The sequence below is a fragment of the Castor canadensis genome, chromosome 7 (assembly GCF_047511655.1).
Source record: "Castor canadensis chromosome 7, mCasCan1.hap1v2, whole genome shotgun sequence".
Taxonomy (NCBI): Eukaryota; Metazoa; Chordata; class Mammalia; order Rodentia; family Castoridae; genus Castor; species Castor canadensis.
The window spans coordinates 97,472,962-97,610,627 of NC_133392.1; the positions used below are offsets into that span (position 1 = coordinate 97,472,962).

The 137,666-nt window shown below is 38.3% G+C and overlaps 1 protein-coding gene, 1 non-coding gene and 1 pseudogene across 4 annotated transcripts; 1 reads left to right on the plus strand and 2 right to left on the minus strand.

Moving 5' to 3' along the window:
* Nucleotides 1-18,377: 18,377 nt before the first annotated feature.
* On the minus strand, nucleotides 18,378-109,750 carry Gipc2 (GIPC PDZ domain containing family member 2). Of its 3 annotated transcripts, XM_074079687.1 has the most exons (7): nucleotides 109,503-109,750; nucleotides 108,369-109,111; nucleotides 76,578-76,763; nucleotides 67,610-67,790; nucleotides 42,642-42,748; nucleotides 37,382-37,463; nucleotides 18,378-19,022 (listed from the first exon to the last, which is right to left on the minus strand). In XM_074079687.1, exons 2-7 carry the CDS (start codon nucleotides 108,603-108,605, stop codon nucleotides 18,868-18,870), a joined length of 948 nt encoding a protein of 315 aa, XP_073935788.1. In that variant the 5' UTR covers nucleotides 108,606-109,111; nucleotides 109,503-109,750; the 3' UTR covers nucleotides 18,378-18,867. The 3 variants fall into 3 exon arrangements, with proteins under 3 accessions (XP_073935788.1, XP_073935787.1, XP_073935789.1); XM_074079686.1 differs by having other exon boundaries at nucleotides 108,369-109,750; XM_074079688.1 differs by lacking the exons at nucleotides 108,369-109,111; nucleotides 109,503-109,750 and adding an exon at nucleotides 108,045-108,335.
* LOC109702441 (hypoxanthine-guanine phosphoribosyltransferase pseudogene) lies at nucleotides 68,938-70,889 on the plus strand (annotated as a pseudogene).
* A 5,916-nt stretch (nucleotides 109,751-115,666) lies between the features above and the next one.
* Nucleotides 115,667-115,769, minus strand: LOC141425185 (U6 spliceosomal RNA). The gene has a single exon (XR_012450275.1). It is a non-coding gene; the product is annotated as a U6 spliceosomal RNA (small nuclear RNA).
* Nucleotides 115,770-137,666: the final 21,897 nt, after the last annotated feature.

Consider the following 137,666-nt stretch of genomic DNA (forward strand, 5'->3'; position numbering starts at 1 on the left):
GTAAAAATGGCTATACTACCAAAAGTAATCTACATGTTTAATGCAATTCCCATCAAAATTCCAATGACTTTCATCACAGAGATTGAAGAATCTACCCTAAAGTTCATTTGGAAACACAAGAGACCACAGATAGCCAAGGCAATACTCAGCTGGAGGTATCACAATACCTGACTTCAAACTATATTACAAAGCAATAGCAATAAAAACAGCATGGTACTGGCACAAAAACAGATATGAAGACCAGTGGAACAGAATAGAGGACCCAGATATGAATCCACACAGTTATGCCCACCTTATTTTTGACAAAGGAGCCAAAAACATACAATGGAAAATAGTCTCTTCAACAAATGTTTCTGGGAAAACTGGTTATCTGCCTGCAAAATACTGAAACTAGATCCATGTTTATCACCCTGTCCTAGTATCAACTCAAAATGAATCAAGGACCTAAATATCAGACCTGAAACTCTGAAGCTAGTACAGAAAAGAGCAGGGAATACTCTGGAAGCAATAGGTATAGGCAAGGACTTCCTTAATAGAACCCCAGCAACTCAGCAACTAAGAGAAAGGATGGACAAATGGGACTACATGAAATTAAAAAGCTTCTGCACAACAAAAGAAATTGTCTCTAAATTGAAGAGACCACCCACAGAGTGGGAGAAAATATTTGCTAGCTATACATTAGACAAAGGACTGATAACCAGAATATACAGCAAGCTCAAAAAACTAAACTCCCCCAAAAGCAATGAACCAATAAAGAAATGGGAAACTGAACTAAGCAGAACTTTCTCAAAAGAAGATATTCAAATGGCCAAAAAACACATAAAAAAATGCTCACTATCTCTGGCCATAAAGGAAATGCAAATCAAAACCACACTAAGATTCCACCTCACCCCTGTCAGAATAGCCATCATCAAAAACACCACCAACATCAAATGTTGGCAAGGATGTGGGAAAAAAGGAACGCTTGTACACTGCTGCTGGGAATGTAAACTAGTACAACCACTCTGGAAAACAATATGGAGGGGTCTTAAAAAACTAAACATAGATCTGCCATATGATCCAGCAATCCCATTCCTAAGGATATACCCAAAGGAAAGTGACTCAGGTTATTCCAGAGGCACCTGCACACCCATGTTTATTGCAGCACTATTCACAGTAGCCAACTTATGGAAACAGCCAAGATGCCCCACTACTGACAAATGGATTAAGAAAATGTGGTATTTATACACAATGAAATTTTACTCAGCCATGAAGAATGAAATCTTGTCATTAGCAAGTAAATGTATGGAACTGGAGAATATCATCGTAAGCGAAGTTAACCAGGCTCAGAAGGCCAAAAATTGTATGTTTTCCCCCATATGCGGACTTTAGACCTAAAACAAATGCAGTAATATTATTGGACATGGGTCACACACTAAGGGGAGAACACATACAGGAGGAATAGGGAAAAGTAGGCAACCCAAAACTTGAAAGTGTTTGATGTGCCCACTGTAGAGGAGTGAACAAAGTAATCTTAAACTGGCAGCAGCCACTATGGGAAAGTGACTGGAAGTAGTGAAGAGGTCAGATAGAGATGAATCAATTCGGGTTGTAGTACACATATGCATGGAAGCAATGCTAGGAATCTCTCTGCATAGCTATCCTTATCTCAACTCACAAAAACGCTATGTCTTTCTTTCTATTGCTTATGACTTCTCTTCAACAAAATTGGAGGAAAGGGCATAACAGGTTCTGCCTGGAAGTGAGGGTGGTGAGGGGGAGTGGGGGATGCTGGGAGCGCAGGTGGAGAAATTGCCCAAACAATATATGCACATATGAATAAATGAATATATTTGAAAAAGAAGGAATGTACTTCAATGTAATAAAGGCTATATATGACAAACCTGTAACCAACATTGTACTAAATGGGGAAAAACTGAAACCATTTCCTCTAAAATCAGAAACGAGACAAGAATGTCCACTCTCTCCACTCATATTCAGTCCAGTGCTAGAATTCCTAGCCAGAGCAATAAAACAAGAAAAAGAAATACAAACAGGAAAAGAAGAGGTCAAATCATCCCTATTTGCAAATGCTATGATCATAAATTTGAAAGATCCTAAAGACTCCACCAGAAAAACTCTTAGATATGGCAAAGTAGCAGAATATGAAATCAACATAAAAAAATTAACATCTTTTCTATATACCAACAACAAACAGGCAGGAAAATATATCAGGAAATCTATCCCATTTACAATAGCCTCAAAAAATACTTAGGTTTAACACATGTACAGGAAATCAATGCATGTCAAATCCCTGTATAGCTATTCTTATCTCAACAAGCAAAAACCCTTGGTCCTTCCTATTATTGCTTATACTCTCTCTTCAACAAAATTAGAAATAAGGACAGAATAGTTTCTGCCTCATAGCGAAGGGTAAGGGGGGGTAAGGGAGGGAGCGGGGAGGGGGGCAAGGGACGGGGCAGGGGGGAAGGGGGAAGAAATGACTCAAACAATGTGTGCACATATGAATAAAATAAAAAAATTTTTTAATAAAATAAAAATAAAAAATTGCTGGAAAAAGGAAAAAAAATACTTAGGTTTAAACTTAACCAAGGGTAGCAACAACCTCTACAATGAAAACTATAAAACATTGAAGAAGGAAATTGAAAAAGACATTAGAAGATGAAAACCCATGTTCATAAATTAGCAGAATTAATATTGTAAAAATTGCTATACTACCAAAAGCAATCTACAGATTCAATGCAATTCCCATTAAAATACCAATGTTATTCTTACAGAAATAGAAAACTCAATCAAAAAAATCATATGGAAGCATAAAAAACCCTGAATAGCCAAAGCAAACCTGAGCAAAAAGAGCAATGCTAAAGGTATCACAATACCTGACTTCAAATTATACTACAGAGCCATAGTAAGAAAAATAGCATGGTACTGGCACAAAAACAGACATGAAGACCAAGGGAACAGAATAGAAGACTCAGACACAAACAGATGGCAACTATAGCCCTCTGGGTTTTTTACAAAAGAGCTAAAAACACAAGTTGGAGAAAAGACAGCCACCTCAACAAATGGTGTTGTAGAAAACTGGATATTCTCATGTAGAAGACTTAAAATAGACCCTATCTCTCACCATGTAGAAAAATCAATTCATAATGGATCAAAGACCTAAATGTAAGGCCTAAATTTTGAAACTACTGCAGGAAAATACAGGGGATACACTTGATGTTATAGGCATAGGCAGTTATTCTCTAATTAGAACTTCAGTTGCTCAGAATATACAAACAAGAACTGACAACTGGTATCACACCAAATTAAAAACCTTCTGCACATCAAAGAAAACAATTTTCAGAATCAAGAGATAACCCACAGAATGGGAGAAAAATCTTTGCAAGTTATTAATCAATCAGGCAAAGGATTAATATCCAGCATACATAAATAATTCAAAATATTAAATACCAAAAGAACAAATAATCCAATTAATAAATTTAGTGGGCAAATGAATTAAATAGACAGTTCTCAAAAGAAGTCCAAATGACTAATACATGAAAAAATGTTTAATATCCTTAGCCAGTCAGAATGGCCATCAAGAAAACAAACAACAAATGCAGGCAATGATGCTGGGAATGTAAACTAGTGCAGCCACTGTGAAAATCAGAATAGAAGCTCCTCAAGAAACTAAACATGGGCCAGAGGAGTGGCTTAAGTGGTAGAGTGCCTGCCTAGGAAGTCTAACAAGCATGAAGGACTGAGTTCAATGCCCCCCCCACAAAAAAGAAATTAGAAATAGAACTACCATATGATCCTGCTATACTACTCTTGGGCATATATTCAAGGGAATGTAAATCAACATACAAGAGAGATATTTGCACACTCATGTTTGTAGCAGCACTATTTACAATAGCCAAGATATGGAATAAGCCTAGGTGCCAAACAACAAATAATTGCATAAAGAAAAATGTGGTGTCTATATGCAATGGAGCATTGTTCGGCCATAAAGAATGAAATTATTCATTTGTAGGAAAATGGATGAAACTGGAGATCATCATATTAAGCAAGATAAGCCAAGCTCAGAAAGACAAATATTGTGATTCCACTCATATGTGGAATCTAGACCTAAAAAACAATAATATGACATGATTATAAAAAGGGTACAGTTTAGGGGGGACCAGTGGGTGGGAGGAAGGGAAAGGAAAGTATGACGAGGGGTGAATATTGTAGAAGTACATTATATATACATGTATGAAAACAGCACAGTAAAACCCCCAAAAAACTTTTCAAAAGGAGGAGGGAGGGTTGTTAAGAAAGAATAACATAGATGGGATGAATTTGATCAAAGTATATTACATGCAAGTTGTTAAAATTACAATGAAACCCCTTTGTACAATTAATTCATGCTAAGAAAAACATTTTAAATCTCAAAGAATTCTCTCCTTCACAATAGCTTCAGAATTTGAATATTTAATGCTTCTTTTTCTCTTCTCTCAATAAAGCAATTTCTAAATTTTATGTATTTATTATTAGTAATTAATATATGTGACTGACATTGTAAATTTCTAGTAGAATTTTGAATAATCTGTAGAGTAGTACTTAATGGTATTAAGTACTTAATAGTATTGAAATTCAAGTCATATACATGGATTTTAAAAGATGCAGAACTATGCAGAATGTTACAATGATCTCATACAGTAAGAAAGCATTCTCTGTTAGGATGAAAACAAAAGGGAGAATGAACACAATCCTTGTCAAAATCTTTTGGGGGGGCCATGAGAAGAATGAAGTAAAATAATAAAGTTTCTAACTTTTTTTTTCATGTACTCTTTAAGTGTATATTATACACAGGAGATAACTTTATAGCTCTGAATCCGACTTGTTCATTTGGAAACATAAAATCCAAGTTAGCATATAAAGTCTTCCTGTTTGCGACATTAGATTAGTTTTTAATTCTCCAACAGTATTTTGTAATTAATTTATTGAATTTATTTTTATGTACATTAAACTTTTGACATAGGTTAAGTTGCTTAAAATTGAATTTTCAGTAAGCCAGTCTTCTTCCGTTTTTGTTACATTATGAGAAATAGACAAAAAAATTAAAACAGAAAGCCATCAACATTAAAACATCTCCTAAAAATCACTGCTATATGCAAAAAATTGTGTCTCCTCCACAGCTTCCAGTGGGTAAAACTCATTTGTTGAAAAAATTTTTAATTTTAAGGCACTAAATGGAAAATGAAGATAAGAATTAAAGGAGAAATGTCTCAAAGTTTACTGAGGAAAAGGTTAGACAAGTGATATTGTCTAATCATTTTTTCACAGGCAATATCAAACTTAGGATATCCTTTATGCTTCCATTTTGACACAGTCACTGTCTTTTTTAAAATAATATTCCTTTCTGATCATAGAATAATATGTAATCACTTTATAGAATTTGGAAAATAGACAAAGCCACAAGGGAAAACAAAAAAGTCACCCACAATTGTACTTCCTCATTTACTGTTAATATTATATTAGTACCTTCCTTTTATGTTTTTACTCAAAAAAGGGATCCTATTTAATATAAAGTTGTATGCCCTCTGTTTTCACTAAACATTAGACATTTTCACAAAACATTAAGTGTCTTTGAATTCAGTATTTTAATGATATTCCATCCTGGTGATAATCTTTGATCTAAATCTTTGTTCAAGTACTGAAAAATTTTTATCAAATTTTGTATCGCTGTTTCATTTGTAAATTAATTAATAAAATTTTAGCATGATATCTCTGTGCTCTGCAACTGTTCCTATAAAACAGGAATTATCACTGGGTACAGTGGTTCACACCTATAATCCCACCTACTAGGGAGACAGAGATTGGGATGATCACAGTTTGAGGTCAGCCTGGGCAAGAAAAAAATATTCCCCAGATCTCATCCCATCCAATAAGCTGGGTGTGGTGGCATGTGCCAGTGGTTCCAGCTACATGAGAGGGTTTAGGTCATAGTATCAAGGTCTAAGGTCAGCCCCAAGAAAAAATGCAAGAACCTACCTAAAAAATAACTGTATAGCTATCTTTATCTCAACCAGCAAAACCCCTTGTTCCTTCCTATTATTGCTTATACTCTCTCTACAACAAAATTAGAGATAAGGGCAAAATAGTTTCTGCTGGGTATTGAGGGGGGGAGCGGGAGGGGGTGGAGTGGGTGGTAAGGGAGGGGGTGGGGGCAGGGGGGAGAAATAAACCAAGCCTTGTATGCACATATGAATAATAAAAGAAAAATGAAAAAAAAAAAAAAAGAAAAAATGCAAGAACCTACCTAAAAAATAACTAAAAGCAAAAATATTAAATTTTAAAAGGCCTGGGGGCATGGCTTAAGTGGTAGAGTACCTGCCTGGAGAGAAAGAAGCAACCAAAAAAAAAACCAGGAATTGACTTTTTCCCAAAAAATAAATTCACCTTTTCTAATTATCTGCACATAACATCATTTGGGAAATAGGGGGAATCCCTTCATGAATATTGAATATTCAGGTTCTCCAGTCATGTTGAATCAATTTGGGTACTCTTTTTCTAGAAAATTTAATATTTTACCTATACTTACCAGTAAAAAAAAATTCTTCTCAAGTAAGGCATATTGTTACTAAGTATTGTAGCTATACGTATACTCCAAGATTATTTCAATGGGAAGTAAGAAAAGGCAAATAAGGCCACCATATTCAGAAACATGTCCACCAGCTTTTGAAAAATGTCTGTCTGCAGATACAATGACAACAATAACAAAAAAATTTACTGAATATTTTCAATGCTCTGCATACTAAGTGCTTTAGACATATGACCTCATATAATCCTTTAACAAGAAAAGATGAAGGATGGTGGAGTTAATTCAACATCCATGTCTGTGTGACTGAAACCATTTCCTTAACTGTGTTGCAATATAATGAGTCATTTCTCTCCACCATTCTTCAACTTTCTTTAATATGTTTACATACACTATTTCTCTCACCTGATACAAATTGTGATAGAATCTAAACTGCAAAAGGAACCAGCTATAAGAAACTTTCGTTTTCATTACCAATACATTGTAAGAGGAAGGCTTAGAAAATCCCAGTTTTCAAAACACTGAAAATATTATAACATTTTCTTGCCAAAGTGAAATTCTACCTGCAGTGTTGTCCTGCAGTATGTTAAATGACACAGAAATGATCATTTTACTTATGGTGCTACTATTATATCTTAATATTTAGAGCAGTATAAATTTCTCAGTGTATGGGACACTTAAAACATCACGTAATCTACAATTCTTAAAACAAAAGTGAAAATATCTCTTGTGAGAATGGCTGAACTGAGTGCCTTAGCAACCAAATCCTCAGGAATGGAATTATACTAATGAAGAATCAGTGACTAAAATGAAGAAGAATAAGCACTTAGCTCTTGGAGTAAATAAAGGAAAATATTACTATCACTTAGCAGCACTTGTAGAATCCAATTTGGAAAGTAAATACATAATTTGTTCGGTAGATACATTAGCATGGGCAAAAGGGAGGCAAAAAAGTCATTTGCTCATCTTGATCAGTTAACAGCCTATTAGTTCCTTAATATGATTTGCCTATATCCTTTGTGCTGAGATTCTCTGTATTATTGAAGTTAGCCTAATCCAGTTCTTTCGAGTGAACCACCATTTGTATTTGAACAAAGATTTTCTTGAAGGAAAAAAAAAGAAAAGGACATTGGAATAGTTCAATCACCCAAGAAGACAAGTAAAATATAACAGAAACAAAAACACAATGGGTGGTTGCCCACAAAGACTCCAACTAAAAGCAGCCATGATAGGTGCTATACCACCAGAGACAGAAATGAAATGCAGAGAAAGGAGTGTACCAACAAGTTCCTCATGCCACACAACTCAACAATTATCTCTGAAGTTCACTTTTATTTCATGTTTTCAAAAACATCCTCTAAGTCTGGGGGAGTGGTTCACGTGGTAGTGTGCTTGCCTCACAAGTGCAATGCCCTGAGTCCAACTCCAGTATGGGAAGGAGGAAGGCGGTTGTTAAGGGGATATAATAGAGGTGGTGAACTTGTTCAAGGTACACTGTACGCATGTATGAAATTATCACAATGAAATCCCTTTGTGTTATTAATGTATGATAAACAAAAAATAATAAATAAAATTCTTCAACGTAGGCATTAACTTTCTCTTAAGGCAATAATGTCTGCTTGGCTGGTATTGTTTTATCCTGTATCCAATGGTTATTGTCTCAAACTTGCATATAGCAGACAAACAACGTTAGCTATATCTTATTTATTAAAGTATGGATTTTATTAAAAAGTAGAAGTTGGGCAGCATGGATAAGGGAAAAATAATTTATCTACATAAATATTTCTGGCAGTTTACTAAGCATCATGCAAAAAAAAAAAGTTGAATGAGATGGATTTTTGTCAATTTGGAAAGTGTTTTGAGTTGGTGTGTCAGTCAGCTTTCCATCCCTGTGACAAAATGTCTGAGTTTTACCATTTAAAAGGAGGACAACTTTTTGTTGGTTTTTTTGTTGTTGTTGTTGTTGTTGGTTTTTGGTTTTTTTTTTTGGGGGGGTGGGTTTTGGCTCAGTTTCAAAGATTTTAGCCCATGGTTGGCTGGCTCCAGTGTTTTGGGCAGGATATCATGACTGGGAGCATGAAGTAAAGCTGCTTGCCTCATGACAGCTTGGAAGCAGAGAGAGAACAAGAGAGAAAGCAAGAAGAAGAATTTGGGGACAGAATATTTCCTACAAAGGCATGCCCCCAGAGACTTACTTCTACCATCTAGGCCCCTTCTCCTAACAGCCCATTCGGCTATGAACAATAGGTCAATCTATTGATAAGGTTAGTGGCCCTCATGATCCATTCACCTCTCAATGTGCCACCAGCTGGGCCATCAACACATGAGCTTTTGTGGGGACACTGCATATCCAAACCACAACAGTTGGTCTAACTTACATACAGACTAGTGGTAACGGTAAAAATGTGGACTGGCATGATCATCCTCTATCCCAATCTCCTTACATTGACCTTCTTATATTGTCATGGCCAAAAAGCTACAAGTTACTTTCCCAGGTTACCTTGCAGCTACGGGTTCTGGATATGACTTAAGTTCTGTTAACCACATGCACTTAAGACTTGAATTCAGAACAGAGTTCATCTTGGGGGAGATAGGATATGAGACTCTGCTTGCACTGCACTAGTGCAGGCAGAGCAGAAGTGCCATGGCTGTGGGTTTGGTACCAAGTTAGCAGAAGCAGCATTCTGGCTGTGGTGGCAGCTCCTTCAACAGTGTAGCAAGACTGTGGGAATTCATCCTAGTGGCTGCCTCCTCAGCTTAGTCTTCTTTTGAGTCCTAACAATTCTGGGGCCTAATAAATAATCAATAACCTGTATTAAATACCTTTCTGCTTAACACAGAACACATTCTGTTCTCTATAACTGAATCATAGTAGGATTATTTATACAGACTCAGTTTAGAGGGGCCTAGGAACAATAAGAAGTCCAAGATCATCTGGAGAGGTACCCTCTCTCAAAAGCAATAAAACCAATGCTCTAAGTGGAGAATATATTCTTAAAGAGAGATAATAATGACGCACATAGGCAAGTCCCTGTGACTGTCAATCAGGGAAAGTCTCTCACAGCCTACAAGAATCCAAGTCCAACATTTGATTGGGATATTTGGTTTCAATTATGAGGAACATGGCATACCTAATAAAACACTGTGGACAAAGAAAACAAGCAGTGCTGTAAAAATGAGCCACAAACCAATGATGTTAATGGATCTAATAATAACTTGATGCCTGACATCCACCATCCAATTGTCCGTGCTACTCCTAGAGCCAAAACTCTGGAAATTATGAAATCCTTATTATCAAAGCAACATGAAGAGTTCAGACATTTAAAGTAAGATCAATGGCCATGATAGGGCTTTTCCATAGGAACAGTGGAGGGAAAGTATCTAGAAGTTACTTGATCATCCTTTCAACTTCCCCTTTGCTTTCACACCTCATTATTCCCTGCAAGCCCCTATTATACTGTGACCAGTTACAAAGCCCAGAAAAAAGTCTTTTAATTGAAGATGTTGATCTGTGATTCAGCTGCTTCTCTCAAGGTCAACTCTACCTCATACAGCAGCAAGAAATCATTCATAAAGGCCCTGGACCACAAATTGGCAAGTCTATAAGGAAACAATTCTATATTGTTATAATTATAGGTAATTTATTACATTACAAACACGTGTATCTAACAAATGTCATTTAACTTTAGCTAGTGGTTCTCCCAAGTGACATCAGATGGTGATAGAACTAATATGCAATTAGTAAAAGGAAAATATCCTATGATAAATACATGGCATTGTAGCACAGAAGTACTGGTAAATTACCTAAATGTGAAAAAAACATCAGAGGGAAAAAGCTATATTAACTGACAGCTGTAAAAACAGTAATAATAGGAGTTAATGTCTGGTCAGAATTCTATCTTGACAAAGATAAAAGGCTTTTCAAGGTGTGTATTATCTGCATAATATTTATTATTAAATGCAAAGAACCTCACAATTATGCTTGCTTGAATCTCATTTAAATCTTAGTCATAGCTGGTACCAGTGGCTCATGCCTGTAACCCTAACTACTTGAAGGCAGAGATCTGGAGAAAGGAGGTTCAAAGCCAATCCAGGCAAAAAGTTCGTAAGACCTCATGTCAGTGGGGCATAGGTGCATGCCTGTCATCCCAGTGACAGCAGGAAGCCTATTTTGGAGGATCGTGGTCCAGAGCAACCTGGACAGAAAGCAAGCCGTATCTCCAAAGTCATCAAAGCAGAAAGGGCTGCAGGCATGGCTTACGGGTGGCATGTCTGCCTTGTGAGTGTGAAGTCCTGAGTTCCAACTTCAGTATCCCCCTCCCTAAAAAAGGTTTGAAGTCATGAATGAAGTTTTAAATTTTTTAATGTATGTAGTTACTTTTGTGCTTGGTGTGAAGTCATCTATAACTTTCACAGACTATTTCCCAGAACCACCTCAAGCACTTCAGTGCTCAGTCATTTGCATTTTTGAGGTGTTGAGGAACCTTGGTTGGTTTGGTAGAGTTAGTCAATAGCCCCAAACACCCTGAGACCACAGATTCTAGTCCAGAAAAGAAGCTGAATTGTTAGATGTTAAGGAAATCCCCTTAGGGGGATCACAGATAAGCTCAAAATTCAGAATGGACAAATCAGAACAAATATAAGAATAACTTGCTATTCAGCTTCACAAAAAGAGAGACTTGAGATACCAGTCAGGACAGGTAGTGCCACCTAGTGGTCAGCCAAAGTAGAAAAAAGAAATAGCCTCGTAGATTAACTTGTGCCACCTTGGCCTATTCCGGATTTGGAGCAGATAGAGATTCTCTTTTATCCATGAAATAAGCATTAGATCACCTGGAAGAATCTTTCTGTAATTTGGTCATTTCATTTTAAAGGATTACTCCCAAGTTATTAGTGTTTATCAAGAAAGATGAAAAGGAAGGAAACACATACTTCATAGAAATTTAGAATGATCACTCTTAAAAATACTGCTGTCTTGCTGCCAGGCATGGTGGCTCACACCTGTAATCCCAACTATTTGTGGGTGGAGGAAAGCCTGGGCAAAAACTTATTGAGGCCCCATCTCAATCAATAAGCTAGACATGGTGGTGTGTGCCTGTAATCCCAGCTAAATGAGAGGCCATAGGTAGGAGAATCATGATCTGAGGCTGGTCCCAGATACCCCCCCCAAAAAAAATCTCGAGACCCTACCTGAAAAATGACTCAAGCTAAAAGGGACTGGGGGTGTGGCTCAAGCTGTAGAGCAACTGCTAGCAAGGGCGAGACCCTAAGGTAAAAGCCCATTACCTTCCTCCCCTCACCCCAAAAAAAAAAAAACCTATCTTCCTACTTCAGAATTTCCCTGGGCCTCATTTAAATTGGAATTCAATAAGCATATCCTAATAAATGAACATCTGATCCTCTGGAAAGGAACATGATTGATTTTTTTTAAGTGAACACAAGTTAGTGTGTAGAAATTGACCAATTTCATGTATAGGAAAAATGAATAAGGAGTATATTAAAGGAATTTGTAGTCATCTCTATATACTCACCCCTTTGACATAAGCAATGTGTCTTCCCAATTCATTCTTCAGAACTTAATTAAATATCTCAGAGATTTTAAAGCGGTTGATGAAATGTCACAATGTACCCCCCAATACAGCAATATGGTAACATAAAAAGGAGAAAAAGTGGATGATAACATTCCATGGTCTATGAAAACTCAAATGCTAATGCCATTTTCAAATAGTAGATGACACAAGGGACATTTGATAATAAGCTGTTACTTTTTAAGTTTTCCTATCTCATACTATCAGAAAAAAAGCCTCACGGAAACAACTGTCCTTAATAGCCTTTTGAAATACAAACTAAGCAATAATGAGACCAGAAAGCAAACTACCCACAACCCAAGTTAAATCAATTAAACCATGAAATCACTAACCAGAGGATCTGTGAAAGATTTCAAAGGCCAGTGTCATTTGCAAGAAATGATCAAGACCTCTCTTTTCTTAATGTCTTTTATAGTCATCCTAGCAAGAATTTATTACACCAGTGACTACATTGTTAAATAAAAATTCCAGACTTAATTATTACTGATTTTACTTTTCAAACCAAAAAAAAAACCCTTCAGCATATGGTTTCTATCCTAAAAGTGATGACTGAACCATTTAAATCCACTTCTTGACCTGACCCCTGGCGAGCTGTTCCTCAGGCAGGCTGAGGAGACAGTTAACTGAATCTATAACCTGCTCTCAGGGCTTTCATTCCCCACACAAATTGCTCAGTTGAGTGACTAGCACATTTTACATTTTTCTGGTAAAATATTAACAGAACTAGCTTTCAGAGAGTTCAAGATTTAAACTCAAAACTGAGTTTAAATCCTGTCTTTGCCACTAACCAAACATGAGTTTTAAAGCAAGTTATTTAACCTCCCGACCTACTATTTATCTTTAAAGTCAGGGTAATAGTTACTGATCTCAAGGAATGACCAGGACTAGGTGAGGTGATCCAAGTCCTGCAAACTAGGCCCATAGTAAGCATGCAGAAATTTATTGATGTTCCTTATCAGTAATTTTTTTAGTGTTTAATATATGCCAGGCTCCATGCTGAGTGCTTGATGTGAGGATGAGAAAGACAGAAACACAGAACCTAAGAGAACACTAACAAAATAATTACAAATATCCATATATTATTATGTAAACAATGTCTGAGATGGTGATTACAGAGAATGAGAGAGAGGAGGACAAGAAAGTCTTCTCCAAAGGAAAAGCATTTAAACTGATAACTGAAGGATGACAAAGATCTGGTAGTGCAAAAAGGAGGAATGATGTTTGATGCAGAGAAAACAGGAAGTAAAAAAATCTCTTAAGAGTGTTGATCACAGTGGCTCAAGCGTGTAACCCCTGTTACTTGGGAAGTGGAGATAGTTTCCCTACTTATACTGTTTGGAAACTACTGCTATGCAATTTGTTGAATAAAGGCATAAAGGAGAAGGTGTCACCCAGGCTAAGTATCCATCTTATCACTGAAGTGGCTTGAGTATTTTACCTTATGGTATTATGGCTGTGCCTATATATGTATTTTCACTAAGTCCAATCAAATAATTTGGGGATTTTAAAGCGAGAGACCTTATAGGTTATACTTTGCACAAAATAAGAAAAGCCATGCACTGGTGGCTCACACCTATAATCCTAGCTACTTGAGAGACTGAGATCAGGAAGATGGCAGTTGGAGGCCAGCCTGGGCAAATAGTTCACAAGACCCCCATCTCCAAACTAACCAGAGCAAAATGGACTGAATGTGTGACTCAAGCAGTAGACTGTCTGCTTTGCAAATGTGAACCTCTGAGTTCAAACCCCAGTCCCACCAAAAAAAAAAAAGTTAAGGAAAAATATGGACTGGAAGTGTGGCTCAAGCAATAGAGCACCTACTTTGAAAGCACAAAGCTTAAGCCTCAGTTCCACCAAAAAGTAATAATTTTATATATTTATATATATAATTTTATATATTTATATATATAATTTTATATATTATATATTATATATCAAAGATATATAAAAAGCATAAAACATAAACGCCTGAGCTGGGCATGGTAGCACTCACCTATAATCCTAGCTACTCAGGAGGCAGAGGCAAGAGAATAACAAGACCTTATCTTAAAAACAAAATATCAAATAAAAGTGCTAAGGACATGGTTCAAGTGGTAGAATACACAAGCAGGAAGCCCTGGGTTTAATCCACAGTACTGAAAAAAACATTTAAAAAAAGACCATAAAGGCTATTCAGTGTTATTCCTGTTATTTATTCAAATGATATTAAAAAGTCTAAAATTATTAAAATTCCAATCCTTTTTGATGACCAAAATTTTCTTTTTTCATGAAAATGCTTTCATTTTATGGAGGCATATTTTAAATATAAATATAAAATTATAGTTTAACAAATAATTTACTTTTTGATCAACACAACTAAATTTGTACATCTAAAGATAGAAGTATAGTAAATAAATATATTCTAGAGCAGTATCAAAATATAATTTACAATTTCACATACTAATAGAGCCCCAAAATTTAATCTCAAAAAAATTTTTAAAGTATGTTATGAACTTTATTAAAAAAAATCTTTTTTCCCAGAAAGGTAGAATATTTTATCTGCATATACTTGATACTATTCTATGACACAAATGATTCAAAATGTTTAGCAAAATTCTCCTTAGACTTTTTTTTTAAGTTTCTCCTTTTTGTTACTGCTTTAAAAACATCTATGATTGAACCTAAGTCATTGCTGTCTCCAATTGAAATAAGGGTATCTTATTCACCTTTCAACCCTCCAAGCAGATAATAACCAGGAGTTATTTCTTAGAAGGAATTTTTCAGGTAACGGTACAGGGATGGGCTGTGCCGTTTTGTAAACTTTCACAAATTTATAACCATGATGTGTGTATGGACTGGTAATTACACTGGTATATCCTTCAATCTGTGTCGAGAACTTAAATGTATATTTTACCCAGGGCAGTAGTACTGGAACTGTGAATGAATAGCACAGCACCCTTTACCTCCTTATTCACTAACAGCTTGAGTGAAACTGTTAACTGGCCTTCTAACCCAGTACGATTTATATAAAGATCTACATGTATTTAGGTGTACCAGAAAACAGAAGGGCCATTATATGATCAGTCTTTTACATCTTTGGTGACTAACTGTGCTCCATTTGGAAGAACCATTTTTCTGAAAACTCATGTTGCTACCATACAATAGGCAATGACAATCACAGGCAGTAACAAGTATAGGAGAATAGGGAGGGTGTACACATGAAAACTGACCAGCAATAACAGGGGGCTCAATGAAGTGTGTTTTACCTGGAAAACGTCCACTTGCTAAAGTTAAAGGGGAAAATGTTGCAAATCCCACATCTTCAGGGAAAATACACTTATCTCTTTTTAGTTAATTATCAGTCACATTATAATATTGAATACAACAGTCCCAAGCAGGGGTAATTATTGCTTTTATAATTGAATTTATAAAGAGTTGCACATGATAAAATTACATAATTATTTTTAAAACATCACAGAAGCCTGAGATATACCTATTTCTAATCATTAGAACATGGACAACTGATCAGGACCCAGCTATGTTCTAGGCCCCGTGGAGCCCAAAGGTCAATCATCAGCTGTATTTTCTGCCACAATCAAAGAAAACACATTATATGTTCTTAGATGTCACTGAATGTAGGTGCTGTTTTGCATGGAAGGATACCAAAAGCAAATGAAATAACTATCCTGCACTGGGGAAAAACTACAAGAGAACATGACAGAGTGAAACAGGATGCTTAAAAAATGATTTGTCTCATCATAGTAGCATAAGAGCATCCCAAACTTACATGACTACACTAAAAATAAACCCTGCTCCTTTCCCTGCACTGAGCTGCAAAAACCACAAAGTTCACAAAAAAAAAATGTATTTTCAGGTATGAGAACAAATGACACAAAAAACTGACCATGTTATCATTTTAGCAATAAAGGTGAGAGATAAGAACATTTCAAGGAAAAACCTATTAGTATATAAAGCACCTGGCCTACTTAAAGGCTTCGGCAGTGACAGTGGCCTTTTGAATGCTAACAGACAAGAATAGTTACAGCTGTACATTAATATTTACCTTACATATCAGAGTTCTAGAAAAAATATTGGGATGGTGATATCACAAATGTCACAGGGAAATAGCACCCAGTTTCAGTGTTCCTGCATGCCCAAAAAAGGAGGAGAAAGTGGTCTGGCTGCTGTAATCCTAGCTACTTGGGAGGCAGAGATCAGGAGAATCATGGTTCAAAGCCAACCCAGGCAAATAGTTCACAAGACCCTATTTTGAAAATTCCTTAACCTAGAAGGTAACACACACGCACAGGAAATCAATGTGAGTCTATGCCCTGTATAGCTATCCTTATCTCAATCAGCAAAAACCCTTGTTCCTTCCTATTATTGCTTATACTCTCTCTACAACAAAATTAGAAATAAGGGCAAAATAGTTTCTGCTGGGTATTGAGTAGGTGGGGGGGAGCGGGAGGGGGCATAGTGGGTTGTAAGGGAGGGGGTGGGAGCAGGGGGGAGAAATGACCCAAGCCTTGTATGCACATATGAATAATAAAATTAAAAAAAAAAAAGAAAATACCTAAAAAAAAGGGCTGGCGGAGAGGCTCAAGTGATAGGGCACCTTGCCTAGCAGGCATGAGGCCCTGAGTTCAAACCCCACATATGAATAATAAAATTAAAAAAAAAAAGAAAATACCTAAAAAAAAGGGCTGGCGGAGGGGCTCAAGTGATAGGGCACCTTGCCTAGCAGGCATGAGGCCCTGAGTTCAAACCCCAGTACCACAAAAACAAAGAAAAAAGAGAAAGTGGCATCCATCAATAGGAAACAATGAATCATCCAGACACAGTGTTGTGTACCTGGAGGCTGAGGCAGAAGGATCACCTGAACAATCACCAAACTGGACAACATAGCGAGACCTCATCTCAATAAATTAAAAACTAACAATGAATCACTTCAAATCTAACATCTAGTGCCAAAAAAACCTACATTTTCTTGTTGTTGTTTACACTAAAATATTTCTATGGGACTCCTAAATCTTCTAATAACTTTCCTATTCCCAAAATCAGCTCTTTTTCTTTTTAATCTTTCTAAGAGAGGTGGTGTTAAGACTTAACAGGTATTTTGGGAACCTCCATAAGAAACCCACTAAACAAGTACCAACAAATTACAGCCTGAACTGGATCCTGTTTTTCAAATGATGAGCAAGATCAATAAAATAACCCATATTGTGTATGCTACTTTTGTTATACATTAATTACTGATACAGCTTCTGTGCACATTTCAGATTAACCAGACAAAGGATATCAGCTTCATAGCATTTAACTTATGTGACAAGAGAGTGGGTGACAGTAAAAGTTAAGTTTTGCCAGAAAACAACAGATTTATCTGCAATAACACAGCATGGAAAGGACACTACTTCTGATTTCCTAGAATACATCCCTCTGGGTTATTACTTCTGATTACTGTGGCAGCACACAGTATTCTTCATCTAACACTTTAGAAGAATGCCTGGTCACACCATGTTCCCACTCTATTAAATGATCTATGTTGAAACCATTCATTTTCATTTCTCTTACATAAGGAAAATGTCACCTAAGAGTGATAAGACTGTCATTTCTCCTCAATTTTCTCAATAATGTAAGGGTTTAAAGGGCACGTCAGAACTTTAAAATAACACACTAATGCATTTTTTTCAATTCTTCCTTCCTCTTTTATTTCCAATTTCTGATAGAATCTTCTCTAAGGTTTAGGAGTCTAAAGAGGATTGCTGCTTAATCCCTGCTCTCCCCCCTCAAAAAAATGTTCTCAAACATAGTTATTTTCTGAGTAAATATCTTCCAAAAGAAAAATGCTACAATGAATATAAAATCCCTAGAGGGCTTATAAAGGGTAACATAAAAGTAGCCATGGATGAAAAAAACAATAATGTTCTTAAGAACTGAAAAAAAAATCAAATACAAATATTTCTACCCTACCTGCCTTTTTCACTCTTCTTCCACACATGCAAATCACACACACACACACATGCCCCATGCACAGCAGATTTCAATGAGTTTTAAGAGCGATTATAAGAAATCAAAAAGAAAGCCAAGCTAATAATGTACAATGTAAGTCTAATCGGAATTGTCAATACAAATCTCCCCGTATAATGAATATACCCTAATAAAAAATTTATAATAAAAAAGAAAATCAGTCATTCTTTTACAAAGAGAGGAAGTACGTCACAGAAAACAGCAGGCCAAAAAGAATCTTCTGTCGCTTGCTCAATGAATTTATAAACAAAACAAAACAACAAGTGCTTCTAGGAATAATTCACATTTCATTTTCTGAAAATATCCTATTAAAGCTAGTATAACAAAATGAAAATGTTATGAGGTAAATCATACTCTAATTCTAATTTTCATTACATTAAGATTTCACAAACAAACAAAAACTACAAAGCTATTGCCATCAATTAATGAGGAAAACAAAGCATGAGTGTTAATGGGGAACAAACCCATCTGTGTGGAAATACTCCTTAAAATCTGCTTTAAAAACGTTTTGAATGAATATCAAAGACGATCATATTTTAGGTAATTCATCTGAAGCATACTACATCAACAACTACATTAAAAAGTGCCCAGAAATCATAGAATGTATGCCATACACACAAAACCAAAGCAGTGTTCACAAAGGTGTCTAAAGGAGTTCTTGTGGAGGGTTCTTTGTAAAGAACGATGGTTTGTGGCTTCAGCAATGGATCATCCACACCCGGTCATTCTTGCATCACCAATGGCTCCCCAGACATCAAAGACAAATTCATCTGGGAATGCGAAGTCTCCCAGAGTCTCATCAAGAGCCACAGCAAATTCATCAGGATTCTTTTTGTCCTTTCCAGCTTCAAACATTGTGGTAGCTGTCAAAGATAATTTTGAAAATGAATAATAGCTGAGATATCATCAGAAGACTAAGGAGATGGCACCAGGAAAATTATTTTCTAAAAGCAAAATCCATATATATCATATATTTCTAGTATTAATTAGAACAATAAGATAAGCACTTTCACTTATCAAGGTAGCAAAGATATGTTTCAACCACCTGTCCACTGCATCAGATTGGTAGCTATCACCACTGTCCTCTCCCCAACCTTGGAGCCCATCAGTTGGGAACCTCCAGCATTCATGTAGGTGGAACATGATTCCCTGAAAGAAAATTCTGCAGATAACCTCCCCAGGAAATACAGTACACTTCCTGCATTCACCCATAATCACTAGCTCTCCCCACTCCCAACTATGATGGAGTCCAGTCCTCCCTCCCCAATGAGAAAGGATTACAGCTTGCAGTGCAGTGACTTGAGCTCCACAGATTTAGAGAAAGACATCTGTCCACCTAAGAAAACAAGGCACATTTTCTGAGCCTCTCACCTGTTTGGGGTAGAAAGTAAAGATGGTGCTCTTGGTCTGTCTTTCTAGTAAGTTTTCTGAGCCCAGTATTCTACAACTGGGAATTAGCATCTTCAGGTATACCCATTCTCTTTGGACTTACCCCAGGAGCTAGATGCCCCTGCAGCCCTCCTATGTTTCTCCACATTTCCCTATAAGCACTAGCAATCAGAAAGAGTGTGGTTTGGGACTTGGGTGAAGACCTTTTAGGCAAAAGGGAAACACCAAAGCCCAAGACCAATGCTCCAGCCTCTCCTTTCCCCCAAGGTCAAGACTGAACTAATCAAAGGAGCCACAAGGTCTACTCATAAAGCTAAATTCACAGGGGGTCTTATGAGAAGAGCCATTTTTCTTCCAAACAGTTCAATACCAACACAGAGGAGTCTGGGACAAAAGGGAGAGATGTGGCCCACAGAAGGGCACCCAGTTAGAGCAGAAGTGGGTGATCTGGCATCAAAGTTCTAACAAGGTGAAAAGGTACCCTGGTGTGGTATAGGAAAACACAGGTGTGGAAAGAAAGGCATGGGGGCAGAGAGGGAGGAGAGCAGCCTCAGGGATGAGAGACTGGTTATATGCAGGAGCAGGGGTCACAACAATATATACAAGAATAATGGTCTGTCACTATCAGAGAAAACAAGAACAAACCTGAGGAATTAGAATTATAGATACCAATGGAAATACACACATCAAGTATCCTTTACTCAAAGTGTTTGGGACTAAAAGTTTCAGATTTCAGATTTTTCCTTCAGATTTTGGAATATATATATAGAGAGAGAGAGAAATATAGATAGGTATATACAGAATATACATAGAATATCTGTATATTCATAATTTAAAAATTGGGGGGATGGACCCAAATATAAACACTAAATTTATTAGTATTTCATACAACCTGAAGACAATTGTCTGTAACATTTTAGTGTGACTACATTTTGATTACGACCTATCACATGAAGTAAGATGTGGCATTTTCCATTTGTGGGGTCATCTTGACACTAGAAAACTTTCAGATTTTGGAGCATTTCAGACTTTGGATTTTCAGATGAGGGAGACTCAACGTGTATATCTATTTCAACTAAGCTATTCTAAAAATATATAGATACATGTATATAAATGCACACAATACATGTTCCTCAGTCCTGGAACAATGACACTCCAATAGGAATAAGCAGACAAAGCACCCAGATTTTGATTCTTAAATATCATTCTCCACTAAAACGAATCAGTGTTCCATGAGAAATGCCTCATTCCAGGGCTGGAGCAGGCAAAGTGCAACAGGAACCAAAAGCATCTTGTTCCACAAAGTAACAAAAGTGCCAGAAACATGATGGGAACATGTGACAATGATACAGAGGTCAAAGAGTCAGACTGTAAGAGTTGCCACTAACTAAATTGGGGACAAAGTGAGCAGTAAAATAAGTAATAAGGGAAATAGATTATAATTCCACTGACTAACACAGGAAACCATGAATCCATAATAAAATTGATTGGTTAAAGGGGAAGGAAGGGAAGAAGGGGGGAAGGGAAGAAGGGAGAGAGGAAGGCTGATTCATGAACTGATTGATTCATGAGCAGTATATTTGCCAAGTTTCAAAATATCTCCCCCATTAAATACTTAAGGAGAATAACTTTATAATGCAGAAGCCTAGCAAACCCCACCTTAAGACCTCAAAGAGAACAAGTCAGAAACCCAAGCACCCTGATAAGATACCAATGGGAAAAACACAGCCATTACATCTGTGCTAATCCTACCAAAGAGGTGTAATTTGAATGTAATTATGAAAAATAAAAAAAGTATTGAACAAACCAAAACTGAGGAACATTCTACAAACACCTGGCTTTCACCTTCCAGATGTATCAAGATCATGAAGATTAAGTAAATAAGGCAGAACTATTTTAATTTGATACAACATGATATGTAAATGCAACATACAACTTTTGAACACATTCTTTTGCTGTAATGACTATTAAAGGATTTGGTGAAACATGAATCGATATGAATGTTAGATGGCAACATGTATCACCATTATATAATATATATATATATATATATATATATATATATATATATATTAATGTATCATCATTATTTAGATGTTGTATCATGGGTCAATCACAGAATACCTTTGTTATAGGAAATTCACACTAAAGTATGTGGGAACGATGAGACCACCTTAAGCTAACTTACCTCTCAAATGGTTCAAGAGAAAAATTCTTGGACTATACTTGTAACTTTTCTGTAAGTTTTAAGTAGTTTCAATTTTTTTTAATAGCAACCAGGAGACAGGAAGAATTGAATGTCTTTTCTTAATTATCATCACCCCCCTCCCATCTCAGCCATGACCCAAAGCTTTCTTTGCTAACCACCAACTAAAAACCCTTCAAAAAGGAGGTAGGTCCTCAGCTACAACTTGGCTTCTGCTTCAGCCCAGGGACCCTGCCGAGTTCTCAGACTCTTCCAAAGCTCCCATGTTTCTTAAATTTTTGCATATTTTCAAATCTATAGGAATGCTAGCCAGGATATACTGAAGTAAATACTCCAATGTATTCATTTGATTTTATAAATTTGCCTTTCGAAATGAGTATTGAAATCCTCAAAAATGTCCGTATCCTTTGATCTGCTTAACATTTACACTTCTCATAATCTATACTTTAAAAATAAAATCTTGGGCTGGAAGTGCAGCTCAGTGGTAACAAAAGCTCTGGCTTCAATCTCCAGCAACAAAACAATAAAATACATTAAAATCTTAATAGCAGAAAAAAATTTTAGTATAAAGACATATCTAAATATAAAACAAGGCTGGGCACCAGCAGCTTACAACTGTAATCCTAGCTACTCAGGAGGTAGAGATCAGGGCGATCGGGTTCAAAGCCAGCCCACACAAATAATTCATAAGACCCGATCTCAAAAAAACCCTTCACAGAAAAAAAAAAAAGGGCTGGTGGAGTGGCTCAAGATGTAGGCCCTGAGTTCAAGCCCCAGTACTACAAATAAATAGATAACAAATAATGTCAGACCATTAATTTACCTCTAGTGCAAGAAAATAGGTGAAATATTTGATGAAATATTAAATATTAAGTAATCTTAAATAATGTTTATGAACAATTTGTACTTAGATTTTTTTGTTAATATTTACTAAAAAAGCAATAAACTTTATATTATAATCACAAATATGTTTTTACAAAACATCCCAAAACTAAAAAGCTTCTGTTCATCAAAAGAAATGGTCTCTAAACTGAAGAGTGGGAGAAAATATTTACCAGCTACACATCAGACAAAGGACTGATAACCAGAATATATAGGGAACTTAAAAAACTAAATTCTCCCAAAACTAATGAACCAATAAAGAAATGGGCAAGTGAACTAAACAGAACGTTCTCAAAAGAAGAAATTCTAATGGCCAAAAAATACATGAAAAAATGCTCACCATCTCTAGCAATAAAGGAAATGCAAATTAAAACCACATTAAGATTCCACCTCACCCCTGTTAGAATAGCCATCATTAGCAACACCACCAACAGGTGTTGGCGAGGATGCGGAGAAAAAGGAACGTTCTTACACTGTTGGTGGGAATGTAAACTAGTACAACCACTCTGGAAAAAAATTTGGAGGCTACTTAAAAAGTTAAACATTGATCTACCATTTGATCCAGCAATACCACTCTTGGGGATGTACCCAAAAGACTGTGACACAGGTTACTCCAGAGGCACCTGCACACCCATGTATATTGCAGCACTATTCACAATAGCCAAGTTATGGAAACAGCCAAGATGCCCCACCACTGACGAATGGATTAAGAAAACGTGGTATCTATACACAATGGAATTTTATGCAGCCATGAAGAAGAATGAAATGTTATCATTCGCTGGTAAATGGATGGAATTGGAGAACATCATTCTGAGTGAGGTTAGCCTGGCCCAAAAGACCAAAAATCGTATGTTCTCCCTCATATGCAGACATTAGGTCAAGGGCAAACACAACAATGGGATTGGACTTTGAGCACATGATAAAAGCGAGAGCACACAAGGGAGGGGTGAGGATAGGTAAGACACCTAAAAAATTAGCTAGCATTTGTTACCCTCAAAGCACAGAAACTAAAGCAGATACCTTAAAAGCAACTGAGGCCAATAGGAAAAGGGGACCAGGAACTAGAGAAAAGGTTAGATCAAAAAGAATTAACCTAGAAGGTAACATACATGCACAGGAAATTAATGTGAGTCAACTCCCTGTATAACTATCCTTATCTCAACTAGCAAAAACCCTTGTTCCTTCCTATTATTGCTTATACTCTCTCTACAACAAAATTAGAAATAAGGGCAAAATAGTTTCTGCCGGGTACTGAGGGAGTGGGGGGGAGAGGGAGGGGGCGGAGAGGGTGGTAAGGGAGGGGGTGGGGGCAGGGGGGGAGAAATGACCCAAGCATTGAATGCACATATGAATAATAAAGCAATAAAAATTTTTTTAAATGGAAAAATGGAGAAATACATCTATTACAGTGTTTTTTTAAAAAACAGAAACAAAAAATCCTGTGTGGTGCTGGGGACAGAACCTGAGCCTCGTGCATGCTAGGCAAACATTCTACCACTGAGCTACCTCTCCAGTCCTATAGTAAAATAATAATGGTAAAATCTAAATGAAAAATGAAGAAATATTCACTAAAATGTCTTGCAACTGTGCCATATGTTTAAAAACTACTATAATGCGTGGAAGGAAAGGGATAAGGGAGAATAATGGAGGGGATTGAACTGACCAAAATAGAGTATACTCACAGTGGAGATACATTGAGAAACCACTTTGAATATTCACTTTGGAATTAATAATGAAAGTCAGGACTGTAACAATAGATACAATATGGGGAGGAGGTGCTTGTAAGGGAGGAGGACAAACACAGGAGATAAAGGTGAGGGAATATTGTTGATGGGCTTCATATACATGTATGAAGTAGAATGATGAAACTTCTTGCAATTGCTTTAAGTGGGGAAGGAAAGGGTCACAGCGGAGGAGATGGTGGGGGTGATCTAACCAATGTACAATGTAAGACTATTTGGAATTGTCACAATGAATCCCCCCGTACAATGAATATATTGTAAGAACTTCTATAAATGCCAAAATGTACCACTCCTAGCACAACAATAAAAAATTAAGTTTTTAAAAATTTAAAAATTTTTTAAATTTAAAAATGGGGGAATTTAAAAAAAAAGGCATACTTACAAATAAATAAAAAGTTATTTCAGAAATTTAAAAAAATACCTCCCATAATGAAATACTGGGAGGAATCTTCACTCAGACAATGTAAGAAAACTTTTTAAAATAATTGTAGACAAATTTAAATTGGAGAGAAACAAGTGGTAAAGCACTTGCCTACCAAGTATAAGACCCTGAGTTCAAACCCCAGCACCACCAAAATAAATAAAGAAATAAAAATAATCAGTTGGAGAGAAAAAAGTCCTTTTAAGTGTTTGACAAAGAAAAATTACATCTGATTTATAATATTTGCTGTATATGCTCATGGGCACTTGCTGCCTTTGGGAAGTTTTTTCTTAAAGCCATTAAGGAATCCATTAATGTCTATGAGGAGTGCTACAGCTCTTTCAACAGGCAGTTGTATCATTACACCCAAGAAAAGAGGAACACTACCCTCAGAGTACATTTTCCCACATCAGAAAAGAAACCAAGTGCTTGGGAACCTGCACCCCACTTATATTCCCCACACTCCTGGACATTCTCCTTTTCTTCTCCCAGTCCTTGGCCTGTATACCAAGTACTGCCTCCCTTTGTTCAACCTTTGTAATTGCTCTAATCTTTTCCTTCCCATTTCATTCCCACTGCCACCATGCTATTTCCTTCTTCCCCAAATCTTGTCTGCAATCCATTCCACATGGGCACATTCAATGCCTCTTCCTAACGCTCAACCCTACTAAGAAATAGGGGAAAAGGATTATGGAGCTCTTGTCCATTTCTGAGATGATCTTCCTCATTCCCACACAGGAAAGTATTCCTGGGGCTTGGATGTAGCTGAGTGGTCAAATTCTTGCTTAGCATCACTCTCCAGCACCACTGATAAAATAACAATTATTATTATTGCTGATATCATCATCATCATTCTACCCTACATTTTCTTCCACTGCAACTACTGTTTTTACTAGTAATAATTATCACTGGTAAGAATGATAATAGCTACACCCACTGTTTATCTGACAAGAACTTTATACATTGTTACTTAATTTGTTACTGTGGCAGCCTCATAAGGTTGTTTTATTAAGCCTCTTTTACAGAAGCGGAAATTAAGGCAAAAGCCTCAAAGTAATGAAATCAGAACTCTGTAAATTTACTACTTCTGTGCCTCTGAACAGATATCTTCTAGTTTTTACTTTGGAAGATATACTATGGCAAAATCTGGTTTTAAAACCTTGGTAAAATATGGTATCTGGATCCAGGCCCAGTGGTGGTGTAATCCTGGCACTCAGGATGCTGAGACCAAAGGATCATAAGTTTAAGGCCAGCCTGGGCTACACAGCAAATTTAAGGCCAGTCAGACCAACACAGGGTTGCACATGGTAACTTCCACAAGTCAGATGAGAAGAAAAACTCATTTCAACTTCCAAAGAAACTTTTTATACTCACTAATTCTTAATTTTTCTATAAAGGAAACTGAAGTTGACACATTTGCTCAGCATATTTTAAATTCACATTACCACTGAATTCAGACTGAGGTGGAATCAGAGGTCCTTCTAAGCATGATTTAAACCAGTAATGATTCTATTTTTGCTGGCTGAGCCAATGCCAAAGAATCAAATGGCATATACAGCAATTTCATTATGCCAAGTATAAAAACTAATGCTCCCTTTTTCCTAACAGTATCCATATAAATAATTGCCTTTTTATATATTACTTCTATTTTGTAAATAAATATTGAATCTTTAACAATGTAGGGAGGATCCAAGATGGAGACTAGAGTACAGAAGCAGACAATGTAAGCTCTGTAAATCAAACATCTTGCTGAGATGCTGCAGCCACACTTGGCAGAAATAAAGCACCAAGAGGAATCAAAACTTCAACACCCTGAACTCCTAGCCCTTACAAAGCTTCTCCACACCATGTTACACTGAGAAAACAGGAGAGCTGCAGCTGCCGCCAACTGCAGACTCCAAACCTGCTTGGGAGATGATGACCAACAGGTAAGCAAACAAGTGACATGGGGTACTCCCATAGCCATACCTGGGATAAACCACCATAGCACCCTGGACAGAATGACTCCCCCGCCCCACAAAAAAAAAAAATGAACAATAAACAAGGAACTGAAAACTAACACCCAGCAGAGGGGGTGGGGTGCTGTAAGCACACCTGAGAAGGGGGGAGGGGCAGGAAGCTGATCTCCACATGAATTTTAAATAAACAAAGACTGGAAAGGCAGAAGAGCTAACAGCAGGAGGGTGATAAACCGCTCCTGAAATAGGGCAGGTAGCAGTCCACAAAGCTCACCTCCTGAGCTAGTGAGCAACATCCAAAGTCAAACGACATTGCAAAATTGAAAAAAAATCAGCAAACCATCCCAACATGCTGACAGCAGGGAGCCAGCTGATGGATCACTGACATTGCCCCAGAGAAAGGGGTGAGGCAAAGAAACAAGCCCCCAGTAACCAAGCACAGTGAAAACTCAAATCCAAAGCAGGACAGCTGGCAGGCTACAGAGCTGATTCTGGAATCTGAGGACAACAAACAAACTTAAACTGCCACACCCCAGTGAGGGAGGAACTGCCTCTGAAAGACAGGAAAAAAAAAAGAAAAAAAAAAAACCTACCCAACAACCTGGTGAGACTACAACAGAGCTTCTGCTTAAATATCAACACCAGGACTGGATGCTGAAGGAGTAACACCAGAACTACTAAGATTGAAATTCTATTGTTCCTGAACCTGGAATTTTTTTGTGTGTTTGTTTGTTTTGTTTCTTGTTTGTTTGTTTGTGTGTTTGTTCATCTCTCCTTGTTGATTTCTTTGGGGTTTTTTTGTTTCTTTGTTTTTGCTTTTGTTTTATTTCATTTTGTTAGTTTTACTATTGTGAGTTAGCTAATACTAAATTACACACAGACCAGGGACAGAAATAGCATACATGCACTAATCTAAAATTCAACACACCCATAAAACAAAATTAAACCAAGGGAAAGAAAACAGGTAACTGAAACCACCAATAGTCTATCACGAACATAGTTACACAGTACCAACTGGAGCAATGTGAAGATGAAAAAGGGATAGAAACCATTCTCCCAAAAAAAATAATTTAATACAGGATTCAGAGGGAAATGAAGACAGATATCCAGTTCCAGACTCCAAAAAAACAAAGATAAACTATGCCAAGGAATCCAATGAAGCCCACAAGAACACACTGAAAGAAGAAATCCTGCAAGTAATCACTGAGAATTTCATGGACATGTTACTAGACATGGTCAACCAAAACATACAGGAGACTCTCAAGAAATTCCAAGACACCAAAAATAACGAACAGGAGAAGACACAGAAACCAATAAATGAACTCATAGAAGCCCTAAACAAACACCAAAGTGAAACAGAGAACACTATAAAAAGAGAGATAAATGAATTAAAGGTGAAAACTGACAATATTAAAGAGGAAGTGACCCATGATATGGAAAACCTCAGAAAAAATGAAATGGAAATATAAAACACAATGGAAGGCCACTCTACAAGACTAAAACAAGTGGAAGACAGAATCTCAGAACTTGAAGATGAAATGGAAATTAAAGGAAAAAACTGAAGAGCTATTAGTCAAACAACTCAAGACCTGCAAAAGGAATATGAAAGAACTCACCAAATCCATCAAAACACCAAACCTGAGCATCATAGGCATTGAAGAAGAAGAGGTGCAAGCAAAAGGAATTCATAATATATTCAACAAAATAATACCAGAAAATTTCCTAAATCTAGAGAAAGCTATGCCCATCCCAAGTACAGGAAGCCTCCAGGACACCAAACAGACTTTACCAAAACAGAACTATCCCCACAACATATTATCATTAAAACAACAAGCACAGAGAATATAGAAAGAATATTGAAGGCTGTAAGAGAGAAAAAACAAATAACATACAAAGGTAAACCCATCAAAATTACAGCAGATTTCTCAACAGAAACCTTAAAAGCAAGAAGAGCATGGAGTGAGGTCTTCCAGGCACTGAATGAAAATAACTTCAATGCTAGGATACTCTACCCAGCAAAACTATCATTCAAAACAGATGGAACAATAAAAGCAGATACTAAAACAATGTATGACCACCAAGCCACCACTACAAAAGATTCTTTAAGGAATTCTGCACACAGAAAATGAAAGCAAACAAAACCATGAAAGGACAGACAATACCAAACCACAGGAGAAGAAAAGACAAGTAAACAGAGAGTAACACTGATTCAGCTGCACACAATCAAACCCTTAAACAATAAAAACAACTAAATGACAGGAATCACCACATACCTATCAATACTAACACTGAATGTGAACGGACTTCACTCCGCAAACAAAAGAGACCATTTGGCAAACTAGATGAGAAAGGAAGATCCAACACAATCTGTTGTTTACAGGAGACCCACCTTATCAACAGAAACAAGCACTGACTTAGGGTGAAAGCTTGGAAGATTTACCAAGACAATGGCCTCCAAAAACAGGCAGGAGTAGCAATACTTATCTTGGACAAAGTAGACTTCAAACTTACACTGATGAAATGACATAAAAAAGGACACTCCATACTAATAAGGGGAAATACACCAAAAGGAAATAACAATTATCAACCTATATGCACCCAACATCAATGCACCCAATTTCATCAACCATACACTGAACGACCTAAAAGCATATATAGACTCTAATACATTCATTGTGAGAGACTTTAATACCCTCCTATCAACAATAGATAGGTCATCAAAACAAAAAAATCAATAAAGTAATTCTAGAATTAAATCACACTACAGAGCAAATGGACCTAGCTGATGTCTACAGAATATTTCATCCAACTTCTGCACAATATACTTTCCTCTCAGCAGCCCATGGAACCTTCTCCAAAATTTATCATATCTTAGGGCACAAAGCAAGCCTTGGCAAATATAAGAAAATAGATATAATCCCATGCATTCTGTCTGATCACAATGCATTAAAACTAGAACTCAACAACAAAAACAATAGTAAAAAACATGCAAACAGTTGGAAGCTAAACAACACATTGTTCAATGATCAATGAGTCATTGATGAAATAAAAAAGAAAATTAAAAGGTTCCTGGAAGTTAGTGAAAATGAAAACACAATCTACCAGAACCTATGGGACACAGCAAAGGCAGCCCTAAGAGGAAAGTTTATAGCCATGAGTGCATATATTAAAAGGCCAGAAAGATCTCAAATCCATGACCTAATGCTACGTCTCAAACTCCTAGAAAAACAAGAACAAGCAAATCCCAAAACAAGCAGAGGAGAGAAATAACAAAAATAAGGGTTGAAATTAATGAAACAGAAACAAAAAAACACAAAGAATCAATGAAACAAAAAGCTGGTTCTTTTAAAAAATAAACAAGATTGACAGACCCCTGGCAAACCTGACTAAAATGAGAAGAGAACAAACCCAAATCAGTAAAATCAGAAATGCAAAAGGGGAAATAACAAACACCATGGAAATCCAGGAAATCATCAGAGACTACTTTGAGAACCTATATTCTAATAAATTTGACAATCTTTAGAAATGAACAAATTTATAGATACTTATGACCATCCAAAATTGAACCAAGAGGATGTTAATCACCTGAATAGATCTATAAAACAAAATTAAATTGAAGCAGCAATCAAGAGTCTCCCAAAAAAGAAAAGTCCAGGACCTGATGGATTCTCTGCTGAATTCTATCAGACATTTAAAGAACTAATACCAACTGTCCTTAAACTTGTCCACAAAATAGAAAGGGTAGGAACACTGCCTAACTCATTTTATGAAGCCAGAATAACACTCATCCCAAAACCAAAGACACCTCCAAAAAGGAGAACTACAAGTCAATCTCCTTAATGAACATCAATGCAAAAATCCTCATTAAAATAATGACAAACCAAAAATCCAACAACACATCAGAAAGATCATTCACCACAACCAAGCTGGCTTCACCCCAGGGATGCAGGGGAAGTTCAACATATGCAAATCAATAACTGTAATACAGCACATCAACAGAAGCAAAGACAAAAACCACTTGATCATCTCAATAGATGCAGAAAAAAGCCTTTCATAAGATCCAACATCATTTCATGATAAAAGCTCTAAGAAAACTAGGAATAGAAGGAAAGTACCGCAACACTGTAAATGCTATATATGTCAAACCTATAGCCAACATCAGACTTAATGGAGAAAAACTGAAACCATTTCCCCTAAAATCAGAAACAAGACAAGGATGCCCACTATCTCCACTCCTATTCAACATAGTACTGGAATTCCTAGCCAGAGCAATTAGGCAAGAAGAAGAAATAAAAGGAATACAAATAGGTAAGGAAAATGTCAAAATTTCCCTATTTGCAGACAACATGATCCTATATTTTAAAGACCCAAAAACTTCTAGACACCATAAACAGCTACAGCAAGGGGGCAGGATTCAAAATCAACTTAAAAAATCATTAGCTTTTCTATACACCAGCAATGATAAATTAAGAAAGAATATATGAAAACAATTCCATTTACAATAGCCTCAAAAAAAAAAATCAAATACCTAAGAGTAAACTTAACAAAGGATGTGAACAACCTCTACAAGGAGAACTACAAACTTCTGAAGAAAGAGATTGAGGAAGACTACAGAAGGTGGAGAGATCTCCCATGCTCATGGATTGGAAGAATCAACATAGTAAAAATGGCTATACTACCAAAAGCAATCTACATGTTAATCCAATTCCCATCAAAATTCCAATGACATTCATCACAGAGATTGAAAAATCTACCCTAAAGTTCAGTTGGAAACACAAGAGACTGCAAATAGCCAGTCAACAAAAAGAGCAATGCTGGAGGTATCACAATACCCAATTTCAAACTATATTACAAAGCAATAGCAATAAAAACAGCATGGTACTGGTACAAAAACAGACATGAAGACCAGTGGAACAGAATAGAATACCCGGATATGAATCCACACAGCTATGCCCATCTGATTTTTGACAAAGGCACCAAAAACATACGATGGAGAAAAGATAACCTCTTCAACAAATGTTGCTGGGAAAAGTGGTTATCCATCTGCAAAAAACTGAAACTAGATCCATGTTTATCATCCTGTACTAGTATCAACTCAAAATGGATCAAGGGCCTTAATATCAGACTAGAAACTCTGAAGCTAGTACAGAAAAGAGCAGGGAATACTCTGGAAGCAATAGGTATAGGCAAGGACTGCCTCAATAGACCCCAGCAGCTCAGCAACTAAGAGAAAGGATGAACAAATGGGACTACATGAAATTAAAAAGCTTCTGCACAACAAAAGAAATGGTCTCTAAACTGAAGACACCACCCACAGAGTGGGAGAAAATATTTGCCAGCTACACATCAGACAAAGGACTGATAACCAGAATATATAGCAAGCTCAAAAAATTAAACTCCCCCAAAATCAATGAACCAATAAAGAAATGGGCAATTGAACTAAACAGAACTTTTTCAAAAGAAGAAATTCAGATGGCTAAAAAACACATGAAAAAATGCTCACCATCTCTGGCCATAAAGGAAATGCAAATCAAAACCACACTAAGATTCCACCTCCTCACTCCTGTCAGAACAGCTATCATCAAAAATACTACCAACAATAGGTGTTGGCGAGGATGTGGGGAAAAAAGAACCCTCGTACACTGCTGGTGGGAATGCAAGCTAGTGCAATCACTCTGGAAAACAATATGGAGGCTTCTTAAAATCTAAACATAGATCTGCCATATGATCCAGCAATCCCACTCCTAGGGATATACCCAAAGGAAAGTGACTCAGGTTATTCCAGAGGCACCTGCACACCCATGTTTATTGCAGCACTATTCACAATAGCCAAGTTATGGAAACAGCCAAGATGCCCCACTACTGATGAATGGATCAAGAAAATGTGGTATTTATTTACAATGGAGTTTTACTCAGCCATGAAGAAGAATGAAATCTTATCATTCGCAAATAAATGGATGGAACAGGAGAACATCGTTCTGAGCGAGGTTAGCCAGGCTCAGAAGACCAAAAATCCTATGTTCTCCCTCATATGTGGACTTTAGATCTAGGGCAAATGCAGCAATGTTGTTGGATTTGGGTCACACTCTAAAGGGAGCGCACATACGGGAGCTATGGGGATAGGTAGGAAACCCAAAACTTGAAAGTGTTTGATGTCCCCACTGCAGAGGAGTTAATACAGTAACCTTAAAGTGACAGAGGTCAATATGCGAGGAGATGGGGAACTAGTGAAAAGGTCAGGTAGAGATGAATCAATTCGGTTTTTAATACACTTGTGCATGGAAGCAATGCTAGGAATCTCTCTGTATAGCTGTCCTTATCTCAACTAGCAAAAACACTTTGTCTTTCTTCTTATTGCTTATGTCTTCTCTTCAATAAAACTGGAGAGAAGGGCAGAACAGTTTCTGCCTGGAAGTAAGGGTGGTGTGGAGGGAAGAGGGTGGGGGAGAAATGACCCAAACAATGTATGCACATATGAATAAATAAAAAAAAAAAGATGGCATCTGACTTCAAGAACTCTATGTCTTATAAAATTCTCCATAAAAATAGCAATTACGCAGCTTCATAATTGTGTTGGAAAAGCTGCATGTAAAACAGGTCCCCATAAGTCTTTTTAAAAAGAGCAATTTGCTACATAAACTTAAAAAGAAATTAAGACTGGAACATTCACTTGAACATGTCATGAATTTTTGCTAATTCATCAAAAATAAACATGTTTTAAACATCCTCACAGGAGAAATAAGTAGAAAAAATTATCCTTTCTGATAATTTGTATCTCCGATTTAAGATAAAAGGCAAAGAACTTAGCAAAATAAGAACTTTTAAGAAAGCTGTATCACATTAACATAAGACAGCTCCTAAAATTATTTTATCTGTTGACTATAACAAAGCTACAAAATACTGTAATAATATTTAATACATGAATACAATCTTGCAAAAAAAAATTCCACAAAAAGTAGAATTTTTAGCCAGATATATCAGCTACCTGCTGACCTCTGGTGGCTATTCTGACAATATCTTTACATCATTCTCTCCACTGAACTATTCTTACATTATAATTAATGACAAATCTATTTTAGTAACATAGTACAACATATAGTTTCCATTTCTGCTTAAATATTTAAACAGAACTTTGAGGTATAAAAAAATTACCCAGTGGCTTAAAATCTTGGTATCAAAGTCCAGAATTAATTAATTTCTGACTTTGGGCAAGTTACCTAACTCTGAATCTCAGTTTTCAAATCTATAAAATGGCAAATAGCAGGATTTCGATAAAGATTTGTCATTGCTATTGCTAACCATGAAGTCCATAACTACATCTCATTCTATGAAAGACCCTCTATGAAAGACATTCCCTAAGTCTTTTTATAATCATCAAACCATTTCAAACAACTCACACATTAACTGAATATCGAAAACACAGCCAATGCAGGATATGTTTTTGTGTGGCGCTGGGGATTGAACCCAGGGCCTTACCTATGCTAGTCAGGTACTGTATAACTGAGCTACACCCCCAGCCATAGAATATGTTTCTGAATGAAAAACTATTCCAAACTTTATTGGCTTTATCTTAGAAGGATTAGTGTTCATTGTTTTGCATTCCCTGAATAAAGAAAGTGACCCTAGGAAAAAATGTAATCATTACTATTAAAATATCATTATCATATACTTTTTAAAGAGTGATAAAAGATTTTCAGGAAAACTGATATAGAAGCTACCATTCAAATTTCCTTTCTAGACATTTCTAGATTTGTTAATAAATTAGGAATTCAAAAATTCTGAAATTGTCAGGATGATTCCAAACTCCTAAATTAATACCATCAGAAAATACTATAGTTACATAGTTGTCTTAAACATTCTAGAAGAAACTTATATGAAACAGACACAATTTCCCTTTAAGTTAAGTCAATCCATACAAGCCTTACGGAACTCAACTCAACATCTTCCAGAACCTTTTTTTTTTTGTTAAGTGATACTGGGATTTGAACTCAGGGTGTCCTGCTTGCTAGACACTCTACCAGTTGAGACATGCCTCTAACTCTTTTTGCATTGTTGTTTTTAAGACAGGACTTGCTGTATGCCCAAGCTAGGCTGCACTGTGATCCCTCTGTCTGTGTTGCCCACATAGCTGGGATAACAGGTGTGTGCCATCACACACAGACATGAGGGCTTGTGAACTTTTTGCCTAGCGTGTCCTTGAACCATGATTATCTTAAGCTCTCCCTCCAAGCAGCTAGGATTACAGGTATGCACCACCATGCAAACATCTTAAGGCAATCCATGTTGACCCTGGTTGGTTGAAAAAATCACAGTTCATAACTCAACTTCACAAATAAATGAAGTACTTTCATCTTCAGAGTTACTTCCTACAAAAGTTCATTTGAATTATATTCTATTTTCAAATAATAAATACATCCTAATCCCTTCTGAGAACAGTGTTTTAAGTCATTTCATTGCCATGCTATTTTTAAATCTTTTAACTATAAGCTTACATTAATGGAATAATGTCATATCAATGTAATTTGCATTAAAAAGTAACATTTCTGAAAGCCAAGTAATACTGGGAATAAATACAAGCAAATATATTCATTTGTTGGTTAAATTAGCCTCACATTTATGATTTATATTTCATGCTAATCATATCTGAATAATAGAAATTCATAGTTTAATAGCCACCAACATTCCTCAAGTAATTACTTTCCTCACACTTTGCCTCCCAAAGTGACTGATCTTGTTGCTAATCATGTGTAATGATAATGACTTCATGTCAATTGGAAGAATTTGCTACAGATGATTAATTAACCTTACCAAAGGGATTTCTGGCTAATTTACAAGGAATTTGTGAGGATGTTTAGTGCCCTAAATTTCTGAGAGTAAAAGAAAAGCATTCTTCAAGAATTGGTTCTTAAATTCATTTATAATTACTTGCACTATTGTCCAACACTCTATCAAACATATGTATATTCGTTAATAATAAAAAGAGCAAAACTGATTTATTTAACTATTTCTAATTTATAGTTGCATAACTATCAATAAGGCCTGTACCCAAAACTAAACTCTAACATTGAAGACTATTCTAAGTTCCCACTTTGAAAACTGTGGTTCTCAGGTTGGGTGTGGTGGTGCACACCTGTAATACCAGCACTCAAGAGACTGAGGCAGGAGGATCATGAGTTTGAGGCCAGCCTTGACTATACAGAAGACCCTGCCTCAAAAAGGGGGTAAGGGGAGAAAAAAGAAAGAAAGGTATGGTTCTTCTTAATTTGAGCTCAAGATTCAGCAATTGATGCTTTAATTCATAAATCAAGACCTTGACATTCTAATGATAACCTAAAAAATATGTGGAAATTTTGCCAGATGTAGTGGTTCACAGCTCTAATTCCAGCTACTTAGGAGGCAGAGATTAGCAGGATTGTGGCTCAAGTATAGCCCTGGCAAAACCTCATCTCAACAAAACAAAGTAACACATGTCTATGGCCCCAGCTATAAGGGAAGAAAGAGTACTGTCCAAGGGCAGACCAGGCAAAAATGTGAGTCCCTATCTGAAAAACCATTAAAGCCAAAAGGGCTGGGGCATGATTCAAGTGATAGAATGTTATAAGCACAATGCCCTGAGTTCAAAGCCTACTACTACTGTGAGGGAAAAAAGAAAGAAAAGAAAAGAAAACACAGAAATTCAGTTGCTCAACTGCCCTTGTTAGCCATGTGGTCAGGTGTGTCCTTTTCCTTCATATTTCTGATTCATTATTCAAAGGGCTTCAGTGACCCTATTAAATGGTGCACAACTTTAATATAAATATACAATTCAGAGTAAATATGGTATATCAGATAACAAAACCTTTCATATGCATAATTTATAAAACTACTTTCACATATTTTAAAAGCACAAAATAAGATCAAGGAAATACTACTCACAGTGTATAAATTAAGAACTAACTACAATTTTATTTTTTTTCTTAGTATTACTCTTTTTTATTATTGCTGTACTGGGGGCACATTGTGACATTTACAAAAGTTCTTACAAAATATCATAGTTAAATTTATCTCTTCTATCATTTTCCCTTATCCCTGTTTCCCCATTACTGGAATAGTTTCAACAAATCTCATTTTTCCATTTTCATACATGAGTACTTAATACTTCCACTACATTCACCCTTCTCCATCCTTTCCTTATATCCTCCCCCCTCCCTCTGGTGCCAACCCTTAGACAGGACCTACTTTACCTTCCTGTTCTGTTTTTGAAAAAAGACATTTTTGTTTGTTTAAGGCAGCTGAACAGGGAGTTTCCTTGTGACATTTCCATGTATGTATGTATTATAATGGGAATTGGTTCATCCCTTCTCTTTTTCTCCTTTCTTACCTTTGTCCTCTTCTTATGGTGATTTCAACAGTTTTTAAAATTCTGTATTTATTCTTGTATAGAAAGTACATCAACATATTCACCTTCTTAATTTCCTTCTTTTATCCTCCCTCTCCCAACTACAACAATATTAAAGGCCAGGTCATCCCATTAACCTTCACTGTCTTTGTGTTCATTATTCTCTCCATCACTCCAAAACACCTTTTATCTTGAAAAGTATAATTGACTATAAATGTAAGCAAGAAATAAATAGAGTAGTCTTACCTAAATCGATATCTCGAATTCCCATGTACAATTCAAGAAGATCATCAACCTTTTCGATTGCCTTCGCTTTGGTTTCAGAGGGCTTTAACAAAGAAATAAGATATTTTTATAATGAAATCTCTTAGTTGTCAGCACATACAAAAGGGAAAATTTGTTGTGGAGCCCGTTCGTATACTTTAGCTAATTTTAGTGGAAAATCTAGCTAGGATTTAATTTGTAACTAAATACAAATCAAGACAGTAAATATTTATTTTTAGTGTCAGCATTAAATATTAGGGATTCAAAAGAAGAAAAGCCAGGAACATAGTTTCCAAGTAGCTAACTGTCCAGATGGGAAGACAGATGTAAAAATACCTGACTATGTAACAGTTTTTAAAGTACAGAGGCACAAAATTTATCTAAGAGTTATTTGAAGTCTTCAGAAAGAAGGTGACTTAAAAGCTGTGTTTTCCTGGTCACACTAAGGAGAGGTCACATACAAGAGGTGTAGGAAGGAAACTAAGAACTTGAATATGGTTGATATACTCTGTACAAGAATGAATATAGAAATCTTAAGCTGGCTGAAACTACCATAAGAAAGGGACTAAGGTAGAATGACAAAAAATAGAGATGATGAACCAATTGGGGTTATAATACATATAATACATGGAAGTGTCACAAGGAAACTCAAACAAGCTTTTTTTTTTTCCTTTGTTTCTTCTACAAAATCAGAGAACAGGAGGGTGAAACAGATCCTGCGGGGAGGGGGGATGGCACCAGTGGAAGGAGGGAGGTGGCAGAGAAAGGGGGTAGGAGGATGAATATGGTACAAAAAATGTGTACACATGTATGTAAGTGCAAAAATGGTACCTGTTGAAACTATTCCAGGAATCGGGGAAGGGAGAATATAGGAGAAGGGTAGAGGGGGTGAATTTAAATATGATATATTTGATACACTGTAAGAACCTTTGTAAATGCCCCAATATATCCCCACCCAGCACAATAAAGTAAATAAAGCAAAAAAATGACAATGTCAAAAAAAAAAAAAAAGAACTGTTTTCAAAGATGAACAGTGGTCAGATAACAGAAGAGGGTCACTTCAAGTAGAAGTCAACAAACTGGCAAAGGCTATGTGAGGCCCAAGTCTGACACAAGAAGTGACTGCAGAACACAGTGATAAACATGACTGGACTCTAAGGGGTCCTCTGTGCTACTAAATGGATTTTGAACTTTCCTGTGCAGGCCAGGATCTCCAAAGTCCTGGTGGCTCACCTCAACTGTAAGATACTGTCCAACATTCACCCTTCTTACTTTTCATTTAATTTAATTCTGTTGTGTGTATTTTCAGAAATTGCACACATGCATATTCCCATGTTAATATATTGAATACATCATAAAAACACCCAGAAAGGAACCGTTATAAGGATGAGACAATGATCAATATTTTTAAATACCTTTTGTTTTATGTATTTATAACAAAACATTTTCTTCTTACTAAAACTATTATTAAAGATTTCAGTGAAAAACATGATTGAATATTATGTTTTAGTATTCTTGGTTTAATATTTGATAAGTTTATTGCTCTACATCCAGTTTATTTTAATTCTTGAGTTTTTGTTTTCTTTTGGGAATTTTTGTTGTTGTTCTTATTTTTCTTGTGACAGTCTTACTATGTAGCCCATATTGGCCTTGAATTCATGATTATTTTGCCTCAGCCTCCCAGGTGCTGGGATTACACCCAAATGATACTTGGTTTTAAATGGCTTCAAAGCTGAAAAAGAATTGCCAAAAAATGTTTATTCCTCAACTCTAAGTCCAAAAATAGAACTCATGACTCGTGAGATTGTAAGAATTTCACATTATTTATAACACCATTATAAGTGTATGTTGCTTTGTATCCTCAAAACTTATTAAAGTCATGTATTTTATTAAAAATAAAATCTTGAGTGTAACAGTACTCAAAGTTTCTTAGTCTGTATGTGGGGGTGGGTTACGTTTGGATTATCAAGCCCAGAATCGGATATGGTAGACAAGTGCTCCACCACTGAACTACACCCTCAGCCTTCACATTTGTATCTACAGAGCAAAGCCTTAAAACAGTAATAGCTACAACGTATTGCACTTGCCTTTGTTGCAGTGCATTTTGAATTGTCTGTGTAAAGCAACAGGCTATTCTAAATAATTTAGGATTAGACCTTTGCATCTATCCAGCCATATTGTAAATACACAATCCAATATTTTACTATTCTGCTTCCTGCAAAGCTCTTTGCCTGTCATCTCTTCTCCATCCATCCTGCTTTCCTGGATCTAGTCCTCATCCTTTTTTATCGGCAAAGGTTTCCTTATTTGCCTCCCTGCCATCACCCTCTCAAATCCACACTGCTCAACAATCTAGCCCCTCAAACCAGAGTATTTTTCCAAAACACAAAATGATTGTGTTTCTTCCCTCACAATTTGTAAATGACTCCCCAACTATCCACAAGGCCATTTACATCCTGACGCAGCCTCTTCCCCGAGTCTCAGCACTCCACACTCCAGTCTCCTGGATGGCTCACAAACTCCCCAGGCCCATCACTGCCTCTTGTCTAAAACATTCTTCTCCCTTTTCTACCAACTCAATCATTTGTCCTACAGGGAAACTCGTGCTAACTTTTCTTTTCCTGACCCCTGACAACAGCTGAGGACTCCTTCTTCATGACCATACTTACTTCTATGAACCTCCTTATCCCACTGATTCCTATCATGTCTCTGTCCCTCTACAGGAAGACCAAGGTCTTTATTCATTTTTGTAGCACCAGGACCTGAGCTACGCCTGGCTCAACCAACATACTGAATCAAATATGAGGTGTGCAAGCCACGTTCCCGAATTTGTACCAAGTGATTTGTTTCAAATCCTATAAATCCTTTACATTCTTCAATGTTTAAAACTAGATTGTAAGTCATTTGTATCAAATTTAACATTAGCACCAAACTAGCTTTTTTTTTCCTTTCAATTATGAGCTAATTTTAATTGACCTATTAAAACCTAACAGGCTATGCAACTAGGGATGGAGCTTTTATCTTATGGTAATTCATTCCTCCCTCCCCAGATAGATCTTAAGCTTCTGTTTTTCAGTCTAGCACCTTATACATGGCAGATGCCTCACAAACACTAATGATGTTACCTATTAGAGAACAATGCTCTTCCTTCAGGGACATGGGGCTGTCCTGCCAATCCCGCTTCCTTCACAAGCTGATTTAAGTCTGATCATTTTCTCCATAGCCTCCAGCAGAAAGCAGGGCTGGCATTCTCCCAGTTCCCCTCTGCCAGACTGTGCCCACTGTTCTTACATCGTTTTATGAATCCCTTTCTTCCACTGAGGCTTGTTCAAGAAACAGTAATGGCTTTCATCAATATGCTAGGCAGTGTGATGAGTGATGGGAGAGTCAAGGTTCTCAATGATCAGATGTCACTGCACCCACCCCCCACCCCCAACCCCATCCCCATGCACTTTCACATACCTCATTGTCAAAATGCTATTGCTCTACCAGGTCTCTTAGTTGCCCTTTGCCTCCAGGCTCATTCCTTTCTTTCCTGCAGGTCCAAGATACCTGACTCAGAATCTTCCTCTGGATTCCTCAAAACACACCACATCCTGGTGACCCAAATATTCCCAAGGACAATCTTGGCCCAAACAGGCCTGTGATGGAATTTGGACACTGTCACCCAACAAGCTCTAGGATCTCACTCTGTCAGGAGCCTCCTAGCTGGTCAGCTCACTCACACTTTGTCCTTCAAGCACAGGGGCATCCTGGGACATTATTTGCACAGAGACTACAAGGGCCTGGTGCCCTGCCCACAGGAGCTTCCTCAGATGCCTGCCCGACCTTCCCTCAGCCTACAGAATGACTTCATCGCTACTGCCTTTGCTGTAGTGGGCCCAGACCTGCTGCCTGCCACTGCCAGTCCTCACCATTGCCACCTGAACCCCTGATGTTCTCTTCTTCCCTTTCTGCCTCCATTTGTCTCTTGCCTGTCTGGGGTTGTCCACTCAAATACTGACCTTTCCACAGACACAGTCGGTCAATTAGTGAAACCCTTTGTTTTCTCAAGCTAAAATAAATCCATTATTAATTCATTAACTCAGCAAAAATTTGAGTTCCTTTGACACATCAGGTACTATTCTACTGCTGGACATACAGCAGTGAACAAGACTTGCAAGTCAAGGAGCCAGACAATAGGTGAAATTAGGCAAAGATATAATTTGTCCTACAATGTTGAGTGCCTTAATGAAAACTAAAATTGGGAAATGGACAGGAAAGATCTACACAGGATACTCAGAAAAGGCCTTTTAGGTAAGGTAATTCAGAGGCAGAAGCCTAAAGAAGGCAAGGCAATTAGCTCTGCAAGTAGTAGTAACAGCAGTACCAAGACTCTGAGGTGAGAAAACACCTGGAGCATTCAGGGACAGTGAGGAGACCCATGTTCTATAGCAGAGGGAACCAGAGGAGGGGGGTTGAAAATGAGATCAGAGGAGAGATGTGGAGTCAGGTCATGATGGTCACTTAGGACCTTAGCTTTTGCACTAAGTGACATGGGAAGGCCCTGGAGAGTTGTGAACAGAAAGGTAACATCCTCTCACTTGCTTCTAAAGGATCATCCTGGCCGCTGTGCTGAGCACAGATGAAAAGGGAACAATGGGGAACAGAGACTGAATAAGTGACTGTGACATCCAGGATAAGATGACAATGGTCCATGAACCAGAGTCAGGGATGGGGTGGTAAGAAGTTGTTGGACTCTGGTAAAGAGTAGAGGTGGATCCACCAGGATTCACTGATAGAAGGATGGAAGGCATGAAAAAGTAGAGTCAACAATAACTCTGAAATAATTTATATGAGGAGATTGGGCTTCATGGATATAATCTATCAGAATCTCCTATGTCTACTCCTAGTGCCAGTCTGTTTCTTGGCTTTCAGAGAGTTTTGATTGTTTCATTTTAAAATTCTTTAGATAGTCTAGATGTCTATAGAAAAAGTCATTTGCAGGTAGCTGAGAATTCCTGGACCTCACAATCTCTTCTCATGTACTTGATCTCTGTATTTCCTTCTTAAATGCCCTCAGTGAATCTCATAATAAGTAGGCAATGAATTAAAAGTGTATGATTTGATCAGAATGAATGACATTAACTTTATGATTTTACCTTTACATCCAGCTCTAACATGAATATCTATACACATGCAAGCAGAATAGGAATTGATGAATTCTTGCTTGTGTTTCTAAATGACAATCCTGATAACATACCATCTTTTCCACAGTGGCCAGACCTCCTGATCTCAGGCGAAGTGTGCCTCTTGCAGTACCAATTTTTTCTGCTGATGACTTTCCAGCTTTTGACCTTGGTCCTATTTCTACAAACATACAACAAATGGAAAAATAGATATATATTCAATAAAAAGTCCAACAGACTAGTATGAAAGCTAATGTAGATTTCATCACAAAACTATGTAATTATTATAAAAATCTGATAAAAGTATGCCTTCAAACAGAATTACCTATAACAAAATAAATACACCTGCCATCCATTATTCTTATATGGCAATCTCCATGAAAGAGTTATATCTACAAAAAGAAGGGAAATGTACAAATAGGAGAAGCTGAAAGTTACAGGAAATAAAAAATAAAACAGTTGACTTTTTATTGTAAGAATAAAGAGGTGTGAGTGGCCAGAATGCATCAAGGAAAGCTCAGCTGGACTTTATCCAGGTCAAAAAGAAGAAAAAGAATCATGTCTGACAGAAGAGTATCAACCCTCTGCTTGATGCCTTATGAACAAAATTTCATTTCATTCTCATACCAGCCTATGAGGCTTATGATCAGCCTCATCTTACAGGTAAGGAAACTTAACTCAGTAAGGATTGGTGCTGGGATTCAAAACGAGGTATATAGTCCCACACCTCTTGGAAGCATAAGAGATAAATTCAAAGGTAATCTAACTGAGAGAAAGAAAAAAGGTTGGGAGCGGTTCCAAAGGAATTCCTCATAGTCAGCAGGGACAAGTCTATAAGAAGCCATTCCTTGTGCTTGTTGTATATTTTGTTTTTGTTTTTGCAATGCATCATTCCCATGCAGTGACATAAATGAATGAAAGGGAAGGGTGGGACTGAAGATAGCTGGAAGGTTGTGCTCTATCTAAATCACTCCAGTAACTTACTGCACTGTAGAAATGGAGGCCCTGCTTAGCCAGATTTACTGTTTTGTAAAGAAACCAAATACTCAGAGCTTTGTATGAATCTTCCTGATTTTTCAGTTTAAGTCAAACTTTAAAAAAGAAGATACTGGCAAAAATAAAATACATTGGATTCCAAATGTGGGCTACCAATTTTCAACAAATATCCCCCAAGTCCCCTTGGCTGAAGACTCCATGGCAGCAATTTGGGTCAAGGTACTGGGACAAGATATGCTGCACCAAAGAACTGGAGACAACTGAGCTTGCAGGACAATGAGGACTCATGGGACAGGCTGGTATACACCTGTGCAAAGCTCTCAAGACCTAGACACCAATTCTACAAGAACACATCCTCACTAGGAACCTAAAATAATTCCCATCTTCAGCCAGGTACTGTTTCGCTAGTGGGAATCTTGTGCCAAAGTGATTAAAAATTGTACAGAATTAATTTTAACCTGCATTTGGGGACAGAATCACCAAACTATGAAACATAAGTTTTCCTCTGAGAATGAAGAGAAGTATAAAAATTTATCATACAATGAGTAAAACATCTCCCCCTAAGAAAAAAAAAATCTATAAACGGTGGCTGATGAGTTTAGGGAACAACCAAATGCTAGCATGGTGATCAAACAGGTTCTCCAAAGACTAAAGCTATGTCAGCAACCACACAGTTCTGGACTTACCAGTGACTCTGTATCCTGAGGGAAGAAAAGATTCTCAGATATACCGCAGACTTTCAGAAAGAGAAAGACTAGGTCTACCTGACATCAGCACTACCTGACATTGCTTCTGCCCAGCAATGGAAATGTCCCCAGCCCAGAGTCCCTAAAGTGGTGAAAACAGACTCAGCTTAATGGTATTAACCATTAAACAACACATGTGAACACACACACACACACCCCACTGTGATTTCAACAAGCAACCTACAGCAGGGTAAAAAGTAAACTGCTCAGCAAGTAGTGATTTGGTCTACCGCTACATGTTTCTAGTTGTAAATTAGGCACTGGCATTCTGACTGATGGACAAGTGTTTCTTTTTTCTTTTGGTTTTGGTTGTTTGGGGGTTTTTGGTTTTTTTGTTGTTTGGTTGGACTGGGGCTTGAATTAAGGGCTTCGTGCTTGCAAAGCAAGCACCCTACCACTTGAGCCATGCCTCCAGTCCACAAGTGTTTCTTAGGAGTTTCTGGAGTATGATATATCCTTGGAAGATTGAACAACTAGGTTTCTGATATTTACAATCTTAGGGGTCCAAGCCAGGTGTGGTGGTTCATACCTATAATCCCAACTACTGGGGAGGCTGAGACAAGAAGATTAAAAGTGAGACACTGCATCAAAATTAAAAGTAAAAGTGGCTAGGGATGTAGCTCTGTGGTAGAGCACTTGCCTAGCATATGCCAGGCTCTGGGTTCAATGCCTAGTATGGGTGGGGGTGGGGGGCTAAGGGCCCAGATGCTGAGCCTGGATGCAGTCATCCCTGCTTTGAGAAGTCAGCTGGCCTCCCCAGCTCATGTCTCTCTTCCCTCACTTTTACATGCAACACCGGTACCTAGAAGAGAAAACTATGTAAAGTAGAAGATGCTCTTTTATTAACAAACTATTTTAGAGCAGCCTTAGGTTCTCAGAAAAAATAAGCAGAAAGTGCAGATATTCTCCTTATACTCCCCTTCCCCACACATGCAACACCCCCCATAACTGTACATTTTTTCACATCTGATGAACCTACAATGACATACATTATGGCCCACCCTATCACTCTCAGTATTGTGCATTCTGTGGGTTTGATTAAACATACCATGACATACATCCACCACTGGAGTACTGTGCAGAAAAAGTCACTACGCTAAAAATCCTGTGTTCTGCCAATTCATCCCATTTTTTTAATCATTTATTTGACAAGTCATCTTCTTCTTGAAAAGTGGCATGTCCAAACCAACCACTTGGTGGCACCAAAGCAGAAGTTACATGCTAAGCTCTGGCTTGGACCAACCTCCAGAAAAGAGAAACCTCTTTTCTAAAGAATGTCTAAAGAAGCAGAAGCCAAGTTTTTCCGGGACTTTATGGTACAGGTACATAATTCAACCTGTTTCTACATGAAAACAGGCAGGATGATCCTGTTCACCCACAGGAGGGAGAAAAAAACAGGTCTTGTGTTTTGGGAATGTTTTGAAGATCTTGAATGTTAATAGTCTGGCCTAATTTAGGGGTATGGCCTGCCGAAGCATGTCTGACCAACAAGGCCAAGCCCTAACTCCATTACTTCATGTGAAGGGATCTGCATGAGGCCTCCTCTGGGGTTGAGTTACGTGAGGACGTGGTTCATACCATAGACACTGGTAACCAGGCTTCAGCCTGCTGGGTTAGCCCAACCGTCCGTTCTACCTATGAAGGGAATGACCACCTGCCTGCTGTAGGTTCTCTGAGGACACAGGAACACTCAGCTGTGGGTGTCCAGTGGCTACTGTGGCTGAATTGCAGTCATATTTGTCCCCAAACCTTTTTGTGGCAGTTGTATCTTTTATTCTAATTACATAATTTAATTTAAAAGTACATGAGCTGATAAAATGAGTGTGAAATGAGCAGTTATTGCTACAAAAACTAGGTTGACTGCTTTGGAATGACTCCATAGTCATTCAAAAAAAAAAAAAAATAGGTGTGAGTGAGCTGACGCTAAAAGATTGAGAAAAAATATCTTTAAACACCTATCACTTCACATATCTTCTTTTAAGAAAAATTAAATAGAACAAATATTCATTAATGTTGATTATGTAAGAAAATTTTATAGAATGCTAATTTGTATTCTTTATTCAAAGAAAAGGTCTTTTACACCAAGAGCAAGAAAATAATGTACATTTGTGTGTCTTAAAGCAAAACATGTGAGACCCTATTTTAACATTTTCAATAAATAAATAGTCCTTGTGCTATGTGGGAAAGCTCAGATATGGAGATAGGGATGTGGAGATGATAGAAAGGCTTCTGTCTCCAGTCCCACCCCACAACCTACGGCCCAGGGAAAGAGTGGACAGAAGTCAAAAGAACTGCTTTCAGGAGAAGCACATGCAACATGGCTTGGATCCTCAGTGACTGGGGTTACACATGGGCGAGGCTGAGCATCTTCTACATTGCATGAGGGCCTAGTTGGCCTGGAGGATAAAGCATCACTGTCAACACAGAGACAGAGAACATGGTTTCAACAGGAGGTAGACACAGCTGTATCCAACAGCTAATTGGTGAATAAGAGATGGCCCAGGAGGTGGGTGTGTAGATCAAAGCTAGAGCACCTGCCTATCATGTGTGATGCTCTGTGTTTAATCCTGAGTACCATGGGAGAGGAAGAGAAAAAATGAAAGGGAGAGAGAAAAGGGCAGAGAGAGGGGGGAAGAGAGAGAGAACCCAAAGACACTCAAAGAAAAGAATGAAACGCTTAAGATGCAGAGGTCAAAGATATCTAACAGGATCAGACTTCTCAGCACATGTGCAACCCTAGGAAAGAAAGTAGATGGTAAGGTATATATTGCAGCAGACTAGAGGTTGTATATAAAAAAGAAGTAGGAGAGGAAAAATGTAAGTGGCATCTTGGTGACAAAAAGCGAACAATCTGAGCTGAAGGCATGACTTGAGGTGTAGAGCGCATGCCTTGCAAGCAGAAAGCCCTGAGTTTAAACCCCAGTATGAGGGAAGGAGGGAAAGAGAAGAGAAGAGAAAAATGAAAACAAACTAATCACTTTCAGTCCGAAACTGTGAAGTTAAACTTGGTCTAATACTTTTCATTAGATTTCAACTGAAAGTATAGACCCCTTTATTTTCCTGACTTCTCAAAAAACATACCATCTGGCCCTTTGAAAACATCCTGCAAGGACTCTATTACTGAGGTGTGATCATCTCTACTTTCATACCGTTTTCAAATGTGCATTACTCACAATGCCTGTGAGTAAAGTCTTCAATTGCATTCTGACAGTTAACATCTAATAGCTTACCCTGTGAGAAAAAAGAGTATTTTGTACTATTAATTCTGTACTGTTATCCACAGGGTTGTGGTTAAGAGTGTGGACTTTACAATCAGAGCGCCTGAGTGCCTGAGTTAACCCCTAAGTTCCTCTACTATAACTTGAGGAGTTAAGTCTTCATCTGTAAAGTGAGAACACCACCTACGTACAGCATTGTTTAAGCACTCCGAGGACTAACACGAGAGGTGTCAGCCCAGCAGCCTGTTCATATTAACAGAGCATGGCTGCTGCTGATGCTGATGCTTTTCAACCTGGGGAGACAGAAACATGCTCTTCCACTTCCTCCTAACAAACCATTCATATCTGTTTTTCTCTGAAAATGCAATGGTCTCTCTTTCAGCATTTAAAAGTTGTCACATAATACCAAAGGCAAATGTCTCTCTTCTATTTTATTCCTCCACTGTATGAAATATGATTTTTCCCCTTCAATTTAGAGCAAGATAGAAAAAAATAGGTGACCCTCCCAGCGCTCCACTCAGATTTCCCAAAATGGACAAGTTTAAGAAGAGCACAAAGAGCACCTCATGGTACAGGCCCTCCAGCGTCCATCCTGTTGCTGGGATGGTTTAAAAGAGAAAGAAGCCAGAGAATGAACAAAATCCCAGGATTCTGTAGTCTCTCTGTCACCTTATTACAGTTTTATGACACCATGTGGGCAAGTGACCAGCTAGGTCAACTCCATTCCAGAAAAGGAAACAGACAGCCCCTCTCTAACCACCCACACAGGGTGAACTCAGCTGCGTCACCAAAATCAGCAGTCAGTTTCTGTAGTTTCCATCTCAAGTTACACAGCCTGATGGCCAACTGGCAACCCAGGCAGACTCCACAGCATGTGTATGCCAAGAATCCTCTCATCACCAGTCCAAAAATGCTTGTTTTCTCAGGGTTCCCAGAGCAGATCTGAATCTCAGGATTGATAAAACACTAACCAAATTCACAAGGAACAGACATTATCACATCAGTTTATTAATCTGATGGGAGAGGCTAATGGTTTTATAGTGTTAAACCACTCTTCCATACACTAGCCCTTTGAGAGCTTGAACAAGTCATATTTATTATTATTATAGGTATTATTTTACACATAAGGACATACCTCTCAAGATCACACAATTTGTCAACAGAGGATCTGGAATGTTAACTCAGGATCTCTGATTCTGAAGTCTGTTTGTAACCATTGGCAACCCACAAGTAACAGAGATCCAAGTGGGCTCCCATGCTTCATCCTCAGGAGTCTGAGACTTCCTGGAAAAAGTGATGTTCAAGCAGAGACCCAATCACCAAGTGTAAAGTCATCAAGACTAAATGGGAAAGAGAGGACAGGGAAGGGAAGAAGAAATGTCCTAGACATGAGTTTGGCCAGGTCAAAGATTCCAAAAGCAAGGAGTAGAGAATTTCAGAGTCCCTCCCAAATGATGATGCCCAGTTCACTGGTTCTCTGTCCTTCCCAGGAATGAATCACTTGAAATTTCCTTCCAACTGGATACCTAAGAGGTTTGATGTACATGGCACCAGATCAAAGGACGTGGGCATGAAGAACAATTCTCTCAGGCGAAGGCTATAAACGAAGTTCACAGTTGCATGTGATCAACATATATATTTGTTAGACGTGCAGCATTCTCAGAATTTTTTAATTACTTACCAACTTTTTAAAAATTAGATGATTTCTTATAAAAATCTGACTTTTAGGTTTCTCTTAAGACACATTTCTAAAAAGCACCAATAGTTAGGATCATCAATTTTACCTAGGTTCTGTAGCTCTCAGCTCTCATTTTCATATAAATTCTCAAATGGCTATTGTTGAGCATTTTATGCTTCTCATTCTAGTGTTATTCATAGAGCATGATTTTATTTCAAAGGGATAAATATACAAATACTATAATTCATCTAGGGATAGTAATGTGAATCATCCAAGGAAAGACCATTTAAAGGTGATTCTGTTAACTAAGCATTTAATACAGGCTTATATTTAACAGATAAATTCTTTGTATGTGCTCTTAGTTAACCATCACAGTACTAACAGTAGAACAATATTGTTATTCTCATTTTATGATTTAAGGAACTGGAGGCGTAGAGAAGTCAGATGATTTCACCAGGGTCACAGACAACTGGTTAAGTGAGCAGAGCTGGAATACAAAACCAGGCAGGTCTACCCCAGAGCCCCTGCTTGAGTTTGCATTCTATTAAAAATTATGGTGACTATCTCATTGAGCACATGAGTAGGCCAAGCCAACTAATCCCTGTCATCACAGCGACTGTTCCAGAGAGAAGCGTGTGACAATGTCATTTAGGTCAGAATGAATTGCAGACTTTTGCTGGAAATTCTGAGACAGAGACACACTCCTCTTTTGTTCTACTTGATTAAATAAGCAGAATGTCCTGGCAGTGGCTGCCTACCATCTTGGGACACAGTGTGGACTAAACTTAGGATGACACCTGAACAACACGCTGATATATCAGGCAGCTGGGCAGTGAGAAAGGGCCAGAAACTGGGTCCTGATCACATTGAAGAGACTCTGCAGAGAGTCTCTTCATGAATGCCAGTGCTATCCATGGCCTGATGATTGATAAGCTTCCCTTTTTCTGCTTAGGCCAGTTTGGAAGGGTTTTCTGCTGTCCACAAGATGCCTTGTGGGTACAGAATTCTGTCCAAGCAGTGAAGCAACCCATCTACAAACACCGATGGATGTTTGGGCATACACAAATGGCACTGTCCATAACAAGTTCACATGCACCTTCCCTACATCTAACACACACACACACACACTTATATGCTTCTCAGAATCGCTGGCAAAATCCAGCTTGGGTCCCAGAATTTTAAAGTGTTAGTTATGCATTCTCTCTTTCCATGTGTCCTTCTTCTCGCTGACATTTCTCAGATTTTTTTAGAATGGACTTTTTAAAAATACAGGTAGCAAAGTAAAGGAAGAAAACACCGATGTCACCTGCTTGAAGATGTTAGTTGTTGTCTGCTGGATCAAACAGGCAGTCAAAACATGAATGAGCCTCATAAGAACACAAGGCTGGCTCAGAACCACTCCTTTGATGAGACAGAGGACTGCATGGTGAGCCTCAGAAGTGAAATAACTGTGCCTGAAATCCTCCTGCTCTTTAGTTAAGGTGTTACATGAGAAAACCCCAACCCTGTTATTATAACTCCCTGAAATTATAGTCAAAAGTTAATGTGCATCTCTCAGGAGAAGTTTCATATCTTTAATCCAGAATGTGTTACAAAAAAAAAATTGCAAACCTCTAAACTCCAATTTGAAGAGGAAAGTGAAGGATTGCTCTTTTTGAAAAGAATGATAATAAAATATTTCAGTTTTACTCTTTTTCTTATTTTACTCTAAATATAATTCTACCATGGGAATTTGAGAAATAAAAATTATTGTTCACTTTTATGCTGGTTTATTACATATAAATTTTCCCCTAGACTTTAAAAATAGATCCTACCAACATAAAGAGATAGTAGAATGCGCCTGGCACTGGTGGCTCCTGCCTGTAATTCTAGCCACTTGGGAGGCTGAGATCAGGAGGGTCACAGTTCCAAGCCAACCCAAGCAAATAGTTCAAAAGACACCATCTCCAAAGTAATGACAGCAAAATACACTGGAGGTATATAAACAGTAGAGTGCCCACTTTGCAAGCATGAAGCCCTGAGTTCAAACGCCAGTACAACCAAAAAAAAAAAAGTTGATGGAATGTAATATTTTACCATTTCTAAAATCGAACCCTTTACACTAATAGTAATGAAAATTGTTCAATGAGGAAAAACAGATTTGAAAACCAGAAAGCTACTATATGTAGAATTATTGTTTCTCCAATTTCCTAGAATTCTAATCTTCTAACATAATTATTTTCTAGTTATGAAAATTAATGTTCATTTTATATTTGAAATTTGAAAAACACAAAAATCTGCAAGAAAAGTCTTCCATGGACTTACCACCCAAAGATAACCACTTAACATTTTGATAAACACACAATGTGAATCCTTTTTCTTCTACATTCAAAGATGGCTTTTACAAAAATGGGATGTTACTGTTTTATAATCTGTCTTTTCACTTAATCTATCACAAACATTTTTCAATATATGAGTGGAATTGCTTATCTTATGCTTAACTTATTCTGAAAACAAATCCTGACCACAATTTTGAGCATAGTTTGTTAGATACAGTTGCCTGTAATTATATGAAAATTTCCATTGAAAAAGTAGTCTGGCGGAATACTTACTAACTTCTGATTCTCTAATAGGTTACAGTATACTAATCAGTCATATTAAAGAAGCCATTTGTGTTTAGTATCATTTTTGACACCTTCATCACACTGTTAATTACTAAACTTAAGAACAGTTGAAAAGTAGAAACTACTTTGAACTCATGGCTGTTAATTCAAAATACTTCTTAAAATACATTATAGTTCTAAAAAATAAATCACTATTCACTGTAAACATCTTGGAAAATACAGTTTACAAAGTTCTTAGTATTACAGATCAAATAACTTCACTTTTCCCAGATTAAAAATGGACACATTAATAAAAATTTTTAATGTGTTTATATTAGAAAGAGTAATATTTAGATATCCAGCCAGATCTTAAATTGAAAATGCATTTGTTTCACTTTTTATTTCTCTAATACATCTAACCACTCCCCAAAAAAGGGAACCTTGCTGGTAAGAGCACCTGCCTAGCAAGAATAAGGCCCGAGTTCAAACCCCAATGCTGCCAAAAAAAAACAGAGAGAGACAGACAGAATCTGCTCTTAGTCATCTTCTGCCACAGTATCTTTGTGACAAGTGCCAAACCAATGTCAAGCTAGATAAAAGAAAGCCAAAACAAACACTACTATATATATATATATATATATATATATATATATATATATATATGTATATATATATATATATATATATAAAAGTCCTAGCACCCCCAAATTTGTCACTGCAAGCACTTTAAACTTGACCAAAAAAATATACGCGAGTGCCACTGGCAGATAAAATGCAACACATCTAAACCTGAACCTCTCTTCCTGACTTTCCCCAAAGCCATTTCCACATCCCAACTACCTCATTTCTAATTATAGCATCATTGTTTTCCTGGTCTCCAAGGACAGAAATCCTGGGAGTATCATTTGCTTCTGAAGCTTCTCTCCTCTCCCCTTTACCCGAGAGTCATTAGTCCACCTCCTACACCCCTGTTTCTACTCTTGCAATATTACTCAGGTTTTTTTCTCTCCTTGAAATTCTCACGTCTGCCCTTATCATTTCCTCTTAAATTGTTACAATAATATCTTACATGATCTATTCTTAGTTAAAGATAGCCATATTGGTCTTCCAGGCATAATTCCCAAAAACATGCCTCATCATTTCATTCTTCAGTTCCAATATCCAATAATCCCCTTTCACTCTCTAAAACAAGCTTGGGCACCCCACTTAGTTTTCAGAGCTCTTATTAATATGGCCCTAAACTGCTTTTGTAGCCTGATTAGCTACAGTTCCTGCAGAGCTTGACTCATGGCTTCCCTAAACTCTTCCCCCAGGAAACCCCCCTTCCTTGTATGTAACTTCCATCCCATCCTCCAAGGCCAAGTTCAAGTGCAATTTTCTTCAGGAGTCGTTCTCACCTATTCCAGCCTACTCATGTTTTTCCTCTCTGAATTTACATAGGCATGTAAATTTCCATAGTGGGTTTTTAATTTGACTCCACAATTCTAAATGTAAGAAATATCAAATTAAATCAGTTCTTGAGCAGAAATTCAAGAACTGAATTTCACAGTGAGAAATTTCATCTTGGTTTTGTTTTGGCAATCTTTCTCTCCCTCCCAAGGTCCAGAGGGCTAAAGCTACACTTAACCCATCATGGACCCTACTCTACCCTAAAGCTCTATGTTTAAGTCAGGGTGTCCACTTGCAGGCCATACCCAGGATGAGTGAGGGCTTTCACCTCAGACAGGAAGTCCACACACCATAAGGCTCTACTATCCCTACTTCATCTAGCAGACATCCCATTACCTCTCATGGGAAAGCCGGAGCTGCCATAAGCCATCTGTTTGGGAAAATTCCTTTCCAATCTTACTTCTCCCAGCCCATCACTCTCTAAACCCTAGTAGACCTCCCAATAATGAATAAGTCAGCTCTCCAAAGAATTGCACTTTGTTTAAATTTGCATTGCAGTAACATATGATGTTGAGTTTTATGTCTTGGAGCAAACAGGAAAGTAGTCCTATCTCTGCACTTCCAGTCTACCTCAGTGACCTCACTGAGTTATTTAACTGCCCAGGGCCTCAATTTACTTACCCGGAAAAAAAAAAAAAACCCTCATTTGAATGGCACAAGGATTAAATCAGGCCACAATAATACTAGTCCTAGTGACAATGGCTTACGTGTATGTGGCCAGCAATATTCTAAGCACTCTACAAATATTAACTCATTTAATCCTCATAATACTTTATGGGTTAATAAACTGGCATTGACCAGTTAAGTAACACCCAATATCACAGAGCTGATAAGCAGTAAAGAATCAAACCCAAGGAGTCTGGCTCAGAATCTATGCTCTTTTATCACTACACTAAATTACTTCTAATCAGTGTTCAAAAATTGTAGCTAGTTTTGTTAATAGGATTACTTGACTTTTAGCATGTTTACCTCTTGATACAAATGTGAGCTCCTTGAGGACAACAAACATACTGACTCACCAAAACAGTGAGAAACAGCTGGCTTGGAGGCTGACAGCATAGATGAAAGCAGACTTACTTCCTCACTAGCTATGACCTTGGGCAAGTTACTTCAAGTTTAGGATAGTTGTGAGGACTAAACGACTTCTTGTTTAAAACACACTTAGAAAAGTGAATGGCCGCTACCATTGTGCTATGTTGATTTATCACATGATTTGATATGAGATGTGACATTAGCATCTGTCTTTGCAGAATCTGAAACATCACCAGAGTTCTGAACAAACATTTGCTAATTGTGAACTCGTTACATTGCTCTTCCAATTTCATGTGGGTTTCTCTCCTTTCTAAAACTACTCCTTAAAGAAAAGGGTATACCTTCATACCCATAGTACAGCTTGAATATTCCTTATCTGAAATGCTTGGGACCAGAAATGTTTCAGATTTGGGGACATTTGTAGATATACGTAATAAGATATGTTGGGGGCGGGGCCTAAGTTTACACACAAAACACACTTTTATAAAATATTTTTGACTACAGGCCATCACATGAGGTTAGGTGTGGAATTTTCCTCTCATGGCCTCGGGCCCAGTGCTCAAAAAGTTTCCGACCTGAGAACATTTCAGAGCTTGGATTATTTTATTAGGAGGCCAAACCTGTGATAATAACAGTTAACTTTTATTGAAGGATTACTATGTACCAGGGACTGTTCTATGGGTTTTTGCTTGTGTGTTTGTTTCATGTTCTGAATCATTTAATCCTTCAACAACTTGATGTGGTAAAAGCTATTATCATTTTTACTTTTTGTATGAGCAAACCAAGGCACAGAAAGGCTAAGTAACTTACACACTATCACACAGCCAGCACCTGGCAGAGCCTGCATACTTCACCACTACATTTCATCTCTTTGTAACTCCTTTTATATTCTCCAGCATATTTTGTAGAATTTAGACAATATGAAAAGGTATCAGATATATTTGTTAATGGAAACCTTTTTACTAGAAATAGCATGAACACAAAAGTATTTTTAAATGTTTGAAAAATCTGTCTAAAAAGTCATATAAAAATTAAAAGCCAAATTTTATCTTCTAATGTCAAATAGACTTTAGCCTTTGAAATGAGTACATCAGTTAAGCTGAGTCAGGAAGACAAGGTCCGAGATTTCCAGCTGTGAATGACTCAAAGGACTAAAACGCACTTTACATACTTAACATCCTATTCTGATGGATACACAGCACAGCAATGAAGCCTCTAAAAGGAGACGAAACAAATCTGTTACAAAATCTAACCCCCCAAACAAATCTCTGAGGAAGTAAGCTTTTTCTTTCAACTCCCTTTCTGATTATGAAAACAGAACTATTTCAAATCTCCTTCCACAAATCTCCTTTCATAAAGGACGAAGTCATAAATTCTCCAGGCTAAATGAAGTCAAGATTCATTTAAACAAAACAGAATCAAATCTTCATAGTTTCAATAGTTATTTTTCTACAGTTAAAAGGTCTCCTAGGAAACTGAACAAGTTGAACTGGTCCAGTCTTAATTTTTTAAATGGAAGAGTAGATTTTCATAGCCTTGGGAAAATCTAGGTTTACAGGGCAAACTGAAGGGTTGAGCTCATTGTAGAAAAATGTTCCCTTTCACTGTCAAAAGGGGAAAGGAAGTGAGCCATGCCCTAAAAAAATACCTCTAGAGACATTCCAGCTGATACTTGATAAGGCCTGGGAAAACTGCCCTCAACTCCCAGCTGGAAGAGGACTGGATCAGACAGCAGCTGACCAGGGGAAACCATAGTAGGTATGGGAAAGATTTCCCAGGGAACTACAAACTTTCAATAGGGAAGTCATCTAAACTAGTGACTTTCAAATATTTTTCTGCTGAGATTCACAGTAAGAAATAAAAATGTGATTTTGTAAGACATAAATGTATACCAACATACCTACAGAAGTGAAACATACAATCATTCATAACAATACTGACAATATATAAAGCACTATGATATTTTCAGCTTTATTCTACTTACTGTTCTAAACATACTGGGTGAGACCCACTGATTGGAAAACAATCATTTAAATTCTGGCCATCACAAGAGATCCAGGGCCTTTATTCCTCCCTTAGAGCCCCAAAGCCAACTTGGGAATGCTGCAAAGAAGCACCTGTTCTTGGAACAAATGACTTGTTCTTGTGTGCTTCGATAAAGGTCACCCACCAGGTCATCTCCTCCATGTCTGGCTAGTCCTCAGTATGCTGGCTCCTCCACTTTCTACTTCTTAATGCTGATATTCCTTGCAGCTCTGTTTTTAGTCCTTTTATCATTCAGAGTGATGTGATCTGTTTCCATGGCTTCCACTACCAATGAAGGACAATTACTCATAAATCTTATCCTCTAGTCTCTAATTCTCAACACCCATTCACCTCACACATTCCAACTGAATTGTCCCGCAGATTTCAAACTCATTAGATCCAAAACCATACTTATCATGGCTCTTCCCTGTACCCTTACCCAAATCTTTTCCAGCCTTCTTCATCTCAAGGAATGGCACTGCACTCCATTTCTCACCCAAGCCACAAATCTGTGGGTCATTATCTGCCATCTCTCGTTCCATAACCTCTATATCCAATGGGTTTACTTAGTCAATCTTCTTAATATTCAGCAGTACGCAGTTAAATGCTTATCAGGTCTCCGATATTAAAAAAAAAAAATTCTGACTTGGACTAGGAATGTAGCTCAGTGGTTGAGCATTTGCCAAGCATGCAAAAGGCCCCTGGATTGATCCCTAGCACTAGCGGGAAAGTACTGACTTCTAGTGCTTATCTATTTCTATCATGTATATACTCTACTGTAATCAATCAAGCAACCAACCTGATGTCCCAAGATGGGGTTGGGAAGAGATGTGTACAAATGGTTCTAGCACACCACTATCTATTCCCCAAACCACTTCTTTCCATGCCCCACTGGCATACCTTAATTCAGGATTCCATCTTTTCTCTCCTAGCTAATACAATATAATCTTTAGGATCTCCTGACCTCTATCTCATATCCCTCTCCTTTATCTAACATAGTCTCCAAAATATCCTTCCAAAACCAAGGCTTATCATGTTACTCCCTGCCTAAACACTTCATTGCTTCTCTGCTGCCTTTCTCTTTGTCTTCATAGTCAAGGTCCTTGATAATTTGATCTCTACTGACCCTTGAGCTTTATCTCTTGTATCACCTCCATCTATAACTTCTATACCAAAAACACTAGCATTCAGGGCCTCCCCAAATATATGCTATCCCATACCGTACTTATTCCATTTCCATATCCTAGAACAATGTTCCCCAATTTGTCCCCTGAGCAAGTACCTCTTCATCTTTTCAGATTCAGCTCAAATCTCTTTTCCTGAACTCCTTATGTTAACTTGATACCTCCCACTTTTACACTTGCAGTACATTTTAGCATTCTCACACCCTTTATAGAATTAACTGCTCTTTTTTTTTTTTTCACTTAAGCAAAAGCTAGATTTTATGAAGGTAGAATTAATCATAAAGCAATAGTACAACCCCAGGGGAAACAGGGCCAGCAGCTTCACCAAGCAGTCAAGTGTATGGAACCTGAGCCTCAGTCATTTTTATGGATAAGGATTTCATGATTCTGCTAAGGATGTGTACATAATTGTAGAGTTTTACAAGAAATGGGAGGATATTTCAAGAACCAACTAATGGGTTAATTTCTTTTCATATCCATCTCTTCTCACTAGACATGAGCTTCTAAATCAAGATTTTATGCAGCATGTACCAAGCATGGTGATGGTATACAGGGTCCACCCTAATGACCTCATTTTAACTTAATTACCTATCTCCAAATACAGTCTCATCTTGAGGTATGAATTTTGAAGAACATAATTTAGTAGGAGACAATGGTCCCAATACATGGATAGAGTAAAATTAAAAGTCAAGAGAAAATCAACACTGCTCTGCCTAAAGAACAAGCTGCAATGGCTTAGGAGAAATGGTAAAATGAATATCTGCTACTTTTTTTCCTACTCAAGAAAAAAACGAAGAAACTCCCTCTCACAGTTCTAGTTGATTTTTTTTTTTTTTTTTTTTTGGGTGGGACTGGGGTTTGAACTCAGGGTTTTACACTTACAAACCAGATACTCTACCACTTAAGCCACACCTCCAGCCCATTTTTTGCTCTGGTTATTTTGGAGATGGGGTCTCTCAACTACTTGCTTCAGTTGGCCTCCAACTGCAATCCTCCAGATCTTAGTCTCCCAAGTAGCTAGAATTACAGGTGTGAGTCACCAGTGCCCATTGTTCTGTGTGATCTTGGTGGGCCTATCAGTCATGTAGCCTGCCTTCCCCACTGTCAACATGGACATATAATCTAATCAACTCTCTCCTCCCTCTTAGGAATTTGAATCCCAGGTAGAGTGACACGAAAACAGAAAATAAATGGAGGGAGAAGGATTCCAAGATGGCAGCTAGAGGGAAGAAGCAGAAAGCGAGCCTCCTATAGTAAAATCTTGGAGAGATGCCGGAGACACACTTTGCAGGCATAATCACTGAGAAAAGACATAACTTTGACCCCTCCACACCTCCAGCAGGAGCAGAGAATCTCCACTTCACGTTAAACAGAGAAACAAGGAGGGCCCCCCGGGCCGCCAGTTGCCGGCGCCCAGACGGCTTGGGAAGAGGCGGACCAGCTTACTGTCCATTAGTACACTAATGCTCCCTGTTTATACCTTTGAAACTCTCTTGTCTGAAACCTTGTTCTGATGTCTCCCTCTTGTCTGTGTATTTGTTTTCCCCTTTTCTTTAACTTCTTGCTTTCCATCTCCGCTCACCCTTCCATTCTAAATATTACCATTGCTATTATTACAAGCTAGAAAATACTTAATTGCACACAGTACAGGGACAGTAACAACACCAAAGACAATAACGGGAAGACAGAAAAAACAGGGAAACCACTTTCCCCACAGCAAAAAGTTAGTACAGGAACCAGAGGGGAATGAAGAAAACAGAAACTCAGATCTAGACTCCAACAAAATGAAGATAAACTATGCCAAAGGACCCAATGAAGCCCACAAGAATAATTTAAAAGAAGACATACTACAAGTACTCAATGAGAATTTTATAGAGATGATACTGGATAGGGTCAACCAAAATGTACAGGAGACACTCAAGAAATTCCAAGACAACAAAAATAGACAACTTGAGAAAGCAAAAGAAGAAATAAAGGAAACCATAGAAGCACTGTATAAATACCAAAGTGAAAGAGAAAAAATGATGAATAAACGGATGAATGAACTCAGGACAAAAATTGACAACATTAAAGAAGAAAACAGCCAGGATATGGAAAAGCTCAGAAAAAAGAACGAAACAGAAGTGCAAAACAAAACGGAAGGCCAATCCAGCAGAATAGAACAAACAGAAGACAGAATCTCAGAACTTGAAGATGAAATATTAATCAAAGGAAAAACTGAAGAACTATTAAACAACTCAAGACCTGTGAAAAGAAAATGCAAGAACTCACTGACTCCATCAAAAGACCAAACTTGAGAATCATGGGCATCAAAGAAGGAGAAGAGGTGCAAGCGAAGGAAATGCGTAATCTATTCAACAAAATAATAACGGAAAATTTCCCAAATCTAGAGAAAGATATTCCCATACAGATGCAAGAGGCCTCAAGGACACCAAACAGACCAGATCAAAATAGAACTACTCCACAACATATCATCATTAAAACAACAAGTTCAGAAACTAAGGAAAGAATACTGAAGGCTGTAAGAGAGAAAAAACAAGTAACATACAAAGGTAAGCCCATCAAAATCACAGCAGACTTCTCAACAGAAACATGAAAAGCAAGAAGAGCGTGGGGTGAGATCTTCTGGGCACTGAATGAAAATAACTTCAACCCCAGGATACTCTACCCAGCAAAACTATCATTCAAAATAAATGGAGCAATAAAAGTCTTCCATGATAAGCAGAAACTAAAACAATATGTGACCACAAAGCTACCACTACTAAAGATTCTGCAAGGGATTCTGCACACAGAAAGTGAAACCCAACTTAACCATGAAAAGACAGGCAGCACCAAACCACAGGAAAAGAAAAAGCAAGACAGTAGAGAGTAACCTCAACTAAGGTACACACAATCAAACCTTCAAACAACTAAGACAACTAAATGACAGGAATTACCACATACCTATCAGTACTAACGCTTAATGTTAACGGACTTAATTCACCCAGCAAAAGGCACCGCTTGACAATATGGATTAAAAAGGAAGATCCAACAATTTGTTGCTTACAGGAGACCCATCTCACTGACAGAAATAAGCATAGGCTTAGGATGAAGGCTGGAAGAAGATTTACCAAGCCAATGGCCCCCGAAAACAGGCAGGAGTAGCAATACTTATCTTTGACAAAGTAGACTTCAAACCTACATCGATCAAACAAGATAAAGAAGGACATTCCATACTAATAAAAGGGGAAATAGACCAAAAGGAAATAATAATCATCAATCTGTATGCACCCAATGTCAACGCACCCAATTTCATCAAACATACCCTGAAAGACCTAAAAGCATATATAAACGCCAACACAGTGGTTGTGGGAGACTTTAACATCCCATTATCATCAATAGATAGGTCATCCAAACAAAAAATCAATAAAGAAATCCAAGACCTAAAATATGCAATAGATCAAATGGACCTAGTTGATGCCTACAGAACATTTCATCCAACCTCTACACAATATACATTCTTCTCAGCAGCCCATGGAACCTTCTCCAAAATAGATCATATCCTAGGGCACAAAGCAAGCCTCAGCAAATATAAGAAAATAGAAATTATACCGTGCATACTATCTGATCACAATGCAGTAAAAGTAGAACTCAACAACAAAAGTAAAGACAAAAAACATGCAAACTGCTGGAAACTAAATAACTCATTACTTAATGAAGAATGGATCATCGATGAAATAAAAGAGGAAATTTAAAAGTTCCTGGAACTCAATGAAAATGAAAACACAACCTACCAGAGCCTAAGGGACACAGCTAACGCAGTCCTGAGAGGAAAGTTTATAGCCATGAGTGCATATATTAAAAAGATTGAAAGATCCCAAATCAATGACCTATACATCTCAAACTCCTAGAAAAACAAGAACAAGCAAATCCCAAAACAAATAGGAGAGAAATAATAAAAATAAGAGCTGAAATCAACAAAATAGAAACCAAAGAAAACCATACAAAGAATTAATGAAACAGAAAGTTGGTGCTTTGAAAAAATAAACAAGATCGATAGACCCCTGGCAAACCTGACTAAAATGAGGAGAGAAAAAACCCAAATTAGTAGAATCAAGAATGCAAAAGGGGAGATAACAACAAACACCATGGAAATCCAGGAAATCATCAGAGACTACTTTGAGAACCCATATTCAAATAAATTTGAAAATCTTAAAGAAACAGACAGATTTCTAGATACATATGATCATCCAAAACTGAACCAAGAGGAAATTAATCACCTGAATAGACCTACAACACAAAATGAAATTGAAGCAGCAATCAAGAGTATCCCCATGAAGAAAAGTCCAGGACCTGAAGGATTCTCTGCTGAATTCTATCAGACCTTTAAAGAAGAACTGATACCAACCCTCCTTAAACTGTTCCATGAAATAGAAAGGGAAGGAAAACTGCCAAACACATTTTATGAAGCCAGTACTACACTTATCCCAAAACCAGGCAAAGACACCTCCAAAAAAAGGAGAACTATAGGCCAATCTCCTTAATGAACATTGACGCAAAAATCCTCAACAAAATAATGGCAAACCGAATTCAACAACACATCAAAAGGATTATTCACCACAACCAAGTAGGCTCCATCCCAAGGATGCAGGGGTGGTTCAACATACGAAAATCAATAAATTGTAATAAACCACATTAACAGAAGCAAAGATAAAAACCGCTTGATCATCTCAATAGATGCAGAAAAGCCTTTGATAAGATCCAACATCATTTCATGATAAAAGCTCTAAGAAAACTAGGAATAGAAGGAAAGTTCCTCAACATTATAAAAGCTATATATGACAAACCTACAGCCAGTATTATACTTAAAGGAGAAAAACTGAAACCATTCCCTCTAAAATCAGGAACCAGACAAGGATGCCCACTACCTCCACTCCTATTCAACATAGTACTGGAATTCCTAGCCAGAGCAATTAGGCAAGAAGAAGGAATAAAAGGAATACAAATAGGTAAAGAAACTGTCAAAATATCCCTATTTGCAGACGACATGATCCTATACCTTAAAACCCAAAAAACTCTAATCAGAAGCTTCTAGAAATCATCAATAGCTATAGCAAACTGAAAAAGAATGTATGAAAACAATTCCATTTACAATAGCCTCAAAAAAAATCAAATACCTAGGTGCAAACCTAACAAAAGATGTGAAAGACCTCTACAAGGAAAGCTATACACTTCTGAAGAAAGAGATTAAGGAAGACTATAGAAAGTGGAGAGCTCTCCCATGCTCATGGATTGGTAGAATCAACATAGTAAAAATGTCGATACTCCCAAAAGTAATCTACATGTTTAATGCAATTCCCATCAAAATTTCAATGACATTCATTAAAGAGATTGAAAAAATCTACTGTGAAATTTATATGGAAACACAAGAGGCCACGAATAGCCAAGGCAATACTCAGTCAAAAGAACAATGCTGGAGGTATCACAATACCTGACTTCAAACTATATTACAAAGCAATAACAATAAAAACAGCATGGTACTGGCACAAAAACAGACATGAACACCAGTGGAACAGAACAGAGGACACAGATATGAAGCCACACAACTATAACCAACTTGTCTTTGACAAAGGAGCTAAAAATATACGATGGAGAAATAGCAGCCTCTTCAACAAAAACTGCTGGGAAAACTGGTTAGCAGTCTGCAAAAAACTGAAACTAGATCCATGTATATCACCCTATAACAAGATTAACTCAAAATGGATCAGGATCTTAATATCAGACCACAAACTCTAAAGCTGATACAGGAAAGAGTAGGAAATACTCTGGAGTTAGTAGGTATAGGTAAGAACTTTCTCAATGGAACCCCAGAAGCACAGCAACTAAGAGATAGCATAGATAAATGGGACCCCATAAAACTAAAAAGCTTCTGTTCATCAAAAGAAATGGTCTCTAAACTGAAGAGAACACCCACAGAGTGGGACAAAATATTTGCCAGCTATACATCAGACAAAGGACTGATAACCAGAATATATAGGGAACTTAAAAAACTAAATTCTCCCAAAACTAATGAACCAATAAAGAAATGGGCAAGTGAACTAAACAGAACTTTCTCAAAAGAAGAAATTCAAATGGCCAAAAAACACATGAAAAAATGCTCACCATCCCTAGCAATAAAGGAAATGCAAATTAAAACCACGCTAAGATTCCACCTCACCCCTGTTAGAATAGCCATCATAAGCAACACTACCAACAATAGGTGTTGGCGAGGATGCGGGGAAAAAGGAACCCTCTTACACTGTTGGTGGGAATGTAAACAAGTACAACCACTCTGGAAAAAAATTTGGAGGCTACTTAAAAAGCTAGACATTGATCTACCATTTGATCCAGCAATACCACTAATACCACTCTTGGGGATATACCCAAAAGACTGTGACACAGGTTACTCCAGAGGCACCTGCACACCCATGTTTATTGTGGCACTATTCACAATAGCCAAGTTATGGAAACAGCCAAGATGCCCCAGCACTGACAAATGGATTAAGAAAATGTGGTATCTATACACAATGGAATTCTATGCAGCCATGAAGAAGAACAAAATGTTATCATTCGCTGGTAAATGGATGGAATTGGAGAACATCATTCTGAGTGAGGTTAGCCTGGCCCAAAAGACCAAAAATCATATGTTCTCCCTCATATGTGGACATTAGATCAAGGGCAAACACAACTATGGGATTGGACTTTGAGCACATGATAAAAGTGAGAGCGCACATGATAAAAGCGAGAGCATACAAGGGAGGGGTGAGGATAGGTAAGACACCTAAAAAACTAGCTAGCATTTGTTGCCCTTAACGCAGAGAAACTAAAGCAGATACCTTAAAAGCAACTGAGGCCAATAGGAAAAGGGGACCAGGAACTAGAGAAAAGGTGAGATCAAAAAGAATTAACCTAGAAGGTAACACACACGCGTAGGAAATCAATGTGAGTCAATGCCCTGTATAGCTATCCTTATCTCAACCAGCAAAAACCCTTGTTCCTTCCTATTATTGCTTATACTCTCTCTACAACAAAATTAGAAATAAGGGCAAAATAGTTTCTGCTGGGTATTGAGGGGGTGGGGAGGAGAGGGAGGGGGCGGAGTGGGTGGTAAGGGAGGGGGTGGGGGCAGGGGGGAGAAATGACCCAAGCCTTGTATGCACATATGAATAATAAAGGGGGAAAAAAAAAAGAGACTTGCAAAAGTTAAAAAAAAAAAAAAAAAAAAGAAAAAGAAAAGAAATGGAGGAAGTGCATTAAAGCCAGTGCCATTATAGGTTCTGGGTACACACATCCCTGAAGGCTTCTGAACTTCCCAAGGTTGATCAATTCTGTCTTTGTTTGAGACCTAGCTGGCAGACTTTCAACAAATGCCTTGTCCTTTAATCAGACAGTGTTTATTATATAGATATCAAAGAATTTTTTATCATTTTTACATCTACTTACATGTATATACATAATTTGGGTCACATACATCCCCAGGAGCAAAGAATCTTGACACATGTTCTGGTTCCTAGAAATGGGGTGGGGAAATGATAGACCTAAAATATGGGAATGGTAACAGACTTTAAGGATTCTCCTATCTACCACAGACAGTTGTGCTCATAGTCCTTGTTACACCATTGCAAAGCAATGCACACAGGTATTTTAGGATACAGTCTATGTGCCCTTCTTGCCTAAATCTTTAGGGAAGTTAGTAGAAAAAAATGTCAAAATATGACAGTGTGTGTTCATTTCTGACAGCTTTTAGTAAGATCCTAGAAATGACTTGGCTTCAGCCAAAGTGGACTACATGAATATGGAGAAAATTCTGACTCACTTAGACTGGCCCTTTATCCTAGTAGAAATTCAAGATGACATTGAATCAGATAATCATGAGGGACCATAAAATTTGATTTCTCAGGCAAGTATGTTGCTTCACAGCTATAATCCCAGCACTTGGGAGGCTGAAGCAGGAGGATCACAAGTTCAAGGCAAGCCTGGTTACAAAACAAGTTTGAAACCACCCTGGGCTATATAATGAGACCCTGCTCAATGAAAAAAATAATAATAAAAGAATGAAATTTGAATTCTTGGCCCTGAGTCAATGATAATGTTAGCAAACACAGGAAGAAAGAAAGGAAATATAGCAAAAGATAAGATTAGAACCAAGAGAATTAGGGGAAGTCTATCAAAGTTGGTACCTCTAAGAACCTCCCAGTACAAACTGGTAAAGGGCTAAGCCCTAGGATAAAGCCAAAGAATAAGGAAAAAACTAACTTTGCCTCCATCTCAGGGAAAAAAAGAAAAAAGCAGCAAAATTAAGGGTTAGAGGGTGGGCAGAACGACAAGACATACTTCTTAGAGAGAAACCCCCAGACTAGGGTCCAAAGTAAAGGATCAACCAAGGAGTAGAGCAGCAATTTGGAAAATAAAATTCTATCACCGCTCCTATCAAATCTCCAAGTACGCTAATCCACAACCCTAAAAGAATTTGAGATGCTGAAATAATATACCACTATCAAAAATCCTACCCAGGGTGCTTTTCAAATGTGTCCATGGAATTCAAGAGGCAAAAAGAGAGCAAGTTCAAGAGAAGCTAGGCACAAAGTAAAGTATATTAACTACCACACATCTCTGATGTTGAAGGGGGAAAAAAATCTAATCACAGAACAATAATAGCTAAACACAACAACTCTGTAACACTCAAAACTATCAGCAACCTAGCACCCAATCAGCAAAAGATTTAGATGCATACACGGGGGGGGGGGGGGAGCAAACAGAAAAAGATTAACCCTGGAAAAGAGATTAAGTGTTAGAAATAAATTTAGGAAGAAACTATATTTCTTGAGTTGCACTAAGAGAACAGCTTTGATTTACAAAGAGTCTAGATCAAATAAGAATGTTTATTTTAAACCACCTACTCCCTATCAGTTTATACACCATGCTGACTGGAGAGGTAGACTACCAAACAGAGCCATTTGAAAAGGAGCTGCTGGAAAGAAGCCTGAGTGTGCTTGCCTTCCTCTGTGAGAAGTGAGGGCAGACACCATACTATGCCAAGAGACTCATGGCAGCTCCTGTGGTAAGAACTAGAGCGGCCCTGCCAGCAGCACCACTGGCATGAGCATCCTTTTCTTACATCTTCCGTGGACCTCTGTCTCTCACAAGCAACGTAACCTACACTGTGTTTCCATCCAATAGCACAGAACCACTGGAGACAGAGAAAATTTCACAGTTCTTACAGATGTGGCTAGAATCTGTCACTTACTAAGAGAGGGAAAATGTAATTCCTCAGAATTATAAACACATTCTCCCATCATTTTCATTAACTGCCTTAAGAAAATAGCATTAAAGACAAACTACAAGTATATTTGTGTGCTGTGAGAAAAGGAAAAAACATAGGGTGGGTGGGGTCATGGATGAGTAAAGCCAGGCCTGGAATGATCCTGCTAAAGATATTTTAACACTGATGAACATGAGGCCTTCATTTGGCTTATTAAAACAGTGCTGGGTAGTGAGAGAAGCTGGCACATTCTCATGGAGATGAGATGGCCCTGGAGGTTTGAACAACAGTTGGAATACAGCTGCCATGACTCAAACCAGGCAAGTACAGATGTCATACCAAAGAGGGAGTGATTTCATACCATTCCATCCTGCCAAATTCAAAACACCAGCACAGGTGAAAGAGGTCTTTGAAATAGACTAGATAACTATTTTAAACACTAGTTTTGAGTGTAACTAAAATTTTTTGGTGGTGAGATCCCTAAACAATAGTTATTATGGTTTAAAGAGCTCAATGAAAAATCTTTCCCGCTCTGCAAAACAGAAACAATCTGACATGCTGGCTCAGAAGCGTTTCAGCCACATCAAGTTCAGTCACTGCGTTAAACTTTGTAATTCCAAACGTTTGTTTAAAAAATGTCCATTGTCAAGGCAATTTTTCCCTTTTTTCCTTCTTTAATGTTTTCCTTATAAGTAAAGCTATCATTTTCAATGTTTGTAACTGAATATGTTGGATAAGATGATATACTTAAAAACACATGGTGCCACAGGCCAGAATTCCTTTCCCTTAGAAAGATAAACCAGGGGAAGGACAGTTCTCTCTCTCTAACACACACACACACACACAACTTACCAAATGCCTTCTTAGGTTCTATTAATGTCATGGTAAAGAGTTCCTCCTTTTTTAATTCTTTTAGCTTCTTAGCAACTTCAAAGTGACGTTTCCCAATGATATTTTCTCCATTTATGGACTCAATGTGATCTCCCACACAGATTGTTTTAACTGAGTCAGCAATGCTACCATCTTTAATTCTCTGAAAGAAAGAAAAATAATGGAAGTATGGAACATTACTTTTAATGCTCTTAAGATTACGTATACAAAATTGTATATATATATAATAAACATTTATAATGCAGTTTAATGCTCAGTTAAAGGTGGAAAACCAAGCAACAGAACAACCATCCTACCTCAACCATTCTTCATCTTCCTTACCATTTAGAATTCAGCTACCTCACAGCCACCATCTCTGGGAAGTTTTTCCTGACCTCTCCCAACCCATTCCCCCAAGAGTACTTTTTGCTATGTCTACTGAACTCTCAGCTAAGCAGTTCACATTTTCCATTTCACTTAATTCTAACAACTTGTATGAGACTCTCACATCACAGATGAGGAAGATGGAGCCTTGGGAAGATCAAGTGATTTGCCAGCTTCAACATACCACAGTGCAATTGTTCAGTACTTCTTGCTCTCCATTACTAAACTGTAATATCCTGGGCAGAAATAGTCTTATTCAGCCTTGCATGTCCTGTGCATAGACCAATACCTGCACAGCGATAAATGACTGTTGACTGCTACAAAAGTATAGAGATTACGCTTTTTCTACTGGCTACATTTTTAAACTTTTGTTACAAATACAAAGCTTCAAAGAATGGTATCACCATAGCCAAGAAGACCAATACCTAATCAGAGACAAGTATGGTTAACATTTTAGAAGTCAGTAAGGGACATTGGGGAGGGGAGGGAAGGAATAAACCCAGAGCCTCCTACACGATGAGAAAGGGCTCTACCACTTAAGCCACAGCACCAGTTCTTTTGGTGTTTTTGTTTTTCACTTTGGCCAAGGTGGCCTCTAACTCTTCATCATTCTGCCTCCATCTACCAAGTAGCTGGGATTATAGGCCTGCACCACCACACCAGCCAGTAAGAGTGATTTTATACTATCATTTTTCATTGATATATCTTAGATAAGGAAAATTTAGGCTCCAAGGAGAAACTTCAAGCTGTCTTTTTTTTTTTTTTTTTTTTGGTGGGGGGGAGGTGGCTAAGACAGAGTCTCACTATATAGCTCAGACTGGCCTTGAACTTGTGATCCTCCTTTCTCTTCCTCCTGAATGCTGAGATTACAGGTGTGAGACACCAAGCCAGGCTTCTACAATGCAGTTGTAATACAGAGTTTCAAAATGAAGTCTAAAATCCCTATGCTGGCACCAAGAATTTCTGAAAGTATTTTCAGGACAGGAACTCCAGAAAACTCTGCCAGGGTAACAGCCCTGCAAGGATGTACAAGTTCCTCCACAGTGGTGAGGAGTGAAGCAAAATGAATGCCACAGGGTCACAGATCCTTCCTGGGAATGAAAGGACAGGCATCTTAGGTACCACTGCTGTTCTGTCACAAAAAGCACCCTGCCAGGTGGAGGTATAACATCTTCTGAATCAGCAGAACCATTACTCATGGTGTCTAAGAGGAGAGAAACTCATCTCATGTGCCCAGTATCTCCCTAACTGTCACCAGAAAAAACTTGTAGAAGATACACCTAGGAAGGTTGGACATTTTTAAATTTTAAATTGTATCATTATATACCAAAACTCACAACAGACTTCTTTCTTACCCCAAATTTAAAGAATATTGCTATGTTCACTGTTAAGAATAACTATTAACATGCTAATAATATGCAAACGATACAATGATACCCATTTAAACAGAGCTCATTATTATTACAAATAGTTAATTCCAAAGCAAAGCCAGAGATGTCATAACTCAACAGGCATTGTTTCACTAAAAATCTTAATTAGTCTTACACAGTTAATAGAAACAATGGTAAGCACAACTTACTGCTCAATACTAGTTTCTAAACTGTCACAGAAAAATAAAATTAAACAAAAGATTAGCATCTAAAGAAAAAACTATTAAATATACTCTTACATAATCACTCCTAAAGAATTTGAAAATCTATAAGTTAGGCTTCTAGGGTTTGTTTTGGGATGTTTTTGGTGGTACTGGGGTTTGAAGCTAGGCAGGCGCTCTACCACCTGAGCCACTCCTCAACCCTCTAATTTACTTCTTGACAAACTTTGAACTCATTTTTTCTTCAATCAATTATACTATGCAAATTTCGGCGTCTCACCATGTATTTTTAGTTTTTAAGACTATTATAATTTTGTTTAAAATAAGCATTATTGGCCAAGGCAGCGAAGAGTGTCACACAAACGTCTGAGCATCCTCCACCTCTTCGCGGTACCCAACACACACCGCCGTCAGCCGGCATCCACCCCAAGCGACCGCAGCCCCAGAGTCGTGACTAGTGATGAACCAGGCTGTGACCCAGATTTATTCTGTATACCTAATCATTATGCCGAAATTTGGAAAAGGTGTTTTTTCCTCATGGACTAATTATGAACAGGACTGAAGGACTTCCTCAAAATGTGATGAGAGAAATGGGAGGCCATCACTTTGTAGCCCTCTGTGTGCTCAAGGAGGGCTATAAATTCTTTGCCAACCTGCTGGATTACATCAAAGCACTGACTAGAAATAGTGATAGATCCATTCCTATGACTGTAGAATTTATCAGACTGAAGAGCTACTGTAAGGACCAGTCAACCGGGGGCATAAAAGTAAATTGATGGAAATGATTTCTCAACTTTAACTGGAAAGAATGTCTTGATTGTTAAGATATAATTGACACTGGCAAAACAATGCAAACCTTGCTCTCCTTGGTCAAGTAGCATAACCCAAAGATGGTCAAGATTGCAAGCTTGTTGGTGAAAAGGACCTCTGGAAGTGTTGGATATAAGCCAGATTTGTTGGATTTGGAATTCCAGAAAAGTTTGTTGCTGGATATGCCCTTGACTATAATGAATACTTCAGGGATTTTAATCATGTTTGTGTCATTAGTGAAACTGGAAAAGCCAAATACAAAGCCTAAAATGAGAGTTCAAGTTGAGTCCAAAAACATGAGGCGTCCCATTGACATCACCAGTCAAATTATGAAATGTTCTAGTTCTGTGGCCATCTGCTTAGGAAAGCTTTTTGCATGAACCTTCTAAGAATTTATGTTTTATATTTTAGAAATGTCAGTTGTTTCATTCCTGAACTATTTATTTGCACTATGAGCTATAGGCAGATTATCAGTTCCCTTTGGGTGACTGTTGTTTAATTTATGAATGAAGAAAAATCTATTAAAAGTACATCATGATTAAATTATAATATTGAAATTGTGTCTGTAAAAAACATTTAAAGCAAAGATACATTAATTTTTTAATTGGTATTTTAATTTTTATATTCAGGAAAGAATAGAAGTGATTGAATATTGTTAATTATACCGCTGTGTGTTTAGAAAAGTCAGAAGCAGTCAGTTTTTACATCAGTGACAGAATCTAAGAGGTTTTGTTCAGTCTAATAAGCCTATTTCAGTAGTGTTGACTGTATTTTCCACTTACTCAGATTATCTATGAATCTTTGTCAACAGTTCCTTTTAAATGTAAACAAATAAATTCCAAAAAAATAGCTTTATTGGGTGAATTTGATCAAAGTACATTATATTGTAAACATCATAAACAAACCCTTTTATACAATTAAATTATGCTAATAAAAATTTAAAATAAAATAAACATTACATAAAATTAATTAGATAAAAGACTTAAAAGCCATGTATGACTCTTACCAGTGAATTAAAGATCACAGTAACAACAATCTTGTGTCACCCAGACCTGTGGATAGCTGTAGAGGTCACCAGAAGAGTGCCCAGACTAAAGAAGGAAATGCAGAAGTCGCAACAGGCAGCAGGGTGAGAATCCAGGCAGCCAGAGGAAAATTGAAAGCATACATAATTGTCAGAGGCAACAGATAAGGATCTGAGATGATAAGAAAAGAAAATCAACATAAGAAACAGAGAAACACATCAGAAGGCAGACCAAATACAGAGCAGAGCAAGAAAACACTGATTATTTTATGGGTTAGCTGAGCCTTGGCTTCCTAAGTGGGTAGGATGAGGTAGCAAATGGAGACAAGTTTCTGAAACCTAGTGAACTTTGACAACAATACAATAATGAGATAGAGGTTAATAAATATTGCTAAGAGCACTACTCAGGTCCAAAAGACCAAGAGGGGAAAAAGAGAGACGTTAATGAAACTATATGCTTGTATTTATTCAGTCACTTATACTATTCCCTATTTGCTTAAGAACTTTCATCTGGCTTTGAAGACTAATGCTGCAAAAGGCAAAGAAGACTTATTGAATAATTTTTGGAAGATAGGATTTACATTATCAAATGTAGAGGTTCCCATCAGCTTAGATCATTACTGAATTGTGTTTTCCACTCTATCCTCCTTCTATGTTTAGAGAACTTTGCCTTCTCATCACAGACATCAGCAGCACTGTAGGGTGACACCTGCAACCCCCAAATCATAAGCACAGGACTCAAGGCTATTTGAGCTGCATGCCCTGTCACCATGTTCAGTAGCCACTGATCCTTCCCACAGTGTCCTGAACCCTTGCTCACACTAATAAACTAATATCCACACAACACTGTAAATTGGTAAATCTCTCATTTATCCCTCACAATTAGCCTAGGAAGGGAATGTTTATTGTTCTAGTTAATGAATGAAAAAATCAAGGCACAACCTGGCCAAGATAACTCAACTAATAAACAACAGAATTCAGTCTCAGAGGTAATATAAAATTTTTACATAAAAAGTCAGATGTAGACATGAAGATCTTCTGTCCCCAAGTGCAGCTCTAGGTTAAAACTGTCTAAAATAATCTACGACTCTTGGACTCTGGTTACACCTTAGAATCCTTTCCCCTTGACTTCCTGCCACTTCAAGCCTTTGTGATTCTTAGTTTGGACAACCAAATAAGCAAAATGTTAGAACTACATAAGTGCCATATGTCTAAGGACTGTGATCACTCTGAAACGTGACTCATTTGGTTCTACTAAATTAATTGTGCCAAACTGCAAGGATTTCCATGTAGATATTCCGAAAATGATAGCTCTGTGCTTATTCACAACTATTTCCATTTAATATGAACTCAAGTGGTTAAAACCAATTCAAAGTGAGATTCTATTTTAAAAAACAAGCCTAGCATGGTGGTACACATCTGTAATCCCACCTAGTCAGGATGTAAAACCAAGAGACCCTATCAAAAACGAACTAAAGCAAAAAGGGGGAGGGGCATGACTCAAGCATGAGGCCCTGCATTCAATCCCTAGTTTTAAAAAAAATTCAACCTCATGCACATTATAAGCCTTTATTTTTATTTTGAATCTAAAAGTCTCTTTTCTTAAATTCGGGATCGGTATGGATCCCAGTTCAAATATGACCTGCCACCTGTTTTTATATGACCCATAAGAATGGTTGTTACCTTTTTGAATGGTTTTTAAGAATCAATATTCATAATATGAAAATTATATGAAGTCCAATTACGGTCCATGAGTAAAGTGTCAGTGGAAAACTCCATGCTCACTCAAGTATAACCCAAGGCTGTCATGCTGCAGTTAGTGGCTGAGCTGAGCAGTTGCCCATACAAACACACAAGGCACAATACGTAGTATCTGTTCCTTTACAGGGTATGTAAATAAACACAACTTGTACCAGAATGTGATTTTGAAGTATCAATCCCCCATTTTTAAAAAAATCAGATCTCCTTAGAGAAATGATTGATTCCAGGCATGTGGAAAAGCAAATATAAACCTAGAACTAAAAAATAAGGAACTGCTCAACAAAATGATGGAGTCAAATCAAAGTGACACAGAATCCAGCGTAAAGAGATTCATACAGGACAAATCTCAGAAAACTTGAGCATCAAAATAGATGACACTAATAGATTTTAACCCATGGAATAAAGTAAAAAATGAGGCACCCATGCTGACAATACGCAAACAAATAAATAAGAAGTTTGGGGGTTTTAGTTTTTGGTTTTGACCCTGCTAGGGACTGAACCCAGAGCCTCATGCAGGAGTGCTTTTTTTTTTTTTTTTTAACAATAGAAGGTTTCTATTGTTATAAAGAATATTAGAAAAATCATCACTTTGCCACCATTACAGGAAAAACTTACTCAGTCAAAATATGTGTAAATAGATATTAGCTCTGTGGGGTATAAGGGAACAGGATATTTTCATGAAGTCAAAGTATCTCCCCACAACTCTTTATTAAATACAAAGAGAAATACACAACCTGTCTCTCAACATGAGGAGACATTGGGGGGAAAAAAAGGGATCGTCTATAAAAGACTAAAAAGTTAATCTAGACTTCAAAGATTATAAAGGCAGGACAGTTAAATGAAAAGTATAGTCTTGGATTGGCCCTGTTGTGCAGGGAGGGGAGACACTGTTAGTACAATCAACAGAAATGCATGCAGTTTAGCTTTAAAGTACTGAAGTTAGATTTCCTGTACCACAGTTATACACAGAGGATTATACATAGTAATTACCCTCTGAAGAATTAAGGAGTAAAAAAGATGTGTGTGTGTGTCTGTGTGTGTGTGTATGTGTGTGTGTGTAAAAGTACACAAGAGGAAAATGTAGCAAAATGTAGCAAATAGTAAAACTTGGACATGTAAGTGATATTGATTATTTATTACTATTGCAATCTTTCCATATATTTGAAATTATCTCAATTTTAAAAATTTATCAACTATGTATGCTATCTCTCTTTTAAAGTGAACAGCTTGAATTACGTTCCACTTTCTCCTTTGCTACCACGCCCTCAGTCTCCACAGAGCTAGTGACCGGTGCTCAAAGGCAGGCTCATGTTAACGAGGCACTTTTTGAAAAGTAGAGACACCCACTCCAAACATCAGAGGTCAACACCTAAAAAATCCACACATGCTTGCAAGACTTCCAAAGCCTTTCCCTGCTGACATCAGAGAGGCACTGCTGATGTGTCTCATGTCCTGAGCCTCCCCTGAACCATCCCACATGACTTCCCGACTCAAAGATTTTTCCATTTGGTCACTGGCTCAACGTGCAGCACAGTCATATCTTTTGCAGGGCTAAAAATAGCAACTCTATCAAGTGGGAAGTTAAAGTACCATTTACAGTTAAGATAACCTCCCTAGGACTATTTCTCTAACAATGACAATGCATCATCAAATCAGGATTTGGACAAAATAAGGGCACACAACACACTGTGTGCACGCAGACTATCACTAAGTCTTATTCCTAACACTTAGTCTTAGCGTTAGGAATGCCAGCTCTGGAGTCAGATTTCTTGGACTCAAATCCTGAATTTGTCTAGTTGTATAACTTTGGGCAAGCTATGTAACCTTCCTGATCCTTTGTTACATCTGGAAAATGGAGCTTACTAATGTTACCTACCATGAACAAATCTCATAGACATCATGTTGAAAAGAAGCCAGAACCAACAGAGTACGTGATGTATGATTATGTAAACTTCAAGAACAAGCAAATGGTGGTAGAGATTAAAATAGTGGTCACTTTGGGGTAGGGGGTGGTAGTGGTGAGAGTACTGACTGGGAAAGGGCACATGGAAGCCTTGGGGTGGCAGAAATCCAATTTCCATTAACTGGGTGATAGTTAGAGGGGTGTTAATATGTAAAAATTCATTAAACCATACATCAAAAATTATACCACAATATAAAAGTAAGTAAAAAGACATAATACCAGCAAATTAAAATCACTGTGAGGCTCAAATGAGAAAATGCATGTAAAGTGCCTAATATATAGTAGCATTCAATATAAGTCAACTGTTACATTTTCTACAGTCAGTGCTAAGGCAGCAGAATTACTCTAGCCCAGGACTCCAGCGGCAATATAGCAAAACACCGTCTCACAAGAAAATTGAAATACTGCATCTGTACTGATCATGTACAGACTATTTTGCTTGTCACTGTTCCCCAAACAAAAATATAACAACTATCTACATATCACTTACATTGCAAGAGGTATTTTAAGTAATCTAGAGAAGATTTAAAAGTGTACAGGAGAGGTGCATAGATTCTATGCATACACTGATATTTGCACTACTGGAGTTTGAACTCAGAGCCTCACGCTTGCTAAGCAGGTGCTCTTCTCCTTGAGACACTCCACCAGCCCTGGCTGTGCTATCTGTATAAAAGACTTGAGCATGGGGGCTGCGGGGGGGGGGGGGGGGTCCTGGAACCAATACCTGCATAGACAGCAAGGGACAACTGTAGTCCTTATAACAGAATTATTTTTTTAAGAGTTTACCTTCTTTCTACTTCTCCTTAGTTTTATAATATTCATACCACTTTAAACTTCTTGATCTTACCTTTGAAACTCTATATTACTCTCTTTATACTTACACAAAGAAATTATATTATTCAGATAATTTTGAATACCATTTTTAAAGAAAGGTAGCCAAAAGTCTGTGCAGTTAGAAGTTAACATTAAATCACTAGAAATCAGCCTGAAAGTCACCAGGTGTTGAACCTACAGACCTAGAAAATGTTTTGTGGATGCTGAGTAGGCACCAAGCTGTCATTTTCAGTAAGTTCTAAATTCTAGAAGAGGTTTAAACCAAAGCGAAGAAATTCAAGGAAGGGCAAATAAAAAGTGATGTCTTCTGATCATCTTCTTAACTGAAAATGGAACATTACAAATTCATGCATCCCTGCTGTGCCAGCTCTCACTCTGAAGATCATTTCTAACTTTTTTTCTGTTTTTGTTTTTTTTTAGTTTTGTTGACAGATCCTCACTATCTAGCCCAGGGTAGCCTTGAACTTGTGACTCTCCAGCCTCTGCTTTCCCAAGTGCGAGGATTATTTCAACTCATTTCTAATTTTCTTTTACTAAATGCTACCCTCAATTAGGTCACCTTGTTTCTTGTTTTTTAACTTACCTTGATAAAAGCATAGCCAACACCGTTGTCTGTAATGGTGAGCCCCAGAGAGTCCTCAGATTTATACACGTTCACTTCCTTTTTTGTTCCTTTCACATGGGCAAATATGAAATCTTCAAGACCTAGCTGCCCTCCTAGGAGTCTTTTCATGTCAACTTTAGGTGTATTTAAAGTGCAATATAAGATCTGCAAATAAAATGAAATATTTAGGTCAGTTTCCATCACAATAACATCATGCTCATTAATTTGTTCAATAAACATTTATTGAGTGAATCTGTCCTCAATTTGTGATGTAAAAGTCCACATCATAAGAGGTGTTTGCAGGTTGTTGGCTAGATAGACTCTCACACACACTTGCGTGAAGGTTTCCTAGGGGCCAGACCCTGGGTCAAGCAATTTGTATCTGTTAGCACATTGAATCCTCATGATAACTTTATGAAGTACATAGTTATCCCGGACTTACGACAGGAAATTAAGATGTAACAAGGTAAAGTAATTGGCCTAAAGTCACAAAGCTGATACTCATCACAGCCAAAGACCTGAGTTCAGGTCTCACCACCTTCAAAGTGGTTTAAACTGTGTGACCTGCTATCTACAATGCTGAGGTGGGAAACCACATTCCCAAAAGTGGGCATGATAAGTTCCTGTGGGATGTACACACTACAGAGGAAGTGCAAGCAAGCTGACACATGCAAACTGGTAAGCACATTTTTAAATAAGGACCTTTATATTTATCATGCATTATAGTACTTTTAAAAGAGTAATTTAATTAGCGGATGATATGTTAAAATGAAAATGTTTTAGGGCTAAAATGGACCTCAAAGACAAACAAATCCAATCCCTTAACTTTCTTTAAAAAGGAGGGACTGAGATCTGGAGGATTTACAGCAACTTGTCCAAATCACAAAATGAAAGAAAGATAACCGAAAAGTAACAGAACACTGGAAAATTATGTGAAGGTTTTAAAGAGACTTCTTATGTTTACCAAGTTTTTATTTGGCCTAATTTTCCTTCAGAAATATGACTTGTATGGCTCAAGCAGTACAGCACATGCCTTACAAGCACAAAGCCCTGAGTTACAACTCCAGTACCACCAAAAAAAATCAGTGCCACTCTTAAATTTGTTAACCATAACCTAGGCAATATGGGGACCCAAATACAAAATTATGGAAGAAAAGAGAGGTTGAGACCCTCTCATTAGTTTAAAAGCTGAGTGCAAGAGCCAGGTGCAATGACTCAAGCCATAATCTCAGCTACTCAGAAGGCAAAAAATTAGTGAAATCTCATCTCAACCAATAATCCAGGCCTGGTGTTTCACACCTGTAATCCCAGCTACATGGGAGGAGGACCTTGGTCTAGACCAGCCCTGGGCAAAAACTGACCTGAAAAATAACTAAAACAAAAAGAGGCTGGAGGTGCAGCTCAAGTGGTAGAGAGCCTGCCTAGCAAACGTGAAGCCCTGAGTTCAAACCCCTGGTACCACCAAAAAAAAATTTTAATTCAATAAATATTCATTTAGTACCTTCTATGTATCAAACCAAAAAGGAAAATTTTAATACGGCTTTTCATGCCTAGAAGGATAAATGGAATTTTTTTTAACAAATCTGTTTTGTAATAGATAAAAAGGTTTATTTAGCCCATTGTTTTGTAGGTTCTAAGTCAAGATCAGATGGCTCCATTTGTTTGACCTCTGGTTGAGGACAGCAGGTTGCACACATCATGGTGAAAGCGTGGGGGTGGGGAGTTTACATGGCAAGTCAGAGAGGGAGACTGGAGTCCCACAGTCCCTTCCAAGGGCATGCCCCAATGACAAGAGCCTCCCACTTGGTCCCACCTCCCTTAGAGCCAAGCCTTCAATGACAATGGACCTTTTGAGGACTCAGATCACACCCAACCACAGCGCCTCACTTCAGCCTTCTCTTAACGTCTCTTGTGTCCCTGGTTTCCACCACTCCCGATCCCCACCAGAATCTTGAGCCTTAACACATCCATAATCCTCACAAAACTTGAAAAGAGGGTATAGCTACTACATACCAAATGGCTGTTTAGACCATGTTAAAATGTACCTGGATGAGAAGAGCTCCATGAAATAAAGTTTTCCCTGCTATGCAATTAAAGTTTAGAGTGGTCACAGGAGCTCAGGTCAATCCCAGGGGTGTGAACAGAGCTGGTTATGAGGCAGGGAAATGGCCTCTTTTCATCCTGGGCTTTACTGGGCTTTTAATTTAACTCTCTGTGTTCCTGCCATGGGTAAAATACATTCAGCTTTATAGTCATTATGTTTTTGTAAATATTCTCTAATGTAAAAAGTCAATTCAGCCAAAAATGGTTTCTATTTCTAATTGTAAAATCAATGGCAAAATCATTCCATTGGCAAAAATCACTATGAATTGACAGAGAGGAAGGGGATACACACAGAAGCCAACTTATCTGACTTCCTTTCTCAAAGTCATGAGTCATAAAAGAAACGACATAGTTGTCTCTGGGTTTTTTTTTTTTTTTTTCAGTGAATCTGCCAATCATGTAGCATATTCCAAACACTACTTACATAAAATCAACTTGACAATTAAATAAAAACAGGGAAATAAAAGATTAAAACCCAACAACAGTACAACAGGATAAGAGGAAAGCACCCCAGCCACAAAAAAGGAAATCTCACACAATGTGAGCTTCTCCTTGCAAAGCTGCTTCCTTTCTTCCAGTCTAATCACGCTCATCACTGCAGAGCAAACATGAGATTTCCTGTAAGTAGAACCCATTTCCCACTGTGCTTCCTCCCTTCAGAAAAACGCTCCTTGCCAGGCACCCCCCGTTGGCAACTCAGATATCCTTTTCATACTTTTTTTTTTTCCAGAAGGAGTGAAGGCAGTTCTCCCCTTCACTGAGCAGAGTTCCATGGAAGCCATGTTGAGAATCTGCAGGTGAAGTAAGACCTTGATAGCAGCAAGTAACCAAAGCCCAGAACTGCAGATCAGTTCTACACAAGAATAAGAACCCATCAATCACTCCTCACACTGCTATCAGCGGCTTTGTCTCTTAGTGTGTGCCTGAGGTCTAGAGAATCAACCTCGTCCTCATAGAGACTGTATTTTGAACTGAAGAGTAAGACAGTGATACACTACCTTCTAAATGCTGCCTAAGAGGCCACGATGGGAAGGGGACCGGGAAGTAGTGACGAGGTCTGGTAAAGATGAACCAATGTGAGTTGCAATACACAAATGCATGGAAGCAACCCTAGGAATCTCTGTATAGTTATCTTTATCCCAAACTAGCAAAAACACTATGTCTTTCTTATCATCATTTATGTTTTCTCTTCAACAAAATCAGAGAACAAAAGAGTAGAACAGGTTCTGTCCAGAAGCAGGGGAGTCAGGGGGAACAAATAAAAAAATAAAGAAAGAAATACTATCTAGTTCTTCTTCATTCATCTACTCATCAAATACCCAATGAAAACCTACTTTTTGCCAAGCTCTGTGCTGGACACAGGTGTACACAGATGAATATCCCAGTTCCTATACAAAAGCAACTCCCAGGCTGGCAGATGGGACAACACAAAGAGCCAGTTGTGATATAGTAAAGCCATGACTATTTAAATCCAAAGGATCCTCAAATATAGACCATGAACTTTCCTGCCCTTCCTCATACAGTTCTCCAAGTCCCAAACCTAAATACCTGTCCAACTACCCCATCCCATTCCATCCCAACCCATCCCAAGGCCCTTATCTGTTGAGACTGCTCAAATGCGACTGCTAAGGTGGAATCAACCACTCTCTGCCCTGTGCTCACATAGTACAGACCTAGCACCTCATCTGAGTGTCAGGATCACCTTGCCTGAAAGTCCACTTGGTTTCACACATGCACTCGTCATTCTCACGACCATCTTTCTACAACATCTAGCAAGTGCCTTGCGCAGTTTATATCTGAAGGGCATTTAAAGGACACATTCATTTACCTCATCTAACAAAACACATCTGTGTCCTAGGTTATATTACCCTCAGTCTCAGTAGATGAGAAAATTATGACTCTATCCTATTAACACAGCTAGTAAATATTTGCTATTAAGAAGAAACATGAGGCCTGGAGGTGTAGCTCAGTGGTAGAGAGCATGCTTGGCACGAGTTCTAGGGCATCTGTGTTTAGTGGTTTATCACCATCATTGCCTATTTCCATAAAGTAGATGAAGTACTCATGATTATCCCATTTTTTTATTGCCCAACAAGAATATAATGTGAACTGCACAATTTTAAATTTTGTGATAATCACATTAACAAAAATTTTAAGAAGTGTGAATTTAAAGTTATGTTTTAATCATATAACCCAGTATAATCAAAGTATTCGCATTGCTACATATAACCAATTTAAAATTTATAAGATAGTTCATATTTTTGTACTGCATTTTTCAGATTTGGTGTGTTTTTACTCTTGTATCTTATCTCAATTTCGACTAGCCAGACACATTTAAAATACTCAGTATTCGTATTTGGCTAATGTAATCGTATTGTGCGTCTCAACTGTAGATTCCCACACCTTATCAATATTAAGACTTTGTGTGTTTCCCATTTCTATTTATCTGATTATGTCATTTCCTTGGGCAAAAATACCATATCTTGAACCTAATTTCTAAACCCAGTCTACTATATCTGCCAAAATCTTCCCCATCCAGTGAAGCCTGAGTAAATTTTCCTGTGATTATCACTCTAGGATAATGTTATTTATCTTCTACATACCTATGAGATTTCATGCAACTCTTGTGGTACTTACCACCATATGACACTTTGTAAACTTTTAGTAGGTAGGGATTTTATGACATTGTGGTTGTCTTACTGTATGCCTATCACTGTGCCTTATCTACTGGCAGGGATGGATTAATTGAAGAAAGCCATTGCCCTTCGGGGCCACACAATGGAGGTCCTTGAATTGTTATTACTGTGTTGGACATCAGTATTTATAGTATCTGTTCCCTGTTCCCAAAATATTAGTTTGGAAACTTCTTCTCCCTCTTCAGCCACATCAGGGCTTAGGTGGGAGTGACCATACCCTCAATTCCATTAAGAACGAAGCATAATTAAGTTTAAGTCACTAAATGACTAATTCACAATGCAATTTAGGCCAAGAAGATCCTAGTTGTCACGAGTATGTACTTTTGCTCTGCCATGTCCTCCCCACCATGATGTTCCTCCTGAACTCGGGCCCAAAGTAATGCAGCCAGCAGACCATGGACTAAAACCAGGAGTTAAAATACACCTTCCCCTCCTCTGAGTTGATTTGTTCAGGTGCTTTGTCACAGAGACAAAAAATGACTAGCACAAATTTCACACAGTCTCTTATTTACAATGTCAACAAGATAATGATGTCTAGACGGGAGTTATCCTTACAATGACTGTTAAATAGAAGGAAGATAAAAGGAAGAACAGGGTATGGTGGTACACTTCTATAATCCCAGGACTCAGGAAGCTGAAGCAGGAAGAGTGCAAGGTTGAGGCCAACCTAAGCCATATAGGAAGTGGTCTGGGACACAGTGGGGCATATCTCCAAGACCTGATCCACCCTAATTCTCTACCCTCCACACTCAATGATTAACCAAGTCATTTGGCCTCCTGTATCCTCATGAAAGTCAGGGTCATTAGCAAAGTTTGAACTGCATCATAGAATTGTCACAAAAATTCAATGAGAGACTATATATAAAAAATTCAATGAGAGGCTATATATAAAAAGCACCAAGTGCTGGTGGCTCACACCTATAATCCTAGCTTCTTGGGAGGAGGATTACAGTTCAAGGCCATCCCAGGCAAATAGTTCATGAGATCCCATTTTCCAAATAACCAGAGCAAAAGGGACTGGAGGTATGGCTCAAGCAGTAGGGTGCCTGCTTTGCAAGCAAAAAGCCCTGAATTCAAACCCCATTTCCACTAAAAAAATGCACTTTATGAACTACAAAGCTTAGTCTAAGGGCTTTTATCATTATCCCCACAAGACAGATGCTTCCTGAAAAGTAATATTTACACCTATGCTTGAGAGTGTCTTCAATTGCATGACTTTTGCAGAAGATACTATTTTTTGCTTTTTTAATATCATGAGAAGGTTAAATTTCATTTTCCCTCACACGATGTTATCCTTCAGATTTTTTACTGAATGATAACTCATGGACAGTATTCTTACTATGCATTGATATATTAATTGTGACTTTCCTCAGCATTTTCAAATTCTTATCACAGTTATGACTATTCATCATTGAAACTCACATGGTGAGGATGATAAAAGACTGAATCATTGTACAGAACCACTAAAATAATGTTGCTTTTTGTCTGATGGCACAGACAAAAAGCAAAGTATATATTATACAAATATTGTGACCAGCACTAAATATCCAACTTGTCATTAGTGCCTTAAAAGAGGCATAAACCAATGGACAAATCTCTCCAAAAACACATCAAAATCATTTTTTAAAACCTCAGGAAATCCATTTCCAACTTTCTTTTGTTTAATGTTTTCCTTAAACAGGAACTATGCTGGACAAAGTTTCTACATGTTCCAAAGATATCTGAAAAAAAATTATGGGTCTGTGCACCTGGAATTACATTATTTTTGGACGTAGTTTTACTTGTAAGCAACTGTGCCTACCTAAAGTCACAGTACTACTAAATATTTTATATGACTAATTTCCTATAGCTGAATCTTCCCTAGAACCTTACTTACTTCATATACTTTATCTCAAATAAGCATTATAAAAATGTCACAGAAATAAAGAAAAGAAACTGCATAATAGCAAGCCCAGTAATTAACTAAACCCTACTTTCTTTGGGAGTTATTACCATATCTTTACACATAAGAAACCACCTGGATTATTGTTTCCATTGTTAATGAATAGATTTTATCTGGGCTGTTCTTATTAGCTAGGTCCCAAACACTTTCCTCAAAAAGAAAAAAAAGTTTATTTTACCTCCATCTAGGTAATTGCCCTTAAAATACCAGGAATTAAAAACAACCTTAAACTAAGAACAAAATAATTACTGGGAGCGGGGAGACAATTACCCACTTGTCCTGAGTGCTTAAATAGAAGAGATCAGCCCAAGTCAAGTCACAGAGACAGAATTACACTACTCAAAGCTCTTCCAAAAAGAAGCCAGGTGTGGTAGCATATACCTGTAATCCCAGCACTTGGAAGGTTGAGCCAGGAGGATCTGAAGTTCAAGGCCAGCCTGGACAATCTAGTGAGACTCTCTCCCTCACAAAAAGCTCAGCATCTCTCATGCTATATGATCCTCCAAAAAATTTGATTCATGTGTTATATATATATCAAGAAATTTTTATAAACTCAAAACTATCTTTCAATTATATTCATAGACTAAAGCAAGTGCTCATCCCTCTTAGAAGTACATATTTTGGATTTGGGCTCCCACATCTACTAAAGTAAAGTAAAGAAAGCAAAAAAGCTGGGAAGAGGAGGTCTGCAAGGCTAAAAAGAAAATCAGCATCAGTTATTCATGTGCATCAGCTGCTTGCACATGACCTCGCTTAACCCTAACAACAGTTCTAGGTGAAAAGTATCTTCATAGGCTCAGCAACTCTAATCTGAAAACCTGAATCCAAAATGTCCCAAAACCCAAAACTTTTTGTGTACCGACATGATGCCATAAGCGGAATGTTCCACACCAGGAAACTTTGTTTTATGAACAAAATCATTTAAACTATTGTACAAAATTACTTTCAGCTATGGGTATAAGGTATGCATGAAACAGAAATTAATTTCTTGCTTAGACTTGGGTCGCATCCCACAGATATTTCATGATGTATATGTAAATATTCCAAAAGAAAAAAAGAAAAGAATCTGGAATTCAAAATCCTTCTGATTCCAAGTATTGGGATAAGGGCTACTCAGCTACTCAAATTATGTATTTCCTTTTCAGTTTTGTTTGTTTGTTTGTTTGGTGCTGGGAATTGAATCCAGGGTCAAATCTATGGTAAGTACATACTTTCCCACAACCTATATCCCCAGCCCTACCCATATTTTACTACTTAGAAAAATAATGGCTTGTGTGGGGTCAGTCATATAAGTAGTATTTGGTGCACTAGGATGCTGACCTTGGTTGACTGATTCCAATCTTCTCCCTGCATGCTTCTCTGACATAGGGACATCTAAGTTATTAGTCACTTCCCAATGCATTAGCTCAACTAATCCTGTGAGTCAAACATCTAGACAAGAATTGCTTGGCCTTAGGCAGACAAGAAAATCAGCTCAGATCTATTAAGTGGTTTATCTAAGGTCACACAGCTAGTTAATATCAGTCATAACTAGAGTTCAGACTTTGGGGTTTTTTCCTAATCCTTTATACTATAGCTGGGATGGAAATATAAACTCTGTTTTGAATTTAAAACTCCTAGAAGCCAGAGACAATGCAAGTCCATGCTCTACATAGAGCCAAATACAGTGTGCTTAATAAACCACCTGCTTCCTAAAAGAAGTAAGACAGCTTGCAAAGAATGAACTATTTATAAATGGTTAATTAAACAGTTAAAAAATATCAAAATGCAATAATGCATTACCGTTTGATTTGAATTACTGTAAATGAACAACTTTTAAAATATCCTGAGAATTAATTTCAAAACTGACCAGTTGCATTCATTTCTTTGTATTATAAATAGACAAAATTTCATGTCTATTATTTTCCCTGCTCAATTTCTAAGATTAGTTTTTAAATATACATCATTTTATACAAACACTGCTTTTACCTCTACTTTGTCAATTGCGATAGTCATCTAGAAACAAGTTTCAGGGCTTGGGAAAGATACAAAACCGGCAACGAGACAGATACGTGGAAACATGACACCATATGCTCTATTTAGATCTTCGTGAGGATGTTGTACAAAGCCCTGACTCGAAGTGGGTAGAACTTTCTATAAATGATTCACTTCTAAATTAGCTGCCCTGGGTCAGCAGTGGTAAGCCTTAAATAAAAGGTGAATCACTCTTTGTACTCTTTCTTCTCCAGTACAACTGCTTTTTTTTTTTTTGACTATTTTTTTGACTAAAATAGTGTGACAATAGAATTTTATCCAAAAAGAAAAGGAAAGATAGTCAAATTTATATTTTCATCTACTAAATGACTTCCCAGAAAGAACCAAAAGAACATTGTGCTATGAAATCTAATCAAGGCAACTATGTATCCCAAAAAAATCAAAACTGCAAAGCAATTCTTGAAACACAAAGAAAGGTTAAAAGAATATGGATAGGTTTTAGACTTGCTTTTGTGGACATGACCCAGACACTAAACCAACAAATAAGATAAGTCGAATGTTCATAGCTATATATATCATCCTCTCCTACAATATTTCTGCAGTTAGAGGAGATATCTGAGCTTATCCTGTCCAATAATACTGCAAGGTTGCAGGCCAATTTTAAAGACATCATAAACCACTGCCACACCCCCTTGTCAGGTGCTGTCTTTCTAAATTAGTTATCTTCTTTAAAGACAACTCCTATTTAACATTAAAGATGAGAGAGCACCTAAACTGGCAAGAAGAGACTGGAACAGCACACATTTCACATCCTGGAATGGTAGGGTAGTTTATTATTCTAAATTATAATTATTAGTAAAGAGATTTGTGAAGCTAAACCTTCCAGTTAAAAGCAAATACACAAACACAATTTGTAAAAGATGGCCATCTGACATCAAAAGGCTCCTTAAACAAAACTTTCAAGTTTGTTTGGCAGAATGCTCACATGGCACAGTGTTCCTCTTAGCCTAAGAAACTGTCTTACAACTCTTAGAATGAAGTGTCTAAAAAGCATGTGATATCTAAAAACCACCAAATGAATCATAGAAAATTAGAAGGCTGGCATGGTGAGCCATTCAGGTATCAAGGTGGAGTGATGACAGCAGATGATGCATTCTTTATTCTCTAGAACAAATTCTCACAGAAAGATGAGCACTTTGTGGAGTAAAAAAATAGGCCATTAGAGAAGCAGTCAGAAAGAAAGGAGAGAGGAGAGGGAGATTAATATTTATTCCAAACTAGGACCTGAAAAATGTTAGGAAAACATACTGCTAGGTTCCCTGGTAACAAAGAATTTGGGAGAAGGTGTTGGAGGCAAATTCACCAACCACTTCAGGCACTGAAATTATTTGTCAGGAAGTTGGAAAGTGTAAGAAAACACACCTCTGGGTAGAGCTCATGGGACTAAATACACAAGTGTGAGCTCCCTACTCTGAACTGTGTGTGAGGATTCTTCTAGGCTTAGGGTTGCTCAGTTCTGAACCACCTCCCACCCTAGGGGTAGAAAGTCACAGGAAATGAATGGGAAAAGGTGAAAAGGAGTTGCCAAAACCAGGATTCTGTTGCAGACACTGGCTAGATTAACAATGTTCTCTTTTGCTGGGGGTTGTTTGTGGTGAGCTCCCTGCTCCCCACCCTCCCCGCACAGCCTCTCCCTGCCCTCTGTTTGCAACATTCCTGCTGCTCTGCCCATAAGATGCCTGCTTTGGGGCAGGCAGAGCCCTTGGAGAAGGGGAGAGGGCCCAGCAGGGTCAGGTGGCTTCCCGAAGAAATTGGCAGGCTACTGCGAAGTCCATCCTCAACCCCCAGGAATGTATCACCACACCAGAGCCAGGACAAGGAGTACCAGTCCCCTGGCTCCAGGCTGAGTAGTGACACCATGCCCTCACTACCTGCTTCTATTTTTATCACCACACGTTCTCCCTTCACCAACCATCCCCAAACGACTATGTTGTGAAACCTTCCTTGCCACCCAGGGAACACGTTCATATACTGTTGGTACTTCACTGACAAATGTATGGCAAACTTCCTCGCATCATTATTTTTCTTCCTTCTTTTCTAGCAAGCAATTGAGTTATAATTAGGAAAACTTCAAGTTTCAGTTTACTTCTTGTCCCAGAGTCATTATAAACACCATCCCTTTCACGCATGAAGTGTCTAGGTTTGGAATATATGCTCACCTATTTCTGCTGTATTTCCTATTAATCCAATAAGCATATTTCCATTTGAGGATGGGGTAAAAGGGAATTCATGTGACTGCGATGGTGAAGAAAGGCAGTGGTGGAATTCTTCCTCTATCCCTTGGCATTGAAGAAACCTTCCCCAGATCCCCCAATCCTGGACTTCTTGGGAGAAAATATGAGCATCCATGACTTCAGCACAATTAGCAAGATTGCAGGGGAACAGAATAACAGAATTTAATGCTGAGACAAATTCTGTCACAGGTACTCTCTCTACCTGGAAATACAATGCAAAGAAACACATGTATTGCTAAAGAGTTGTTTTTGGCTTAGGAGGATAAACACAGACAAACACACAAAACAATTCTGGATAAATTGACATATCTGATATTTCTCAAGTTTAACTGAGAGTCTCATCTTGCTGACTGAATGAACTTATTAGGCTTATACTAAATTTTATTGAAGAAGTCCTCAGCAGAAGAGTTCTGGTTAGTTATTGTAACACAGAATTCCACACTGAGATAGTTTAGTTTGAGGACCATGGATAGAGATGTACTTTTAAATTTGTCTTCTCTACTTTCTGGCTTTAGGCAAACTATGGGAGGATAAAAATTGTGCCCATCTAGAATTTTAAAATTACAAGAAAAATTAGCAAAAACAAGTACCATCCAGCATTTTCTTTTTGAAGGAATGAAAACATTACTGAACCATTGGCCAGGACAACTCACACGCTATTTCATTTAATTTTCACAACAATCCTATAAGATAGATATTACTTGGTACATTTCAGTGGTCAGAAAATGGAGGACAGATGATGGCATCTCCAGGGCTCAAATTCAGGACATGCCATCCTGAAACCCACCTTCCTGTCTGACCTCAGAGTCTGTGCTGTTGCATCAGCCACCCTGACTTTCCAGCCACCATAGGACCCTGTAAAGCTATAACAACAGGTGATACTTGGAGATACTGCAAAAGTTTTAAGCATCAGATATATAACCAACCACACGTTCTACTCTGTATATTATAATCCTATAAGGGCTGGAGATGTATCTCAATGGTTACAACACTTGCCTAGCATATGTAAGGCACTGAGTTCAATGCCCAGCATTGGGAGAAAAAAAATTCCTACAAGACTGATCCTAAAACTAAACGTATAAAACCAACAGGCAATCTACCTCCTATTCATGGTATAGAACAATTCCTTCACCTTGAGTACTCAGGTACAAAGCAATGTTACTAGGCCAGGGATAGGATGATACTAACATCTAAGGAAACAGGTTGCAATTTTGTGAGGGCTTTGTGGTTGTCACAATGATGAGATAGATAACACCTCCGGCACTTGGGAGAAGCAGAGATGGGGTCAGACATGCTGTGTGAACTGCAATGCTCAAGAGGCTTAGCTCAGTGAAGAACTGTTTTGCAGGCCACATGGTTTGTTTTTGTTTTGTTTTGTTTTGTTTGTCTGTCTGTCAGTACTGGGGATGAATTCAGAGCCTCATGCTTGTTAGACAGGTGCTCTACCACTTGAGCTACTTTGCCAGCTCTGATTTGTGTTTCAAGATAGGGCCTCACAAAGTATTTGCCTAGGCTGACTTTGAATCTTAGTCCTCCTGATCTCTGCCTCACAGGGAGCTATGAGTACACACGAGCCACAGGGGCCCAGCACCACATGATTTTTTTAATGTCAAACAAGACATCTGTGCTGCGGGCTGGGGGACACTACAACTATTTAAGCCTAGACCCTAATTCTGTGTTACGGGTATTTTTGGTTCTGAATTTTCCTAGACTATAATTACTGTGTAAATCAGGGAAAGGCTGTATCTGTTTTATGTGCAACCTTATCAAGAGTTGTTCATCAGGGCTGGAAGCATGATTCAAGTGGTGGAACACCTGCTTCTCAAGAGCAAAACCGTGAGTTCAAACCCTAGTACCACCGAAAAACAAAAAGAGTTGCTCATCATTTGAGAAGAATCACTGAAAAGTCACTGAAGAAATGTTATTCATCTTATTTGAATTTTTAACATAAAACATATACAAAATCTATTATTGCTATGTTATGCTAATTCTATGAACATATACAAATATTCTTTTTCTTCCTGATTTTCAAATGTCATGTATAAAGAAAAAGAGAAGTTGGGAGTGGCGGTACACACCCATGATCCCAGCTACTCAGGAGGTGGAGGTAGAAAGATCACTGTTTGAGGTTAACCCAGGGAAAGTAAGCACAGGACCCTATCTGGAATAAAAAAACAAAACCAAAAGCAAAAGGGCAGAGGGTATGACTCAAGTGGTAGACATAAGGTCCTGAATACCGCAAATAAAAAGAGACGTCAACATTCAGTTGACTGTTGCTCCATTTTTACTCTTTTAAATCCAGAAATTTTCACTGTAAGAAGGTACAAGCACCTGACATTATGTCATCTAGGACAGTTTTCCAAATATTTGCATGCTGAAATACACATTTGTTTCTTCTAATATTATAGTTAGTAAATAAACTATAGCATAAACTATGTATACAGATGGGCAATGTTAAGTAAAACATCAAACACTTTATTTCAGGGTAATAAAGACTATGTCACATATTTGTTACTAGAGGGAATCTTTGGGTATAAGGTTGAGAATCATATGTATAAAGGAAAAGGTGTGGGCTTTGAAGACCAGGCATAGTGGTACATGTCTATAATCCCAGCACTAGGAAGGCAGTGGCAGGAGGATCAAGAGTTCGAATCCAATCTGGGCTATATATCAAGACTATATATCAAGAGGCTGTCTCAAGGCTGGCAGAATGTCTCCAGTGCCTATGTGCCTGCCTCAAAAGCATGAGGCCCTGAGTTCAAACTCCAGTACAGCCAAACACACACAGAGACAGAGAGATACACACACACACACACACACACACACACAGACCCTTTCTCAAAAAGAAAAAGAGAGAGAGACAGAGAATGGCCTTTGGATTCAGACAAATCTAGGATCAAAGACATTCCTCTGGACTTATGACTTGAGTAATTTATTCACAGTCTAAACTCCAGTAGCCTCACCTATAGATCACATTAATTTCGGGGGTTCAGATAAAATGGCATAGGGTCAGTGCTGATGTAGATGTTCAACAATAATTCCTTTCTCTTTACTCTGAATATACACTTCCTTTCCCTCACCCCCTTCACACAGAGTCTGAAAAATCAAGCTAGGAAAAGGACTGGACTGTACAAAGATCTTGGAAGGAGAAAGGAAGAAACAAGAATTGTGACCCGCTCTTCTTTATCTAGCCACACCTAGAACACACTGCTAGTATCAAAAGAGAGAAGCTTCAGGAGGTTAAATTAAGGTTCTGGCCCAAGATCATGAGGGCAAAGAGCTAACACCAACCATACAACCAGTACTACTACACGAACCCAATATACAGCCAGGTAAATCATTTCAAAAATGGATACAGGAGCTGGAGGTGTGGCTCAAGTGGTAGAGCACCTGCCTAGCAAGTGCAAAGCCCTGAGTTCAACCCCCAGTCCCCTCTCCCCACCAAAAAAAGAATGGATACAGAATTATCATTTCCTCAACTTTGTTACAGTGTATCCCTTCAAGACCATGTTAACACTGTAATTTGAGAGACTGAGATCCTTGATCTTAGCCACAAAAAAAAAAAAAAAAGAAAAGAAAAGAAAGAAAGAAAAAAAAAAGTTGGACTAGCCCCTCTACATGTGCTTTGATTTACCTTCGGGGAAATTTTTAGACGCATGGATGCTTGAGTTCTTGCCCTCTTAGCCACTAACAGAGGGTCAGATATGTTTATAAAAAGCAAATATTCCACTGCTGGCAAACTCTAAGTGCCTTCCTGCCTTTCACATATCCAGAGAAGCCACAAGTTCTCCCTGGGGTTAGTCTGTCCAAGCTTCAACTTCCTACTACACTTTTAATTCCCCAAACCTCAGCACACCCCAAATGGCAGAGCTAGACTACCTAAGATGAGTGATGAAGGCCCGCTTCTTGCATGCCAATCCAGAGAAGCAGTAATGGAGCCTTCCACCCTCACCTGGATTCCTCTTTACTTTGTCTCTCTCAGCAAGCATCAAGAACACCTTTGGTTACCTCAGGTGATGGGAACTTATCCTCAGGAAACAGAGGGAAGCAAAGTAAGCAGTACAGGAAACCCTTTCAGGAGACTCAGACATCTTAGAAATTGTTAAAATTTGGTTCAACGCAATTGAAGGCACAATAACAGCTCTGCTAACACAAGGGACACTCTGGTAGCCCTGAGGACAGTGCAAGGCTGCCAGTGACTGCCATTTCCAGGCTCAGCATCTCTCTTAGATCCACTCCTCCTCTGCCACTACCCACTATCTAGAACAGATGTACAGTATGCTCCTAGTTGTGTTGAAAAAAAGTATAGGAAGATTAACACTCACAAAGAAAGGTATATATTGTCACCATACATACACACACATAAAATCATAGGAAATTTTCTGGAAGAACAGTCAAGAAAGTGACCACAATAGACATTTCTGAGGAAGGGGATGAGGGAACTGTGGTTCTACATGATGGTGACCCACATTTTGTTATTTTTACCATTTACATTCATTATTGTTTTCAATTAAAATAATGTCATTTACTATAACAGCTCTACTTTAAGTTTCTAAGGTTTGGTTTTGGTTTTGTGGCACTGGGATTTGAACTTGGGGCCTCACACTTGCTAGGCAGGTGTTCTACCACTTGAACCACACCCCCAGTCCAAGGCTTCTGTTTTAGAGAAAATAATTTCTGCTGGTAGTGAGCAAATGAAACAGAAGCACAGAAATCACTTCCCTTTGGTGGTCATTGGCAGACATTATGGATACTCTCACTAACTGAGAACCAACAGGTGATGAAGAGGACAATCTGACAAGCAGATTACAATTAATACTAAAAGGAATCAAGAGGTTAGATTAGGAATAGATTTTAGGAAACTGATTACAGCTCTCCTACCTATATCCAAAAAACACTGAAGCAAGAACAAAAGAGCTTGTGTGATACCAAATTCCAAGGATAACATTTTCAAGGCAGAAAATATGCATAAGTTTCTAAAACATCTTCAAGTTCATACTGCTGTGCCTTACTGAATTATATGCGTAGAATTGTATTTTCCAAAATACTTCATGAAGTTCAAAAACACGTTATCTTTTATTTACCTCAAATTGATAGGAAGGTCTGTTAGCCCTTCAGTTTTAAGCTCTCTGTCCCAAACTTCTCTAACAAGAAAGAAATGATCACAAAGATGGGTGCCAGTGGTTCACACCTGCAATACTACTTGGGAGGCTGAGATTGGGAAGATCAAGGTTCAAGGCCAGCCCAGGCAAATAGTTCACAAGACTCCATCTCCAAAATAAGCACAGCAAAATGAACTGGAGGAGTGGCTCAAGTGGTAGAGCACCTGCTTTACAAGCGAGCAAAGTCCTGGGTTTCAGTTTCATGGAAAAGGAAGGCAGGGAGGGATCTCTAAACAACCATTTAAATAACACCAGGGTCTTCACCATCTTAAGGATTTCAACAGTCCATCCACTTACAAAGCACTGTCATTTACAACCTCTATCAGACCTTCAATACTTTGTACATAAAGACACACAAACATTTTAGTTGACTGCACAAGCTATGGAGGACATGCAAGCTGGAAAGGACCTTGGAATTTCTCATTTAAGCCAGTGGCTTCCAAACACATATCTACCAATGGATGGCAGCCCAGCTGCCTAAGGCTATCAGGGAAGCTTTCAAAACTAACAACATTCTCAGGCCCTCAGCCAAATGGGTAAGGTAAGGTCCAGAAACCTGTTTTCTTTAAAGGGGACAACCAGATGCTCTGAGATGCAACTGCCTTTGGGAACCACTGGTCCAGTCCCCTCACCCCATATTACATGTGAAGAAACTGAAGCACAATGAAATAGAAGACATACCCAAAGCTGAAAAGTAAAGTGAACGACCAAGGACAAAAATAAAATGGAAACTATCTGGCAGAGTTCTTTAGCATGAGATAAAGATCAGCCTTAACGTTAGTAATTATCTTAGAGAACCTTTTATTACAGAACAAAACATTTGATGAATAGCTTTTTTAAAATATCACTTTAAAAGCAATTCCTTAGAATATTGGTCCAAGGAGTGTTATACAGGGGGAAAAAAATGAAGAGTTGCATAGTCAGATAAGTGTCAGAAATTATAAACGCCAAGATTCTTAGACTTTAACTTTTAGTAGACTTCTCAAAGCCTTTGCTATGGTATTATGAATTTATGTTTCCTGCAGTTATGTGAAAGCCGAAGGCATTTTTCTATAATATTTCAAGAGATTAATGTTCCTTGAGACACATTTTGGGAAACTTTGCACCGGTTTATCAAATTGCTTGCCCTTTCACCTTTATGTTTCCAGCATGAAGCATGATGCTGAACTCACAGCATGGATACAGATAAGTTGATTTTTCAATAGAAATCAGTTAAAAGTTAGATGGAAGAGATCCAGAATAGACACACACACAGAGAAATAAAGTAGATAAGTGACTGCTTGGGGAAAGGGTTGGGGTGGGGTGGGGTGGGGTGGGGTGGGAAAGGGAGGATTTTGAAGTGTAGAGAGGGTTGGTTACGGCGTTTCCTTCATGGGTGGTGACAATGCTCTAAAACTGATTGAGTGGTGCTTATAAAGCTCTGTATACCTTAAGGGGGAATTATATGACATGTGACCTATATCTCAATAAAGCTGCTCAAAAAAGTTAAAAAATAATCAGGAATAGGTGGTTTATTTAGTAGATAAATAAGCTGAAAGGTCAAAATACAATAAAGACCCTTTTGACTCTAGAATTATAGCTAACATTTCAAAACTATGTACTGTACACCAGGCATTGCTCTAACACACATTATTTCTTGAATGTTGGACCAGTCTTTCACAATGAGCATTATCATCATTAGCCCCATTTTACCAATGAGGAAATGAACAGAAACAAAGGGCAGTAAGCAAATGCTCAAGACCTCACAATAGTAATTGGCATTTCTAGCCACTCAGCTATACTGATTCAAGATTTCCAGACGGAAGAGAGGTGTCAGAAGATATGGCACAGAGGAGGTAGCAGGAGTGAGCATACAAATGGACAGTTTTTCAGTAAAAACAATAAAAATGCTCATGTTCTCCTCCTGTTTGGCTAAAGCTTCTAGGCTTCTTCTTTTATAATGCAAGAAATGTGGATATAAAAGGAACTGTATGTTTATTAGAGCTATTAGACAACAGGTCAACAAATGGATTGTATTCAGTCTGTCTTATACGGTCACTGACTCAAGAAGTACCCATCTCATAAGATGGAGACTAGAATGGAAGCTCCATGCTGGCAGGGATTGTTGTCCATTTTACTCACTAATGTATCCCAAAATGTGGAGCATTGACTGGCACGAAGTCAGTAATCAATTTTCCAATGAAGGATAACACTGAACAGGCCCTCTACTTAAAACCTGTATTATAATTACTCTCTCCTGTTATGAATTTGTAATATGTACAAATGATAAAACTATACATTTTTTGGTATGATAAAGGCCTCTTATTAGAGGGCTTTATGTTCTTCTCTTACTATACTTGCTTTTCTACACATACACAGCAGAAGAAATATTTCCCCAGTGATTTCTTTTGAAGAATTAAAATTCTACAAGCATTTATAGGAAAAACCCCATCTGGCTCTGCCAAGGGTGTGACTAGTAAGATATAGTTCTAGCTGTATGTACAGAGAGCTATTAAAAACATCAAGTGAAACCAAGAACAAAGAAGAAACTTTTCACCTCAGATGGAGTCAACTCTAGCAGGAATGTTAACACTATCATAAAGGGTAAGATTTACCTTATTTCTCTGTTGATTTTATCCACCCAACCAATCAACACAAATGTTTAACTACACTTTTAATATTGTATCATCAGGAAGAAAAAAACTTCAAAAGATTAAGCTACAACTATCAATTTATAGGAAATGCATTGATGAGATGCTAAATTATACATTACATTCAAACAGTAAAAAACGGAAACAAATGGAAAAATTACATAGGATAAAAGATCTGGTTTCTTCTACAAATACATTGGAAAAGAAAAAATAAGGGGGAGAACCTACAGATTGAGAGAGACTCAAAAGACATATTAAAAGAAGTCTAAATTATGATGTTTAAGAAAGTACACTTTAGAACAAAAAAAGTGTATTCAAGAAAGTTCACTTAAGTGTTAAAACTATAAAGGACAGGTTTCATTAGCATAAAATTCAGACAGTGGTTACTATTGAGAGGGGAGGGGCAGGAGGAAGGAGTCTCAGGTGGTTGGCAATGTCTATGTCCTAACAGAGTGGTTACAAGAATGTTCAACTTACCCATTAAGGGGTACATTTGTTTCATGTGTCTCCCCTGTTTGTGTTATATTTAATAATAAAAACTTTTAAAACTCAGGATGAAAAGAAGAAATGTTGGCAAGTTTTGATAACTATTGAAGCCGGGCACGTGGGAGTTAATCACAGTATTCTCTTGGTTTTGCATGTAAAGTTTCCATAATAAAAAGTTAAAAATTAAAATAAGACTTTTATTGCATCCTTCCTGCCAGTCCCTGCCCAGAGCAGCTCTCAATCTTATGGAAGAGAGAGACAATAAATCAACAATTACCATTCAATCTGATAAGGGTTATGCAACCTCAGAGGAGAGGCCCAGTCCTAAGGTAGAGGGAAGGCACTGGACAGTGACTCAAGTCCTGCAGCACATGTAGGAGTTAGTTGGAAAAGAGCTGGGGAAATATTTCCAGATAAAGGGAAGAATAATGTGTAGAAGTCATAGGGAACTGCACATAGTTTCATGCTCTAGGCAGGCCATGCTTCCATTTATGTATTCCAAGAAGTCTTAGAATACCTATCACAGACACTGCAGACTGGACCAGAGGTGAGCTCCAGAGACACAGGCCTAAGGGTCCTATTCCACCTGTACTGTACCTTGACACAACAGAGACTCTGTCACATACAAAGTACAGAAATTAAAGAGGTAAAGAAATGCAAAGACAGCGAGATGAGGCCATAAAGGCCTTAATGGAAAAATCAAGGGGATGAGAGGAGAGCACTAGTCAGCAACAGAAGGAGCTGTAGAGAGAGGGGACTAAGATGGGGACCGACAACTAGACTTGCTCCAGACTCTCCAGCGTATACAGCTACTGTTTTAACCTAGACAGGATGAACCATGTCACAGTGGTCCATGAAACCTGACTGCACAGCTACAAAAGCTCTCCTGAGGCTGGGCACTGGTGGCTCACACTTGTAATCCTAGCTACTTGGGAGGCAGAGATCAGGAGGATCATGGTTCAAAGCCAGTCTGTGCAAATAGTTTATAAGACCCTATCTCAAAAAAAAAAATCACAAGTTGGAGAACATCATTCTGAGTGAGGTTAGCCTGGCCCAAAAGACCAAAAATCGTATGTTCTCCCTCATATGTGGACATTAGATCAAGGGCAAACACAACAAGGGGATTGGACTTTGATCACATGATAAAGCGAGAGCACACAAGGAAGGTATGAGGATACATAAGACACCCAAAAAACTAGATACCATTTGTTGCCCTCAATGCAGAGAAACTAAAGCAGATACTTTAAAGCAACTGAGGCCAACAGGAGAAGGGGACCAGGAACTAGAGAAAAGGTTAGTTTGAGAAGAATTAATTTAGAAGGTAACACACATGTACAGGAAATTAATGTGAGTCAACTCCCTGTATAGCTATCCTTATCTCAACTAGCAAAACCCCTTGTTCCTTCCTATTATTGCTTATACTCTCTCTTCAACAAAATTAGAGATAAGGGCAGAATAGTTTCTGCCTGGTAATGAGGGGTAAGGAGAGGTAAGGGAGGGAGCAGGGGTGGGGGGGGTTAAGAGAGGGGACAGTGGGAAGGGGGGAGAAATGACCCAAACATTGTATGCACATATGAATAAAATAAAATTTTTTTTAAAAATCACAAAAAAGAGCTGGTGGAGTAGCTCAAGGTGTAGGCCCTGAGTTCAAATCTTAGTCCCACCCCCAAAAAAAAAAAACCTCTCCTGAGCTTCCTACCTCCCTACAAGCCTAACAATAAATACATCCTGCTATCCACTAAATACTTGTGCTATCTCCTACCCTGGACCATATCCTGAGCCTTCAAAGTGATGATATTTGGAGGTGGATCTTTACGAAGTGCTTAGGTCACAAAGGTGAAACCCCCATGAATGAGAATAGTGCCTTACAGAAGAGGCTTCAGAGAGCTCCCTTGCCCCTTCTGCCATGTGAGGTCACAGAAAAAGGTGGCAGCTGTGAAACAGAAAGGGATCCTCATCAGACAACAAATCTGCCATCACTTTGATCTAGACTTCCCAGTCTCCAGTACTGTGAGAAATAAACTTCTGCAGTTTATTAGATTCTCAGTCTAGGATAGTTTGTTATAGCAGCCCACAAAGACACATTCATATGTACAAACTGCCAAGGTTACCTGAGCATCTCCACCCTTGCAACCTGCATGAGCCTTCAACTCCACTCAGAGTGGCTAGAGAAGTGAGGGAAGTGCATGGGTCAGCTCTGCAGATAGGTGACAGGCCAGCCTCAGCCTTAGAGATAGCAGGGATTTGAACAGGGGTCCCAAGGGTTGCTCCGGGGTTCAAAGTTCAACCTGCAGTTGTTCACACACTTTCTTCAAAGGAGGGATAGCACAAGAATAAAGTCTTATCCTTTTCTTACCTGCCAGAAAGCAATGCTATCTAAAAGGCAGTTGGCTGGATTCTCCTCCTACTTCTCAAAATGAGTTATGTTTTTCTTGCTTGAATTTTTCACATAAAAATAAAGCTGAGGCCCAAGGGGGTATATTAAACATTCACAGTGACTGTAACACACTTACAACCTCTCAGGCGGTACTGTGCAAATCCAGAAAACACCACTCCATTCAATTTAAGTCAAACATTATTTATGCAGAAAAGATAGGCATGGGGGATGGCAGAGTGGCTCAGGTGGTAGAGCGCCTGCCTAGCAAGCATGAGGCCCTGAGTTCAAACCCCAGTACTGCTTCTCTCCATGACCCCACCACCACACTGGAAGTGTGGCTCAAGCACTGAGCCCTGAGTTCAAACTCCAGTCCAACCAAGAAGAAAAAGAAAAAAAAAGAGAGAGAAGAAGAAAAGAAAACACAGGGCATGAATGGTTGATTGAGATCTACTTTAAAACATGAGTTGGGCATCGCTGCCTCTTCTGAAAAGCGTTTGAGTTATTCTCATCAGTTACAGAATAAAATTCATATAACTTCTAGGATACTTACTGACTCTCTATCATCTACATTGCCAGTTTCATCTCCTATTAATCACATACTTTTATTTAGCAAACTTTTATATGACAGCTAACTGTCTAGTGACTCAGGAAACAAGGTGGGGATATGGGAAATTGCTTGGCTGGTAGGGTTTATTTATAGACAAGAGAGCCTTGGAAGTTTTTGAGAAGATTGATCTGATCAAAGCATCAAAAATTAAAATAGAATACAGGCAGAGTCAGGGAAACCAAACTCAAGGCACATGTTTAGCATATGTATTTTAACAACCCAGCAGTGACAACTGTTGCTACTCCCCAGCCCAAGACCAGCCGAACTCTCACCTGAGGTTTATTTCTCCTTATAATAAACGATACACAAGAACTCTACAAGGACACTGCATTCTAAGAGGAATCCTGGGATGTCAGTAAGAAGGTGTTGGAGGGCTGGGATGTGTCTCAGGTAGAGCACGTGCTCAGCACATGCAAGACCCTGGGTTCAATCCCCAGCACCACCACCACCCAAAGAAAAAGATGTATATGAAAGAATTTGGGCTCAGTGCTCAGTGATTTGGGGTTGACCTCAGGGAAGCACAGGTGTGCTCTGGATAGAGCACTGTCAGGAAGCAAAGTAATCTTATACCTCTCTATGTTGGAGACATGAGTACAGTGACAGTAGTTTAACCCAAAGTCCATGTCCTATGGAATTGTTTCCAAGCAACAGGAGAATGTCAAGGTCTACACAGGAGTGCTAGGCCAGCCTACAGATGTCAGGGACTGCTTTTTACTTTCTTACACTCTTTTGACTCCATTTTATTGGGCTTACTTCCTTGTCCTCAAAGCTCAACAGTAACCTTTACACCAAATTCCCAACCCCCTCATTCTTTGTGAGTTTTTGTTGTTTGTTGGGAGTGGGGGAACTACATGCGAGTCAGTGAATTCAATTTTCCTCTATCTTTTTCTGGAGTTCCACTTGCAAACCAGAAAGACAATAGTTCCATCTGCCAGTTATCTGCATTGCTGAGAAATGGTACAGTCTGAAGAGCATTTTATGTTCTCCAGAAGTGCCACATAAATACACAATACTGATTTCCATAGTTGCTCGGTGCCTTTGCCAGCAAGTTGAGAAAGGAAAGCAATTCTGGGAAACCTCACAAGGCAGCTTCTCATATTCTGTAACTCATTTAGGAAGCACTTGACTTTGCTTGCAAACAGAGTCTCAAACTACCTATTACTATGATGGATATGTTAATTAGCTTAACTGTAGTAATCATCTCACTATATATACATAGATATATATGTACATATATATATATCAAATATTGTGTTGTATACCTTAAATATATATAAAAATTTTTTTAAAGATCTGCTCACTTCCCCCTATTAAGGCAGGTCTCTTTCCTCCAGTACAATATAAAAAAGTTAATATCTACATAAAATTATATTGTAATCAGTAAGTACTAAAGCTTTATGCAAAAGATACAGAATTTTAAGTACTGAATTTGTTAGGATTCTAATGTTACATAAATTTTTTTTGAGTTCCTATGATGTTCCACATACAACACTAGGCTCTTGGGACTACGTCAGTTAAAAAAAGAAAGAAAGAAAAATTCTTGCCTTTATGGAGCTTATATTCTATTGGAGGGACAATAAAATAAATTATATATAAGAATATACTGGATATTAATACGCAAGAGAAAAATTAAGCAGGGAATGTGATGGGGGCGCTATACACCTAGATAGGATGAGGATGTCTGAGCACACTTAGGGAGAAGAATTCTGCAGGAAGAGGTTCTGGCAAAGACATCAACCAGTACAAAAGCCCTCAGGTTCCAGTGTTCAAGGAATAGCCAGACAACCAGACCAGAAAGGTGATGATAGAGAGGTAACAGACCTGTAGCCTCTGACAGGATTTGGCTTTTGTTCCAAGTAGGATGGGAAACCATGGAGAATTTGGGCAGAGAGCGAAATACAAACTGCATCTCACTGGAGAAGACAACTTTGGAGTTTTGCTATAAAGGAAAAATGGAAGTGGGCAGCATAGGGGATAGGAACAGGTATCAAAAGAAGGTTGGCTGGTTTGCATTAAGAGATATAAAAAGCATAGTTGTGAGTTCATAGTTTTAAATTTAAAAATCATAATTCTTGCCAGGCAACATGGCACACACATGCAGTCTTAATCTACTGTGACAGGTTAAGGCAGAAGATTGCTTGAGCCCAAATGTTTAAGACTAGTCTAAGCAACTTAGTGAGATCCTATCTCAAAAGATTTTTTTTTTATTATTCATATGTGCATACAAGGCTTGGGTCATTTCTCCCCCCTGCTCCCACCCCCTCCCTTACCACCCACTATGCCCCCTCCCTCTCCCCCCCACCCCCTCAATACCCAGCAGAAACTATTTTGCCCTTATTTCTAATTTTGTTGTAGAGAGAGTATAAGCCATAATAGGAAGGAACAAGGGTTTTTGCTGGCTGAGATAAGGATAGCTATACAAGGAGTTGACTCACATTAATTTCCAGTGCGTGTGTGTTACCTTCTAGGTTAATTCTTTTTGATCTCACCTTTTCTCTAGTTCCTGGTCCCCTTTTCCTATTGGCCTCAGTTGCTTTTAAGGTATCTGCTTTAGTTTCTTTGCATTAAGGACAACAAATGCTAACTAATTTTTTAGGTGTCTTACCTATCCTCACCCCTCCCTTCTGTGCTCTCGCTTTTATCATGTGCTCAAAGTCCAATCCCCTTGTTGTGTTTGCCCTTGATCTAATGTCCACATATGAGGGAGAACATACGATTTTTGGTCTTTTGGGCCAGGCTAACCTCACCCAGAATGATGTTCTCCAATTCCATCCATTTACCAGCGAATGATAACATTTCGTTCTTCTTCATGGCTGCATAAAATTCCATTGTGTATAGATACCACATTATCTTAATCCATTCGTCAGTGGTGGGGCATCTTGGCTGTTTCCATAACTTGGCTATTGTGAATAGTGCCGCAATAAACATGGGTGTGCAGGTGCCTCTGGAGTAACCTGTGTCACAGTATTTTGGGTATATCCCCAAGAGTGGTATTGCTGGATCAAATGGTAGATCAATGTTTAGCTTTTTAAGTAGCCTCCAAATTTTTTTCCAGAGTGATTGTACTTGTTTACATTCCCACCAACAGTGTATGAGGGTTCCTTTTTCCCTGCATCCTCGCCAACACCTGTTGTTCGTGGTGTTGCTAATGATGGCTATTCTAACAGGGGTGAGGTGGAATCTTAGTGTGGTTTTAATTTGCATTTCCTTCATTGCTAGAGATGGTGAGCATTTTTTCATGTGTTTTTTGGCCATTTGAATTTCTTCTTTTGAGAAAGTTCTATTTAGTTCATTTGCCCATTTCTTTATTGGTTCATTAGTTTTGGAAGAATTTAGTTTTTTAAGTTCCCTATATATTCTGGTTATCAGTCCTTTGTCTGATGTATAGCTGGCAAATATTTTGTCCCACTCTGTGGGTGTTCTCTTCAGTTTAGAGACCATTTCTTTTGATGAACAGAAGCTTTTTAGTTTTATGAGGTCCCATTTATCTATGCTATCTCTTAGTTGCTGTGCTGCTGGGGTTTTGTTGAGAAAGTTCTTACCTATACCTACTAACTCCAGAGTATTTCCTTCTCTTTCCTGTATCAACTTAAGAGTTTGGGGTCTGATATTAAGATCCTTGATCCATTTTGAGTTAATCTTGGTATAGGGTGATATACATGGATCTAGTTTCAGTTTTTTGCAGACTGCTAACCAGTTTTCCCAGCAGTTTTTGTTGAAGAGGCTGCTATTTCTCCATTGTATATTTTTAGCTCCTTTGTCAAAGATAAATTGCTTATAGTTGTGTGGCTTCATATCTGGGTCTTCTATTCTGTTCCACTGGTCTTCATGTCTGTTTTTGTGCCAGTACCATACTGTTTTTATTGTTATTGCTTTGTAATATAGTTTGAAGTCAGGTATTGTGATACCTCCTGCATTGTTCTTTTGACTGAGTATTGCCTTGGCTATTCGTGGCTTCCTGTGTTTCCATATAAATTTCACAGTAGATTTTTCAATCTCTTTAATGAATGTCATTGAAATTTTGATGGGAATTGCATTAAACATGTAGATTACTTTTGGGAGTATCGACATTTTTACTATGTTGATTCTACCAATCCATGAGCATGGGAGATCTCTCCACTTTCTATAGTCTTCCTCAATCTCTTTCTTCAGAAGTGTATAGTTTTCCTTGTAGAGGTCTTTCACATCTTTTGTTAGGTTTACACCTAGGTATTTGATTTTTTTTGAGGCTATTGTAAATGGAATTGTTTTCATACATTCTTTTTCAGTTTGCTCATTGTTAGTGTATAGAAATGCTAATGATTTTTCTATGTTGATTTTATATCCTGCTACCTTGCTGTAGCTATTGATGATGTCTAGAAGCTTCTGAGTAGAATTAAAAAAAAAAAAAAAGCAAAAGTCTTTCCTTTTCTGCTTCTCAGCTATACTGCTTTATACGTCTATGCATCAAGAGAATGAATCACTGAAGGATGCACTTATTCATTCCATGAATTGTTACCTAATACCATACACAGACTAATACAGGTTGATATCCCTTATTTGAAATGTTCCAAAAATCTGAAGTTTTCGAGTGCATCATTGCCACAAGTAGAAAATTCCACACCTGACCTCATGAGATGGGTTGCTGTCAAAGTGCAGGTGTGCACTAAAAATATTGCATAAAATGACATTCAGGCTATGTGTATAAGGTATATATGAAACAAATGAATTTTGTGTTGGGATTTGGGTCCATCCCCAAGACATTTAATTATGTATATGAAATATCCAAAATCTCAAAAAAAAAAAAAAAACGTGCAATCCAAAATACTTGTTCCAAGCATTTCAGGTAAGGTATATTCAACTTGTATAACCACATCAAAGGCAATAATCTCTGAATTCTTTAAAGAAACTGAGACTGAGTTTCCAGTTTCTGGACATGTCAAGCTTCCAACTACAAAACTGATTTACATCTTTAAAAGCTTTCAAGTTTGCTCTCTTTTCCTACAGTCTTTCCTTACAATAAAGATTTAAGTTAAGAAAACATGTGATGGCACCAACTACTTGCCAAACAATTACAGTAGTTAAAAAATATACACAGTGCCTCTTCAACAATATCCATGACTGCTCAAAGCTCAAGAGCTGTCATCATAAATAATGACTCAACTCTTTTATGTAACCTGAATATTTTAAAGATGGTATTAAACTTTCTGAAAAAGTGTCTCTGCATTTATGTTGTGTTTTAGATGAGATTGTTTTTTTCTTTTCACTGAATTGCTCATTTAGTTGTTTTGGAAAAAAAAGACATCAAATATAAGGGATTTTTGCATAATTGGCCATCTGTTCCAATATAATGATCACAATAGATGCACCCTGCCAGCACTGGTAACAAATCCTAAGTGATTCACAGACTTCATTAGCTTCTTCCTTCAGGGACTATGAAATTGTTGAAATCCACAACTGTCAGTTTCACAGCAGCATCTTTTTGAGGCAATAAATATTTTTGTGATTGAGTTGAAAAACTCCAGGTTTGTATTGGGAATTTGAATGCAGTTACTAAGAACCTCCCAGCTGCCGTGTAATAGAATGCAACCAGGAACCAAAAATCAAATCCTGACTCTGCCACAAATGAGTCTTAACTTCTCAGAGCTTCATTTAGGCCAACTATAAAATGAAAAAGAATTCTAGTGGGGATGGAGTGACCACAATGTAGCCTGCATAATTAGCACAGCTTTGGGCATTTTATGGATGGGCCACAGTAAGTTTGCCTGAATCTTTCCCTACCTGACATCAAATTCTTCATCTTGTCCTCAGTAACCACTGTACTATCTCTTTCTATAGTGCTATTTATATCCTTTTAGCAACCTCTCTAGAGAAAAGGCAGGACTTCTGAGTTATCTACTCATCTTACAGGGAAAAATGTTTTGTTTTGTACACACTGACTTTACACCATTAATTCCTCCTTGCTAGGAGAATAAGATAAGGAATAGATAGGTAATGGACTCTCTCTCCTGTGCTTTTTTAGGTGCTGTTTTTTATTTTTTTAGTTGGTACTGGGGCTTGAACTCTGGGCCTCAGACTTGTTAGGCAGGTACTTTAGGACTTGAGCCACTCCGCCAGTCCTATTTTTGTGTATGTATTGATAAGGTCTTGGAAACTATTTGCCCAGGCTGGCTTCGAACTTCAATCTTCCTGATCTCTGCCTCCCAAATAGCTAGGATTATAGGCATGAGTCACCAGCACCTGGCTCTAGTGTGCATTTTTTGGTCTTTTTTGATTTTTTGCCAAACTGGAGCTTGAACTCAGGGCCTATACCTGAGCCACTCCACCAGTCCTTTTTTTTTTTGGGTGAAGGGTTTTTTGAGATAGGGTCTCATGAACCATTTTCCCAGGCTGGCTTCGAACCGAGCTCCTCCTGATCTCTGCCTCCTGAGTAGCTAGGATTACAGGCTTGAGCCACCAGCACCTGGCCTTTTTTTTTTTTTTTTTTGACACAGTTTCTCACTATGTAGCCCAGGCTAGCCTCAAACTTGCGATCCTACTGCCTTAGCCTCCTGAGTATTGGGATTATAGATGTGTACCACTGTGCCCAGATTCCTAATAAGCATTTGATTTTAATAAGTAACTTTTTTTCAAAGTTAACTACTGAGATGTTTATGCTATATAATGACTGGATATACTTAACTTTTTCTTTTTTTTTTTTTTTAATTTTTATTTTATTCATATGTGCGTACAATGTTTGGGTCATTTCTCCCCCCTTCCCCCACCTCTTCCTTTACTCCCCCTCCCCCTGCCACCCCATTGCTACCCGGCAGAAACTATTTTGCCCTATCTCTAATTTTGTTGAAGAGAGAGTATAAGCAATAATAGGAAGGAACAAGGGTTTTTGCTAGTTGAGATAAGGATAGCTATACAGGGAGTTGACTCACATTAATTTCCTGTGTGTGTGTGTGTTACCTTCTAGGTTAATTCTTCTTGATCTAACCTTTTCTCTAGTTCCTGGTCCCCTTCTCCTATTGGCCTCAGTTGCTTTATCTTCTTTTTTTTTAGATTATTCATTTATTCACATGTGCATACATTGTTTGGGTCATTTCTTCCCCCTGCCCTCCTCCTCCATCCTCTTCCCCCTCCACCCCTCAGTTCCAAGCAGGTCCTGTTCTGCCTTTATCACTAATTTTGTTGAAAAAAAGACACAAGCCTAATAAGGAAGACAAAGTGTTTTTGCTAGTTGAGCTGAGGATAGCTATACAGAAATATTCCTAGCATTGCTTTCGTGTACCCATGTGTTCTGACCCATGTTAATTCATCTCTAACTGTTCTTTACACTGGTTACTGATCCCTTCTCATGATAACCTCTGTCGCTTTAAGGTTTCTGTATTAGCTCCTCTATACTTAACTTTTTTAATCCAGATGAAAACTAGCAATAATGTTGGTTATGTTCAAAAACAGGCTAATATGCACTTAAAAATTTTACTTATGAACTTTGGTATAGCACATCAAAATATCTTATGTCCATTATCTTGGGATTTTATCTTGCAAGTCAGTGCACTAGAAACTGAAAACACTGAACATGGCTGCAAGCTATTACTAAAATACTCTATAAAAACTGGGAAGCAATACAGCTTCATGAAATGTGGAGTCTGGGGTAGGAAAACTGGATTTTAAAATCCACGTTCTGCCATTTACTGTGTATAATTTTGAAAAAGTTCTGAATCCCAAAGACTCAGTTTTCTCTCTGTGAAGTAGGGATATTAATAATAATACTTTTGAGGACTAACTGGATTGAATAAAATCATGTATCTTGGGCTCAAAATAATGTTATACATAGTGACAAGGAAAATGGTTAATGTAACCAAACTAAAACTGGAATCCACAGTTATGGACACATTTAAAGTTGTCTGGTAAATATGCTAGCAAGCGATCCGATCCAAGGTTAAATCACAGCCCTGCCTTTTTCTTGCAAACTACCTGACATTTGGTCAAGGCTAGGTCTCTGCACCTTAGTGTCCCCATCTCCCCTTAACTGCTGTGTATCATCATCAATTACAATTTATTAAGCACTGACCATATACCATGTAATCTAGTAGGTTATATACAAACTCCAGTCTTTACAATACCCTTCAAGGTAGATCTCCTTGTCCCTACTTTACAGTTGGCTGAAACTGAGAGAAGTCAAACTTGTTCAAGGTGAGGAAGCTACTACATAAATAGTAGAACCTGGCTCCACATTCAAGTTTATCTCCTTAACCTGGCATTTATCTCACCTGGAGAAATCAAAGGAAATTGAGCCAAAGTGCTTTTTAATTGAAAAGTCCTATACGAACCTAAAGTATTATTATTACTATCCTATGTATATAAATACAAATATAAATGATTCGCAAAATGGGTTTGTGAGTTGCCACTTAGTGCCTTCGAACACTGAAAGAACAAAGAGTTACACTATACGCTCTCTTTCATCTCTTCATGGAATTTTGTCTTGACCTCAATTTCACTTGAATAGACCTGATAAACAACTAAATCCGCACAGGTAAAAGCCGCCGCCCGACCAATGGCAGAAAAAAAGAAAAAGAAAAAAGGCAACTAGTTAAAGAACGGATACCAGATGCTACTCTGTCACTCAAAAGCTGCTTTGCAGTCCCGGGAGGCCAGGGCAACAAAGCCCTGTGCTGTTCCTAGAAAAGTGGACAAAAATATTTTCTTGAGCTAATTTCTCACATCTGCATTTTCCGAAGCACAATATGGTCACAGAAATCCTCATAAACTTGTGGTTTTGAGATCATACCGACATCAAATCCCATTTCCGGACACACACAATCTAATTTCTCAGTACCTTTTCAAGACTCTGATGGAAAAGTTAAGCTGATACCCACCATGAAAACTGTTAACTGGTTCCCACATAGTAAGGTATGATTCGCTAAGATATTCCCCCACCCCTACCCCTACCCCTACCCCCACCTCCCTTGTAATAACAGCCCCGCTTTTTAAAATTCTTGAAAATATCACCAAAAGGTTTCTGCTGGTGGTTGAAAGGCCAAGTGAGGAGCAAAAGGGGCCGTGGTTTGGTATCAACCTGGAAGGCATTTTCATTTTTTTCTCCTTTAATAATAGCCTAAAAGGCCCTTCAATTCTTTCCACCACCACCACCCCTCCCCCCCTCTTTACCCTGGACAGATGCCCAGCGCGATTCTCCCACACTTACCGAGGAAATGAGAGAGTAAAGTCCAGGTGGGAGTGGAAGGTATTTGCCCCTCCAGATTTTGACTCCGGGCAGGTGCTCCCTCACACCCTGCACGGCTGAATCTGGGACACCTGGAAGAAAAGTCACCTCGGCCCCTACTTCCCCACCTGCCGGATCTCAGAGCACCGTGACTTTCCCAGGTCCTGGGACTTACACTGTCCCTTCCCACTCACTTCCCCTGGGCCGCTCCGGGAGACTCTACCCTGCGAGCGATGGAGCGAAGGGGGGCCGTGGAGAGCTGCTCCACCAGCCGCTTGGCGGGGGTGGCTGGCCACCTTGCCTTACCTCGGACGGCGAGATCTCAAACACGCTGGCGATCTTGGCGTACAGCTCCTGGATGCTCGTGAAATCCTCCACCCGGCCCGTGGCGCTGCCGTGCGCCAGCTGAGTGTGGAAGACCAGCCTTCGCGCGGGGCTCGGGGGGCCGGGGACGCGCTCGTCGTCCGCGCCCGCCTTCTCGGCCTTCACCAGCCGGGCGGCCTCCTTGCACTTGGTCTTCTTTCCTCGCAGCCCCAGGGGCATCTTGCCTGGCCGAGGGCGTGGACCCACCTGCGCTGCAGCCGCGCGCTCCTTGGCCCGCGGCCGTGGACTTTGCGCTTGGGGCCGCGGGGTTCCGCACAGGTAAAAGCCGCCGCCCGACCAATGGCAACGGCGCTTCCGCCTGGCTACGCGGACTTGGGGTCCCCGCCTCCCCCGGGAGGCGAAGGCACCTGGACCCGAGCAACCACCGCCTTCCCTCGCTCGCGCTGGCTGGATCTGGAGGGAAGTTATGACAGTCCGTCAGCTCGTTTCCTAACGTATGTCCCCTCCTTGTGAAAAAGTCTTGATTTCCGTGGAAGCTTCGGGAAGCTAAAGCTTCGGCCCAGTAATGTCTTAGAAAGCAGCTGGCCCTCCTGTACCCCTTCAAAAATTCGTAGTAGGCACTCGCACCACTGGGCTACAAGCCTTCGTGTCCCTAGGGTCCGGGCCTTCGAGATAGGGATTTATGTAGAAGTCCCCCTTGATCGGCCTCCTCCGTGCCTTACACACTGCGGGGCAGAATTGGAAGTAAAAGTCACGTAACCTTGAGATGCCATGTTCAATTCGTAGCCAAGCATTTCAGCCAGGCCCTCGGCACCTGTCAGTGATCCTTTTTTGGTTTTTCCTGGACCACTTTTTCCAAGTCATTTTGTCTACCCCCACCCTTCTCTCTCTGCAGAGTTTGCCTCTGATTCTACAGAGAAATTTGAGGCCATTCAGTGTGAGGTGTAGGCTCCCTCAATTTGACTGTAACTCCTACCTCCCTTCACCAAGCTCCAAAGAATTCTTCTCATTTGCCCCCTGATCTGATCTCCCCACTCCTCAAGGATCTCTATTTTTAAGCTACCTATTGCTGCTTCCTTCCCACCTGGTGCCTGTGGGGGAGGGGGTCAACATTACTTTCAAGTCTTGCATCTTTGCGTTCCCTCTGGCTGCATTTTTCACAATGAAGCAGAACAGTCTTGAATTATTTGCTGCGTTTCCTCACTCCTCCTTTGCTTTTAGACTTACGGTGATCGGACTTTGCCCCCACACTCCACTGAAACTCTGCTTACTGTGGGTAGCACCGCTTACTCATCAAATATAATTAACTCTCTGCAGTCTTTAAGAACTCTTAAGTACTTCTGTGTTGATCCTTTCATTCTTCTTGAATTTTGCCTCTTTTTTGGCTTCCTTATTCCCACCCACTCCTGCCCCGACCTGCTTCTCTCCAGGAAGTCCACTGCTATTTTTATCCTGGCCACCTTCTCAGCCCACATGTTCTCTGGGTTTCACAGATATTGTTGATAACTCCAGTTCAGTCCAACAGGAAGGGAATGTTCTGCAGGAAATTCAAATTGTGGTTGCACAAAACTGGCCTCATTCTTTCTCCTGAATGTATTTTCTTTTTTTATTCACATAACTTCAGTCCTGAAAATCAGTGTTTTTCTAATGTTAGCAGATGTTGTGAGGGAGGAGAGAGGAGACTGAATTCTTTAGGATAACTTTAAAATTTTTGTTTTATGTTTCTGTAGCTTAACAAAAAGATAGTGTAGACATATTCTGATTTACTCAAATGACTCTGAATCTCAAATTCTGTCACAGAATCTCAGGACTCAAATTTGCCTTTGTGGCTATGATTCATATAGCACCAAATAGTACTAACTGGCCTTAGACTAATGAGAAAAGAAGAGAGCCAGGTGTAGTGGTGCATGTAATCCCAGCACTCAGCAGGACTCAAATTCAAGACCAGTCTGGGCTACATAGTGTGAAAGACCCTGTCTCAAAAAAACAAAGTAGAGGAAAATTTAAATGAATCAAACAAGTCCATCAAATGAAAGATAAATAATTTCACAATACGTCATTTGAAGAATTCAGAGAGGTTTGATTAAAAAAAAGTAGGAGGAGTGAGTCATCATAGGGTATATAACGGGTACATTATGAATATCTGGGAACATATGTGGGAGCACAGAAGGATGTAAAATTAACTTAGAAGAATGCTTCGGGGACCAGTGACTCACGCCTATAATCCTAGCCACTCAGAAAGGTCGAAGTTTGAAGCCAGCCGGAGGAAACATTTTGAAAGAACCTATCTTGAAAAAACCCATCACACACACACACACACACACACACACACACACAAAAGGGCTGGTGGAGTGGCTCAAGGTGTAGGCCCTGAGTTCAAACTCCAGTACTGCAAAAAAAAAGAATGCTTTATAGCATTCTTTTACATAGCCCAGCTGACCTCAAACTCCCAATCTTCCTGCCTCAGTCTCCCTAATATTGGGATTAAAGTCATGCACCACTATGCTAAGAATTCTTTTGAGTTGTGTCCAATAAAATATCAAAAGAAGAGGGCAAAATTATTGGCATAGGGTAGAAAGGTTGGCTTCTATATTCTTTCAAGTCCCTTTAATTTCTGAATCCTACTTTTCCCTGCCTAGAAAGCAAAAGTTTTCCTCAAGGCCTTCATCAAGTTCACCTTTATTGTAATATTTCACTTAAGCAACCAACTGTGTGGTCATGATCACAGCAGGAAACAGATGGTACACTCATATTGAGGTAGTTGATGATGGTTTAATTAAGGGACTGCTTTAATTAAGGTGGTGATCAGTGTATAACCATAACCTACTCAAGGGCTGTTTCTTTTTTTTTTTTTTAATTCATATGTGCATACAACGCTTGGGTCATTTCTCCTCCCCCCCACCCCCCCTCCCTGGCCACCCACCCTGCTCCCTCCTTCCCCCCCCACCCCGGCCCCCCATACCCGGCAGAAACTATTTTGTCCTTATCTCGAATTTTGTTGAAGAGAGAGTATAAGCAATAATAGGAAGGAACAAGGGTTTTTGCTAGTTGAGATAAGGATAGCTATACAGGGAGTTGACTCACATTAATTTCCTGTGCATGTGTGTTACCTTCTAGGTTAATTTTTCTTGATCTAACCTTTTCTCTAGTTCCTGGTCCCCTTCTATTGGCCTCAGTTGCTTTTGAGGTATCTGCTTTAGTTTCTCTGTGTTGAGGGCAACAAATGCTAACTAATTTTTTAGGCGTCTTACCTATCCTCATATCTCCCTTGTGTGGAGGACTGTTTCTAACAAAAAGTCCAAAGAGATGAGGAGGAAGTAGTAAGTTGTGTAAACAGAGTCATCTTTAGAAGAGCTGACACTTGCAAGAAGGAAACATCTAGCCAGAGGCAATCCAGAAGGAAAGCCCCTGAGGAAATAAATAGCCTGATCCAGTGGTACCCACACCCCGGACAAAAGGGATTCCTGTCCCGGGGGTAGGTGGCTCACCCTGTAAATCCCAGCTACTGAGGAGGCAGAGATCAGGAGGATCACCGTTTGAAGCCAGCAGGACAAATAGTTCGCAAGATCCTACCTCGAAAAACCCTTCACAAAAAAAGTAGGGCTGGTGGAGTGACTCAAAGTTAAGGCCTTGAGTTCAAGCCTTAGTACACAAAAAAAAGGGGAGGAAGGGGGATTCCTGCTCTGGTCCTCCTTCAGCTGCACCACCCTGCAAGGTAGGGCAGCCACAGGGCCAAGGAGGCAAACCACCCAGAACTCATGCCTTCTTTTCTAGACCATGCTCTGTACCCCGGATTCTGGATTTCCCTGCCCAAATGGCCCCCAGCCTGCCTTCAGACCCTGCAAGACTTTCCAGGCTCCAGGCAGCCAGCACCCCTATGCCTAAGAGATACTAGTGTAAAGGGAGGGCGGGGCCTAAAACAGAGTTGGGTGGGAAAGGAATGGGCTAGGCTGCAGGCAGGACCGGGACCAATTTCGGTTTGTGGATTTTTTTTTTTTTTTTTTTGGCCGCACTAGGGTTTGAACTCAGGGCCTCATGCTTACGAGGCAGGTGCTCTTAACCATTGTGGAATTCTGATGAACTGGGGGACTCCATATCTGAACTTGACCTTTCAGATCATTCTGAAGATATACTGGCCCAAATAGGAGCAGCATTTGACTATTAGTTTTAAACAGGTAGGCACATGGTATCTGGACCTCTATTTGTACTTTAGCTCCGGGTCCCACAAATGTTCCTGCCCTGCCCTTATTCTCCTTTAACCTTCAGATTGCCTACATAGATTCAACACTGAACTAAACCAGAGGCCAGAGGAGTGAATCTCTGTTGGTATGATCCAGCCTGTTGATGCCTCCAGGAGAGATAAAAAAGGTAGAATTTGGATCAGGAGAGGTAAATAAGCTAGCTGGCACACCAGTCCACCCAGTCCCTCATTTTCCTGAATTCCTTGTGGACATCTATTGTACTAAAACTGGGTCTTAACAATTAAGTTTTCTATTTTCATATATGCTGAATTTTTTCATACCCGGTAAATTGTTTGAAACTTTCATATTCTTCTTTGGTATATTGTTTAGATTCTCACACAGCATTTTATATATATATAATGGATATTGGTAAATATAATTGAGTAAAATAGATTGACCTTTGTTACTAAGTGAATGAAATACAACTAGTCAAGAGTATTGAGCTAAGGGCATAGTTCAGTGGTAGAGTGCTTGTCCAGCATATTCAAGGTCCTGGGTTCAATCCCAGCACTGTAAAGTGACGTATTAGTAGCTAGGCATGGAGTTACATACCTGTAATCCCAGCACTCAGGAGGCTGGGTAGGAGGATCATAAACTCAAAGCCAGCCTGGGCTATACAGTGAGACCCTACCTCAAAAGAACAAACAAAGAAAGAGGGCTGGCAGAGTGGCTCAAGTGGTAGAGCACCCACCTAGCAAGCATGAAGCCCTGAGTCCAAACTCCAGTACCACCAAAAAAATAAACAAACAAAAACAAAAATGTATTAGGTCTTTACTTTAGATCTAAGGTTAAAGTTCAGCCCAGGTTATCAATCTAGAGTATTTCCACTCATTAGCATTTTGTGTTTCTAATAACATTTAAGTATCAAGTGTAAAATCAAATATAAGTGAGTCATAAAAATTGCAGAATTAATATAATCTTATATGTTTACCAAAAGCAATATTATCTTGTTTATAAGAAAAAATGCAGCCATCAAATGAATCATAAGATAAATTTGCTAACTTGTTTTTCCCAGAAAATGTAGTCTCAATTACAACATGTAACATTAGGAGTTTTGAAGAAACATACACTGATCCTCCCCTTCTTGTCTCCCTCCCCCCACCCCACTATGTATGTATCCAGTAAGCAAATACTTGGGAGAAAATACACACAGGATTTGTTAAACCGTAGGCAGCTTTCCATGGAACTAAAGATAGCATGTTTTATAGTTGCATGGCAACAGTGAACAACTGAAGACGACAAATGGAACAGGAAATAACTCTTAACTGAAATGCAAATAAATTAGGAATAATTGGGAATAGAGAATTGAAAAATGGAATAAGGAAAAGGAGATGAAGTCATGGAGTGTAAAGAATAAAGTTAATAAAGAATACATTGGTACTTCTGGCGCTGAGTACCTACTATATGTCTGGCTTAGTGCTCGATATTTTATATGCATTATTTCATTCATCCATGTATACTTGTAAGAAGTACTTTGGCATGGAGTCCACATTACTGCACATCCCCAAAGTTACAGTAACACACACACACACAGACACACACGTGAAAATTGACTATTCTTACCTAAATAGAAAATTTAGCATTTCACTATCCTTGTGATTATTAGAGGATGATTCCATATCGATGATATCTGGTTTTAAGTTTCTAACAAACAGATATTTCCTTTCTGGGGATTAAAATATATTCCCCCAAAGAATATATCCTTTGTCTGCCAGGATCTGAAGTGCTTTGAAGAAATACAGCATGACTTAAAAATTTAATAATGTATGTTACCTGCTTACTATTTGTCAAAATGTTATTTTTACCTACTTCTGGATTCATTGCTAACTTTAACTCAAGTGGTTTACCGTCCAAATACCATCATTTTTCTATTGTTTTCCAATGGTCTCATTTCTCTTGTGCTACATCTTTCCTATCTGCACACCTCCACCTGTGTAGGATCTTAGTAAACATAAGTCTGGTTGTGTTACTTTCCTGTTTAAAGCTTTATTCCAGGAATGGGAGAGGAGGGATAAAAGGAGAATGGTGGAGAGGGTGAATTCAACTGTGATAAATTGTAAGAACTTTTGTAAATGTCACAATGTACCCCCAGTACAACAATAATAAAGTAAATAAATACAAAAAAATTATAAATGTAGAGCTATCAAAAAGAAAAAAACCCTTTGTTTTCCATTGCTTATAGTAGTAGTATTCAAAATGAAGTTCCCAAATCACTGTGAGCATCATCCAGTAGCTTATATATAATTTCTCAGGTCCCACCCCAAAGCCACTGGTTTATGTGCTACAGTACAAATACCTTAGAATAGTATGCATCCAGCATGTGTTCTCCACCTATTGGTCTACCTCTCTCCCAAATCAAATTCTGTACTCCTGCCCTGAAAGGCTGGCAGTTACCTAAGCAGCACTATGCCTTTTGTCATGGCACTCCTAGAAATCACTTTCCCAGCATGGCAGCCTGACAGCCTCCTGCTCATTTTCCAAAATTCAGCTCAAGGGAGCCTGAAGTATTGGAGCACATATAGTTATACGGAGTTTCTGACAACCCCTAAGAGAAGAATCAGGGTGAGGAGCCCTAGAATTTTGGAGTGAGGATGTATCCAGCATCTTCCCTCTGAAAAGCAGTTGGTAGAGACTTGCTGGTAGAAACTGATCACCTCATCGTGGGGCACAGTGACGAGACAACCAGAGCTACCAGTTGTGAACTGAATGTTACATGGTCAAAAAAATCGTTTTTTTTTTTTCAGTACTAGGATTTGAACTCAGGGTCTATCCCTTGAGCCACCCCACCACCCTTTTTTGTGAAGGCTTTTTTTTTTTTGATGTAGGGTCTTGCAAACTATTTGCCTGGGGCTGTTTTGGAACCTTGATTCTCCTGATCTCTGCCTCCTGAATAGCTAGAATTACAGGTGTGAGCCACTGGTGCCCAGCAAAAGTGTTTCGATTACTTGTAGATCCTGATTCTTTTTGGGGAGGTACTGAGGGGGGTGGGGAGGAGGTTAACCAAATCTTAAAGTTGAAACATGAAGACCACTTTTTTTTTTTAACATGGAATGCTCCACGGGTTTGCATGTCATCCTTGCACAGGGGCCATGCTAATCTTCTATCATTCCAATTTTAGTATATGTGCTGCCGAAGTGAGCACATGGACACCATTATTGGAATAATGTATACCATTAAATAGAAACGATATGAACAAGACTGGGCCAAATAATGCTAGTTCATACAGGAGGAAACCTGCAGACCTGTGTCTGCACACTGTGCTGGCACAAGACAGGAGTGCGCATCTGCTGTATTACTTCCTACTTGTGGGTGACCCTGAAAGACGTGGAGATGACAAACCCCGCAGTGTTCAGAATTTAGAGCAGTTCATTTGTCCACTTTGCATGAAGGGAAAAATGGGCTGGTGTCTATTTGTTTTGGCCACATTCTACTTGCTGTTCTAGTTGATAAGGGAGATTAAGGAAAGGCCTACAACAAGGGCCCTTGCTGAATCCATGAGTTTAGGGGCTTGGAAGGAGATGAACCCAAGGGCCTAGAACCCCATCCACCACCTAAACACTGCTGATTATTCTGGTTTGCTACTTACCCATTAGGCAACTCCTTTGTTAGATTTTTACCTTTAAATCTTTAGTTAGATGTCTCGTTGGGAGAGAGAATTCACCAACCCCAGAAGTTTGGAAAGAGGAGGAGAAATGGATATCCAAGGGCAAACAAGTCACTCTTCATTGCTTTTCGCCATCATTGCTTGCCACCAAGGCTTCTGCATTGCCCTGACGATGCTCTGCAGTTAGCTGCATCGGCAGCCCGGGCTGTTGCCTCCAATGTTGCTGCAGTGTCTGTTACAATGAATGCTGAGAAAATCAAGAACAGATTTAAGGCCTAGTTGCCTGCCATTTTCTTTCCTTTTAAAGTGTCATCCTAATAAATCTTTGCTTTCTCCTACTCTCCCATTTCCACAAATTCTTTTACAACATTTGGCTCTGAAATATGACATCCTGGTGGCCTATACAGAGACTTGGAGCATACAGAGATCTTATCTTTCTGGGGACTTTATCTCCTTTTTTCCACATAGCTACACTTGGGGCAGTAGGAAGCAGGTGACTGGGTGAATCCATGTATGCCATGAGTGAATCCCTTCCTCCATCTTTACTTTCATATCCTTTTTTTTTTAGCAGTACTTGGGTTTGAACTCAGATCAAAAGGGACTCACTGTTGCCAGGCAAGTTCTCTACCACTTGAGCCACTCCACCAGCCCTTTTTTGTAGTGTTTTTGTTTTTGTTTTTGTTTTTTAAGATAGGGTCTCGAGAACTATCTGCCCAGCCTGGCTTCAAACCGCCATCCTCCTGATCTCTGCCTCCTGAGTAGTAGGATTACAGGGGTGAGCCACTGGCGCTCGGTTTCAAATCCCTTCTGACCTTCCTTGGAGATGCCATCTTTGCCCATTGGAGGACAATCTGAAGCCAGTGGCCATGAAGTTACAGATGATGCAACAACGTGGGATCCATCCCCTATCATCTGACCCTCCGGTGCTTCTTAGCCCCATGGACCAGTCTTCTGTACAATTTTATTCCAGTATTCAATTAGACCCCTCTGTGTCCCCACGGACTGCCCTATACCCTCTCCCAGAACAACAAATACATAGGCGGGGACAGCTCTCCAACCCTACCCAGCCATTCCAAGAAGATGAGAACTTCACCCCACTAAAACCAGGACTGGTTTTGTTGTACTGTCAGGAGGGTATAGAAGAAAGCCCTTCACTTAAGGAGGCATGCCAGTAACAAAATACCAAGAGCCAGGACAAAGGAAGAAGGAGGAGCAAGAAATGCTGGAATGAGGAAGTAAAAGCCATGCTGGTGAGATGCTCCTGTGAGTGAAATTCAAACCATGATCCCAGGAAGAGACAACCAATCAATAAGGTCCACAAAAAGGGAGCCAGCCAATCAAAAGCAGCCTTGCCCATGTATAAAATCTACTCTCAATCCTGTGGAGTACTATGTTCCTTTGCCTAGATGTCTACCATTTTCTTTCCTTTTAAATAGCATTCTAATAAATCTGCTTTCTTCAAAGGGAAGGGAAGGGAGAAAGGGAAGGAAAGGAAAAAGAAAGGAAGAGAAGGAAAAGGAAAAAAGAAAGGAGGGAGGGAGGGAAGAAAAAAAGAGAGAGAGAGAGAGAGAGAGAACGAGAACAGACTTACAAGTCTTCCTTCAACTAAGCCTCTCACCAGCCTGCCACTCCATCAACCCAGAAATGCAAACTGGCTCAAAACAGCCTGAAGTCGCTGCAGTAGTTTCTATGGAGCAGATCATGCAGGGAGCCTGCAGCTCACACTGCTTTCCTATCTTGACTGGAAACCAGCAACACTCAAATTCTCATGAACCTAATTCTTGGCATATACTTCACTCTTATTGTTTAATTTATATTGAATAAATAATTTCTGGTAACTAGGTCTGAAACTAGGACTTCAAGTTCACTTCCAAAGAGATGCCAAGAATAACAGTAGATAATATTTATTATTGAGCCAGTCCTGTTATCAGTTCTAAAGTCTTTAAAAGAGATGATACATGTAACTAATGAAACTATGATTTCCTTCTGAGTGGGAAAAAAGAAAAAGAAGCATGCTCCTTTATAAATATGCACAATTATTAGCATTATTATGAGCATAATTAGATATATTAGATAAAATATCTAATGTCTTCCAAACATATTTAGTCAATTAGTACACTAACCTCTAATTTCTTTTCTTTAAAAACAAAAAGAAGAAGAAGCTTTTAGATTTTTTCTAAAAAACTTTCCATGACTTGGGAGGAAAAATGTGTATATACATATATATATATATATATATATTCACACTCACCACTTAATGCAAATTAGTTTTCTAATAATTTAAAATTTCTTATAAGAACAGTTAGCAGACCATTTCTTCACTGTTAAGTTAGGGATATATGTATGTGGCCCATTTATTTATATCCCAGAAGTATGCTTCATACTGAAATAGCATTAATAAAGAGGACAGTTACCTAAAGGTCTACGAATTTGAACACAGAAATGCTATGTATAGTCTCCTAAAACATTAAGTTACACCAAATGCTTACAAATGAAAAACACTGAATATAACTTGGAAACATAACTTTTTCCTGCATTATATTAGTGATCATTGATGAGAACCATAAAGCTAAGAAATTATATGAAAATAGAATTCAGTCAAGCACTTTTTGCTTTTTCACTTTTTGGTTTTGGTTTTGGTTTTGGTTTTATAAACACAGTCTCCCTATGTGGCCCAGGCTGCCCTCAAACTTCTAATCTTCCTGCCTCAGACTCCTGAGTGCTGGGTTGTAGGTGTGCACCACCACACCCAGCTCAAACACTTGTTGTTTTTGATGTTATACAGGGGGTACACTGTGACATTTACAAAATTTCTTACAATATATCATAGTCAAACACTTGTAATGGCATTTTGTTTTCTCATATATAATCCTGAGAGGAATAGTTTTGACACTGGCAAACAGAATGACTAAATTTTATATTTAAATTTTTAAAAAGTTTAAGTAAAATTATGCTTCATTTAGAAGTCATATTCCCTATAATCAAGGAAAAATAGCCTATCCGAACTAAAACTATGTCAAATCCTGATCTAAAATTTAAATAAATCATGAGAAACTTAAAACAGTTGTTTCTTACCGTAACACTTACCTCTCCATGCAATACCTTAGAAAGCCTTTGACTTATAAATTTAATTTTAAAAATGTTACTAGCATAGGTTTATTAAAATGATACGTAAATCTTAATGTAATTGACACAATTGATATAGGCCTTTGATATAGAAAATATAATACAAACTTATCCATAATTATTTTACTATCTATAAATTAACTCAGATAATGGAACATGTCTTATGATCAAAAAGTAGTCACATCTACTGCTGTTTCAATAATCAAATAATGAGTAAAAACCTCTAGTCAATAGTTTAAGCAGGAATTTAAATGAATTGGCAATTGTTTTAAACTTCAGCAATTGTTGCATATATATCCTCATGGAATTTCCTAGAAGAATATTTCAAACTCTAGAGCTACTTCACAAATGCAGATCATGAAATAAATGTAGAACATAATTAGGAAAACAAATTCATAAACTAGAGTAAGTAAAAAACATCAGATTGTTCTATGAAATATACATAATGTTTTATGAACTTTCATCTCATATATACATATGTATGTAAAGTTATGATTTTCATAGGTCAAAAAAATCAAGTCATGGGCTGGAGGCATCGTTCAAGTGATAGAATGTCTGCCTAGCAACCATGAAGCCCTGAGTTCAAACCCCAGCATTACTAATAAATAAACAATAATTAGAAAGAGGTGCATATTTAAAAAAAAACTCAGATAACTTGGGCTGAGGATGTAACTCAGTATTGTTTTCCTTGTGCATGTGAAGCCCTGGGTTTAATCCTTAACACTGCAAATAAGTAAATTAGAAAATTTCATATTGCTATTATTTTAGAAAAAGCTGAATACCTGCAATTTTATATGGTTTGAACTAATATACACTCACACACAATGTAAGCAATTAAATTATAGTGTAAAATATATTCTCACTGGCAAAGAGTTAAAAAAAGAAAAGTAGCTAGACCCTCAGAATGCTGCTATATATTACATACAGACATATGCAGCATTACACTGCAAACGTGTTCTAAGAAATGCATCATTAGGTGATTTAATTATGCAAACATCAGAGTATACATAGAACAAGATGGTTTAACCTGCTACACATCTAGGATCTGTGGTATACTGCTCTTATGCTACAAATCTGCATAGCATGTTATATTACTGAAGATTGTAGGCAATGGTAACAGTAGTATTTGTGTATCTGAACATAGGCCAGATGGGTGCACACAATTATATTCACCCAGGAAGTGAAGGCAGGAGGATCATAATTTCCAATGAAACAAAACACTGTCTCAAAAACAAACAAATAAATAATAAATAAACAAACACCTAGCAGGTGCCATCTACTTGGATTGAGAGGATCATGGTTCAAGGCCAGCCTGAGTAAAAAGTTCACAAGGCCCCCATCTCCAAAATAACTGAAGCAAAATGAACTTATAGTTCAAGAAGTAAAGCACCTGCTTTGCAAGTGGGAAGCCCTGAGTTCAAACCCCAGTCCCACCAAAACAACAATAATAACAAAAAAATCTAAGCATCAAAAAGTACAGGAAAAAAAGTAGATAATATGGATTTTTCACCTTCATTACAGTGTTATGAGATTCCATTGCATGTAGCTGTCCAGTGTTGAATAAAACATCGTTATGATTCATTCTGTGACTATAGATCTAGAAAATAGCCAAAATTTACTTAAGAGTTTTCATTTCTGTCAAATCACAGAGTGGTTCTACTTAGTCATGAAATTCTTACGGCTTACATGTTTGTACTAAATGTTATTAAGAGGAGTGATATTTGAATATATGTTGTGAACTCTAACAATGGTATTTATATGTAAGGATTTTTTTTTCAGCTTCTGGTGTTTTACAGTACTGTGGTTTGAAGTCAGGGCCTCGCAATTGCTAGGCAGGTGCTCTACCACTTGAACCACACTCCCAGCCCTATATATAAGTATTTTAAAGTTTCTAAATTTGTATAATTGTTCTCTAGTAACACCTTTGAGGGGAAAAAAGTGTGTCGAGTGAAGGATAATTAAGAGAGGTAAGCAAATTAATTTTCTGATTTTGTTTCCTGTACCAATTTTTTAAACTTTATTATTCCTACAAGTAAACAGTTTAAATTTCAAAGCATTATAAAACAGTAACATTGCCTAATTTAATGTATTATTTACTGTGAGTATAAATTATCCTTTTCTACCTTAACATTAATAGTTCTCTCTCTTTTTTTTTTTTTTTGCAATACTGGCACTTGAACTTAGGGCCTACACTACAGGCTATTCCACCAGCCCATTTCTGTGAAGGATTTTTTTCAAGATAGGGTCTTGAGAACTATTTGCCCAGGCTGGTTTCAAACTGTGATCCTCCTGATCGCTGCCTCCTGAATAGCTAAGATTGCAGGCGTGAGCCACCGACACCCGGCTGTTACTAGTTCTTTATGTTAGGAAATTTGCTTACAAGAACCTTCCAAAGTTGTTGAAGACATAAATAAACTTCTGGCCCATAATTTAAACACACACACAAATAAGTTAAATTTATTTATATAAATAAAATTTATTTAAATTTATATCAGTTTTTTCAGAATGAGTTATAATATAAACCCTAATGCAGTTTTATCCATAGAAAGATAGCCCTTATTTAGTCACCTTATTGGTAACAAAAGTTGCCAAAATTACTATTGAAGCAAATACTATGACTCCTAATCTGAGGTTTGCAGAGCCCTAGGAGGCTACAAAGGAGGTAATAAATGATCAAGCTCCTCTCAGTACTGCAAATCACTCAGTGGGAATCGCACATGCTCCAATACACTGAGGTTAACATCTAAAAATCGTACTCTGTTTCTAGCCACTCCCTGTTTATCAGTAGTTGGCTAGCAATTGTATTATGCTATGTTAGACATATAAAAATAGCAATCCAGTTATTTGTTTACAGTTCAGGGAATTGAACCCAGGGCTTCATGCATGTTAGGCAAGTAGTCTACTACTGACCTTTATTTTTTTTCTTTTTTGGAGGGAGTGGTGGTGGACAGGGAGGAATACTACTGTGTTGCCAATGCTGATTTCAAACTCCTGGTCCTTTTTTTTTTTTTTGTGGTATTGGGGCTTGAACTCAGGGCCTACACCTTGAGCCATTCCACTATCCCTTTTTGTGGTGGGTTTTTTCAAGGGTCTTGAGAACTATTTGCCTAGGCTGGCTTTGAACTGTGATCCTCCTGATTTCTCCTCCTGAGTACATAGGATTACAGGCAGGAGCCACCAGCACCCAGCCTAAAGATTCTTAGTCTTCTCATTTGTAGATGAACTTTGTTTTTTGGGTATTTTGGGGAGTGGTGGTGGTGGTCCTGGGGTTTGAACTCAGGACCTCATGCTTTCGAGGCAGGTGCTTGAGCCACACTCCCAGTCCTCAAACTCCTGGTCTTAATTGATCTTCCTACCTCAGCCTCCCAATTAGTTGGGACTATAGGCATGAGCTACCACGCACAGCTAAAATTAGTAAATCTTTGTGTGTGTGTGGGGGGGGGGGTTTTGGTAGTACTAGAGTTTGAACTCAGGGCCTCATGTTTGTTAGGCAGAGCACTCTACCACTTGACCTACTCTACCAGTCCTGTTTGTGTTGGCTGTTTTCTAAATAGGGTCTCAGGAACAATTTGCCTTACTGGCTTGAACTGCCACCAGCTGCCTCCTGACTAGCTAAGATTACATGTGTAAGCCACCAGCACCCAGCTAAAAACAGTAAATCTGAATAAATACAGTTTGTTCAGTAGGAAAAAAATTCCTTAAAAAGAGTTAACTGAAGGCATGGCTAAAGTGGAAGAGCACAAGTGCAATGCTGAGTTCAAACCCCATTCTGCACACACAAGATAGAATTAATATGAGCTAGGAAAGAACAAAAGGTCTATTTGGGGTAAAAACGTTGGAGCCAATAATATGAAATAAATTTTTACTATATTGTATGCATGTTGTTAACTTTCAATTGTAAATCTTGTCTATAATTTTTTTTGTTTTTACGAGATAATCACTTTAAAATTTGAGAATATGAAGGGAAGCTATCAATATATGAATCACCAGCCTGCAAGTTATATATATACATATATATGTATATATGTATATATGTATATACGTGTGTATGTATATATATATATATATATCGCCTTAAAAAATCTTCATTTGAAAAACTTCAAAGATAAAATTTTAATTTAACATTTTCTAGTCACATTTTCTTTTTTCCTTTGGCACTATCTATTTCTGCCTCTTTGATGTATATCAGGAAATACAGTATGGACAAAATTAGAAAATTAAGAAGTAAATCTTGATTAAATGTATTTTTCTACTTTTCAATAAACTTTTCCATCTGAAAAATCATTGTTATTCCTTTTCCTTCAATGTCCTTCTACAAGATCTTCCAACAGCCTACTCCCTGTGCATCATTGAGGTTCAACTGTTGTAGCTAAAACAGAGGCGCTCTTAGCTGGGCGCCAGTGTGGTGGCTCACTCCTGTAATCCTAGCTACTCAGGAGGCAGAGATCAGGGGGATGGTGGTTTGAAGCCAGCCCAGGCAAATAGTTTGCAAAACTCTATTTCAAAAAAAAAAAAAATCACAAAAAAAGAGCTGGTGGAGTGGCTCAAGGTGTAGGCCCTGAGTTCAAACCCCAGCACTGCAAAAAAAAAAAAGTCCACTCGTCCACTCTTTTTCCTTCCATTTCTATCCCATTACCATTTTTCTGACTGCTTATTATCATTCAAGAAATGAGGGCTGAAGGAGAGGCTCAAGTGGTAAAGCACCTGCCACACAGGTGGGAAGCCAAGTTCAAACTCCAGTATACCCCCCAAAAAAAAGTGGCATTTATTTTTAGATAAATTTTAATCACTAACTGGCATACAATAATTATATATTTATGGGGCAGAATGTAACATTTCAATACATGTTTACAGTATGTAGTGATCAGATCAAGGTAACTGGTATATCTATCACCTCAAACATTTGTCATTTCTTTGTGTTGGGACCATTCAAAATCCTCTCTACTAGCCATTTTGAAATAAACAATTAATTCTTGTCAATCACAGTTATCCTATTGTACTATAAAATACTAGAAGTTACTCCTCCTGTCCACCTGCACCTCTGTACCCTCTAACTATCCTCTCTCTCTCCCTTACTACTCTATCCTCTACTTCTGAGGTCAACTTTTTAACTTTCACATGTAAGTGAGAACATGCAGTGTTCTGTCTTTCTGTGCTTGACGTATTTCATGCAATCATATGTCTTCTAGCTCATTGCATCTATGTTGTAAACAACAGAATTTCATTCTTCATGGTTGAATAACATCACATTGGGTACATGTTGGTCATCTTTCTGTCATGACAAGTATCTGAGATAACCAACTTATAAATGGAAAGAAGGTTCTTCTGGCTCACATTTTAAAGGTTTCAGGCCCCATTGGCCCCATTGCTTTGGGCCTATGACAGGAGGATGGGGCAGAACAAAACCACTCACCTCCTGGTCAGGAAGTGAAAGGAAGAAGAAACCACAGTCCCACAATCTCCTTTGAAGTCACACCCCCAGTCACCTAGAAACCCCATCTCCTAACGTCTCCACCACCCCCAAAAGCACCACACTGGGGACCAAGCCTTTAACGCATGGGCCTTTAGGGAACATTCCTGATCCATACCAATGGATATGGACCATAATCCATTCGTCTGTTGATAGACACACACACTCTTTGTCTTGGCTATTGTGAATAGTGCTGCAATAAACATGCAGGTGTCTCTTCTACCTTCTGATTTCATTTCCTCTGGCTATGTACTTAGTAATGGGATTACTGGATAATATGGTAGCTCTATTTCTATTCTTTTTTTTTTAATAAAACTGTTACAATTTGTTTTTTGAGGACCCGCCATACTATTTTCCATAATGGCTGTACAAATTTAAGTTCCCACTAACAATATATAAGAATTTCCCTTTTTTAGGCATAGCTCAGTTGTAGAATGCATACTTAGCATACAGGACTCCCTGACTTCAATACCCAGCAAGAGAGGGAGGAAGGGAGGAAGGAAGGAGAGAGAGAGGGAGAGAGGGAGAGAGGGAGGGAGGAAGGACAGAGAGAGGGAGAGAGGGAGGGAGGAAGGGAGGAAGGAGAGAGGGAGGGAGAGAGGGAGGAAGGAAGGAGAGAGAGAGGGAGAGAGGGAGAGAGGGAGGGAGGATGGCAGGTAAGGAGGTGTATCTTTTTTTTTTTGAGATCATTTGTCCATTTTTTAATAGAATTTTTTGTTATTGAGTTCCTTATATGTTCTGGATACCAATCCCTTGTGGGATAATTTACAATTATTTTTTCCCATTCTGCATGTGACTTACTTACATTTTAACATATTTAATGTTTATATTCCATGAGTAGAGTGTAAAGTCTTTGTAGGTACAACTGTACCTCTACAACGATGTACTCTCTGTATGTTCAGTAAATACTTTAGTAACTAGGTAAAGGTAATTTGATAAACTAAAAATTAAATTTTGATACTTTGGGCTTTGGTTATTTTTTGGGGAGCAGGGTCTTTCTGTGTAGCCCAGGCTAGCCTATAGCTCACTATGTAGCCCAGGTTGGCCTTAAATTTGAGATCTTCCTGCCACAGCCTCCCCAAGTGCTGGGATTACAAGCATGTACCACCACACCTGGCCCTTGAGCTTTTTTTTTTTTTGGTAGGGCTGCAGTTTGAAGTCAGGACATTACACTTGCAAAGCAGGCATTTGAGCCTCACCTCCAGTCCACTTTGTTCTGGTTATTTTGGAGATGGGAGGGGCCTCTCAAACTGTTTGCCCAGGCTGGCCTCAAACCATGATCCTCCTGAACTCAGCCTCCCAAGTAGCTAGGATTATGGATGTGAGACACTGGCTCTTGGCTTTTGAACTTTTTTAAAAATAAAAAACATTCATGATTGTTTTTTCTAGAAACCGTGAGATTTAAATGCATGTTTAGATTAATAACTAAAGGCAAATTAATAAACTCAATTTGACTCCTAGAACTTTTTAAAATAAAAAATAAAATTGTTCCATTTTTAATTTTTATGTTTATTTATTTATTGGTGGTGCTGTGAATCAAACTCAGGGTAGGCAAGCACTCTACTCACCCCCCAGCCCTTCAATTAAAAAAATTTTTTAAATCACCATTCCATAATATTCCTTATTAGGAATAAAATATTTTCAAGTACCTAGATAAGGTCATTGTATTAACCTTTTTATTTTACCAATAAGGAAACCTACAGCAGTGAGCCTGAGCAACTGTGCAAGCTCACCCAGGCTGGCTACAGGCAGAGCCTGGTTGCTACCTGTATACTTTCCACCATATCATTTTGTTCCGTCTTAAGTGGGTCATATTTTTAAATAGACCACTCTTCAACACTGTGCTAGCATGCACTTGAAATATTTCAATTTATCCTTCAGAAGTGAGCAAAAGTATTAGTTGTTAAGAAAGATGTATATCGTTCCTTTCTCCAAGGACAGTTGTTAAAATACGTTATTAATAGCACAGGCAATCAAACAATTTCATGAATATGAAAAACTAAAATATATTGTAGATGACTTACCTATCACCCTTTCAAGAAGCAAATTTTTTTTAACATTTTTACATTTACTCACATCACCTCTCTGCTCCCACAACCCCCCACCCCCACACACCGGGAAGAAGCAAATTTTAATTTTATGAACATAGAGATCAGGAAGATGGCAGTTTGAGTCCAGCCTGGGCAAAAAATTAGCAAAATCGAAGCCCCTACTTGAAAAATAACTTAAAGCAAAAAAGAACTGGGGGCATGGCTCAGGTAGTAAAGTGCCCACCTAGCAATCATGAGGCCCTGAGTTCAACCCTGCCCCCAAATATTTAAATTCTGTGAGTCTTCATTCTGAGATAACGTGAGGAGCACAATACAGGGGAGAAGGAGGATCTACCCTGGGCTCAGCACTGCTGAGAACCCCGGAGCCCTCAGCGCCCATATCCTGGCACAGGGCAGGCTTCTGCCAACACCCCACACAACCCCACTCCCAGCACAGTGCAAGGAGCTTGAAGAGAAATGAGCGGGCGAGTCAGTCGGGAGCAACCAGAACAAATCTCAAAAGAGATTTCAAAATTATCCCTTCAAATGAGTCCAACTTTGCGGTTTGTAGAGCAATTTATGCCCCAAGGCATTGTTGAAAAGAGTAGGACCATCAAGAGTCCGTGGAGCTTAACATTTGGATGTGGTCAGGGAAAGGGGCCATCTCAAACAGAGCCTTACAAAGCCACTGTCATCCAGGGTGACTGTGCACATACCCCGCGCTGTGTCCCAGAAGAGGGACCAGTACTGAGTTGCTACAATATATAACCTTTAAAGAAGTATGACACACATAACAGGAAAAAAAAAAAAAAGAGGCAAGAAACTGCTGTTAATACACCGAATGGATGCTAGATCCAGCAAAAACTTCAACGTATCTATAAAGGATACGTTCAAAAGGCTAAAAAGAGCCGGGTAGCGATGGCTCACGCCTGTAATCCTAGCTAATCAGGAAGCAGAGATCGCGAGGATGGAAGTTCGAAGCCAGCCCTGGCAAATAGTTCTTGAGACCCTATCTGGAAAAAACCCATCACAAAAAAGGGCTGATGGAGTGGCTCAAGGTATAGGCGCCGAGTTTAAACCCCAGTACAAAAAAAGAAAAAAAAAATCCAAAGAACTAAAGGAAACCATGATTAGCTAAGTAAGGGAAGATAGGGTGACAGTGTCTCATCAAATACAGAATATCAAGAAGGATCTTGAAATTATAAATAAAATTGAAATTCTAGAACTGAAAAGTCAGTAATTGAGCTGAAAAATTCACTAGCAGGACTCAATGGTAGATTTGAATCAGCACAAAAAAAAAGAATTAGCAAATGAAGATAGATTGACAAAGATTATGCATTCCAAAGAAGAGGAAAAAAGAACTTTTTAAAAAGCTAAAGAGAGTCTTAGAAATGTAGAACATCATCAAGACACCAATATACAGAAACAAAGGAGGAAAAGGAGACCCCAATATATGCAGAAGTAGAGTATCAGGAGAAGAAAAGAGAGAGGAGTAGAAAAAATATTTTGAGGGTACCCCACTGAGGACCATTCCCACCTCACGTGGGAACTTTGTTCTTTCTCTTTTAGCATTCTTTTAGAATACTTTTAGCATTCTTACATGTAATGATGTTACACAAACTTCATTACATGTAAGAATGCTAAAAGTAAGAGATGAGGGGGAAAATCTTGAATGAAAGAGATAAATGACTCATAATTTACAAAGGAACCCCAATAAGGTCAACTGACTTCTAACAAAAATGGTGGAAACCAGAGGCAGGGATTTTCAACCAAGAATCTTGACCCAGCAAAGCTATCTTTCAAAAATGAAGATAATTGATGCACTTTGTACACAAGAATGAAACATGGAATTTTAAACCTGTTGAAATCATCATAAGAAGGGGTAGAAAAGAAAAAGTGGAAGGAGAAATACAGAGGGCATGAACCAATTTGACTTATAACACATATATCCATGGAAATGCCACAAGGAAACTCCCTGTAGAGCTACCTTAAACAAACAAAAACGTCTTTTTTTTTTCCAAAAACAGGGAACAGGAAGGTAAAACAGTTCCTGTCTGCAGGATTGGTACCAGTGGGGGGAGAGGGAAATGTAAAGCAAGGGTGTAGGAGGTGAATATGGTAGAAATATTAGGTACCCATGTATGTAAACGGAAAAATGAGACCTGCTGAAACTACTCCAGCAATGGGGGAAAGTGGAGTAAAGGGGAATGATTGAGGGGGTGAATTCAACTAGAATGTATTATATGAACTTTTGTAAATGTCACAATGTACCCCCAGTACAACAATAATATAATTTAAAAAATGAAACACTGTATACAATTTTAAAAAATGAATGTGACATAAAGGCATTCCCAGATATAAGCTAGGAGAATTTGTTGAGAGCAGACCCACCTTCCAAGAAACATTAAGAGAAGTTTTTCAGGCTGAAAGCAAGCGACCTCAGACACTAATACCCCAGACAATAACTGAAATTCACAAGCATACACAAATTCATGACCATACACAAATCCAACAAATGAGAACTAGGAAAGCTAACCTTTAGGGTAATTACAAAAGGCAGCATAAATGCATATTTTTCCTCCTTCTCTTCACTGATTTCAAAAAGAATCATATAAAATAATATGCATATAATGTACTGCTGGGAATGAATTATATAGAAAGATAGTATATTTACCAAGAACAGCACAACGGTGGTAGATGGGAGCAACACTATAATGCAGAAATTACTCCAGATGGTAACTCAAATCCACAAAACAAATGAAGACAGCTAGAGTTGTCAATAAGAAGGATAATATAGCAAAAGCAATAAATATAAACTTTCCATCTTATCTTTTCTCAGTTCTTGTAACAGACATAAATTTTTATAAAGTAATAATTATAACCATGTATCATTGGGTTTATAGTAATTATATATGTAATATACATAACAATGTCACAAAATGGATGCAGGGAAAAATCGAGCCAAATAGAAGTAATGTTCATCTCCCTGGAACTAAATTAATGTGAATCAGAAGCTGAGCCTGCTAAATTAAAATGTATACTGTAAGCCCTAGAGCAATCATTAAGAAAATCATCCAAGGCTGTGTGCTGATAGCTCACGTCTGTAATCCTGGCTACTCAGGAGGCAGAGATCAGGAGGACTGAGGTTTGAAGCCAACCCAGGCAAATAGCTCACCAGACCCTATTTTGAAAAAACCCATCACAAAAAGAGTTGGTTGGCAGAGTGGCTTAAGGAGAAGGCCCTGAATTCAGGCTCCAGTACTGAAAGAAAAAAAAGAAAATCATCCAAAAAATATATAGTGAAAAATCATTAAAGAAATCAAAATGCTACATTGGAAAGTATCTACTTTAGGAAAAAGAAAGCAATAAAAGAGAAATAGAGAAACAAAAAAATGAGACACATAGAAAACAAATACTAAAAAGGCAGATGTAAATCTAGCTATAGCAATAAGATTAAATGTGAATGGATTAAGCCAATCAAAAGGCAAAAATGTCAGACTGGATTTTAAAAATCAACTTTTAACTAGGGTGCCTACTGAAGGCAGAATTTAGATTCAAAGATATACATAAAGCCAGGTGCTAGTGGCTCAAGCCTGTAATCCTCACTACTCAAGAGGCAGAGATCAGGAGGATCGAAGCTAGCACAGGCAAGTAGTTCAAGAGACCCTATCTCAAAAAACCCTTCACAAAAATAGGGCTGGTGGAGTGGCTCAAAGTGAAAGCCCTGAGTTCAAACCCCAGTACCAAAAAAAAAAAGTCAGTGGAGATAAAGAGGGACATTTTATAATATTAAAAGGTAAATGAATTAATGCATCAAGAAGACATAACAATTATAAAAATATTATGTACCTAACAACAGAATACCAAGAAACATTAAAGCAAAAAATGACAGAAATGGAGATAAACACAAGGAGACTTCAATACCCTACTCTCGTAATGAATGGAAAAGTAAGCAAAAGATCAAGAAAAAAATGGAACACTTGGATACCACCATAAACCTAGCAGACCTAACAACATCTTGTAGAACACTCCATTCAATAAAGATCATTTGCTAATCATAAAACAAATAAAATTTAAAAGGATAGAAATAATTACAGCAATTAAAACTATAAGGACATCGAGTTGGTTAAATTCCCCATTACAGCTAACAGAGATCTTGAAACAGAGGAGACATGAATTTTCATTTTCTGTCACTCAATACTAATACAAAAATGATGCATTTCCTCTGTCTTTTGTGAATTCATGCAAAGCAGGCAAAAATGATAACCATAAAACTAACCCAATTTAGACACAAGGAAAAGAGAATTTTAAGTTCTTCGTTCTGCCCCTAAACAATACCTAAGCTAACCAGTAGAAAATACACTTCTCATGTAGGAGGTCATGTGTTGCATGTCCACTGACACACTCTATGTGTACTTGATCCTCAACGTCATAAAGGCTTTTGTAAAAATCATTCTTGTCTGTGACCCAGCATGTAGCCTAATGCTCTATACAAAATATTCCTGATCCTGACAAAAGCTAAGATGGTCTCTGTGTAAGAAAGGCATCACAATGAATTGCCCCTATCCATTCACAGTGATAAATTGGTGACTTCTCTGAGTCTTCTAAAGTTATTCTCTTAAATAATTTAGTGGGTATGGAGAGATTGGTTCAGATTTTCCAGCTAGAACAAATGAAGATGACTGCCATCGGTAGCCACATAGCCATGAATAGTGGGAGTACCAGGTCCAAACCATAATCTAGGCTTCGATCTCAGTTCCATCATTTTAGCTGTGTGACCTGGGAAAGAATGTCTGAATTTCTGTTTCCTGATCTCCAACATGATGTGGTAATAACTACCTCACAACATTGTAAAGTACTATAAACATACTAGGCTATATAGCCACTATGCTCGTGTAAAATTAATGTTTTACAAACTAAAATCAAAGGCAGGTAGAGTATTTATTTCCAATTTTAAAAGAAGGCACACCAGTAACTAGATAAAAGATACTTGGTTCAGACTTTTCAGAATAGTCATATATTCATAGTAATTTTAAATTCATAGCCTATCCTCAATCACTACTTAAAATTACGTGTTGCTCTTTGATTTAGTGTCTTTACTTCTCTGAGAATACTTTTACTATGTATTTATTTATTTAGCAGTGCAGTGATTGAACTCAGAGTCTCACACATACTAGACAAGCACTCTCCCACTGAGCTACATTCCCAGCCTGGGAGTTTGAACTCAGGGCCTTGGGCTTGCTAAGCAGGCACTCTACCACTTGAGCCATGCCTCCAGTCCATCTGAAAATATTTTAATTCAATCACATACACACACACACACACACACACACACACACACACACATACAACATGCTTAATTAGAAGAAAAATACACTTAAAATAAAAATCTTTGGCTAGGCACTGGTGGCTCATGCCTGTAATCCTAGCTACTCAGAAAGCAGGGATCAAGAGGATCACAGTTTGAAGCCAGCCTAGGCAAACAGTTCACAAGACCCTATCTCAAAAAACCCTTCACAAAAGTAGGGTTGGTGGAGTGGCTCAAGGTGAAAGCCCTGAGTTCAAGTCCCAGTACCACAAAAAATAAATAAAATAAAATAAAAACCTATGTAAAGAAATCGAGAATCATATATACATATGATCTGTACTTTTTATTTAGCTACACAAAGGTCTTGGAATAACTGGAACCAAAATATTTCAAACAAATATGCTAAATTACACAGACTATATAAAATAGGCAAACAAACTTTAAAAAAATTTGATCCTTGCCAGGCGCTGGTGGCTCACGCCTGTAATCCTTGCTACTCAGGTGGCAGAGATCAGGAGAATTGCAGTTCAAAGCCAGCCCAGGGAAATAGTTCATGAGACCCTATCTTGAAAAACCCTTCACAAAAATAGGACTGGTGGAGTGGCTCAAGGTGAAGGCCCTGAGTTCAAAGCCCCAGTACTGCAAAAAAAAAGAATTTTATCCGGTCTTGGAAATTTAGCAACAGGAGATATCAATGGCATACTAGGAAAAAATGACACTGAAAAATAAGAGACAAGAATTCTCAGAATTCTCTTACAAATATGCTCTTTAACTATAGGCAAGTAAGGAACGTAGTCTTTCTGATTTCACTGCAAAACTTCAGGAAAGAATTCCTGAAAATTCTGTCCAGCTTCAAAAGCTAAAATAATGAACTTAAAGTATCATAGAAAAAAAGAGAGAGCGAGAGAGAGAGAAATGTTAAGGCATCATACTATATCACACATTATTGAGTAAAAAATGTTTTAAAAATGATGTTTGTTTAGCCTTAACTGTGAGGTTAAGAAAATAGTCCCTTGAAATTTGAGATTAGTGACTTCTAGGCCATTTCCTGAGTCCAATCACATATATTAATTTCATTTTATCCATCATAACTATCCAAATGAGTTTCCTAAAAATAACCAAGCAAGAGCATTTTCAATTTCTTGCTTCCAAGAGAGGCTAATAATAGGCAGAAGTGATGAGCTACAGTAGAGGTCAAAACTCAGATGTTTTCAGAAGCCAGAGACAAATGAACTGTGTGAAGCAGCTTTAGGTAAGAGAATACAGAATGATAGGTTGGTGGTAGAGCAAGAATGCATGCTTTGCTTGGAAACATCCTAATTAAAAATGGTTTTTATACTACCAAGCTGGCCAAACAAAATGCTTCCATTGGCAGGCCATCAATGACCTTGGTCTATAGTTCTTTTAATATAAGCAACTTGTAGTTTTTCTTGTAGGAAAGGTAGATAAACATCTTTAGCAAGTAGGTTACTGGAATCTGTAATACTTCAGAACTATTGTAGCTATGCAAGAACTTCATGAATTAAAGAGGTTTTTGTTTTGTTTTTTGCAGTTTAAATTCAGGGCCTTGCACTTGCTAGGCAGCCACTCTTACCACTTGAGCTACACCTCTAGCCCTATTTTTTTTTTTTTTAAGGCAGTACTGGGGCTTCAATTCAGGGCCTCATGCCTACCAGGCAGCCAGCCCTGTACCACTTGAGCCACTCCACCAGCTCCACAAAAGAATATTTTAAAATCAAAAGGTTCTCATAATTTAAATAAATAAGAAAAATTTTAAAACTTTACTGTTAGAAATGAAAGCAGAATGGATAGCCAGGTAGCGGACTCAAAGGCCAGCACAGGGTTTATTGTGGAGAAGTGGTCCTGCGGAGGGAGTCCCCAGCAAGAGAGCTGCGGCACCGAGCCCCTTACATACTGGGGGTGTTTATGAAGTGGGTGGAGAAGCCCGCACTAGGTGGGATAATCCTCAATGGCCCGCTGACCGCCCTGAGATAATGGCTTAAGTAACATTTACTTTCTTTTTTTCTTTTTGTGGTACTGGGGTTTGAACTCTGGGCCTCAACTTATTAGGCAGGCAGTCTTCACTTGAGCGATTCTTAGAACTATTTGTCGGGTGCTGGCTTCAAACCGAAATCCTGATCTCTGCCTTCTGTATAGCTAGGATTACAGGCATAAACCACCAGCACGTGGCTAAAACTTTGGTTTTTTGATAGTACTGGGGTTTGAATTCGAGCACTTTGTATTGCTAGGCAGGCACTCTACCACTTGAGCCACTCCACTAGCCCCTTTTAGTATCACTGGGTTTTTTTGTTGTTGTTGTTGTTTTTGTTTTTAAATAAAGTGTTGCACAGGCTGGCCTCAAACTCATGATCCTCCTGCTTCATTGATTACCAGCGTGTGCTACGAAGATCAGACCTTTTAGTATTATTGTTAGTTTAACAAGTAAAAATTGGGCACTTGCTACTTGCTGAGGCATTATCAGTTTTCTCTAAGGCAAGGAAGATAGTTATTATTTGACTACTAGAATAATTCTTAAATAAAACACATTTAACCAAAAGATGATCCATGTATCTAATCTATAAATCCTTTATTTTACCTGAAAGAAAGTGTTTAATGAAGAAAATTGCAATAAATAATCGTGGGCTTAAAATAAAAATTTACATCCACGCCTGATGCTTTTCAGTTCTAGCACTTTAAAACTTGTGAGAAAATTTCCATGATGTTCACACTTCCCTAGGGCATCCAGCTCCCCTGGTGTGGGGTTGAACCCTAGGGTTTTTAATTGTTATGCAGATAAATAAGCTTCTAAAGAAGTAATTTATGAATTAGGTAGAATAATAAACATGATTAGTTCAATTCTCTGGCATTTTTTCATTTTCCGTTGGCAGTGAAGTGTATGGTTATTTTCAATAATTCCACTCCAAGGTATATACCCAAGATAATTGAAAAGTTATGTCCACACAAAAACTTGCACATAAATGTTCAAAACAGTACTATTCATAACAACCAATAAGTGAAAATAACCCAAATGCCCCCCAAACCAATGAACAGATAAGCAAAATGTGGAATTCTCATATAATGAATTATTTGCCATAAAAAGGAAGGAAGTACTGATAGACAATGCAACATGGACAGACCTTAAAAACATTATGCTAAGTGAAAGAACTTAAAGAAAAAGTCATGTAGTAGCTGGGCACGGTGGCACACATTGTAATTCCTAGAGGTGGAGTAGAAAGATCTCAAATTCAAGGCCAGGCTGAAGTTAGTGAGACCTTATCTCAAAAGCAACAACAACCAAAAAAGCCCAGAACAAACAAAAAACCCCAGAAAAGGGCTGGGGGTGTAAGTCTAGTGGTAGAGCACTTGCCTAGCAACTGCAGAGACCTGGGTTCAATCCCCAGTAACACACACACACAACCACATCAGCCACATATTGATTCCGTTTGTGGAAAACATCCAGAACAGACAAATCCATCAGATAAAAAGTAGATTAGTGTTTGTCAGAGGCTAGAAGAAGGAAAGAATGAGGAGTGACTGCTAATGGAAATAGGGTTTTATTGGGGGATGATGAAAATGTTCTGAAATTTGACAATGGTGATAATTGCACAACTCTGTGTACACACTAAAACCGTGAGTTGTACATTTTTTCTTTACTTTTTTTTTGTGGTATTAGGGTTTGAACTCAGGGCCTACACTTTGAGCCACTCCACCAGCCCTTTTTTTGTGTTGGTGTTTTCGAGATAGGGTTTCTAAAAACTATTTTGCCTGGGCTGGCTTAGCACCTCGATCCTCCTGATCACTGCCTCCTGAGTAGGGAGGATTGCAGACATGAGCCATCAGCGCCCAATGAGTTGGACACTTTACAAGAGTAAACCAAGGAGCTGGGGTGTAGTTCTGTGGTACAGTGAGTGCTTAGTATGCATGAGACTCTTTGACTTCAATCCCCAACACCAAAAAAAAAAAAAAAAAAAAAGCCAAGGTAAACCATATATGAATTCTATCTCAACAAAGCTATAAGATATATGATATTATAAAACATTTAAGTTGAATTTCTAAACGATTTCACATTCAACTAAAATAGTTATACGGCCCAGCATACCATAGTGTATGTGTGTGTGTGTGTATGTTTGTGTATGTGTGCATATGTGTGTATGTGTGTATGAATCATCCTGAAAGTTAACCAAAAACTACTTCAAAACATAATTCTTCTCCAAAAAGGAGAACTATAGGCCAATCTCCTTAATGAACATTGATGCAAAAATCCTCAACAAAATAATGGCAAACCGAATTCAGCAACACATCAAAAAGATTATCCACCACGACCAGGTAGGCTTCATCCCAGGGATGCAGGGGTGGTTCAACATACGAAAATCAATAAATGTAATAAACCACATTAACAGAAGCAAAGACAAAAACCACTTGATCATCTCAATAGACGCAGAAAAAGCCTTTGATAAGATCCAACATCATTTCATGATAAAAGCTCTAAGAAAACTAGGAATAGAAGGAAAGTTCCTCAACATTATAAAAGCTATATATGACAAACCTACAGCCAGCATTATACTTAACGGAGAAAAATTAAAACCATTCCCTCTAAAATCAGGAACCAGACAAGGATGCCCACTATCTCCACTCCTATTCAACATAGTACTGGAATTCCTAGCCAGAGCAATTAGGCAAGAAGAAGGAATAAAAGGAATACAAATAGGTAAAGAAACTGTCAAAATATCCCTATTTGCAGACGACATGATCCTATACCTTAAAGACCCAAAAAACTCTACTCAGAAGCTTCTAGACATCATCAATAGCTATAGCAAAGTAGCAGGATATAAAATCAACATAGAAAAATCATTAGCATTTCTATACACTAACAATGAGCAAACGGAAAAAGAATGTATGAAAACAATTCCATTTACAATAGCCTCAAAAAAAATCAAATACCTCGGTGTAAACCTAACAAAAGATGTGAAAGACCTCTACAAGGAAAACTATACACTTCTGAAGAAAGAGATTGAGGAAGACTATAGAAAGTGGAGAGATCTCCCATGCTCATGGATTGGTAGAATCAACATAGTAAAAATGTCGATACTCCCCAAAGTAATCTACATGTTTAATGCAATTCCCATCAAAATTCCAATGACATTCATTAAAGAGATTGAAAAATCTACTGTGAAATTTATATGGAAACACAAGAGGCCACGAATAGCCAAGGCAATACTCAGTCAAAAGAACAATGCAGGAGGTATCACAATACCTGACTTCAAACTATATTACAAAGCAATAACAATAAAAACAGCATGGTACTGGCACAAAAACAGACATGAAGACCAGTGGAACAGAATAGAGGATCCAGATATGAAGCCACACAACTATGAGCAACTTATCTTTGACAAAGGAGCTAAAAATATACGATGGAGAAATAGCAGCCTCTTCAACAAAAACTGCTGGGAAAACTGGTTAGCAGTCTGCAAAAAACTGAAACTAGATCCATGTATATCACC

Coding starts and splice junctions, on each gene's coding strand:
- Gipc2 (XM_074079687.1), bottom strand. CDS start 108,605: ATGCCCCTGGGGCTGCGAGGAAAGAAGACCAAGTGCAAGGAGGCCGCC. Junction 76,764..108,368: donor TTGAGATCTCGCCGTCCGAG/GTAAGGCAAGGT, acceptor TTTTATTTGCAG/ATCTTATATTGCACTTTAAA. Junction 67,791..76,577: donor TTGGCTATGCTTTTATCAAG/GTAAGTTAAAAA, acceptor TCTTTCTTTCAG/AGAATTAAAGATGGTAGCAT.